At 41.0% G+C, this 121,896-nt stretch overlaps 1 protein-coding gene across 3 annotated transcripts; it reads left to right on the forward strand.

Annotated features, from left to right (window-relative positions):
* Positions 1-28,678: 28,678 nt before the first annotated feature.
* Positions 28,679-120,485, forward strand: ARHGAP8 (Rho GTPase activating protein 8). 3 transcript variants are annotated; one of them, XM_076344071.1, is made up of 13 exons: positions 28,679-28,720; positions 60,030-60,141; positions 63,941-64,078; positions 72,212-72,299; positions 75,068-75,199; positions 77,440-77,526; positions 81,306-81,404; positions 82,511-82,621; positions 95,790-95,863; positions 107,737-107,814; positions 108,473-108,601; positions 111,682-111,785; positions 118,575-120,485. In XM_076344071.1, the coding sequence occupies exons 2-13, from the start codon at positions 60,105-60,107 to the stop codon at positions 118,770-118,772; spliced, it is 1,275 nt and encodes a 424-aa protein (XP_076200186.1). In that variant the 5' UTR covers positions 28,679-28,720; positions 60,030-60,104; the 3' UTR covers positions 118,773-120,485. The 3 variants fall into 3 exon arrangements, with proteins under 3 accessions (XP_076200186.1, XP_076200196.1, XP_076200203.1); XM_076344081.1 differs by lacking the exon at positions 28,679-28,720 and adding an exon at positions 28,853-28,904; XM_076344088.1 differs by lacking the exon at positions 28,679-28,720 and adding an exon at positions 34,582-34,607.
* The last annotated feature ends 1,411 nt before the right edge of the window (positions 120,486-121,896 follow it).

A 121,896-nucleotide genomic window follows, 5' to 3' on the forward strand; every position in this document is an offset into this window, starting at 1 on the left:
CACGCTTTTCCTCTAAGTGGTGAAGGAAAAAGGTAGGTTTGGCTTTCAGCCATGAGGTGGTTGACTTCTCCATTTCACAGCATCTTTACTCGAAACACATAGTTCTGTATCTGCTAATTGTGTATGTGAGACCAGTGGCCTTTATTGTGCTTTCTATCTGGCACAGCATTTCAGCCAAGTGCTTAGTCCTCTTTCTTTCTGTGTGCCTGTGCCAGAGCTGTGCCCTCTGTGCTCCTGGATGTCGAGGCTGGCCTTTTTGTATCTTCCCATCACATCTGTGCCCTGCTTATACCCCACAGCTCAGCACAGAATATTACCTGTTTTCCTCTGGTGACACTGCTTCTCTCACAAGTATTAACTTGATTGCTTGTGTCTGAAATCTGCGATTTTAACTCCATGAACCTTTTTGACAATGAGATCACCATTAAAGAGACTGTGCTGAGCAAAACCTTAATGATGAGGAAAACCTTAACATTGAAGCCACCAACCTTGGTGGCTTTTCTGAGGGATGAGGAGGATATAAGCCTGCTTGCCCAGGATCAGTACAGCTGTGGGAGTGGGAGAAGAGGCGGCACTGAAAACATAAGAGCTTTGCTCTGCTTCAGGTGGTGCAATGGGCCAACACAGCTAAGGGACACTCATTCCCAGAGCATGCAAGAAGGGGAGTGATTATCATTGCATCTGGTTGTTTAGCTCAAGTATAGCTGGTCTTAAGGCAAAGCAGACTTCAAAACAAGTTCAGACTGAGGCGCTTAACTCACTTCTAGCAAGACGTTCATTGCTTTATCACTGTGCCCCAAGACCTTGATTGACTAAATTAAAAAAAAAACTTCACGCCAATGAAAGTCAGTGGGATACTTGTATGTACAGAGAATCCAAGAATCGTTATCTGTACAATATACTTCAGCACTGTTATTTTAAGAAATGAGGGTAGAATGTGTATTTATTTCACTGAAAACCAGATATATTGTGCAAACATGAAAGTTAAGCTTTGCAGTCATCGTTGAGTTTTAATTTAAGATGCCCTTAGGAAATGCTGAGTTCAAAAAGAATCTGTGTCTTAAAAATATATCTTCAATGTAGGTAGGAAGTAACCTACGTTGCTTTACAAGTTGCCAAATATCTGTGATTGATTGAGACTATTTGATATAACTGTTCAGTCATTTTCAGGGATGCTTTGGATGATTCAGTTAGGCTTGCAAGAAGGTTTAACAGTTTGTTGTTGATAAAAGCTCTATGCTGCTATTCTTGGCTATGATACAAAGAAAGGTCTACAATATTTGTCTGATGAATGACTGAATTTAATATATATCTTAGAGCATGAGATAATAGGTTTTGTGCTTTTATTTATATGCCATTAGTGTGGTAATATATTAAAGTGCATAGTAGCTGTTTTGTTTTGCACACCTAGCTTAAAAAGCAAAACTACAGTTAACTTGCTGATGTTGTTGGATATATTTTTATATACTATGAAGGTCAATATTGCGCTCAGCTTTTTAACTCTTTAGGCACGAGGGGAAGGAAGGTATAGGTAAAGGTAAGGGCAGGTGTAGATATCTGCTGCCATTTTATAGTATCTAGAGGTAACCTGGGACAGCATTCTTGCAGCCTGGGCACACTAATATCAGTCGTGTCCTTTGGGAGTTTCTATTATTACCAGCAAAATGATCCAGAAGTTCAAGGGCTTGTCCAAGGCTATAAAAAGCACCTATCTAAATTCATGATTGAACAGATCATTTCATAGTCCAGTGAACACACAGTCCTCCAGGTTGAGGCATGAAGCAGAGAGCTGGGAGACACAGATGAGACCCTGAGAAGTGAAAACCTGAGGACACTTGCAAGGGAATTGCAAGGAGCTCCCGTCGGTGGAGAGACCCTAATTCCTAGGAAACCAGATCCTGATCCTCTACCCTTTCAGAAGTCCTTCCTTTTTCTAGTTGTGCTGGAGGCTTACATCAAGGTAGCACAAGGCAGCTGCATCAGACAGTGCCAGAAGATGCTTCTGACAGCTCCACGTATTTGCAGTGCCTGGGGCACCTTGGCTGACAGAGCCTACATTGAGCACTGCTTGCACAGTTTCTGTTCTCAGCACCAAGCGAAATGGTCCAAACGTGAAGTGGCACATTCACTTTGCAGACAGCCTTTTCAGGCTCTTTTCTGTCCTGTACCACATGAGGACAACTAGGAAGAGCACAGGATGAAGCCTTTCACAAATGGCTTTCATCAGGCTGGAGTCACAGTGTTCAACATTGTTCTCAGTTCAGGAGGTGACCATACTTCTTCCCAATGAAGGCCTTCCTCTTCCAGGAGGACAGACTGACCTCCTGCAACCGTAAGTGAGAATGCCCCAAGATATCTCAGGGCAAGGTTTCCTCTCTCTTTGGAGGAGACAGAGGTGGCTCTGAGTCCTCCTGGAGAAGGAGCATCAGAGTTGGGGCACGGGACTCCAGGTATTTGCTTGTCTGGGAGACTGAACACAGCCCTTTTCAAAAAGGATGGAGTCCAGTCATTCTTGAGGACTCCCCAAGGAGATGCAGTGATATCACCACTTGGAAAGATGCTCAGTGAAGAGGTGAGCAAGGCCAATGCTGAGGAGTCCTGCTGGGGGTCTGGGAGAAGAAGACAGGAAGCAGGATCTTGAGCCCTGCAACAAAATGCCTCCCCAATTCTGGCTATTGGCCAAGGCCCATGGCAAGGACCACTGCTGACAGAAGAGCTTTTCAGGGGTTGCTTTTCCTTGAAAGAGCAGAAGCAGTCCAGTTCACCCCATGTCTGCCACCCAGCTGGGGCTCTTGGGTCAGTGCAGCTCAGGAGCTCTCTGCAACGTGGTCTTGGAGGTCATGCAAGGGCCTCTGCCCTTGATTCTTTGAAGGACCACTCAGTCAGGCCTAGTTCAGCTCGACCTAAATGTCCCTTGTTGATCCAAATCTCTCTTGTGTGGGTGCACCCAAGCTGCAAAAAAGGGAATCAGCCCTTGCCAGGCACGTAGTCAAATCACAGCTTCCCCTTGATCCCTGCCCACTGCTTCCTTCACAGGCCTAACCAGGTTACAGAGAAGACATTCCAACTGAGGCTCCAGATTAACTTTTGCCCAGCTACTTTCAAAGCTCCAGTGGTCATCCATCTCCTGTGCCAGGCTACCCAGAGAGCCTTGCTCAGTGTGGTCACAGACTGGATGGGCACAAAGGCAGTGCTGGCCACAGAAGGGTGGCAACAGGGACAATGTCCTGGTAGGAAGAGAGGTCTTTGCATACACCAAGCCAAAAAAGTGGCAAGGGGTTCCTGCATGGATACAGGAACAAGTCAGGACATGAGAACTGATTGATTCTCCAGCATGTCATCAGTTTGGGGCTTGTGGTTGTAAGAAAGAGCTCTTGAGCACCACTTCTTAGGCATAAATGGGAGTCTCTGGCCAATAGGTTTCTTTGGGAAACATGCCTTAGAGGTTGCTCTCAGAAGCAGGTTCTTTAGCTCTGCAACAATATGCCTACCCTCCATTATGGATAAGCCCCTGAGGAGGACCATCCCTGGGAGAAGGATTGCCAAAGAGGCTGGTGGACAGTCCATTTGGCTGGAATTTCCCACCATCTACATTTAAAAAGAAAGCGAAACAACAGTGTACTTCCTACGCTTCCAAAAGAAATGGCTTTGTTTTACTTGAACTTCAGTTTCTTTCTTCCAGAGAACCAAATCCCTGGTTTGTTTTTTGTGCCTTCAGACTGTGGTCTGGGAAATGTACCCAGTTCTTGGATAGAGGTGCTCTGAAGACAAAGTTAATAGAATAAGGCTGGCTATTATCTTGGGGATAGTTTGGTCCCTCCCCATGAAAACATCGTAACACTCACTCCACAGCCGTTTTCTCATTCTTGTATCTGTCTTGCCTCAAGCCCAGCACCGCAACCAAGTCAGGCAGGAGGAATCCACCAGGAGAGGAAGTTCACTGTACCTGCACAGTCGCACTGAGTCAGGATTTTCTGTTACTAATGAAGTCATAGAGACAGGCAGGGGGCAGCCTCCCATGTGAGCAAAAATAGTTGTATATGAGAAGGTTATAAGGTCCTTTCCAAGGTAATGGCCATTTCCTGTTGCCCAGTAACTTACACTTTTCTTGTTTTGCATGAATTTGTTCTTTACATTTTTATTGCATTTTTCCCATGTTTGCGCACACACACACACATGCACACACACTAGAAAATTTTCTGTTGGGATCCCCACCCCGTAGAGTTACCACTGTATGGCAGTTTAAGGCATTGCCATGTCCTGCTCTCCTCCTTACATCTCTGCTGCTCTCGGAACCCTCCGAGGTATCCAGCAAAGGCAATACTGCTCTCTCCTGTTCTTCTTTTTGGGGCTGTGGTCAATACTGTAAAGGAACATATGCTTTTGTTGTAGTCTGTTCAGAGCTTGTTGTTTTAAATTAAATAGGCTCAAGCAACTGAGATGTGAATATATTCCCTGCTAAAAGAGCATGGGCATGAGGAGAATGAGGTGGAAGGGGGGGGGGAACAGACAGCTGTTCTAAAAACTTCCTAAAATAATCATAGCAGGATTTATCAGACTTGCTTTATCAGTTTTCAGCCCTCTGTGGTTCAACAGTGCAGCATATCCAGCTGTGAGGTTTGTAGGGCCAGATGAAAACTGCCATAGCCACGGGACGCAAAGCGCTGAACTAACATAAACTCACTCTACTGGTCACATTTGTTTTAAAAGTAACTATAAACCAACTGGACAATAGCAAGGTGGAGCAGGGGTTGTTGGTCCTTTTACACCTAGCATAAGCTCTGCGTCGTGTGCTGGTAAACTTGATAAAAATGTGATCAATGCTTGACACAGACTGTATTTTTGTGGTTCAGTGATCTGGTTGTATGAAGGTCTGGCATTAGGTTGTGTGGAATCGTGTGGTCCCACAAAAGCCAAGGGAATTTGCAACAGGATTTTTCTAGAAAGCACTTGGAAAAATATTTCTAATTACAAGCACTTGCTGTATGCCGGACTAATTAACAGCGTGAGCAATGTGAGAATTTCTTTAACCTTGTGAACTAGAGAAAAGGGCTTGAAACAAATAAGGACAGCATGACCTTACAAGAAAAGCATAGCAGGAGCACCAAACTGCACTCCCTTTGACAGACTTTATGCAGCCAGATATCAGAAATGCAAAAAGCAACAGAATATCAAGTGGAAGTACGGCACCCCGAAAGCCTTGGAGTAGAAGCACGCTGTGAACTCAAAGCTATGCACATAAGATCAGACTTTAAGTTGAGATTTTCAAAGAGACGGAAAAAGAGCAGAGTGGCAGTATTGTTTGTTTTTTCATCTGGAGCGGAGCAAGTAACTCTCAGGTGGGATTTTTCTAAGGTTTCTAATCCGCAGGGATTTGGTCTCATCTCTGTACTTCCATTGAGCATTAATAGAGAGGAGACATGCGTGAGTATAGCCAGCAGAATGTTTTATTTTCTCTTTACACACGTGAAGATTGTTTTGAGGTAGGAACTGGTCAGTGCCTGATGGTTGAATAAGGGGGAGGAACAAGATGTGAAACTTGATTTCTCATTTCTTTTGTCTTCAGAGCCTTCTGAAATGTCGTGTGCTTTAAAGAAGGGCTTGGCTCTTGTTTTCCTCTCTAGGAATCTGACTAACCAACCATTCAGGTTCTCAGCAGTACTGGGTCAAAGGTCTTCAAACTCGTTATCTGGTTCGTAAGTCAGAGAAGGAAACACTTTTTTTTATTGTAGTCTCAGTGTGTGCCCTATCTGGCAGGGGCTGGGTAGTACCACGAAAGGCTTTGTAAAAACAAAACTGGCTGTTAATTAGGAGAAGCATGAACGTCTGTCTGCATTTTGTTCAAGGCAGGAACACCAGCTGCAGACAGATGTGGATTCTGGGAAGAGTTTCTGCAACCACGTTTCCCCAAAGTATCCTCCTCTCATCCTGCCTAGAAACACCCTCTGAGGAAAAGCTTTTTCTGGACTAGAAAGTATATATGCTTCAGTAGCATTCAGCTTACTATTTTGCAGGTGGAGTGTGTATCCCTATAAAGCTACTGCCAAAAGTGTGACCAAGGGTTCTCTGCAGAGAACCTTTGCTATTTGCCACTGCTTTTCTTTCCCCAGGTGCTGGGGGTCTGTTGGATTCAAAATAGGAAATCCTTTCATTAAAATGCACCTGTAATACTTGCTAAGTGGCACTGAGGTGTGGGGATGCGCAAAGGAATCTAGAGATGGTGAAGTAACAGCAAATCACCGAGTTCTCCACCCTCCCACCGTGACTAGCTGCAAGAAGTGATACAGAAATTAATGCTGCAGGATGCAGACATTCTCCCAGTTAAATACAAAGTTTGAAATGAAGTTTCTTTAAAGAAAAAAGTTCCCCCTCATCCCATGAATCTGAGAGCTAATGAGCAAAGATGTCAGCACCTTGCTAATTAGTAACACCAAATAAAACTGTATGGCCTGGGCATGTTCCTAGCCTAACTCAAGAAAGTCAGTGGATTAATTCTACTTTCTCTGTGTTTTGGTTTTTTTTTTTCCCTCCCCATTTTAAGTCATATTTTAAGGTGTAACAATTTTGGGAGAGAGAAAGGAAGAGATACATTTTAGTTGTGTGGTTAGTTGTATGCAAACAAACAAGAGTAAAACCATGGTGAAAGGCCACTAGCTAACACCAGTTAGTAAATGAAGATCAAGGCCATAGAGACCATGGAACTTAGGAACTATTTATTTGAGATATGAATCTAGTCTTCTGCTCATATTGGTTACACCCTACTTACACATAGCAAAGCCCCTTTAGTTTTGTTTTGTGGTTTGTTTGTTTGTTTTTTTTTAAAGCAAACCCATGGTCGGGCAGGAGCTCATACAGTATCTCAAAAGCATGGAGGTTAGATGCTTATTCTCCGCAGATGGTTTGGATGCTCTGTGGAAGAGAAGGAGCAATTCAGAGCCACAGCCTAACTTAGGTGGTGGATCCTGCATCTAATTTCTAACTGCACGGGGATCCCACAGAGCCCGCCACAATCTCGTGGGGTGCCTATTGCCCTCCTTCCCCTCGTTGCTCCACCGCAGAAAGCTTATCCTTCAAGAATGTCATTGAAAAACCTTAGACTGTTTCTGGCGACATCCCTGTCTTGTGAAAGTGCAGCTATTAACAGAGTAGGATGCTGACTGAGAGGAAGGGGAGAAGAATGACAATACCCTACAGTTGGGGCCCAAATCGTATCTTGCGTAGGCCTTTGTTGTTGAAACAAGCAACAGTGCTGATGGGGATAGACAAGGGATGAACTGACTGAACCCTATGATCACATTACCTGCGTGTTCTTCCTCGTCAGTAACAACTATGGAAAGGAAACCCAGCTTGATTCATGGATCCTAGTACTGTTTAACCTACTTCCCTGAAAGTCACAGACAGCGCTTTAAAGCTGTCTTGAATAGAAATAAAAATGTATGTCCCTTAAAGTATAAGACCCAGCCTGAGACTTTCCCAGCAGTTGCACAAGTTGGATAAGGCAACTGATTGTGCCTCAGATAGCTGAAAATGAGAATCTACTGATCCATTTGTCTAGTAGGATTGCCCTCAGGTCTACAAGCTATTTCTCACTCCTGCTGTACGCATGCTTTCTCTCACAAAGCTATCGTGCTCTGATCACTTGCTTTTTAAATGAATTGGTCAAGCTGCCTGCATTACTCTAGCTTGGCATTGATTCTGATGTCTAGAGTTAATCCACCCTTAACTGGAAACTTTGCATTAAGCCCTTCTTACATGGCATAAAAAGTGAAACTGCTAAGACAACGTGAAGGAAGCTAGGGGAGACCTGAAAACCCCAAAAGAGTAGTAGTTGTACACAGTCTCATTTTTGCTGCATATGGGAAATAAAGTAAATCAAGCAAAATAGTTTAATTGGAAAGAGAGGGGCAAATTCAGGGCCATTTTCTGACTCGCTGTCCACAAAGGCCTGATGTAGTTAGTTCCCTCTGAAGTGAATGGGGGTGTCTTCAGTAATTCAAATGCAGCTCTTCGCATCTAAAGGACAGAAGACATGAAGGCTTCAGACTGCTTTCTGTGTGCCCTCGTAGATGAATCAGCCAGTATTCCACGTTTAGTATCCCCAAGTTATAGTCATGCCAGGTTATACCAGTGCCAAAGTAGGCAGTGCTGAAAGGAAAGGGAGCTAAGCCGTGCAATGTTTTAGTTGGTCCCTTCTTCAACATGCAGCAGAATGCATTTAGCAATTTGTTTAATGCTAGTGGCTGTTGAGAAGTGGGAGAAAGGGTTCTTGCTACTGTTTTTTACCAAAGCTACCTGATTACAGACTAAATAGTCAGCATGTTTGTATACCTAGGCATGGATTCACCAGGGCAGGGGACAGCAAGAAAGAACTTCTTCCATTCGCTCTCCCCTCACGTTTTTTTCTGCTCACCCACTTGTACTATATCCTATGCTCCATGTAAAAAAGAGCAATCAGAAAGTACATGCTACCTGTATGTACTCACCTGCCCTGGTCCAGACTTCTCCTAGGCAGCAGTGTCATCTGGTAGCATGGACAAGGGAGCATTGGGTTGCTGGCAATAAGATGGAATTATGTTTTGTTTTAACTTCTCAGTCCTTGAGATCATTATGCTGGAAGTGATTCGGTAGCTTAAGAAGCTTTGGGACAACTGAGGCAAGTGTTGCCATGGTGTCAAAATGCTGCGCTCTGTTTCAAGTGGTTGATATGTAGCTGTAAATGCCACAGCCTCTTCCCAAATGCTGCTTCCACTTCGAGCCTCTTTGTAGTCACCTGTGCATGGCGTCCTTGAGCAATAGCAGGGCGTCCTTGAGAACCATGATTTCTTCTTGGTACTCCTCCATAAAGCCACACATCTCCTCCAAATCTACATGACCCGCTTTATTGCAAAAATATCTCTAAGAAATCAGCAAGTCAAAATGAGCCATAATTACTGAGAGCAGATGTTTCCTAAAAAGTCACATGAAGACCAAATCTGAAATCACCTTTGGGACAAGAGAGTTACACAGCAGCTAACCTCCAAGACCATTTGATTTTATTTCCTCCTGTTGTTCTTTCTGTCATTTCTTCCTTTTAGCCTCTTGTTCACGATCTAATTTGAAATGTTTTAGGGCAGAGTGTGCCTGTGTATGAGGGCTACTGCATGTAGCACGTTTCTGCTCAGAGCCTCTTCCATACCATTCTCTTCTCCCCTTCTCTTGCAAGGACTTTCCCTCTTCCAAGCTTTCTAATGAATTGCAATTGCCTTCACTCCCTCTTTAACTTTTTGGATTTGGTTCCCCCCCCCCCAATACTAAAATTATTAGGGTTTCATCAGAAGTCTAGGTGCTAGAAGCATCACCTGATGCTTCAGAATGGAGAGGATATGGCATTCAATAGCTACCATGTTAAGCAAAGAAGTGTTACCCATCTGAGTGTTATGCCTCATACTATACTTGGGCAAGTAATGTCAAGCATCCGTGCATACCACACTCTCTGGAGAGCTTCCCCCTTGTTCTTGGGCTTTAGCTGCACAGATGCAGCTTTGAGATGCACGCTGCCATGTGGCTCTGTGCTGACTCATTGACTTCCAGCTACAGAGCAATGCCACGGTATTTCTAACTGTTAAATGATGATACCTGGTGCCTTGTGCCCTGAGCTCACTGGTGCTTGTCTCTGGGCATTCATCTCCACAAAATAAAAAGCACTCTATAAAGATAAAATATCTGTCAAGAAGGGACAGCATTGGAGACAGACTGCAGGGAGGGAGAGATGTTATCAACGCTTGATTCCCTTTTGGATTCTCTCCTGTTATGTGCTACACAGCCCTTCCTCCTGCCCTTTAGATATTTGGCAGCCAAGTACCATGTGTTGGGATTATCCTTCTGTAAGGCCATCTCTTGTGTACAGACTTTTTTGAATTGGTAAAAATGGACACCGTAAAAATGGCTTAGTGACTTTTGACAATGACTGGGAAGGGGGAATTATTTTCTGCCAGTATTACATTATATGTCAAGTAACAACCACAAAGAACTTGCTGATAATTCATCACTTGGAGGATTTGTTTGTTTGTTTGTTTGTTTGTTTTTTCTCAGTGTGAATTCTGTCCTTTGGGAGGAAGAAGTGAACTAACATTTCTATACAGAGAAGAAGAGCAGAGTGGCAATCTCATTTCCATTGCCCCAACTGTACCAGTCTAACATGGAGCAAGAGACCTGTTTTTCCTTTGGTCTCCCTGCTGAGGTGGTTGCAGTAGCTGGTGGTTGTGGTTCTCTTGATATAGATTATAGCCTTCTAGAACTGGACTGATACCAAAACAGATTATATTAAATCTGTTTTAATTATCCAGTTGACATCGTGGTACTGATTCCTTATATAGTCCCTGAGCCAAAGCTCTCAGATGCTATAGCTGACTTGACTTTTGGAGGTGAGGAAGTGACTATTGTGTGTGGAAACAATAAATTGATTTACGAGCCAACAGAGTTTTCCTATCCAGAGCTGCTAGGCTCCTCCAGATGATCAGATGAATCATTAGTAATACAGAAAATGTAGTATTCGTAGGCTAAGGTTAGTCTTTGATAAAGCATAAGCAGAAATAGAAATGGGGTCAAACAATAATTTTCACTAGTATTGGGCTATGTTGCTCTGTTAAGAATAAAAAGTAAACTGACATGTTAAGCTGAGAGGAATTTTCACAAAAATTTCTGGCAAACTGTGGAATGAAGTCCTTGCCCTGACTCTAAATGGACAGTACATTATCTACAAGAAAAAAAGACTATTTTATGCATTTCCTTAATCATGAACCAGGACATATAATGATGGAAGTTTAAAAAAAATTTGGTTTTCATCCTGTGCTGATTCTCTTGAAACCAACAAGATTTAAATGGCCACTATGCAAAGGAAGAAAATCCCATTCTTTGATGTTTGTGCAAAGAAGCGCACAAGAAGCCCAGGCCAGGGATGAAATTTGGAAAACTCTGTCCATTAAGTAATTCCACCTAAGTAACACTAATAACACGCCAGCACTAATGTGAGCATACAAGAATCTGCTCAAAGGAGGGGGCTCCAGTGCTCCCTGCCTGCATGGACCCATTCCTGTTATTTTCTAAATGGCAGGCCTAGTTTTGATCTCTGCATTGAAGCACAGCAATGTTTTTGGGTTGTAGTTTTTTTGTAAAGAAATATTTATCTCTTCCTAATATGCTTCTTCCTCTTCAGAAAACTTCTTAAGCTGTATCTCCCTTTCATCACCAAAGCAGGAAAGATGCTTTCATCTTCCATCTCTAGTTATACTTCTCTCACTTCATCTTTAAAAAAGCAAAAAAATCCTCTTTTAGTAGCAATGCTGTTCAGAACTTTGTTGGGCAATTCTTTGCCCTTGGTAATCTCTCTGTCTCCTGGAAGGAAACGGGTAAACCCTCTAATTTGAAATGGATGTGATAAAATATGTGTGCTCAGCTTGCGGGAAGCACAAAGATAAATACATACTCTGCAATATTGGCCTACACCACCTAACAACTGCAGAATAGAGGATGTAAACCGCAAAGCAGGGAATCTCTCAAGATAGGAAAGTAGCAAAGGTTCTCTTAACAACCTTGTTAATTATTTTGTTTTACCCCCGAGAGAGAAAGAAAGAAAGAAACCAACCACACAAAACTGCTGGGGAATCTGAAAGCGCCTTCACGGCACCGAGGGCAGCCGCCCTAGTTCATATTGTAACAAAGGGGATGTTGCCGATTCCATTTTTCCATGTCGAAAGAATAATTAAAAAAATGTCAAGGCATGTGCAGATGTTCAACTTCTTTGGCCCAAATGATGTATTTCAGTAAGATCATAAATGCCCTTCTTCTGTATTTGCATTACTGTGGAGCTTCTCCTCCGAGGTACATAACACTTGGCTGGTGGTAAGTGAAGAAAGTGCACATTTCCTTAATCACTATGAAGCACTTAAGGGCACGTCAAAGATGCTACAGCACTGAAAAGAATAGCAAAAGGAATAGCCTATTGTTGTTACTCACACAGGTTTCTTTACCTTCAAGAGACACCATATTTGTGACTGTTTATCTACCTCTAAACAGCCTTTCCATAGGTTGGGCTTTTTTTTTTCTGTTTGCTGTTGTTTATCCTGTGTCCCGTACATAAGGGTTAAGCTATACAAATAACACAGACCCAGCTCTTTTCTTAGTATCTTTTAATCAAGGTCTTGTAGACCAGAAGAAAAATTTTACTGGTTCGAAGTGCACACTTTTTTCTAACACTTAAAATTCTGATTTTGGCTGTACTTTGTTATTTTACTTTATGCCAGACCAGGACAAACTGTGCAAAACTGTTGCTAACTCATATCAGCTGAACCAAAATAAACTTGGTTTCAACCAAAATAAGCACCCAGGCAGCCTTTTGCACGGGTTTGAATCTGTTTAAAATCATACATCTTGGTAGACCTCGTTTAAATGAGATATTTAAGAGTGAAAGGCCTGAGCCTAAGGTGGGCTCTGGATTTCATTGCAGTGTCGGGGCCTGACTACAGACAAGAAAGCTAAAAATGCAACAGCAAAAAATGGGAAGAAAATTAAGACAGAAGGATCCGGGTTACATATTTATAAACTAGGTAGTTATTAATAGTTTAATTTAAATGAATTATTTATCCTACTAGAGAGTGTTTTCTATTTATTCTATTGCAACTAAACGATGCTTCCTTCCCACTCCTGCAAGTTTTTTTTTTTCCTCCTCCGAAGCCACAGTGCCTGTGACCTTGCGTTCAGGAAATACCAGCTGAGCCTTTTTTAGGCTCAGTGTAAATAGCTGAATTCAGTGCTGTTAAATTTTTTCAGCTTTGTTTTACAAGATTTATAGACATCAAAACATTACGGTGTATTTAAACACTGAGATCAGTTCAATTGTCCTTATCTTTTTGTTTAATAAATACACAGTGTTAACTCTGCTTTGTCAGGTTGGGGTATGTGAATGCATGTGCGTGAGAGGAAATTCAATGAGGTGCAGTGCTGAGAGCAGCAGATTATTTTTTGCTCTTCTCAAAGCAAATAGCTGTGATTACAGTTCATACACCACCGCCCCCCCCCCCCAAAAAAAAAAAAATACAGTCTCTTAATGTGTGTCAGACTGGATTTTCAGTTTGCTGCTTTGACACCTGACATGGACAGAACTGTGTGGTATTTTTAAATTCATATGTTGGACTTGGAGCAACATTCACAGCCACAGTGATGCTCTCCGCACGCTGTTGGTTAGCAGCTCAATATAATAACTTTGCATTCACCTAGTGGATCTTGCACAATCAGAGGCAGATTGACTGAAGATAAAAATCTGTCTCAAAATGCTAAAGCAAAATTTTGTGTATTGAAATAATCTCAGACCAGACATAATTGGATAATGTCATATGAATTGACAGAAAGAATCTTCAATTAATGTACAAGTTTTCATTCTGAAATAGATAATAATGACATGAAACAAACCGCATTTTTGAGGCATTAAAAAAACTAGTAGCATTTTAGAATTCTAGACGGTGAATTTTAGATCTTGAGATGTGCAGTACAATGTTGTTATTACTTCTTTATTTTTTTATTAACACTATCTGGGTTTATGGGGAATGTAGATAGAAAATTGAGATTTGGTTGAACTCCAGGGCTTACCTGGAAGTTCAGGACTACTCAGTAAACCCTTTATTCCCATTCCTGGAAATGCATGCGTTAGCTTCCTAATTCAGTTTTGAAGATTGCTTCCTCATATATTACCTTAACAGCTGATTGACGCTTTTGTTTTTACTGGCCCTATTGTAGCGTGAGCTGCGTGTAGTCTATTGTATTTGATTACCCCAAAGGGCAAGACCTGCTTGACTTCTACTTTCATCTGGCTTTGTTTGGTATAAAGCAAAATCGAGCTCAGTCCAGCAAGATGCTGAGCCATCCCCCGCCAGTGAAGGCTATTTAATTTTGAGCAATGCTTTCTACCTTGCAGTACTGACGCCACCTGCCACGCGCTAAAATGAAACACGGTCTGGATGATACGAGGGTACTTGTTTTCAGAGGTTACTCCAACGTTAGGGTGAGACTTCAGCAGCATTACAGCAGTCCCTCTATTACTGTCTTCTGCAGCTGCTCTAAAAGAAGCGGGGTATGCATGGCATGAGGGGTGCCCCCTCTCTCCATCCGGCAATGGGGAAAGGGGGTTCCCTTGCAGCACTCGGCAGCAATTTGGACCCAACAGTCTCTCCTTCAACCATGTGGCGGTGGTGAAACACTAGAGGGAAAGAGCCAGACAGCGACAGCAGTCAACAGAAATAGGGAAAGCAGGAGCCCACAAACAACTAACAGCTTTTACGCAGTTTTCTCTCTTTTCGTGCTAGCTGGCTGTTGTTCAAACCCTATCTCCTATTCTCTTCATACTCATTTCTCCAGAGTTCCCGTTCTTTTTTGCTTTGATTTCCATATACCACTTCACCTCCAGGCTAAACCCATGAGGGGAAAAAGTAATAATCATAGAGTTGATGCTTGCCATCACCTTGTCTGTTTAACCCACGGGGTTATAAATGTCTTCTGCAGAGCACTTTGCAAGGCAAGGATCTGTCCCTGAGTGCTTGTTAGGCACTGCTATCCTAACATTCATTAAAAACTTTATGCCAGCTGTGGATGTTGTTATTAGCACTAATTGGTGTAACTTGGCTTCCTTCACTTGACATGAGGGCAATTTGACAGTCTCCAATGTTTAAAAGTCACTCTATTTGTAACAACGCTTCATGCGACATATTTGCACAACCTCTCACATCTGCCAGAGGCATTTGCAACGTCATCAAAAAGCCTCCTCTAACTTTTGATCACGGTAATGATGCAGCAGGAGTTCCAGCAAAGAAATTTGCTTGTCTTAAATAGGTTTCAGAATAATGCTGCCTTTCACGGTACTCAGTTTCCTATTTTTAAAGATTACTTTGCAAAACCAATATCCCTGGAACAGCAATATGTGAACAGAGATTAATGTTTTACATCCTGGGACAAGTTGTTTCAACTATGTCTGTGTCTTGCCAAAAAAACCCAAAGCTAAATGAAATTGATAGTATGAAAATTATAGCACTCTTCTTCTCTTGCCAGATGCTCATTTCTAGCCCTGTGTGCCCTCTCCTATAAGCTATGGAGTCCTCAGCAAATCACATTTTGTCTTGAACATGGAAAAAGAGATTCAGAGCCATGGAGTCTTGTCCTTTTAAAGCATTAATGAGAGGCCAAGTATTAACATAAATGAATGGGACAAACCCAGTATTTCACTAGAATCTATGTAACATATGAAGGATGGATGCACTTCAACTTTACATAATTACAGACCCCTTTCTGTTCATAGTTACTTAAATTACTTGAAAGATGGGTGAACTCAGTACAGGGCGTTTTGTCTAAATATAATTGATGATGAGCTACTTAAATAGGCTTTCAGTCTGTTCTTCAACTTTCAGGGCTTTTCTCAAGGTGACCGATCATGATTTACAGCAATGGATAGCCGCAATTCCTAGAAAGCCGGCAGCGCGATTGATTTTGACCTAAGCTTCCAACTGGTGAGCTACCAATTACTTCTATAAAGGTTTCAGCTGCTCTGTGTGGAAGCACGCATGGCGCTGGCTCTTTGGTAATTTGAGATGGCAAGATAGCCAATGTATTAATTCTCTTCTATTGGTAAAGCTCCTGGGCGGTAGCTGCTGTGGTGCTACTTCTAGATCTGGAGATTTTTGATCATCTTGGATTTAACGACTTCCCCAAGCGGAGGACTTAACATGCATATATTATTTAGCAGTAATACCCAACTGGCAACAGACACAATAGATACTGATTGATGGGCTTACAGAGAAGTGTACTAAGTATACACTGTGCCCAAAAATTCCCCTCTCTTTTTGGCAAAGATGGATCAAATGTGAAGTATCACAAGGAAAATATATCAAAGCACACTAGGCAAATCTTGAATGAAAATCTAATTGAAAATTCACCATACAATGCTTGATTATCTGTATAGGCTTAGAGATTTTAGTGCAAAGTGAAAGGTTTATTTGCACAAGTTTGGAGTCTTGCTTTTTATTTTGGCCTTTTTTCTTGGGTACCAAGGAATTTATCTAGCTTACAGCTTCTAAAGGCACTGTATAAGGGGTTCTAAAACTACCGTTAATCGCATAAGTAGATTTGCAAAATCCTTTCTCTTCTGTGCAAAGATCTTCATAAGACGTACGATTCAACTACCAGGAAGGCTGTCTGTTGTTATCTGCTATTACTGGAAACTCCAGCTATCTTTATTGCTAGAATCAACCTTAAAAAAAAAAACACCTGCTATCATACACTAAAATGCAGGTACACATACAGGATAAGGAATATTAGTACAACACACAGATAAGCCTTCCTTTAGGCCAAAAGGTATTTTTAAGTTACTTGATCGTAATTGTATTGGCTTGGAGATTTTTGGTAGGATGAGCTAGAAGATAGTACTTGGCCTGCACTGTTTGGAAGACCTTCTAGTAAGATAGCCTAATTCATTGCTGCCCCTGCTTTGCTGCTTGATTTTTGCGTGTTTCTTAGATTGTAAGGTCTTGTGGTTCCCTTCTGTTCTGCGTTTGTGAAGACCCTAGCACAGTGAAGCCCGAGGCTCAAGTTTCTCCAATGCATATAAAGAAATAAAAGGCTATAGCCCAGAGGTTGAGTAATACCATCTATAGAATATGTAGAATTTCCCTTGTAGTTTTGGGACTTTCTGAAGAAAGTTTCTGCATAAGTACAGAGATTTTAAAAGAATTTCTAAGCACTATACACCTTCCTTTTAATTTTTCCTGCTTTATTTCCAATGGCTTTTGGCTTTTTCATGTGCAGTGGTTGTTCATAGTAATAACCCCTAAGAGAAAAGGCAGCGTAATGCTTCTGAAAATACAACAGATGCTTGTAATATCATTGCCCTCTCTACAGGGACTTCTATAAACTGATTCCTTGCTACACTCAGCATGTTAACATCCAGGAGCAGAATATTGTTTGTGGAATTTATAATGGGACCAGGGATTCAAAAAATTGATCCACGGGGTCTTATAACTACAGGAGCTCCAAACTATATGTTATCAAGCTGCCTCGACTTTGCCAGTTTTCTTCAAACACAACTCAGTTTGCATTTACAGCCTATTCTGAATAATCTTCACCTGGTACATCCTTACAAAGAGACTGTCAAGGACAATGATTATCTGCCAAGTACTGATGTGTTTGGGAATATTCAGCACAAGTTTTGGTGTGTTATTTAAATCTTTTGTCACCCTTGAAATATGCATCGTCACTCTGGCAACCTCTGTATCCTGGAAGGTGTGCAGTGCAATGAGACATATAAACGAACAAGAGGCAGGCAGAACGGCATATGTGATGAATGAGAAAAATAAATCATTAGGAAAGCCTGGGGTAAAAACAGAAGGGACAAAAAAACCCCCTCTCTCGCATGGGGGTGAGGTGGGAAAATGGGGTTGGTTTGATTTTCTTCTGTCTTGGCAGATTTCTGGGAGCGCATGCAACGGCTTAGAGTGCAAATATGCACGAAAAATGCAAAAGTCCGTGAAAAAACATAAACTCCTTGCTTTCAACGTTCCGTTCTTTTATGGCATTATTTTGTCTTCTCTGACTCCCTGTCATTTTCCACTGATTACTCAAACCATCCTATGAATAAAGTGTAACTCCCACACTGCTCTGCCAGGCTTTGTATCTGCAATCATTTTTCTGGCCCAGAAGCCCCTTCCTCCCCATGAGCTCTTTGATTATAGAAAATTATTTTCAGGCACAGAAAACTTCAGCGGGTGCCCACAATCTCTATCGCTGTATTTCTGCCGCCTCCTCACCCCACTCGCAGACATTGATGAGCGTTAGCCGTCAGCAGGCTTATTTCCAGTACATCGGCTCTAATATCCAGCTCTGCTCTAAGCCACATCATTGTCTTTGCAAACGGGCTCTACCTGTTTGAGGAGGTGTATAACAAACATATTTCCCTCAGGAACTGAAAGGGAGGCAGCCTTGCATCCTCTCAGCTAGCATTTCCTATTTTTCCTGATCAAAAATATTATTATTTCAGTAAGCAAAGTGTGCTCATATTTTTTTCTCTTGCATTTGGGTTTTCCTTATTTTTTTTTCCACAGTGGCATCTTTAGATCATGATTAAATGGATGAAATGAAATGCTTTTAATATTAATTTTTTATTAAAAACTCTGGTATTGGAAAGTGGGATATTTCTGTAATAGTGTGCAACTTGGAATTAATGTTTTCAAGAATAATGCATAATGCTCATTTGCTTTTCAGTGAATTATGATTTTAAAATTTACATGTTATAAATTTTTACAGTCCTGTAATTTGGGGGAATTCAAATCCCAGTGCAAATCTGTGCAACTTTTTTTTTTTTTTTTAACTCACCTAGCTTAAATCTGAACTTTCTCCTTTCGGCACATGTGACTACCAATAGGGTTCTTGAATATGTGAATATGTACAGGGCCAATACATGAATCTGGTCTAAGCTTTTGTTTTACCATGTGTTTGGTTTTTTGGGTTTTAGTTTGGGTTTTTTTTTTTTTTTTGGACAGCCCTAAATACTTTTGTGGAAATTCTGCTCTTTGATGAAAATGGTAGTGCATGGGCAGAACACCCTATTCCTATTGGAATCGGCATCCATTTCTATAGGTAGTTGTCCTGCAATAAGTATATCAATACAGCTAAAGCAATACAATTTTTTAGTGTTGGTAAGATGTTACATGTCATTTTCCTGGGACGCATTTTTGCCAATTAGGCATATAAAAAGTGTCAAACACCATAAGCCTTTGAACTTAGCGGGGGCATGTACTTGCTATTGTTAATACAAAGAGCCGCAGCGGTACCACTGTCTTCTATATGCACTTGTTAACTGGCTGCTTACCTCATCCGCATGCAAAGTCCTAACTCCATTCATCACGTGTTCAGCTAAGACCAGAGTTCTTTAACCACTCTGGACACTTCAAATCAACCTGCAAATATACTGGGAGACTTCCTCCGCTGCACCTCCTCATCCTGCAAAACCACAGCATCCAGCATAGCTTTTTCTTGGTCCTTTTTTTCTTCACTGATGGATTACAGATCGCGTCCATGTTAGTCTAGCTGCTTATCAGTCACGCTCTCAAGTTCCCCGTTATCTCAGTTGCACAGTTACAAGATCATTAAGACTGCCTAGCATTGATTTTGCCAACTCACGTTATTTAGCTTTAAGTACATATATTCTATTGGCTTATGAATGCTTCTTGTCTTCTGAATCCCCTCTTTTTTTTAAATAAAAAATGAATAAGTTTTAGGGCACTGCAGGTGGGATCCAAATTTGAGAACTTGTATGACGGCATCACTGGGTTTTGTAAATACTGCATTATTTTTCATGCGTACCAGAAAACCAGAACCGCCACCCTACCCCAATTGTTCCCAAATCTAAAACCTTCTCCAAATTACATTTGCAGAAAGATGTTCCATGGCCAAAACATGTGATAGGATAAAGGCATCATACAGATTTAGCGCAAATTTATTTGGGAAGATATTGTATGCTACCCTTCAAGATTACAGAATCTGTGTTTAGGGACTGGTCTTGTGCTTAGCATGCCAAGTGTTTATGCAATTTGTCTTCCACGCTTGTGCTCTGACATGTCCTCATGGGATGCTGGAAACTTGTCCAGAGCAGAGGGGTGTTGGACAGCCTGTGAGTCTGAGCTTTGTCCTTTTGTATTATCTATGTTATCTAGACGTGCTACTTTGAGATTTAGGCAATTCACCTTTCAGAAATTTCTGACGAGTGGTTCACACTTTCTCGACAACAACCCTTTCAAACCCCTTTCTAAATGATGGTTTTGACCTCTGTAATTCCTGATAGCGCTAAAGTATTTACCTTTCTGCGCCTCAACTTGTCCCTTTTCGGGCTGAGGCTGCATAGGTAGGAAAACTAGTGCCATATGTGTAAGCACGTTCAGCAAAAAATGCTAATAACCCCACACCACTGGGTAGTGATTTGTCTTTTTGGTTTCTTTTTGGTGAGGCCCTGGGGAATTTGCATAAATCGAGAGACAGGTAGGCATAAAATGGTGACGAACGGCTCCCTTGCTTGAACGCTAAGCAGCAGCTCCAGCTTGAGCGATGAACCAAGGGTATTAAAAGGATACTTATACAACAGCGAGATATGTCTTCTCGGCGTGCTTCTTCAGCACTGACAATTATCTCTGTTAATGATGCGTTTGCAGCAGAGCTTGCTGGACTTCTTGGACCCAGCTCAGCCCAACCACGGCACCACCAGCATCAGTGGAACTCTGCCCATCTAAATGAAGCCAGAGTTTCTTTGCACCGTGATTTACAGCATGTGCTGCTTGGACGAAAGAGAATTGCAGTTGTACACTGGCTTTTAAAAAATATTTTCACTTTGAAAGAAGCCTGATTGACAAAGAATATCAGCCATTGAATTATAACACGCCAGATTTTACTAAGAACACTCTAAATATGCAAATTTATGGGAGGGGAAGCAATATTCTTACTCCTATTTAGGATGGGTTTGATAGACAGAAATAATTCTCTTGTCACTTGTTACAGAGAAGAATTATTAATTTTGCTTTGTCTGTAGAAAGGCAAAAGCCAGCAATCATGTTACAAAGTAGGTTGCATAAATTGATTGACTTTCAATGCCTCTTTCCCCATCACGTCTTAGGAAGAAGAAAAGATTTCTTAATGGTGCCAGGTTCCATTAGAAGAGTAGTGCAACATAGTTTTAATTGACGCGTAGCATGTCTTAGGAAAATAACAGGGCAAACTCCCTGACCATTCAATTACCATATAAATAAGAATGCGCATATCTCCCCTCATATCAGCATCTTGCTTTTTTTGTTGTTGACGAAAATATGTTAACGGATAAAAGCAGCTTTTCATTTGAATAATGACTTAATGCTTCTGTGAATTTCAGATGGTGGATTAAGCCCTTTCTTTAAAAGTTTGCAATTTCCCGATAGTTCACCAGCTGCCTTTGCTCAAGGAAAGAGAAAAAAAAAAAGGCAAATGGGAGACTTCAAACCTCAGCACCTGCTAGGGTGCTGCTGCGGTTTATAAACTCTGTTTAGGGAAATGAAGCGTGCAAGTCCTCTGCTGCCTTTTATTCAGAAGGCTATCATTGATGGGAGAGAGGAAGAAGCCCAGTGGTGCGTGATTTATGGTTTAGACCAGTTTTCTTTTTTGTGCCTTGCCAGGTGTAGGGGATCCTTTGCAGGTACACACTTCAGGTTTACAAGATCACCAAGGAAAGAAGCAGCGCCACCTGCTTTTGACTTGACCATAGGAGAGGCACCAGATCCGAGTCAAAATTAATTATGTGCAGGGCACTAATGTTAACTGTTCAAGGAGGTAATTATTTACGGGGAAACGGTACTAGCTGCAGTAGTTGCATGCGATGCCTCCTTCGTTCTGCACTGCAGGCCGTTCCCACTGCCAGAAGTTTCATTGTCTCTCTTCATTTTTCAGTGGTAGGAGGATGGAAAACTTGATAGTCAGTGGATCCCAAACAGCAACTACCCCATTTTCACTTACTCTTTCCCATACTTTGGACACCAGACATCAAACTTGCTTCGATCCAGCTAAAAAAAATCAGTAACGCTCCGGTCAAAATGACAGAAAAGGTGGGCAGTAGCACTTAAACCAACCATGAGACCTGTGTCCGGTAGTATGTAAGGATGTGGTTCAACAGCCAGCCTCTAGGCCCTTCTCGATTTCTGAAGGAAAGCTCCAAGTTCAAACAGGTATTGCAGTTCAAATCACTTTCCTATTTTAGGAAGAAAAATAAAGGCAATACCATGCTCCCCACACCTCATTTCTGAAGTAATTTAGACTTGAACACTGACTGCTGAATAGGAGTTTTGAGCATGCCAGGGAAGGTGAGAAAGAGGTTTGAGGCTCTGTCGTGTATCAGTGGAGCATCCCAATCTGTAGTTATATGCTGTGATATACAGAAGTACAGGGCTCTGCGAGTGGTGGTTACTAGACCAAACTCGCTGTTAAAATTGCACAGTTCTGAATCGGTTGTTAAAAAAAAAAAAAGCTTCCACTAGATGGAAGGCTCTTCTTTCTGCTTTCTCCTCATCTCTTCCCCCCACTCACTGAGTCTCAGACCTGAAAGCCACTGTGCTTTGATTGTACCCCCATGTGACTTGGAAAAGCACTTACATTGTATTGGCAATTCACTCCACAAGGGCCGTCTTCTATGTCTGATTTTCAAAAAGTGTACTTAGCACATCTGTGAAAAATCCAAACTGTTAATTATTAGCTCCAAATGAAATATATGTGCAGGCTGAAAGCAGAAAAAGCATCAGGCTTTTCACAATAGTGATTTGTTTCTCCCAAGTGAATTCATCGAAGTATCTATGTCTTTCTATCCCTTTCACTGTGGAATAAGAATGTATGTCCATTTGTCTTGCTAGAGAGGAAAATAGTCTACATTGTACTATACACTTGGAATGGTGAAGATAAAGGAATGTGTTTGTCGTGGTTTAACCTCAGTCGGCAACTGAGCACCACGCAGCCGCTCGCTCACTCCCCCCCACCCGGTGGGATGGGGGAGAGAATTGGAAGAGCACAAGTGAGAAAAACTCGTGGGTTGAGATAAACACAGTTTAATAATTGAAATAAAATGATAATAATAATAATATGATAATAATAATAATAATAATACACAAAGCAAGTGATGCACAGTACAATTGCTCACCACCCACCGACCGATGCCCAGCCAGTCCCCGAGCAGCGGCCCCCCCGGCCAACTTTCCCCAGTTCATGTACTGAGCATGACGTCACATGGTATGGAATGTCCCTTGGGCCAGTTTGGCTGTGCCCCCTCCCAGCTTCTTGTGCACCTCCAGCCTTCTCAGTCGGTAGAGCATGGGAAACTAAAAAGTCCTTGGCTACTGTGAGCATTACCTAGCAACAACTAAAACATAGGTGTGTTATCAACTTTGTTCTCATACTAAATCCAAAACACAGCACTGTACCAGCTGCTAGGAAGGAAATTAACTCTATCCCTGCCGAAACCAGGACATGTGTAAATAGATACCTTTGCTTGTATTTGCTGCCAGCAGCCTTTGTGTTTCTCTCCTAAGGTTCAATATTGCAATAGTTGTGCTATAACAAAAGGACCTGTTTCATTAGTGTAGAAGAGGGTCTCCTGGTAGTCAAGTAAGATTTAGCTTAACCATCTTCATCAAATAGAAAAAAATTAAGTAGTGTTCAAGCAAGCATGACACTGATATAGAAAAAAATCATATTAAAAAAAATGCAGTTTAAGTTCTCTTTACAAACCTTCTATATTTTTGGGCCATTAATAGTACACTTGGTTTCCTAATTTCATACATCCATTTTGAAAAGCAAAACACAATACTCCATAATAGCGTACAGAGAAGTTTCAGCATAATAGATAGAAGGCAACAGGAGCCATATGGAACATGAATAGGATTGCCTTGCTTTGTTGCCCATTATCATCTTGGTCTAGTTCCATATGGTGATTGAGCTCTGTTTACATGACTTTGATGTGTAGGCATCTATGTTATTGGAGCTGTTAACCAATTAATAAAAACCTACTGCCGTATGTGCTGATTCTACAGTTTGCTGGTTTATTTGCATTGGAAACTGATTTAGGAAGAACTCATTTCTGTTCTGATGATAATAATGTCCTTTTATACAGAGATGGCACTCACAGTCGCATTTCTAAGTTGTGCTTATCGTGAGGGAGCTCTTGATGCGAACCGATGCAAAGCTTTGGTAGAAATTCAGATCCAAGCAGTTCGTGACCTGAAACAAGCCAGTTCTTCTCAGTCCATAACTTGGGAACAAACTCTGATTAATGAACGCACGTCAGAAAGCAAAGTTTAAGTTGTCACCATATGTGTAATTCAGGTAGGTGCTAAGGATGAGGTAGAAAGAAACTCATGAACAGGTTTCTGGACAAGGGCTGATGAAAATAATGAAAAGAACTTGATTATGAGATTATTTATCAGTTGTTAAAAAATTTAGGAAGGGATTTAAATTTCACGCTTTGGTTGAAGGTCAGACCTTTTATGGATTCCATTAAAATCTTCATAAGGGACAGGTTTTGTAATGTCTTCCTTCTAGAAAGCATGCGACTTTTTTGACGCATCTGATATGCATTGAGAGGCAGGGCCTCAGTTGGGTGGACCACTGCTTGGGGCCAATGTGCTTCTTTCTGAAGTCTGTGGTTGCAGAAGGTATTTCTCAGAAAAATCCGTATCTGTAATCTTTCTCCATTGATTCTTACTTACCTCTGCCCTCCAGGAATTACCTGCCAGGCCCACTTTGCATTTTGTTTACATTATCCACTAAAGCAACAAATGTATTTGTACAGCAGTGCTTCAGTAGTACTTCTGGGTCATACCACACTACTCTTGCAGTTACTCTACGCCTCCTAACAAGCTTGTTTGAAACGAGAGTATGGGTGATTTGCCAGAGTAAATTGTTCTGCTGCTAAATTCAGTGACACTAACTCAGCAAATGAGGATTTGGCCTCTATTAGCGTTTACTTCCTTTAAAAGGGAATGACTTTGAAAAGAGCCTGTGGATTCATGGGACTGCTATTACCATAGCTCACTAATGACAATTACTGTGGAATTTCCCGTTTGAGGAAATCCAACTGTGAGTTCATAAACATGTGTGAAAGCAAACAGAGAGGAAAAACAAAATTCAAACAACTCTTCAGTCCCTTAAATCTTGCTTTTGATTCGCAGCATTCCTTCGGTGTTCGATTCTATTTTGTAGCAATGAAAGGCTTCAAGTTGCCTGAACGGGGGAAGTATTAAAGAAACAAAACCAGAAACCAAGTGATTCTTTTTTATTGATGTATATTATTTTTTACTCTAAGTGGTGTAACAGGAATTTCTTCTCACCTTTTAAATTAATGTTTTTGCTTTATTATCCATACTGTAGTACTGCACTGCCATTTTAGAAACTACACACATATTGAAAGAATACTGGAAATTTTAATAATAGTGAATTGTGTTCCTTAAGTGAAGCCATATATAAATTACAGATTTAGAGATGACAAATAGCACATATTTGGTTCTTGTTCATATGAAATGAAAGGCTAGAATATATACACATGGTAGAGTCAAATTGGGTACACTTTCCTATATGGTACTCTTATTTTGAACAAAAAAAGGTTGCATGACTAATTAAGCTTAGCCTGGTGAGATGTCACAGCCTTAATCGAAAACATAACCTTGCTGTTTCTGTTGATCTTTCCTCCAGTTTGCATAAGGTCAGCTGGCCTCAGTGTTGGGTCATGTCTTAGAGACCCACCATGCAAACCTTCTGCACCTTGAGAGAAAACAGAGGTGATATTTTACCAAGTGAAAATCTGCAGCCTGATGTTACTCTACTATTTTACCAGTAAAACTTGCTTTCTGTGACCAAAGTCTAGTCTATACTTAGCTTTAGATCCTACCTACAGAATATTGATCATCGACCAGGACAGTTAAAATAGCACAAGTGGTATGCACCTCACACAGGCGTTCTGCCAACAGGAGGTGATGAACAGCTGAGTTAGCGCTGAAGTCTTCCAGCGACGATCCTACAGTCCTTACAGTCATCACTGCTCTGATTTGAATTTTGCTGCTCAGAAGACCTCAGTGACTGGAAGCTCCCCTCTTCCAAATTTCTAGATAATCTCTTTTTATAAACTGTGCCGTAGGCTGGGGTCCGTGTAAAGCCACCTCTAAACAACCTGTTTATTTGGACGTGCAAAAGGACATAGAGGGGCTGAGATAAAATAGGGGAGAGTTTCATGCTGGGTGAAGAATATGGAAGTACGGTGGTCCAGCCAAAAATCTGGACTTGCCTTCTCCCCTCCCATTTGTGCTACTGCTCTGAGGAATTAAATGTTGCTCTCAGCAAGGACCTCACCGTGTTCTTCACCGTCTGGAGGAAAGCAGTCTGGAGTCTCGTATCAATTGGGAGCTAATTAAGAAACTGGCAAAGTCCATGGAAAGAGATCTCTCTTTTAAGACCAAACTAACGCTAGAGAAAAAGCTCTCTCTGGGTTCTGTAGGACAAACTTAACACTTCGTTTACCCATGAGCTTCACTTCTACATCTTATTTTGAAGTGGCATTTGGCTGCAATTGTAGACAAGCAAAACGATTTTATTTTACAATAGTAAGATCTATTCTAAATCCATTGACTGGACACGTTCATAAAGAGGAAAGTAGAAGTAGTGTTCTTCAACTGTTCTTTTTGGGTTGCAGCCAAAATGTTAATAAAATAAAAATACAAATGTAAAGAAATGCATTTGAAATGGAAAAGAGGTATATGCAAAGCAATGCCAGAGCATTCAGGTTGCGTACATAAAATCTCAAAGGCATGACTGTAAGTAAATCTGGGAACTAGGCAATCTGAATGCATGGTTTTGCGGAAGAAACCTGTGAGGCAGGCTTTGAAGTAAAAAAATATAACAGTCAGCTTCTTCAGCCTGATGGGTTAGTCTAAAATCAATCCCAGGCATCCTGTGCCTTAATTCAGACCTAGTGGCCGCAGCAGCCCAGGAAAGACACTGAAAAGTCTAGAGACTTTTGTGTGGGACTTGTACTTAGTGAGACAAAGGACTGATCCAAGCAACTACAGGCTCTTTTGTCTGACCTCATTAGTACACAAAGCTTTAGAACAAACGCTGAAGGAAAAACTAATTAAAGATGTGGAGGTGTATGAAAAACTAGTTAAAATGCAGCAGGACTTCACCAAAGATAGAACATACCAGACTAAGCCAGTATCTTTGTCTGATAAATCATTTTCTCAAACAATGCAAATACGGTAGATCAAATCTATCTGGACTTCAATAAAACATCTGAGAGGATGCCATGCGAGAAAATATTAATTAAGATGGAGAGATGCGAATGAATGTAAGAAATGAAAAGTAAGGACAATAGCGTGTGTTGAAAGGGAAACTCTAGATGGAAGGAGGTTACTAATGCAGTTCCATAGGGACTGATTTCAGAACTAATCTTAGTTAAAATTTTATTAGTGACCTTGGCACAAAAACCATAAGTGTGCTAATGAAATTTGCTGATGACATAAACCCAAGACCTGCTGTTACAACAGAAAAGGATTGGAATACCCTATGGAAAGAATTGGATGAGTCTACAGACAGGAGAAAGAGAAATGACATGCAATTTAATAGTAGGAACACAAAGTTGTGCACTTAGCAGAAATTCCTATTAATTTTAGTAAAGTGGGGTGAGGAGGAGGCTTCTCCAGACGGGCAGAAGAAAGAAAAGATATTGCATGAACTAATCACTCAGAAGCAGGAGTGAGTCCACAGTGAGCCAATTTCTGTTTGGAAAAGGCAGCGCGAGGGGCACACCATGCAGCCAAAGCTGTAAGGGCTGTTGTACCGGTTCAGACCCCACAGCCCCCCTTTCTGACTGTGGCCACCAGCAGAAGCCAGGGAAGGTGAGTCTGGCAGGATTTTCCCGCAGCAGTGGAAGCATCTGGCAATTTGTGACCTGGTGAGGCAGTGTCCTTGTGCCTCTAATTGTGTTTTTGTCCTTTTTTTTTTTTCCCCCCTACTATTGATTTATCTTCTTTCCCACTCTTTTGCTGGCAATGAAAACTTCCTAGCATGAGTCTGAGGGAGTATAAAGAAAATTGCAGGATCCCAGTGAAATTGTGGGACAAAAGATCAACCTGGAGTCTTTTGCCAGGATGCTGATGGTACTTTGGACCTCTCCTAACTGCATGGGGACACGGGTAAACCTAGAGGAGTTACCCGTGTCACACGCTTGTAAAAAAGGTACGTGAAAAGGATAAACATCAGTCATACAGACTGGAAAATTACACTGGGCATCGCTCCCTGGGCAGACAGAGCAATGCCACCAAACATTTGCCGCATAGAACCCACCAGCACATGTGTGCCTTACAGCAAAGGGCCACATCTGACTCCTCTGCATCACTTGAATGAATTACAAAGGGTGGGTCCCCCCCCGGAGCTCTTTGTCAATATGTTCATTGCTCCCCGCTGTAGTCAGATGGCGATGCTTGAAAACTTGGTAACTAATTTATTTTTCTCCCTAAACAATAAAGAGGCAGTAAAAAGAGATTAATTTCCACATCTTGCTTTTGCATCTGGTTTTGCTTCCCCACTGCAGTCACCCAGCAGGCCTGCGGGGTGGGCGCGGAGCCCTGAGCCCGGGCAGCGCCGCCCCAGCCCCACACCCCCCGGCCGGCTCTCTCCTCCTGCCGCAAACCACCCGCGGGAAACGAAACCGAAAGGCCGGGGCCGCGCTGCGTCTCCGACACCCGGCGGCATTTGCTCTAAGAGCTGCGCGCCCTCCCCCTGCACCTGTGTGAGAGGAGGGCGGCGGGGCGGCCGGAGCCCGCAGCGCGCCAGCCCGGGGCCGGCGACGAGAGCCCCGCTCCGTCTCCCCTGAGCAGCCCTTTCCGCCCCTCGGCCCCCCACGCCGCCTCCATTTCGGTCAGCGGCCGAAAGGACACCTTTCGGGTCCCGGGCCTGAGGCGAGGGAGGCCACAGCGCGGCCCAACAGCCGCTCCCGGGGGCCGGGGGCGCCCGCCGTGTCCCGGCCCGCGGCCTCGCCCCTCCTCCGGCCGGCCGCCCGCAGGTGAGGCCGGCCCCGGAGTGGCGCTGCCGCGGCCCGCCCGCCTCGTCTCCACCGGGAGAAGCACCTGTGGTGCCTGCGAGCCCTTGCCGCCGCCAGGTACGTGAGGCCGGCCCGGCTGCCCGCCCCGGGGCGTGGGGAGGGGCCCAAGCTCGTCTGTCTTCGGGGGCCCGCTCCGCCCCGGCTCCTTATCCTCGGGGCTCGCGGCGGTTTCCCTCGGGGCGGCAGCGGTGTCCTTCCGGTGAAGGAAGGTAAAAGCGGCTGGGGCTTCCCGGAGGGAGAGGTGGGTGAGAAACTCGCTGCCGGGAGGGGTTTCGGGGGTGGTGGGGAAGCGCGGCCCGGGCCCGGACCTTCTCGCGGGGCTCCAGGCGGGACCCCCGGAGGCTCTTCGAGAGAGCACTTTGGAGATGTGTATGGATATATATAGGTCAAACCAAGCACTCCTTATTCTTCTCGTTATAATAACCTGTTGTGCTGCCCTTGGGATGAAAGGTGTTTTATCTAAAGGCGAAGCAACCAACTGGATGGTCTGGGATTTCCCCCCCCGCCCCTCATTTTGCTCCCTCGGGTAGCGGCTGTACCAAGCTCACACCGTGGAGGGTGTCCGGGCGGGACGGGCAGGCTTTTGGTATGTCCTTTCTGCAGGACGCTTTCATTTTTACTGTTTCCCACAATAATATGATTCAAAGGTTGTAACGAGACAAGTTTATGCTGTAACCGGTATTACGTGAGGCTGTTACTTTACACCTGTGCTTACACCTCAGTCTAAGAACTGAGTCTTGTGGTTTTTTTGCACAAGGATATGACTCGACTGAATAGGATTCTGTACATTAAGAATATGTGAAATAGTTTGCTGGGTTTGATGGTGGGTAGGTGAGTTTGCGGTCTTGTGGTCATCCCCACTACTTCATGGGAGAACTTCATAGGATGAAAAGTTTCTTGTGTGAGTCCTATTGCAGAATTGGAGCTCGCATCAATATGAAACCTCACAAGAAATAGAGAAAATGGAGTAAAGATTACAGTAAACATTATGTGGCCGTCTGGATATGACACAAGTTGTGTGTGTTGAGATTCAACGCTATAAGCCATAAAATATCTCTTAAAGAATATCTCTAGCTATATATTGATATGTTGTGCTTTTAGGAATTTCTTTCCTCCTCTTTGTTACCAGTCCTTTGAAAATTAATTCCTCTTCACCCCCATTATAATAGATATATAAAATTAGTTCATTTTTCAGCACTCCTTCTGTATGTGTTGCATCATATATTTGGCACGTAGTTAGAATCTGTATCGGTGTGCATGTGCACAAGGGGCTGACTTCATGTTGTACATGAAACTTTCATTCTGACCTTTCCCGGCGTCTGAGTGATGACCTTGTTATTTTGCAGGAAGTTTTCCAGGCAGAAGGTGACAGAGGGTTTAGTTAAGGCTGATTTAACTCCTGGGAGGGGCTGTGGTAGGCTGGGAGTACAGACTGGAACCGGTTCCTCTCGTTTGCTGCTGTTAGCATTCCTGCAATTCCTTCCATCCAGCCCCCTTCGAAACCTTGGTAGAAGTCGTCCACCAAAAGGCTGAAACCCTTTAGGGCAGACAAAAGAGGCTAAGCCTCTCATCCCACACTTGCACGGCAGGTAAGCAGCTCACCTGAAATCTAAGGGAAAGGCCCATTCCCGGTTAGATGCTTTTCCCCTTCCCAGAAGGGTAATTGAGCGCACAGCCAGGAGTTTCCTGTCCTTGATGCTGTATGTTGTATTGATGACCTTGCTGGGGTTTTGGCTTTTTTTTTTTTTTCTTCTAAGACAGATGAGCTGTTGGCCTGTTACTCAGTCTCTGAGCTGAATGATCGCTGAACTTCTTTTCATCTGGTCTTTTACTTCTGCAAGTCCAACCTAGGTGGCTGGATGCAGGAGTAAAGCTCCTCATGGAGCAGTAGTCAAGGCCACTGAAGGTAGGAGCCTTGCTTCAGACACCAAAGCCTCTTCCAAGGAGGAGTGACCCCTGCTTTTGGGAGGTGTTTTGGCATCTAAGTGTGATTTTTGCCACTGACTTGTTTCAGACCTTCGGTATGCTGCCTAAAACAGTATGCCATTTTAGCCTCAAATCTAGCAGTTTGCTGAGAGGTCTCTGAATAGATCTAAGTCAGGCAGTGATGTTTCTGTAACCAAAGAAATTCTGTTTTAAAGTTGCTTTTACGCAAGTTGCTTATTCCAGTGTCTTCAGACAAAAAAAAGCAGTAATGCTAGGTGGAACTAACTTTAATAAGTGAAATGAAACTGAGTTCCCTGTGTGGTTTTCTTCATTGTTAGAGCAGGAATTCAAAAAGTAAATAAACATGGGGAGATGTAAACTGTATTTCTAAAGTTCTTCTGGATTGAATAAATGTTTAATAATAGTACTGCTGGGGAAACGTGTAAACCAGTATCTTTTGTACTCCCCTATGAACTCAAGCTTTTCTTTTAAGAATATGGATAGAGCCATGAAGTCATTGTGTGACTGAGCTGAGTGACTATTCTACATGCTTATGTGGGTGTTGGTTTTTATCGGTTTTAAATTTAACAGTTTTTTTCAGACAAATTGTTCAGAGTCAAAAGAGTCCTTGGTGTAAAGGGTTTGTGCATAGTATAGCTGTAAGTGTTTACGCTGTGCTGACTGGATTGGTTTGATTTTGAAATTCAGATACAGCAGAACAGTCATTGTTTAATAGGTATTGTGTTATTGAGACTATAATTCCCATTTTAAAAATTACAAATATTTCAATTTTTTTTAATGAGACTTAAGAGAACATTATAACTCTAGGATAAGGATTGTCACCCTGCATCCCACACCACAGTCCAAGGTGTTGCTGTGGCTAGGGATGTAGGATGCAGCTCTGAGAGGTGGAAATAAGGGAATCTAGGCAGGCTGCTGCTCAGGAATGGGTTGTGCAGCCAAGGCCACCTGGGAGTGACTCCCCACCCAGCACCAGTGTGAGTAGCTCTTGCTGCTCACCATGCCCACAGCTGGGGTTTCAGATTTCTTGCCAGCCTCCACACCATCATAACCCACTGTCAGGCAAATGATGCAGACCGACTGCGGGAATCATGTACGACCTGCTCGTGAGTTACGCGAGGCTGGAGTCACACAGGTTGACCCCCTTTGCTTTTGAAGAAAAAAGAAATGACATTTGTATCTGGCAACTTTCCTGTACATCCCTCACTTCACTGGCCCAGCTGAACTGCAGAAAAGAAGCAGCTATTTCATGTCCAGGAGTGAAGAGGTCTGGTTAGAATTTATATTGTATATTAAAAATGCACATAACTTTTCATGAAAAAACAGGCTAGGTGGACAGTATCAAAATTTTAACAACAAAATAAAATAAATACAGAAAAATAAAATTTGGAAAATATAAACTCATACTTTTTTTTTACTGATATTTTTCCCAAAAAACCCCTTTAGAATATGTGGGTAAAAGTACTGACGAAGGGAAAGTTTGAGTCAGCAATATCTAAGACTGAAAAGGAATGAAAGTGCAGAGTAATTGTAAAAGTATTGCCAAAAGACCTTTATTTTAGCAACACTGCTGGATATTACTATAATAAGGCCCAGATTCTGTTGTACGTATACACTGTTCAAGCCTGACAGCTTAAAAACTGACAATTCAGTTGGTGCCTTTTCAAGGAGACAATTATCAAAAAAGCTTTCTTTGCATCAAATGAGAGACTGGCAGTTAGTATTACCAGTATACTAAAGAGTGGCTTAGCTGAACCATCAAATTTTCCCTGACCCTAACTGAAATAAGCTGTTTTGTTACAAAATATAAGGCATTTTTAGAAGAGAACTAAATATAATCATTGACTTATAGTATCTGGTTTAAGAAACAAGAACATTTGAGGGAGGAAAAAATAAAGAAGAAATGATTATTTCTTCTCTGCTTCTACTGGAAGTCTTCCTTTGTTCATACTTACCGAATCTTTCATTCTTTATTACTGAATTCACTTTATATGTTATTGATGCAATCCATATTCTTTGAGAGTTTTTTTTCCTCCTCCTGCTCACTTTGTCTTTTGGAGGCATAATCTTTGATCTATGACAATAATTTTCACGGCATATGCAGACAGTGACTGTAGGTGGGGAATAAGTAGCATGAGCTGACAAACATGTAAGAAATAAGTCCTCTAATCATGCAAACATGGGATGCGATGGGTCAAACCATGCATTTGTAAGAAATTTTGAATCCTGTGAGTGCTGTCATTTACTACACGTGGGGCTGCAGGTGCCTCTGAGAATCAAGGACTACGTGTCCGATGCCAGGCACTCAGCACTGAATTCCAGCTGTTATTTTTTTTCTTTTCTGTAGACTGGTGACTATACTCAGTTTTCTTTTATTCTCAAGCCAATTCTTTGTGTCAGGCTATTCTCCATATTCTTAATTCTTTGAAGAGCAAAGCATATCTCTCTCAAAATGGTTTTGGGGAAACCCAAATATGTATAGGTATTCCTTTAAGCTATTTTTTCATGCTTTTAAACTATTCCAAAAGTAAGGATTATATTTCTGTTTTCACCGTTCAGGGAGCATGGCAGATGTCAGTCAAGGGGAGCAAGCTAGGATTGGCTCTCCTGAGGGAACTACTCTGTTAGTATTACTTACATGTTGTCTCTTGGCAAACTCATAGGTAGTCTTCACATCATCTAAGAGAAGAGTTTCGTTTAATGACGTACAAAGTATCTCATTGGAAATTGTTGGTAGGGGCAAAAATGGATTCCAGATCATCCATGTTAGCTCTGAGACCATGCCTTCTCCTCTTCCCTGCGTGCAAGCCTTGCCTCTATGACTACATCCACTACGTTACTTAACAAGAGGGAAAGACAATCATCTTTGCAGTAGAAACGAACAGTTCTTCTTCAGATCATGCTCTCCTGTGCAGAAGCTGAAGTAGGAACTACACAGAAAGAAAAAATACTGTTCTGAGCCTGTAATTAAAAATGTCTTTGCACACATGCACAGGGACCTAAAAATCCCATTGTTGAGGCAAACTGATCTCTGGCATTCCTGAAGGTTTGCGTGCTAGGCTTAGGAAGTGCATTGATATTCTTGCAACAAAGTCTGTGGCTTTGTATCCATAAATAAACTTTTAATTTTAAAAAACATGGTAATTCTATTGTAGGATATCATATTGACACCAGTGTGGGTCATCATCAAGGCTGAATCTCAGGATTAGCTATACGGACTTCTGCGTCTCGACGTGATGGAGTAACTGATAGCAATTGTAGGTTGCTATTTCTGAGGCCAAGCAATGTAAGAGGATGTAACAGCTGATGTGCTGATAGGAAAAAAATAATGAGACAGAACAATCTTGGGTTTCATTTCAAGCTACATTAGTGGGCACAGATTTTCTGCTTATTATCCCCAGTTGGGACTCATTCAACTTCTCTCCTATCTCATCTCTTCTCTCTTATCTTGTTCAAATCCCATTTCTTTCACTTAGCCTTCTCAGTAACCCTTCCTGAACTCCTATTTTATTAACATGCTTCTTTTCGAGGTTGGAAAATTTCAGCCCACAAAAAAAGTTGTGAAGAACTGAAAATAGGGTCTCAGACTTGGAAGTTTCAGGTGATACCAACTAGGCTATGATACCAATCCTGTCTATAATAAAGAAAATCCCCAGCAGTGTAACTTCATTGTCTTTCAGCGATGTCTGCTTTAAGGACTTTTTCTTTGATTTGTTCATTCTGAAGATATCTTTTATACTTTTTTACATTGATATATTCTGGGAATATTTCTTTTAACTGTAAATTCTTGACAAAGACTATAGGTGATAGTGTGTGCTGTGCAGTGCTTGTATTTCACTAGGTTTTTCTAACTTTGAAATTAAGCCTGCTGAAGACTTTGGGCTTCCTCTTCTGTATGGCTCCCACAACCATCAGGGAATACGCTGTCTTTGGCATGATGCTGCAGGGTCGTGGTGATACAGCTGAACATCAGAGCTTCAAGAAGAACATTCACCAGGTATTAGCTGTTCTGTGACATACAGTGATGTTCTCTGACATAGTGACATACGGTGATAGCGTAGTGCAATGAAGATAACGTACCAAGTTACAACATATACCAAGTTTCTGCAGATAGGCACTTTAAAACAAACCAAAAAAAAATTAAACTAAACCTTAAACTCTTTACAGAGTTCTCAGGCATTTGCATGCCTTCATGGTAGCCCTTGGTGGGGATTTTGCTGGCCATTGCAGGCTCACACTGATGAGTGTGGGGAACTTGGGGTAGGTGCGAAAAGGGATGCATAGGAAAAAGTTACATGGTTGTTTACAAGGAAATAGGTTCCCTTCCTCCCCCCCCCCCCCCCCCCCAAGTCTCCAGTGAAGAATCTCTGTAAATATCCACATCTTCTTAATATTATCCCGATATCATATAACCTACACTATTCCTGTTTTGTCTGATGTTGCTCTCTCAAACTGCTCTTGCTTTATGTACACACACATGCATGTCTACTAAAAATTTTCCACTGAGATGCCTACCAGCTAAAAAGCTGTAGAGCCACCTCTGTGTGAACATTAAAGAAAACCTATTCCATGTCATTTTTTAAACCACTGAATATAAGGTCTAGAAATGCATGATAATGTGCACACTGAGAAACCAGTGTATTGGATGCTACATCCTGAAATACTTCGTGGTATCTTTTATCACATAACTAAGGAGAACTAGCGAAGATTCAGAACATAAAGCTAGTGAGTCCATTTTTATTTTTAAGAAGGCATTGAATTATTAGGGAAGAATGCATAAGCTGCCATATGAGAAATTGGAAAGACTAAGGTGTTTCTGTTCACAGACTTTCCACGTCCATCTTTACTATTATCATTCAGTATTTTAATCTACCATGAGAGGCAGAAAAAAGGGCAAAAGTTATTTTGTTTGCTATATACATAATCTTTCACGTGTTTACACATATGAAATATGTAAATAAATGGAAACAATTAAAAAAGTCAAGAGTTTTATGGGCTTTTTTTCCTCTAAATCGCACTCTTCGTTCTCTTCTGGTAAATGTTACTAACGAAAGCTTGTAGTGTCATGGGAGCTTCCAGTTTTGGAAGCTGCCCCAAGCTTGAGAGGCCACTTACTTGAAGCTTGAGTTTGAGGCTGAAAGTCAGAAGTTTGGCATGTTCACTACAAAGCTGGCCTTGAAAAAAGCCTATGCACTAAGGGCTGATCTCTGTAGCTTCAGAGGAGCTACTAGCAGCTCATTTATATCTAGCTTCAGTCAGTGGTAGCACGAAAACCATTGTAGCTTTAGCTTTAAATCTCAGTTTGATATAACTGTGCTTTTTTGCATGGATATAGCGCTGATTGTCACCTATTGGATGAAATAGGAATGAAAAGGTCATTTTTCTGAAAAATATTCTATTGGTTTAGGTTTACGGGGTTTGCACCCTGTGTTTTAGAAGTTGAGAACTGGCAGCTTCAACCTACTTGTTGAATATTAGCCAAGATTGTGTTCACGGTGGGATGCTAGGGAGTCCCCTGCTGAAGCTGGGTGCTGTGGGGGTGACTTGCCACAGAAGGTGGATAATTCTTGAATTCCTCAGAATAGAGTTTTTAGTATAAACAATAATCCTATGCTTGGGAGGAAAGTACCTGACAACACAGGAGTGAGATCCTATCCCAACTCAGTCCGGGTCAGTGTGAGTTACGGTGATGATTTCCTTGGGCACAGAATCTTACTCTGTGTATGCAAGAATGCCACTAAACCTGTAGGCAAGTTTTCATGTTAAACTCAGAAGCCAGAAATACCCAGTGCCTGAAGGCTTAGTATTATCTTCCCCGCTCCAGTATGTCCGCTGGGTCTTGTTTATTTGGCAATGGTTTTTTGATCTTGCCTAATGGTAGGAAAATTCTTTTGCGACAGTAGCAGAGTAAGTTGTCGTTATGTTTGCAGCTTTGTTTGTCTCTGCATCTGGACTTATTATACATGCTGTTTTGCTTGACAGAAAGATTAAGCAGACTTGACAAACTCACAGTTGTAACCTTATCTTTGCAGTCAGAAGCCTACAAGTCAGGATAAAAGATATGTTATTAAGACTTGCAAAGGAAAATACCGCAGGAAAAATGAAAAGAAAAAAAATAAAGAAATTTTTGTGCTTGGTTCAACAGCTGTCTTTGCAAGTAGAGTTTGTAGTACTGCATATTGGTGTTATACAAATGCAAGTGATATTATAGGTCTCTCTTATGAATCTTAAGTTTTGTTCTGGGTGTGGTGGCCTCATTGATTGTTTACTGTAACCTGGTGACATCCCATGTATAAATAATGTAATGATTTGCTGCAGTTAAAATAGAAAGGATGACACTGATATGAACCTGAAAGCTAGTAATTTTTAAGTAATTAATTGTAATTAGCTTCACATACTGCATTTCTTATTTCCTCTGACAACCTGGTAACTTTTCTCTTCCCTTATTTTTTATCACTTAAAAAAAGGTTTCTCTCCCTTCTGCAAAAGACCCATGCAAAGAAACTGGTTGTTTACTGAAAAGTCTGTGAAGATATTCACGTATAGAATGGTACCAACTAGGAACCATTAAGATTACCAGCTAAAAGAAAGAAACTGTAAATTGGGGAAAAATCTTATCCTTAATTTCTTGTAGTTATCTTTGCTCTTAATTGTACGAACAGCAGGTAAAAGTTTTTGGATTGCAATGTCATTTTAAGTATTAAGATGCCTTTGAATGGTTAAAATAGCTTCTTGTTCCAGCCATATACCTAGTAGGGTCCAATTATTATAAATCGGATTATTATGAATTCACCTTTCATTTTTGTTTTTTATTTCCTCTCTCTTTCTTTCCCAGCAGAGAGGAAGTGTGAATGAATTGGGTCTAGAGCCAAATGATCCTTATCTGCCCTTGGAATAACTTACTGAGGATTTTAAAGTAAGATGGTGAGAAAAATTTACACTAATGTTTAAGAAGCCTCATGAAAGCCTACAGAAGCCTGACTAAATCTGTGAGAAAGGAAAGAGGGGAATCATTAGAAGTCATATACCAAAGACTGGATGAAAAAGCAATAGTACTTTACTCCCGAATGACACTTTTCAACAGAAGCTCATAAAGCGCTCTGCTGCAGTACCCGTTACTGACACTGAGTAGTACGCTTCTCCTTGAGAAGTCACGTTTATTTTCACCGAGTGTCTACAAGGTGGGTGTAGGATGGGGTACAAGTAAAAGGTTTTGGTTCTAGCATCTGTAGTTGGGGGGAGTGGAACCAAATTTCATTGTAATCCTGGTACTTGTGAAAGTACTTTGAAGCAAAATATATCTCAACATGAGCTAAGAGTGGCAAGCTCTGATTAGTTGAAGAGTGGCAGAACTGCTTCCTCATTAATCAAGCAGCTAACGCTTCTTTGAAGCATTGATTCATGAAAACCTTGAACACGTAATTCATTTAGCTGGACTTCCATTGAGTGTATATGTGAGCTGGTGCTTTATGGCTGTCCCGAATGCTTTCCTCAATCTGGGCCTAATAGGGCTGTATATCCATTTTACACTGAGGCATAGCAAGTGACTTACAGGTGTTTGTTCTTACTATATAAATAAAAGTGAAGAAAAGGATAAAAACCCATGTTTGGAAGGAGGCAGAATAGGCTGTCAAGTGCTTTGTTGCGTTGATGGGATTCTCAAAGTTTATGCTTGAATGTGTCACTGTTCCTGAAAACTAATCTGGTAAGCAGTGTGCAAGGTTGGTTTTTTGTTTTGTTTTGGTGGTTTGTTTTTTTTGTGGGGGTGCTGTATAATTTTAATTGACCTTCTGAGAGAATGGAAGGCTTCTTCATCCTAGCCCTGAATTCTTTCCAGGGTTTGGCATCTAAGCTGCTTCAAAAAAAAAAAAAATAATAAAGCTGGCTTAGTAATACTCGTTCTGACTGTTTCATATGGCATTTATTGATTATGGCCAACAGCTAAGACAAAGCACATATATTAATCAGTCTAAAGAAATAATGTTTTTCTTGCCAACCATGTTGGTAAAGCAAGTGTGTTATGTAGCATTTCTGGCAAGGTAAGCTGTGTGTCCACCTCCTTGGAAAGAGTATAAATGTTGTTCAAGAAAAACTAGGGATTTATTTAAAAGGTTACATTTCGAATTATGGCAGTTAGAGAAGAAGAGCCTCACCTGACAACCTTATTTACCTCTGAGCATTGCATTAATGAGTAATTTGTATGTTCTTCTCCTCTGCTGTATGGCCTTGCTGTTTTCCACAGCTGCCTTATGGTAGCCTTGTCCCCTTGCTTTTTTCTCAAACTCTGCACTCCTATGTTTATATACTGCTTATTAAATATTTATTAAACATATCAAAGGGAATATTATTGGAAGGTGCATAATATGATAAGTTGCTGGCTGCACAAGCTTCTCTTTGAGGTCACCTGAAGGGCTTGAGTGCCTGAAAACCTACCAGTTGTTTTTTAACCCTGCTGCATTCTTTGATTTAATAAAAACCATAGTGTTTCCCTCTATGCCTTGCTTAAACTCAGACCTTTGTGTCGCTTCTGTTGTAGTACTTTAGCCTGTAAGAACACTATAGGCTGTAGCAACACTAAAGACTACTATAACGTTTAAGTAATATAAAATTTCTGTACGTTTTCCATTTTTGTGATATGCTGACAGAGAAGAATAATGAATAAACAATGTGGTCTTGTTAGATGTTAGCACAGGTTTAAGTAAGTGTGTATACAACTGATGTACTTGTATCTTTAGATTTGTGTAGCGATTAGTATATGTATGTTTGAAAGTTCAAAAAGATCTGGATACCAGTGTTGTTAAGTGCCTCTGAAGAGCCTTTTAGTTGTGTTTCATGGAGGTGAACGGGCTAATATGCATCATTCCTGCAATATGTTACCAGTGTTGGATTTCTTATGTGGGAAATAGGATTTATTATTTTCCAGATGTTAGAAATTTTGATTCCTTCCTAGGATGATAATTTGTGCCTGTTTGGGGGTGCAGTTAAAGAAGGAAAGGTAATAAACCAGTTGCAATGACAGCAAGTAGTTTTACATGACAGTAGGGAATTGGCAAGATTTCTTTTGAAGTTGACTTTTGTTAAAGTATGGAAAAGGTCTGATAGCAGAATCCAGTTAATAATGGTAAGGCATCATTTCAGCCACCATGCTACTGCTACCACTTCATTTCTTTTTCTACAGTCTCTTACCTGACAACTGCTCTGTAACGTGCATGAATATAGACAAATACCTTTAGATAAGGTGATGATGTCTTCAGGGTCGAAGCCTTTATAATGGGGCAATGGTTCCACAATCATTATTACCAAATATACCTGCAAGCAGATCAGCCACCAATAAAAACTCAATCCAGATCATGCAGTGATGCACAATCCCATTTCTGCCAATTTAGTCAAAGTACATTGAGGCAGCAAAAAAGCGTAAATCCTTGTTTATGGCAGCTTCAGGAGGACAGGAGGTACTTGATGCCACATAAATCTTCCTGATAAAAAAGTTAACCTGCCAAAATTGTTTGAAAAAATTTGAATTCGTAGAGTTCGCTTATGCTGTGTCATTTCTTCCTTGCATGGGACCTCAGTTTTTCTGATCCAGTTCAGGGAACTTGAAAGTCACACTTAATATATCATTGAACCATGACACGAGATGCTTCTCATGCAGATTTTAGCTAGTCTTTTTGGAGCTAGTCTTAGGTATGCCATACCAGGTAAGAGAATTACACCTCTGAAAGACATGGGCATAGCGAACATGAAGGAAAATGGACAGGAAGCCTTTTAGCCATATTTCAAACTTTAAGTCTAACTTTAGGGTTGGGTGTTCTTTTTTCCCCAGCCTTTACAATTTAGTATGGAAAGATTTGCCTTTTCCTCTCTTTTCCTCTTCTATTTCTTTTTCTTCCTCTAGTTCCCATTACTCCATAGTCTTGGCTGAACAAATTTATTATTTTATTCTGCAGTTTTGCACATACAAGAATTCTTTGTGCTCTTCCACAAACATTACTTATCACAAAATTTTGCTCACAAAAGCCAGCAAAATAAAGCGTGTGAGAGTTGCTAGTGAGTTTTAGTTTTGTGGCAAGATAAGCAAGAAACATTTTAACATTGTCTTTACAATTCTAACATCAAGAAAACAGTTGAAGCTCTTGAAATGTAAAATTGTTTTTCAATTTTTGTTCAGTTGTAACTCCACAGCATCTATAGAAATCTAGTATGGGTTGTGATTTTTTTAAATCAAGATTCTGAGGATGGGATGTGCTGATGTGAATAGAGGGGAAATTTGAGGTGGACTGAATATGGAAGGAGGTTGTGTTCAGGGTTAGATTTGAAGTGGCTGTTGTTGCTGCTTGATTATATTGATGGTATCGAACATGTGAACTGTTTTGGCCCCTACTAAGCCCCTTGGCACAAGCAGATCAATGACTGAGTTCTCATCTGAAACACTTGCTAGACTGCTTTGGCAGCTTCCTTGATATCATGCATTGAACTCTTGTAGTAAAACACTACCAGGCTTTACAGTACTAAATTTCCTGCCTTGCACAGTACGTTATGATAAGTTACAATTGGCTGGGTGGAAAACATCTTAATACTTCTGAATTAATGAGGAAATAATTGTTTTGGGCAAACCAACAACTAACTGGGTCTTCAGTGCACTGATTAAGAAACAATCCAGTGCAAATGGAGAAGCAGTGGAACAATAGGTGCTATTATCGTCATTTTACTTGATTTTTTGAATTGAGATTTATAACTAAACATGGGCTACATGTTCACCATTTAAAGTGGCTTTTGGAACTTGCCTCCTCTGCTTTACAGTACTACTTCAGTTTGGTGCAGCTCGGATGTGGGAGGGGTGATGGTAAGCCTGGGTATCGCTACATCTGGACAAGAACTGGAAACATTGGCCTGTGTTACATAAATATAAGAAGAATATTAATTTATTTTAAAAGCCCTCATTTATTCCAGCCAGAGGAATCCCCAGTGAATAATTATGCAATTAAAAAAACCCTTTTTATCATAATACACCAACCCTTTGTCCAGTAACTTGTCAGATTAATTTAATTAAAAAACAGTCTTAAAAAATATACTTGTCTGCAATTGAAAGTGTGTAATCCCTTGAGATGGAAGTGCTAGTTAAACATGAGTTCAGCCCAACATAATTCTGCCACATTAGTGTGTATTACAATATATTAATTTAGAGAGCAAGTTCCATAGATGACTGATCATTAATGTTTATTATGATTACATTATAGTAATCTTTGTTTAGTCAATAAACATTTATGCTGAATAAAAAAAATGGTGGTGTAGTGTGTCATACTGCAGCCACTTATCCATGTTCAGATAATTTTGTCCTAACGATACAGCAAGCTTACATGGCTTTCTGTTAATTGGGTATACATAAGGCACTTTTTTTTTTCCATGTGCTTGCACTGTGCCAGATGAACGAGTGGATGTGATAAGAAAATAGCTGCACTGTTTCAGACAACAAAAGAGTATTTCCGAAACCTCTTTGCTAGTAATGGGTAGAAATAATCCCTTTACTTTAGTGCTTTCAGAACTGGGAATGGCTGATACATGCAGATATTTATATGCAGCAGGGAAACAACTTTTATTTCACTCTGATGTGCTTAATTCTTCCCATAAATAGATTTTTTTACTCCTTCCAGCAGAGAAGGTATGGCAGGGTGGGGGGAAGAGACCGTGCTTACATATTTCATGGTCAATGAAATGACAGTGCATCACTAGTGTGCTGGTTTCAGCAGGGATAAGGTTAATTTTCTTCCTAGTAGCTGGTGCAGTGCTGTGTTTTGGATTTAGGATGAGAATAATGTTGATGACACACTGATGTTTTAGTTGTTGCTAGGTAGTGCTTACACTAGTCAAGGACTTTTTAGTTTTCCACGCTCTACCGACTGAGAAGGCTGGAGGTGCACAAGAAGCTGGGAGGGGGCACAGCCAAACTGGCCCAAGGGACATTCCATACCATGTGACGTCATGCTCAGTACATAAACTGGGGAAAGCTGGCTGGGGGGGGGGCCGCTGCTCGGGGACTGGCTGGGCATCGGTCGGTGGGTGGTGAGCAATTGCATTGTGCATCACTCGCTTTGTGTATTCTATTATTATTATTATTATTATTATTACTACTACTACTACTACTATTTTATTTCAATTATTAAACTGTTCTTATCTCAACCCACGAGTTTTCTCACTTTTACTCTTCTGATTCTCTCCCCCATTCCACTGCGGGGAGAGGACAGTGACCGAGCGGCTGTGTGGTGCTCAGTTGCCGGCTGAGGTTAAACCACGACAACTGGTTTCCTGGTAGAGGAGGAAAACAAGTGATGGGCCGTCTGTAGGTTCAAAGTATAACCTGCTCTGTTTACTTACCTGCTCCAGTCCTGCGACAGAGGTGATCACAAGCATTATAGAGGCAGGCAAGCTGCAATATACTTTGAGATTGGACATAGTATGTAACTGTGGAAAAATGTTTTATTAGGTGAGTGAGGTCTGCATGGCAGCCTGCACTCCAGAGTTGGCTCTCGGAGGAAAGACAGGAGTGGACAGAGTTGGGTTTATGCATCCCACGGGGGTTGTTCATGGCCCAGGACAGCCTGTAAAGGACATCCCAAACTGCAACACAGCCCCTGCCGCAGGAAGGGAGTGCTTGTGCTGCACTAGGCAGCAACCCTGTACTTTTGTATCTCTGTCCCACTCCAGCATCTGTACTATTTTAGGTAATTATGTTCCAAATTTTCTTATATACAAACATGGGTGTATGTGTAAAAAACCTAATGAATATATTGTTCTCCTCCAAGGTTCTCTCTGAGAGGAAAAATAATTCTGTCCAACAAAACTAAACTTCTAATTTCAGGAGTGTGCTACACAGTGTTTAACATCCTCCCTGCTGAGACTTCACTTTCTTGCACAGTGTAGCAAATGTTGCTTTATCTATTTTATATACAGTGGATGTTTGCTTTAAATGAATGCAGTGCTGGTTAAAAATTACCGAATTGATGGCATCAGAAACTGAAGTCTGATTTATCATCAGAACAAGTAGCATGTATGCACCTCCTCCCTTCCTTTCAACATTAATAAATTTTTGTTCTAAACAAGGTTTGAACCAACGTGTGTTAAGAGGATGCTTCAAAATTACATTTATCATCTTTGATAAAAATGCGTACCCTTTCTGTTAAGTTACTGGTCTCTCCTATCTTTGTCGCTATACATCCATGCGGTGAACATAGAGTTTGCTTTGTATTCACATTGAATTCACGCTGGTAACTCGGTGATGAAAATTGTTTACATACCAGGTTATTGAGCCATCAAGCTTCACCAAACGCTTTATCACAGATGAAAACTGTTGCTTAGAAAATTACAGTTCTGATTGCCAGTATAATTGTAAGTACTAAGGGAATACAAATACATTTACTCATTCAGTCAGGTTTCATCATTAACAGTTTAAGCAGAAAAAGTATAGTGGGATGAATTCTTAAGCCTTAATAATTTAGGAAGTTATACCAATAAGAGAAGATCTGTCTGCAAGTTTCAGACAGAATTCTGTTCTAACAAATATCAGAGTAGCAGTAAGAAATGTAATGGACTAAAGAAACACCGTTTCTGCAGTTACGGACTTTTCATCCCCTTTGTTCCTGGAGGGTCTGCAACCTTGGAGGTTCATTTATTCATGTGCAGCCTGAGAGCTCAAAATCTGATTGTGCCCAGAATGGGAGAGAGGAGAAGAGAAGGAACTTCAGGCAGGAGAACTTGGACATCAGCAAAGCGGAGGTCTGCGTTAACCAGCAGATTTGGTGGTGGTTGCAGGTGAAAAATTATGCACAGAGGAACTAAGCCATGGTGAAGGAACTAGGGAGCAGCTGGAAAACATGAGTCATGTTGGAAAGGAAAACAAAGAGATGAACAAAGGGGAAGGACAGACAGAAAGGAAGAGAAACAAAGAACTTGGTGGATGGGAAGACAGGAACATAAAGTGAGAGGAGTTAAATCAAGGGAGGAATAAAAAGCCACTTGAATGGGCACAGAGAAGTATGACTAAAAACACAGTCATGGAGGGAACAGCAAGTAGCCGGTCACTGACTCCCCCTCCTTCTTCACACGGCCAGCAGAGAGTTGGCATTTCGCTGAACGGAAGACAGGATTACCCCATCCCATCTCTAAGTGGGAGTGTTAAAAGAGTCTAAGCACAAAAAGCCAGAGGCGAGTTGCCAGCAAAAATTGGCATCAAAACCAGAGTCCCTGGACCTAAGAGCAGTAATGCCTGGGAGTAAGGAAGTAGGGTTTGGGGTGCAGGCTCGGTAGGGAAGTCATGCACTGCGGGGATGAGGACCATAGAAGTGCCAACTACCTGTAGCACGCTGTCCACAGTAATTGCTCTGCCAAGTTGAGACACCAGCCAGGATTTCTGCGTGGTGCTAGGCTATGCTGGGTGGCGCTGCCATGTAGAGTTATTTTTTCGTGGCCCAGATTTACAATGCAGATGTGCTCAGAGTGGCCCAGATTTAAAATGCAGATGTGCTCCGAGTGGCCCAGGCATTGGAGGAGCAAAGCCACGTTTCCGTGTGGCTTCAAAACTCCAAAGAAACAAAGAAATTCAGGTGTTTGGGGGGGTTGGGTAATTAAAGAATAATGCTTTAGTATTTATCCAGGAGTAAATACTGAAAAAACTGCATGAACTTGGGCTTCTTTCTAAGTTTAGGACAATATATACCATCACCAAGTAAATGTTCTATTTTCCAAGCGCTGAATGGATGAGCCTAGTAGAAAATTGCTTTCAGAGAAATCAGTGCTGTTTGATCAGTGTGTAACTTGGTATGATAGAGCACAGAGGCTTGTGACAGGGAGACTGTCTTCCTTTCTTTCTGATTTTCAAGGTGGTGTCTCAGTCCATCGCAGGAATTAACCTTTGTGTGTGTTCCTTCTCTGATCATTATATGAAAAGAGACTCAAAATCACCCAAACTAATGTGATACAGAAAGGATAAAGTCTTTGGATTCTTTTTAAGGCCATATGCATTTAATTTTTATTTTTACTCTTCCATTTTAACATAATATTTTTCATCTTAGCCTTAAAAACAGATAAGTTCTTACCTTATTTCTGGGACAGGGAAGTGATACTACAGCACAGTATTATTTTGTATGGAGATGGGTAGTTTTAACCATTATAAATTCTTTACTGCTTTTGTTAATTCTGAAAGAAGAGGTGTCAAATTAACATGTAAGAACCCAAACCATGTTAAAATTTATGCACAAGTTTAATGCTGAATAGTTGCAGGATTATTTCTAATATTTTGCTTCAAATTGTAGCATGACATTTTTGTGTGTTGAGTGATATGGAAATCAATTTATATAGATGCAATTAAGAATAGCAATTATGCGTTTAAAGTTGATTGACGTACCCATACATAGTTGGATAACCTTTTGTAAACTTGCATTGAACTTTTCAAAAATAATAATTTTCTAATTGTAAATATTAATTTACCAACCTGTGTATCATCATCCTTCAAATTATTTTTTTGTTTGTTTGGGTTTTTTTTCAATTTGCTGAATTATTTTTTCCTTTGAAAATGAATTTTTCATGGAAAGTTTGGTTAAAAATGTTTTGACATTGTAGGGAAATGTGGCCAGTTCTAGGAATTTGTGTGTATTTATCTTTACTGCACCAAAATCAATGGAACTTATTACAGTAGTAAAATTAATTTGGGATTAGAGCCCAAATGGAAATTTAATAAAATTAAAGCTGTTTAAATTTTCCTGAATTTCAGGGTTCAGTAATGCTTCTTAGCAATATTGATGTGTGGAAGTAACACTAGAATATTTACTTTTCCAGGCTTCACAGTATTTTTGTTTTGAAAAGGGTATTTCGGTTCTGTGCAAAACTGGAGATGCAGCCGTGCAGCTTTGCTTCCTGCATGCAAAGCCTCCTTGTGCAGCTGGCATCCTTGCTGAGGGCGGGAGTCCGGACTGTAAGGTGAATCTCTACTGGCTCTCAGTGTGGAAGGAGACGTCATTGCAGCAAACAGGAGACTTCCTTTATTTTAAGAGCGGTTTCATCCATCCGCCTCTTTTTTTTTTTGCTTACATACTTCCCATTTCTCATCTGGTCAGCATGGTGGGTGCAGTTGGGTGTTTACATCGCACATCTACAGATCTCTATCACAGAGTATAGGGCTGACTTTAGGGCCCTCTATATTCCCCGAAAGATGCAAGCTGCTGTCAGATGTAACGGAGAGTGTGGCTGCAGGTTATAGGCTCCCTCTTCTTTCATCCCTTGGTGTTGGGTGACGGTACAGCAGCAAGCAGGGCTGTACCACATCTCCTACCTACCTACAGCCTCTCTCAGTGTGCAGTGGTGGCAGCGCGTTGCCCATTATCATGATGCTAGGAAGGCAAATGAGGCACCAGCTCTCACAGGAAAACTGGTAGTTTTTTGTTTATTTGTTTGTTTTTTTCCCTAGGGGAAATACTATACCAGATGCCTTCAAAAGTTTGGGGGAATCTGGGTCCTATGAGTAAACCTCTGCTACTTGTTTGGTTAGACATACAGTATAAACAGCTGCCTGACACAAAGAAAGAAGAGAAGAGAGAGAGAGTAGAGGGAGAGAGAGGAAGGAGGGTAGCTGGGAAGTGTTAGTGTGGCAGCTATAGATTTAAAAAAAAAAAAAAAAACACCAAAAAAACCCACCAAAAACCCCCAAAACCAGACCCCCTACCTGCTGCCAAGTGAAACTTAAGAGTTTCTATGGTCTGATAATTTGCAGAAACTCTAAAGAAGAATTGATTTTTCCATCCCTGGAGGTATTTAAAAGACGAGTAGATGAGGCACTTAGGGACATGGCTTAGTGGGTGGTGGTGTTGGGTCGACGGTTGGACTCAATGATCTTAGAGGTCTTTTCCAACCTCAATGATTCTATGATTCTATTTTCACCTGCGATGCAGATCTCAAATAACTCCAACGTTAACAAGTACTGGTGTTTTAAAATGAGTGAGGATGTACTCCATGCCCTCAGGTTGCCCACCCCCACAGCATTTTACACAGAAATGGGAGCAGAAGCTGGGAGAACAAGAAGAGTCGGCTGGGCGTTGGTGCTGCTGCAGCAGAGGCAGCCGGGAGTTCGGGGACAGGGAGCTTGTTGGAGGAAAAGGCTGATCTGTGAAGAAGTGGTGAGCAGTGGAGGAACACTGACATCAACTGTATTGCTTGTATTACTTGGGTGTACAACTGCTCTGCTGCTGAACCAGAGTTTCCTTTTTAAAAGCTAATCCATGCGTTGTGTGTGTGGAAGTACAGTAATCCTCTTGATTTTATTTATTCTGTCACAAAAATTGGTGTAGGTTGTGGCAGACCCTCTGAGTAGCAAGGCAGGCTTTTGACATTAGCTGAACTAGACCCAAATCAGTCCTTAAAATAAAGGAGGCCCAAAGAACCACAGCCCTGTATGCTCTCCCTGGCAGTCGGTCCTCTTAGCGTCTACTTCCTATGCATGGTCTAGCTGATTTTTCACCAATGTATTGCCAACAGAGAATGGTAGGTCAATAAAGAATATCATAGAATCATAGAATAGTTTGGGTTGGAAGGGACCTTTGAAGGTCATCTAGTCCAACCCCCCTGCCGTGGGCAGGGACATCTTCAACTAGATCAGGTTGCTCAGAGCCCCGTCCAACCTGACCTTGAATGTTTCCAGGGATGGGGCATCCACCACCTCTCTGGGCAACCTGCTCCAGTGTTTCACCATCCTCAGCGTAAAAAATTTCTTCCTTATATCTAGTCTAAATCTACCCCCCTTTAGTTTAAAGCCATTACCCCTTGTCCTGTTGCTACAGGCCCTACTAAAAAGTCTGTCACCATCTTTCTTATAAGCCCCCTTTAAGTATTGAAAGGCTGCAGTATGAAATATGAAAATAAATATCAAAATCAAGTCAAATATCTGAAACAAACCGCTAATGAAGAACATGGACTTTGGTTTTGGTAGACATTGTGTAGGAAATACACTGAGGAAAAATACTATTTAGTACAGACAAACTATGGGAAGAAAAGCAGGATGCTTTGAATACACTTTTCACGAGTACATTATGCACTCAGCTCATATGTTGCTGTGTTTATAAATTCCATAGCAAAGTTACTGCAGTATTATAAATAATAAAATAATCTGAAGCCACTTTACCTGGTTTTGTAGACGATACCCCTTAGCAAATGCTGGGTGTACGCAGAATTCTCATCCTATCAAAATGTAAATTGCAGACTGATGTTACATGGTGAGCTGTGTCACACCTTTTGAAAGTAACAAGGAATATCAGTGGAAAGCAAGAACATCAGGAAAAAAAAAAGAAGAGAAACCACACTATTTAAATTTGAAGAAGAACATATCTGACAGCTGAGTGAACAAAAAGAATAGGCATCAAAGACGTCTGCGCCTTGACAAATGTTGGGAGGAATCCCTTGCCTTTGTTTGTACTATCTGTAGATGAGAGTTCATTATCAAGCAGTTCTGCGTGCGTGACTGCCTTCATTTTCAATAAAGTAGTGCTCTTTTTGGGATGTCAGTAAGTAATAACCTTGCCTGTGGAGGGATATAGGATGTGGTATTTTGTAAAGTACTTCCAAATTTCTATTATTAATGAAAGGCTTGTAGTTTGGCTCTTTTGGGGGCTTTTTTTACTGCCTTTTTGGCGGGGTGTGGTGGGGGAAGGCACTAAATCTGACAGTTTACTAGAAACAGTGATACGTGGCATGGAACGCGATTAAGGAGATTATGTTATCACCTAGGAACAGAGAATGCTGCGGTCAACAGGAAATCAATTTCCGAGGGTGCTACAGTAAATTTGTCTTGTGACTGGAAACTTTCTAATTGCTGCCTCAAGGGAGCAGTAAGCTGAAAACCAGGCAGATGGTTTCTCCCCCATTTCCCTTCTTCTTTGAGTCTGTCTAAATTATTTCTAGCTTCCTGGTAACTTTGTGTGTTAAATGTTTGCAAATGTTTTAACACTATCATAGTTGCTCTCGCTTGTAGAGTAACTTTGGTGTTCAAAAGCCAGATGTTTTTCAGCAGGTTTTGAGAGAGATTTACTACTGCTAAGTATAGCGTTAGCAATTAGTATGAAGGAGAAATTGTATTTCATTCAATGCTATGCAGCAGAAGGATTGTATATATTTTTTTTTTCTTCAAGCTCAAGGAGATGGCTTTTTTTTCTGTTTGTCCTGGTTTCGGCAGGGATAGAGTTAATTTCTTTTCTAGTAGCTGGTACAGTGTTTTGGATTTAGGATGAGAACAAAGTTGATAACGCACCGATGTTTTAGTTGTTGCTAGGTAATGCTTACACTAGCCAAGGACTTTTCAGCTTCCCATGTTCTACCGACTGAGAAGGCTGAAGGTGCACAAGAAGCTGGGAGGGGGCACAGCCAAACTGGCCAAAGGGACATTCCATACCATGTGACGTCATGCTCAGTACATAAACTGGGGAAAGCTGGCCGGGGGGGCCGCTGCTCGGGGACTGGCTGGGCATCGGTCGGCGGGTGGTGAGCAATTGTACTGTGCATCACTTGCTTTGTGTATTATTATTATTATTATTAACATATTATTATTATTATCATTTTATTTCAATTATTAAACTGTTTTTATCTCAACCCACGAGTTTTTCTAACTTGTGCTCTTCCAATTCTCTCCCCCATCCCACCGGGTGGGGGGGAGTGAGCGAGCGGCTGCGTGGTGCTTAGTTGCCGACTGAAGTTAAACCACGACAGTCCTTTTTGGCGCCCAACGTGGGGCTCGAAGGGTTTGAGATAATAACAGGTTAACCGGAGCGTATTAAAGAACTTATATCTGTTAGTAGTTGTGGGTCACAATGTTGGTTTCTCTGTTCTCAATATTGATTTGTATAATCTGCATCGCGCTCTTTTTCCTGCTGTACATGTTAAAGATTGGTGTTGGGTTTTGCAGTTTGCTGTGGTCTGCAGTGAATAGTAATGTCTCGCTTGTGAGGTTTGTTTTTAGAACATTGACCTTGACATTAGTGTGGTATGTAAACTTCGCAATGAAGCCGTTACTGTACCACGGAGATCATTTCGTGGAGACAACTAGCAATTGCAGTAACTTTTCTGAGAGTTTTTTTACGGAGGAAATACAGAATGGCAGGGTCACTACCTTCTTCTATAATGTTTCCTCCTTCATTACAGTAATTTTTCAGTATTTTGAACATCCTTGGGCAGTTAAGATACTTCTATTAATACTTCTTGGGAATACTGTTTCGGTTTTGTCTAAAGTTGGTAAGCAATTTAAGAATATCATCCAGAGATCTGCCCCAAGGCTGAATAATTATGAGTGGCAAGGTGTGTGGGACAAGATGGGCAAGTACCTAGGCCAATGGGCACCCCCAGTGTTTTGGAACTTCACCCCTGAGCAAGTGCAGAATCCTGAAAAGTTAGTAGAATATTTGGAAAAAGTATGCTGTCACCCTGGCAACTCCAGAGAGATGCAGCTCATTGCAACGTGCTGGGGCCTGGCCCATGCCTACCGAGCCCTGTTCAACACCATTCAGTGCCCTCAAAGGGAAGGGAAGGTCTCTGGCTCTGACAGTAAAACGACACGCACTGCGGCCACTCAGACCCGGGCAACGCGCCCTGCGGCCACTCCGACCCCAGCGACAGGCCGTGCAGCCACTCAGACCCCGGTAACAGGCCCTGCGGCCACTCAAACCCGGGCAACACGCACTACGGCCACTCCAACCCCAGCGACATGCACTACGGCCACTCAGACCCCGGCGACATGCACTGCGGCCACTCAGACCCCGGCGACATGCACTGCGGCCACTCAGACCCCGGCGACATGCACTGCGGCCACTCCAATCCCGGCGACATGCACTGCAGCCACTCAGACCCCGGCGACATGCACTGCGGCCACTCAGACCCCAGCGACATGCACTGCGGCCACTCCAATCCCGGCGACATGCACTGCAGCCACTCAGACCCCGGCGACATGCACTGCGGCCACTCAGACCCTGGCGACATGCACTGCGGCCACTCCAATCCCGGCGACATGCACTGAGGCCACTCCAGTCCCGGCGACATGCACTGCGGCCACTCAGACCCTGGCGACATGCACTGCGGCCACTCCAATCCCGGCGACATGCACTGAGGCCACTCCAGTCCCGGCGACATGCACTGCGGCCACTCAGGCTCCGGTGACATGCACGTGCACTGTGGCCACTCCAACCCCGGCGACAGGCCCTGCGGCTACTCGGACTCCGGTGACATGCACTTGCACTGCGGCCACTCCAACCCCGGCGACATGCACTGCGGCCACTCCAACCCCGGCAACAGGCCCTGTGGCTGAACCAAAGAACCAGCCTGTGCCGGTATCAGTCGCCCCTGTACACAAGAAGAAATTTTGGAAGCGGAAGTCGGCTCGTTTAGTAAGGGAGGAAGAAGTTTCTTCTAAAAGGGAACTGGAGGAAGAACTGTACGAGTACCCTGGAGAAGGGCCATCACGAGAACGGGAGGAGGAGACCCGGCCGCTGATCGGGGAGGAGGAAGAGGAAGAACTCATAAACGAGGCAGTGACCACCCGATCTCTATCCCTGAGTGAGTTGCGAGATATACGAAAAGATTTCAGCCGTCGTCCAGGTGAGCATATTGTCACCTGGCTGCTCCGATGCTGGGATAATGGGGCCAGTAGCCTGGAATTAGAGGGTAGGGAAGCCAAGCAGCTGGGATCCCTTTCTAGGGAAGGGGGCATTGACAAAGCAATTGGAAAAGGGACACGTATCCTCAGCCTTTGGAGGCGACTCTTGTCAAGCGTGAAGGAAAGGTATCCCTTTAAGGAAGATGTCATATGTCGCCCAAGCAAGTGGGCCACCATGGAGAAGGGTATCCAGTTTCTGAGAGAATTAGCTGTGCTGGAGGTGATTTATGGTGACCTGAACAATAAACAACTATCCAAAGATCCAGACGAAGTCAAGTGCACACGACCCATGTGGCGGAAGTTTATAAGGAGCTCACCATCGTCATACGCCAATTCATTGGCAGTGATGACCTGGAAAGATGGAGAGGAACAAACAGTGGATGAATTGGCTAGTCAACTCCGACAATACGAGGAAAGTCTTTCTTCCTCCATCGTCTCGGCTGTGGAGAAACTGTCCGAAAAACTGTCCCGGGAGATCCAGCAACTCAGAGAGGATAGGTCCTACTCCTCACCTGTACGGACCAGTATCTCGGCTATTAGAAGTAAGCGTTCTTTTGCTCAAGAGAGAGAATATAAAGGGTACACACCACGGGGCACCCTATGGTTTTATCTGTGTGACCACGGAGAGGACATGAGGAAGTGGGATGGGAAACCTACCGCAGCCCTAGGGGCACGGGTACGCGAATTGCAAGGGAAAACAATCACAGAAAGAGGTTCTTCCAGGAAAATTGCTGCTCCAGTTTCCAGCGGGCAGTTCCCCAGAGAGAGTAGAAGGGCTGATCTTACTCTTGATCTTAATGAAGAAACTTCTGACCCGTACGTACAAGAAATGAGAAATGAATACTGTGATGAGGATTAGAGGGGCCCTGCCTCCAGCCAGGGGGAGGAAAGGGACAACCGGGTTTACTGGACTGTGTGGATTCGGTGGCCTGGCACGTCAGACCCACAGAAGTATAAGGCTCTGGTAGACACCGGTGCACAGTGTACCCTAATGCCATCAAGCTATATAGGGGCAGAACCCATCTGTATTTCTGGGGTGACGGGGGGATCCCAACAGCTAACTGTATTGGAAGCCGAAGTGAGTTTAACTGGGAACGGGTGGCAGAAGCACCCCATTGTGACTGGCCCAGATGCTCCGTGCATCCTTGGCATAGACTACCTCAGGAGAGGGTATTTCAAGGACCCAAAAGGGTACCGGTGGGCTTTTGGTATAGCTGCCTTGGAGATGGAGGAAATTAAACAGCTGTCCACCTTGCCTGGTCTTTCGGAGGACCCCTCTGTTGTGGGGTTGCTGAAGGTCGAAGACCAACAAGTGCCAATTGCTACCACCACAGTGCACCGGCGGCAATATCGCACCAACCGAGACTCCCTGATTCCCATCCATAAGCTGATTCGTCGACTGGAGAGCCAAGGAGTGATCAGCAAGACCCGCTCACCCTTTAACAGTCCCATATGGCCAGTGCGGAAGTCTAATGGAGAGTGGAGACTAACAGTAGACTATCGTGGCCTAAATGAAGTCACACCACCGCTGAGTGCTGCTGTGCCAGACATGCTAGAACTTCAATACGAACTGGAGTCAAAGGCAGCCAAGTGGTATGCCACAGTTGATATTGCTAATGCGTTTTTCTCAATCCCTTTGGCAGCAGAGTGCAGGCCACAGTTTGCTTTCACTTGGAGGGGCGTTCAGTACACCTGGAACCGACTGCCCCAGGGGTGGAAACACAGCCCTACCATTTGCCATGGACTAATCCAGACTGCACTAGAACAGGGTGGAGCTCCAGAACACCTGCAATACATTGATGATATCATTGTGTGGGGCAACACAGCAGGAGAAGTTTTTGAAAAAGGGAAGGAAATAGTCCAAATCCTGCTGAAGGCCGGTTTTGCCATAAAACAAAGTAAGGTCAAGGGACCTGCACAGGAGATCCAATTTTTAGGAATAAAATGGCAAGATGGACGTCGTCAGATCCCAATGGATGTGATCAACAAAATAACAGCCATGTCTCCACCAACTAGCAAAAAGGAAACACAAGCTTTCTTAGGCGTCGTGGGTTTTTGGAGAATGCACATTCCAAATTACAGTCTGATTGTAAACCCTCTCTATCAAGTGACCCGGAAGAAGAACGATTTCAAATGGGGCCCTGAGCAACGACAAGCTTTTGAACAAATTACAGAGGAGATAGTTCATGCAGTAGCCCTGGGGCCAGTCCGGGCAGGGCAAGAGGTAAAAAATGTGCTCTATACCGCAGCCGGGGAGAACGGCCCTACCTGGAGCCTCTGGCAGAAAGCACCAGGGGAGACTCGAGGTCGACCCCTAGGGTTTTGGAGTCGGGGATACAGAGGATCCGAGGCCCGCTATACTCCAACTGAAAAAGAGATATTAGCAGCATATGAAGGGGTTCGAGCTGCTTCAGAAGTGATCGGCACTGAAGCACAGCTCCTCCTGGCACCACGACTGCCGGTGCTAGGCTGGATGTTCAGAGGGAGGGTCCCCTGTACACATCATGCAACTGATGCTACATGGAGTAAGTGGGTCGCACTGATCACACAACGGGCTCAAATAGGAAACCCCAGTCGCCCAGGAATCCTGGAAGTGATCATGGATTGGCCAGAGGGCAAAGATTTTGGAATATTGCCAGAGGAGGAGGTAACGCGTGCTGAAGAGGCCCCAATGTATAATGAACTACCAGAAAATGAGAAGCAATATGCCCTGTTCACTGATGGGTCCTGTCGTCTTGTGGGAAAACATCGGAGGTGGAAAGCTGCTGTATGGAGTCCTATGCGACAAGTTGTAGAAACTGCTGAAGGAGAAGGTGAATCGAGCCAATTTGCAGAAGTAAAGGCCATCCAGCTGGCTTTAGACATTGCTGACCGAGAAAAGTGGCCAGTGCTCTATCTCTATACTGACTCATGGATGGTGGCAAATGCCCTGTGGGGGTGGTTGCAGCAATGGAAGCAGAGCAACTGGCAGCGCAGAGGCAAACCCATCTGGGCTGCCGCACTGTGGCAAGATATTGCTGCCCGGGTGGAGAACCTGGTTGTAAAAGTCCGTCACGTAGATGCTCACGTACCCAAGAGTCGGGCCACTGAAGAACATCAAAATAACCAGCAGGTGGATCAGGCTGCTAAGATTGAAGTGGCTCAGGTGGATCTGGACTGGCAACATAAGGGTGAATTATTTCTAGCTCGGTGGGCCCATGACACCTCAGGCCACCAAGGAAGAGATGCAACATATAGATGGGCTCGTGATCGAGGGGTGGACTTGACCATGGACACTATAGCCCAGGTTATCCATGAATGCGAAACATGCGCTGCAATCAAACAAGCCAAGCGGTTAAAGCCTTTTTGGTATGGAGGACGATGGTTGAAATATAAATATGGGGAGGCCTGGCAGATCGATTATATCACACTCCCACAAACCCGCCAAGGCAAGCGCCACGTGCTTACAATGGTGGAGGCAACCACCGGATGGCTGGAAACATATCCTGTGCCCCATGCCACCGCCCGGAACACTATCCTGGGCCTTGAAAAGCAAGTCCTATGGCGACATGGCACCCCAGAAAGAATTGAGTCAGACAATGGGACTCATTTCCGAAACAACCTCATAGACACCTGGGCCAAAGAGCACGGCATTGAGTGGGTGTATCACATCCCCTATCATGCACCAGCCTCTGGGAAAATTGAACGATACAATGGACTGTTAAAGACTACACTGAGAGCAATGGGTGGTGGGACGTTCAAACATTGGGATACGCATTTAGCAAAGGCCACCTGGTTAGTCAACATGAGGGGATCTGCCAATCGAGCAGGCCCTGCCCAGTCAGAACTTTTACGTACTGTAGATGGGAATAAAGTTCCTGTAGTGCACATAAAAAATATGCTGGGGAAGACAGTCTGGGTTATTCCTGCCTCAGGCAGAGGCAAACCCATCCGTGAGATTGCTTTTGCTCAAGGACCTGGGTGCACTTGGTGGATAATGCGGAAGGATGGGGAAGTCCGATGTGTACCTCAAGGGGATTTGATTTTGGGTGAGAATAGCCAATGATCTGAATTATGTGATGTTAAGTACTAATTATAGTTATAATAGTTATACTAATAATACACAGATATACTAATAATACTAATAATATTATATGCCATACTAATGTTATTACAATAAGAATCACCCAGACTAATGAAGAATAACTTCAGTGAAACCAAGCAAAGCACAGTGATGATGGTACCAGAACTGACTTCAACATGGAACAATCCAACACCACATACCATCTCCATTTTTCCTGCCCTGAAAGATTATTATGACAGATGGAGCCCGAAGTCATGGACTAAATGAACTCACCGAACATTTTAGAGGGATGGCCCACAGACGAAGGGAATGATATCTCTGTGTGTGTGTATATATATATATATATAAAGGGGTGGTGATTAATGAAAATGTACTGGAAAATATGAGACTTGAGCATGACGCAGATGGTATAGAATAAGGGGTGGATATTGTCCTGGTTTCGGCAGGGATAGAGTTAATTTCTTTTCTAGTAGCTGGTACAGTGTTTTGGATTTAGGATGAGAACAAAGTTGATAACGCACCGATGTTTTAGTTGTTGCTAGGTAATGCTTACACTAGCCAAGGACTTTTCAGCTTCCCATGTTCTACCGACTGAGAAGGCTGGAGGTGCACAAGAAGCTGGGAGGGGGCACAGCCAAACTGGCCAAAGGGACATTCCATACCATGTGACGTCATGCTCAGTACAGAAACTGGGGAAAGCTGGCCGGGGGGGCCGCTGCTCGGGGACTGGCTGGGCATCGGTCGGCGGGTGGTGAGCAATTGTACTGTGCATCACTTGCTTTGTGTATTATTATTATTATTATTATCATATTATTATTATTATTATCATTTTATTTCAATTATTAAACTGTTTTTATCTCAACCCACGAGTTTTTCTAACTTGTGCTCTTCCAATTCTCTCCCCCATCCCACCGGGTGGGGGGGAGTGAGCGAGCGGCTGCGTGGTGCTTAGTTGCCGACTGAAGTTAAACCACGACACTGTTCCATCAATTCATTTCTCATGTCATCTGAGAAAAGCATTGTAGTGTCAAAGATATAGCCTAGTTTTTGACTTATGATTTTATTTATGATTTACGGTTAAAATTCAATAGGATGGAAAGGCCTGGTGTAAATAGGTACTTTAGAAGAAAGGTAGTGCCCCATTTCCTTGTAAGAGCTTTGGGAAATACTTGGCTGGGATGAAGTCTGTGAAGATCAGATATATTGAACATTGGCTTTCTTTGTTCTGAAAGTTTGGCTGAACGCAGGTGGTAGTCTATGAAAACTAAGTTGAAAAACGTAACAGAAAAATAAGTCACAAAGAGCTTATTGTGGTCAACTTCCAGCTTCAGCAGAGAGCAGAAAGGCCTGCTTGAAATACTCGGTGAAGTTGGAGGCTGAGGTGTGAATACAAGCGTGAGCTGTAGGTTGAATTCTGAGCCCCTTGAAAACTTCTCAGTATTGTTACATTCCTATGAAATGCGAACATTTTGTTTAGGAAAAAAAGTTGGGAGGAAATTCTTCAGGTAAGATAGAAAAAGTCAGCTTTCCTTTTTTTGCAACTACGCTTTGCTTCAAAAACACTTTTAAATTTTGTTTATTCGAAGTAGATACTTACGTACCATTTACTCCTGACCATCACAGGTACACATGATCAGATAATATACCAAGTACTTATGAGCAAACTACATCAATTACTAAATCATCTACAATACCTGCCACAAGTTAGTTGCTAAAAACCCATGAATTATCACACTAGTTGCTAATTGTTAATTTTAGAAATGTCTAAATACCACTCAGAGTAATTATAAACAAATTAATTACTGGTTCGAATATCAATTGCTAAGTTGTTTTTTTTTTAAATCATAATTTAAAAACAACAATGGAATTGTCATTTTGAATACCATGTGGTAAAATTAACATGAACTGAAATATATCTGGCCCAGAATTGCTTTCATTTTTTTAAGGAAATTGTTGCTCAGTGAGAAATTGCATAATTTTCTTTCAAACTTAATGGGACTTTTCCCTGTGTATGTGCTTTTAAATTGAGAGTTTCCTGTAAACAGAGATAACTATTTTCAACAAGAAACAATGAAGATTATTATAAAATAATTGGTAAGTGTTTGAAAATCTTCGAAGTGGTAGAACCATGATCATGTTTTGGCTGCAGTGCAGCAAGTTATGGAAATGCATGGTTGCCTTTGGTGATAATTACTATTACATTAGTATCAGATCTGTGAAATGGTTTGAAAATTTATGGAAAGCCTTCATTAGCTATCAGAAGCTCTTTTAAATATTATGATGGTTAGCAGGTCCTTGTTTTACTGTAGCACCTGGGAGCTATAGTCATATACTAGGGTGCAAATTTGTTTTGCCTATATAAACTGGATATAGTTTTATATCAGAGGATAGACTTTGCATTAGCTGGTTAGAGCTCGGCTCTAGTTCATACATTGTAACTGTGGTCACTCTAATGACTAATCCCTTCTCAGCAAAATAGATAAACATATGATTATAATTATGCAGATGTTTACTTGCTTTGTTGATGTGCATTTTATTTCTAGAAAACTACTTCTATATCCCTTCTCCGGTTAAAAAAAAAAAAGAAAAAAAAAAAGGGTGGTATCTAGCTTTCAGACTTGTGGGTCTAGAATAAACCTACTTAACCTACTTAAGCTTTGGGACACGCAGAGTGGGCAGAAGCAAGCAGGCAGACTGGCTGGTCTTGTTTGGTTTTAGTCCAAAATAATTTCCCAGTTTCAGTGCTTTGAAGTAGCAATACAATATCTAATCTCTTGGCAGAGGAGAAGAACATGCTTGCATATGCCTTTTCTCAATAACCAAGCCATAAATGTGCCTGTTTTCTTTTTATATAACATGCTTAGATGAAACCAAACTGTTATAAAACAGGGGTTTTAAATTAAATTAAAAAGAGAGTATGAAAAGCTCAATTTCTTTCTCACCTCCATACCTGAGTCTGGGTTTTTAATTTAAGGGAAGTACTCTTACTGCTCCTTGGAGCAGCTGCTTGGGGAGGCAGATCTTCTAAATCGTATTCTTCGCTCCTGATGCTCACTTTGGGTGTGTTACTTAGTATTCTGTTTACAAAGCACTCCGCAGAGTGTTTGACAAAAAGCAGTGATTACGCACAGGAAGTGCTGTTTTTTCAGGTTTTTATATGTTAATGCTCACTTGAAATTTTCATGAAGCTCTTGCATGCGAAATGTGTGGTATAAAACATTTCCTGTAATAAAACTTAAAACTGCTACGGAATAAGTGACTTTGATGTGAGGGTATGGAGTATATATCTTCTTCGTCAGGGAAATAAAATGAAGAAAAAATTAAGAATGTGTATGTTGTTTCTGGAAGTGAATTAATCTGCAATTCTGATGTTTATAATTAAAAATGTGTAATATGTAAGTATTTTTAAAAAGAGCCGCCCCCCCAATAAAACCAGATCAGTTTGTTGAAAGTCTTGTTATTGTATGTAGCTTTTCTTTTTTGGACCACTGTTTTAAACCACTTCTATAGTACTCTATGTTGTAAGAAAATGGTGCCCAAATGCAGATGAACTGGTTCCTCAACATTAATTGGGCAGTAGGATTTGGGGGTTGGGGGTGGTGGTTGTTTTCTTTTTATATCTGTATAGTGTGTAAAATATGCCACATTGTGATGACAGCTACTTTTTTTTATTTTTGTAGGGTTGACCCAAGGACCATTTCATCCCACAAGAATCATTTAGCAAGATCTGCATAGACCTGTTCCTAAGGGGAAACATGTCTGAGGCTGACTATGAGAAGTTAGCTGAAATAGGTAAATATTTTTTATTATACTTCAAATGGCATCTTTGTAGAGTTACAGGTGATTTAGCAGAGCATCTTCAGTAAGTGAGAGGCTTCACAAACATTTTGTAATACTTCTTGGAGCAATCCAGTATGAGTTACAGCCAGTGTACTGATGTGTACCCTATTAAAGCCATTAGGGTTGAAGGTTAGTTTAATACATGCAGCTTTTATGAATTATTGGTAGATGTTCCTAGTGCAATTCTAGGCTATTGGAATATCACCATCATCACATATTGTGGCACAAATGGGAGTCATTACTCCAAACAGACAAGTATTGAATGAGCATAGAGATTGCTGTATTGCATGTTATCTGCAAAGATATTAGTCGAGCTGAGCAATATGACCATGGCATTAGGGGCCTCATCATTTTGAAAGATCAGCGTTACTTTTTTTTGCCTTGAGTTTTTGAGGGTGCCAGGCTGAACCCCAGAGCAAGAGTCTTCCAGAGCTTTTTTTTTCTTTTTTTTTTTTTCTTTCCCCGCCACCTCAGTCTCCCTTTCCCTGTCCCTCACCTTAGCTTTGATTTCTCCATGTCATGACTTTCAGCAGCAGCAGGCTGGCCTTTTTACTCCTAGGGCCTGATTCAAAATCCACCAAAAGCAATTTTCCCCTCAGCCTTGGCAAGCTCTGGATCAGGCCTCTCATGTTGTCTCCCAGCCTGGGTTGAACAGTGATAACAGCATGAGTGGTAACAGATGATCCTCTGCTATAGCTCATGGAGCAGGGGAATAAACTCCTCTATCATTTGCAGGAGAAAAAGGGAGCCGAGGTCTCCCTCAGTTTGGAACAATGAATCTTCTTTTTTTATTTGTGTTTATTACGAAACATCTCTTGTGCTCCAGTCCTCTTGTTCACATATTAAAAATCAAAAAAGAGGAAAAGTAAAAGAATATACAAAAACTTCTCTTACTAGGTTAGGGTTAACTAGCTTTTCAGTAGGTATGATACTGTTGGGACTTCTGTAGTCCCTGTGAATAAGTGCAGTACGAATGGGCGTGCATATTTACTTTGCTTCTGTAGTTCTTTGGCACATTTCAAAGCCAGATAGCTTGATATCTATACTTCGTTACAAATCCTTACCCCTGCTTTTTGGAAACCTATTTTTATGCATAGTAGAAAATAATTTTTTACAGAAGGAGTTAGCCTCTGCCTCTCTGTACCAAAGGCTGTAGTTAACGTATTGGTTGTTTCTGTTGTGTTTAACTTGAATACACATTTCACTTTTAATAAAGCCTGTTAAGTTTCAGTGGATTATGGTAAATGGTTCACAGCTCCTGCTTCACATCCCCACAGACTAGCATTTTCTATTTCTTTTTCTCTCTCTCCTTGCAACTTTTTGTTACTTTAGGTGGTTACAGTGCTCAGACATGAAAAACAAACCCCTAATAAACAAAATAGCGTTTTCCTTGTTCTGGGATTTAACATGACTTAAAAAAGGAAAAAATTGTGACATTCATATACTGCATTATGTTTGTATTATTCTTCCCAGCTCTTGGGACAAAAACATTCTTTAAAGTGAAAGAATACTTTTCCAGTTAAGGTTAGTGTAGCTTTTTATATATTATACACTTTTAAAGATGTCGTGGTTTAACCTCAGCCGGCAGCTGAGCACCACACAGCCGCTCGCTCACTCCCCCACAGTGGGATGGGGGAGAAAATGAGAAGACTAAAAGTGAGAAAACTCGTGGGTTGAGATAAGAACAGTTTAATAATTGAAATAAAATAATAATAGAATATACAAAGCAAGTGATGCACAATGCAGTTGCTCACCACCCGCCAACCGATGCCCAGCCAGTCCCTGAGCAGCGGCCCCCCCGGCCAGCTTTCCCCAGTTTATGTACTGAGCATGATGTCACATGGTATGGAATGTCCCTTTGGCCAGTTTGGCTGTGCCCCCTCCCAGCTTCTTGTGCACCTCCAGCCTTCTCAGTCGGCAGAGCATGGGAAGCTGAAAAGTCCTTGGCTAGTGTAAGCACTGCTCAGCAACAACTAAAACATCGGTGCGTTATCAACATTGTTCTCACCCTAAATCCAAAACACAGTACTATACCAGCTACTAGGAAGAAAATTAACTCTATCCCAGCCAAAATCAGGACAAAAGGGTAGAAAAATACACATTTTGGAGATAATAATAAGAATTTAAACTTTTTTGTGTGTATGAAGAGGACTCCAATGGTATATTTCTAAAGACAGATTTTTTTTTTCCTATAGGACTGCTGATTCCTTTTCTGAGGAGGCTTTAATGTGAATTCAGACATAAAGAAATGTAAAAGTAGTACATGTGTTCCTGACTCCTCTTTGTCTTTGAGAAGCCCAGCCACTAGTGGCATTTTTCATCCTTGTGAAATGCATTTTTGGTACAAATCACGTTAAAAATAAAAATGAGACAATAAAGCTTTCATGTGGCTGAAACTGTGAGTGGAAAGCATTCCGAAATATTTAGTAAGAGTTTTTCTCTAACACTTATTAGCTACTGGCACATAAATCTGGCTGAAATCAATACTTAATATATTCTCTGCCCTAGTGTGTCTTGCGTGCTGGTCAAGGCATATGAAATACGCAGATGATGAGAAGGCAAAATATTCTTGAAGTACTTTTTAAAGTGGCACTGATAGTGTTATAGATAAAACTGTTAATTCTACATTGCATGATAAAAAGAGATGGATGATGTACAGGGGGTGGTGCACCTTATCAGAACATTAATTTTTCTCTTTATGTGTGCCTCCTCTTCTCTTAAGCCACCAAGACACTTGTGTGTTAGCATGTCAATTTAATGTTATTCCTGTCAGTTTCTAGAAAACATTCATTTGAATAGTGTAGAAATATTAGTGATAGTAATTATCCCAGAATCTGTGTTCATTTGGATATGTACTTAGGATCAGCTCTTTTTGAACCTTACAACAGTTTGGAAAAAACGTGGGAAAAAAAAAACCCAAAACAAAACCAAAAAACCCTGGAACAAGATCGATTGACCTTGTGTTGCTCATTTCAGTGCAGACTAGATTTTTTTTAATTCTAGGATCTAGTCCAGAATCTACTGAAGTTGGGGGAAGGATGCCCATTGATTTTACTGGGGTTTTGAGCAGAATTTTACACCTTTGCGTGGCCTCTAGCTGAGTATATGTTGGATGGACATTTGGCTGCCTTGCCTATTGCAAGTTGTGGTGGTTTAATGACCGTTTCGGTCCCAGACAAAACCAGGACACAAGTTCAGAAGGCTTTCAAGGAAACAGTGGGTTTTGAGGGAGGCGAGATGGAGATTTGTTTGCACTTTGCTACCTTTATGCAAAGTAATGAGTCTGCTCTCAAAGAGCCTTCACATGGGGTGTTAATGTGGAGTATGCACGTGTTAGCATACTGAAACTTTGACTTCCTCATTTGGACAACCTTGAAGTAAAAGACAAGAAGCTGTAGATGGATACAAGCAGCAGATTGTGGGAGTGTAGGAAATGATGAGACAACAGCAGCAGTTGTGAATAACAAGGTCACAGCTTGCCAGCTGTCCAGTCATTGTCAAGATTTTTGTGAGCATCACGTCAGATAATAATCTTAAGGAGAATGTGAAGGTAGCTTTGAGGTATTAAAGGGTTGCTTTTCCCACGTGACAAACAGTAAAGAATAAGAAACTGATCTGAAACTGCATCAAATGGTGATAAAGGCCTATGTTTTTGTCAAACTGAGCTAAAATTCAACCCTTCAATAATGTCTCAGAGGCAAAAGTTTTTCTTTGTTCATTAGCATTTAAGCATTCTTGCTTGCTCCTTTAGAACTGCAGAAAGATGAAGCGGAAGATACACAGTCAACACAGGAAGAAACATTTATGTCTTCACCACTTGAGGATCCTGAGTTAAATATCAATCACCCTTACTACGATGTTGCGAGACATGGCATCATCCAGTTAGCAGGTATGTTTGGAAAAATGCTACGGCTTCACGCTTACTAGACCCCTTACCACATTTTTCTTACTGTACTCAAGGTGATGCACAGGAATCATGTTGATGCTTTCAGCCTTCATCCTGAAAAGCAGCTGAATAGTAATATGTGAACTCAGTGCTTTTCTACAGATGAATTATGAGCCAAATATTTGAGCTTAATCTTGCTTTAAAATATAACAATAGCAATATGTTGTAATCTAAGGCCTAACTGTGGCTGTAACAGATCTGTACTTTATTTGTGATAAGCTGTTTTGTTTTCTGAATAACGTGAAGTGTTGTGTAGCCACACATAATCATTCTTCTAGTGTGCCCTGGAAAGGGCGTGCAACTGTGAAGAGATATGGGTTACTGTATAAAAACTAATAAAAGGCAGAAAGGAAACTGTTGACATAAATGTTAACTGCATTTATCACCTGACTCTGTTGTGACATGGAGAAAAGCTATGGGTACATAGCATATTTGAATATTGGATCATTTAATGTTTACAGTTATTTATTTTTAAAACATTCTGGCAACGTATAAGACAGGCAGGCATATTTATGATATAAAAGCACCTCTTTAAAGTATGTATTGCATATTTTTTCCCTTTTGGCTTATTTTTGGCATCAATGTGCTTGTTAAAATAGTATTAACAATCACAATCCTGAACTAAAGAAATGTATACAATAAGAAACAAATAGCGGTATTTAACACTGCTCATCCTAACGAAGTCTAAGATCGTGTTATATTGTGCGCACTTTTTGTACCTCGTACTTCAGTGAGCCTAGATGATGATTTTTCAGGAAAATGATGAACTCGGGTTGCGCATATGTACCTTCCTGAATTTGAGCCATAACAGGGTGTCATCTAGGTGAATATGAACTTTAGCAAAACCAGTCCTCTACTGAGGTATGATTGACTAGGGCGGTGAAATCCGTGGTAATTTGACTTCTGACTGTAGTGGGAGGAGAAATTTACCCATAGTAACTTCTCTTCTTGAAGCTAGTTATACACAGGATAATAATTACCTTTTACCTTCTTCAAAACTAACCCCCCAACAGAAGACTCAAATCCATAAACAAGGGAGTAACAGATTCACATTCTTGCGATTCAAAAGCTACTACCTGCTAACCCACTAGGATGTTTCTCACTCAAGCACCAGTTTTGGGATGGGGGAAGTACCAAGACAGAAGAGTTGTTAATGAAACTGTTGAAGTCAAACTGACAAAGTGTGAAACAGTCATGTTAACAGACACACTGGATACACCAGGGTCACTATAACTGTCCACCTAAGAACCTCTCACATTGCTGTATTAGGCAGTGCTATATGCTAATGCTCTAAAAGAGATCTACAAGACTTTTTGTCTCCTGCTGGTATACTCAACATCAAATTGTGATGGGCCATGTATTTACTGCTTCAACTTTAATCGTGCACAAATATTTAGTAAATGTTTGTTGTTGCTCCTTGTTCTTCATTCACTCAAAGCTGCCCTGGAAGTCATAAGCGCTTGATATTTGTCTGTTTCAGCTGGTGTTAATTCTAAAGGGTACTTGTGTGTTTATTTTCCTTGGAGGAACCATCGTCTTTTTTGCAGCTATGGGCAGAGCTGCCGGGTGATGCGCTGAAACCCCTGAGTCTTTGCTTAGACTAAGCTCCTCTTCTCCATCCCTCCCTACTGGGGAAAAAGGGGACAAGTTGGCAATCTTACTGGTCAGTCAAGGAGAACTTACTACGACATTCCCTGTTGACTTAAATAAATACATAAATAAAAGTTTACTTACTACCAAGGCAAACAATCTCAGGAGGACTCTGTCATTTGACTTGGAAGAGTTAAAATGGTGGGAAAACTCAAAAAAGGGGAAAATTTTGGAATGGGAAGATAAAATATACTGGAACAGCTCCTTTTAAAAATTCATGCTTTTACTGATGGTGAAACAGAGAACATGTGATGGGGACAGAATGATAACCAGCCTGCCCCTTCCTGAGCAGTCCTGCCTGGCTTCATCTTATGCATGTGCCTTATTCCTGTGTTAGAGAATGCGAATGTGCTTCAGTATAGTGGAGTGAAAGCCACAGTGTTTTTTAAAGAGACCTACCTGTAGCTTCCATAGTTTCATCTTGGAACTTGCTCTGTATCAGTGTTTGCTTGGAATAAAGTCTAAACATTAGGTATACTCCTGGTTTAAATTTACCAGAGCAAATGGAGGAATTCACAAGATAAATCTTGGCTGAAATGTTGGATTCTCTCTGATGGTTTTGTCCTTAATACTGCAGCCTTTTGTAGGGAAAGAAGTCCCCTAACCATTATTTAAGCTCAGAAAAGAGTGACTTTAGCTGCCATTTCAGTCAGAAATATATGATGGAGTTTTGCAAGTCTGCTGGGCAATTTAAATGCGAAGCACAAGCCAGGAGCCATGCTTCAGATGCAGTCTGCACCTTCTAAAGCAGCTCTGATGGTGGGATGTAAGAGGAGAACGCAGAGGTGTGCATATGAATTCAGAACACGGGGAAGGTAAAATATGATCCAAAGACATGCTTCACCTCCACAAAACGAGACCTCCCTATCCCCAGTGTTAACTGGAGTGGAGTCAGGTTTGAATGTTTTCTGGATTTAGATTCAAGTGAGGAAAGGATGAGCTCTTCAGATCTCCTTTCCATCTTGGAAAAGGACAGTCCCTTTTGAAACAAATAATTTTTAAATTATTTTAACATAGTTTGTAACGGTTTTAATCTCTTTGAATAAGACAAAGTATAATTTCAGTGTTTGGAATGGCTGTTTTAAAGCAATTCTGAAAGCTGTTCCTTCAGTTTTAACTCTGTGATTGAGAGATGATGAGATGTATTGTTTAAAATTATTGAAGAAAAAGAAAGAATTTAGGTGAAAATATTTGCAGTAATTTATCCATCTCCTACAGTGATCTAGTTTCTAACAATTAATTTAAAAAAAAAATCTAAAATTCCTTCTTGCTTCTCAGAAATTAAAATGACTTATACCTGCTTTCCATAACAACAGCTTTGACTATATGCAAAGAAGATTTTTTTGAGTTGTATTCATACAGTGTGAAAATACAATTAAATAAGAATAGAGGAAGTTTTAAAAAGATGTAAGCTTTAATAATTGTTTATTAATTTCAGACTGATTTATTTCACAAATACCAATGTGCAGCTGGCTACTCTAAGCATATGTAAATGGAACAGTGCGGGAGTGCCGGTTCTTTGAAATTTCCCCTTCAAAATAGAAATAAAATTTGTTGCCTAAAAAGAAACTCAAGGTTATTTTTCTTTGTGGCAAAAAGGAAGGGACATATAAGCATATATGATGCATCAAGCTTCCTTATTTTCTATAGTTTGCTTTTATAATATGATTGCTGACAACTTTTTGCAGTACCTTTTTTTGAATATGTGCTTATTTATTAGGACTCTGTCTCTGATGCTTGTGTTTTCATTAACTGCTAGTGACATCCTTTTATGTGTTAGACAAAACTTTTTAATGGAATTAAAGTCCATCGTTGTTTTAAATCTATATTTCCCTTCTTAGCTTTTTATTGCTTTTTTAGTTATATTTAAAGATTTCAGGTATCCAGCCTGGGTCTTTGTATGTCCATATTTTTCTTCAAGATCCAGTTGATTTCATGCCCCTTTCTGGTTTTGAACCAGTGCATTAGAAACTGATTAGAATAGTATTATGTAGATCAGACTGTCAAAGGTAAAGTTGTAATTTAGTTTCTGTAATATGTAAGGAGAAACTGCAGTGAATTACTTAATAAGCGTAAGACACAAGTCCTAATGATTTTCAGTCCATCTCAGTGACAGCTTTGCTGCTACTTGCAATACCTTCAGGAGCAGATCTGTGGTCTGTAAATTGCAGTGCCACAGGAAAGAACTGGGTTTAAAGATATTTTTTTTTTCTCAAAAGCTTTACTTTGTTCTTTTTTTTATTTCCAAAGGCTATTCCTTAAATCAGTATCTCTGACATTATTTCATGAGTACCCTTTTGGGGAAAACAACAAATCAACTGGGGAGACCTAAGACTTGGGCACTTTTCAAGAAGGAAGCTGAAGGCTCTGGTTTGTAACCTATTTGCAGCACAAGAGCAGATTTTAATGTGGCCTTTGCACTTTACAAAGCATGTCCTAACCATTTGGGTGTTGTCGTGTTTTTCTCTCAGTTGCTATGAGAGGAGCTCCAAAATAAAGGTTGATATCAATGAAAAGTATTTCCTGCTCTAGTGAAGAGAGAACGTGCCTGAGTGATAGAAACGTGGGTTCAAATCCTTTAGGCAGGAATTGAAATTGGATTTTCCAAATTCTGCGCCAGTTTTCCTCTTGCTTCTTTCTCCAACTATTTTCTTCTCAGAATGTGAAAGGAAATAAATCCTTATTTACTGCATTCCTCACTTTGAACATCAGACTGTAAGCTATAGTGTCTTTTTTAAAGGCAAAACTGAGTCAATTATATCAAAATATGTGGACGTGCTTTCTTGTTGAATCTGAGAAAATATAACGGGTCTGCTTTAAACATCATTTAGTAGAGCGACAGGCTTGCTAAAATAAATGATGGCTCAAAGTGCCAAATTCAAATGTGAATGTGAACTCAATTTTAGGTTTGGGTATCCTGACAATATACCACAAGACATTCTACACCCAAATATACCTTATTAAAAGAAAAGCCTAGCACTATTTCCCCTTTACCAAGTAAATGTAAATTATATTCCCTTTCTGTTTGACTATTCTGCTGTTTCTTTGCTTTCCTTAAATTTTCTTTTATGCTTTCTGTGAATTATCAGAATACTTAGTTTTGCATCACTGAAAGCAGTTTTGGTTTTCAATGCCCCTTTTAAGACTAGAGCATTGTTCTAGTCCAGAGAGTCAGCCAGACAGAACTGTGCTGACATTAGAGAGACTAGCTTCAGGAATGGCTTTAACTCACCCTTATTTCAACTTGTTTTACATACTTTAAGAGGAGCACATCTGAAATGTAAATAATTAATTACATCAAAAAGCAAGCTGTCCCTTTGCTTTCAGCTGATCTGAAAAAAAATGTGCAAAGGCAAAGTATTTTTCTTAGGCAAAATTTGAAAGAAAAGTTGCTCATGGAGGAATCTTTGATGGGGAATCTTGGCTTTCAGAGGGGAATGAACAAGGTTCCTGGTGTAGGAAGTCTGAACATTCACTTTTAGTCATTCCTATTTAGAAAGACACCTGAGCATGTACTTGATTTTAATTGCAATTTTAGCACTTTCCAGAATTAGCCAGGTGCAGTACAGGTGCAATCCTCTCACAGAAAGTTGGTTTCTAAATAAACAGGTGGACATCGGTGGAATCCAGAGGAATGAACACAAAAAGGGAACTTTGTGAAATCAAAATGAATTGACTCTTGGAATTTAGAGTTGGTGTCGTTCTCTGTATTTCCTTGGTGGATCCAGTCTCTGTCCCAAAGGATAAACATTACAATGGATATTTTAATACTTCACCTTTAAGCTGTCTAATATCCATTGTAATGTATTTTCATATGATCAGCCGAGGTGATCAATGCCAGGAGAAAGAGGACTCAGATCTCTACAGCTAAAGGTATAAACTTCTCCTGCTAACGCTGAGACTTAGCTGTGTTATCTTGGCTGTGTGTTTCTTAACTGATTACAAAGTTTGCCATTATGGATGGGCAGAGACCCATAGTGGACTCGTTGTGGGTGTATTTACTGTCCATTACTCAGCCTAGGCAAAACACTGAAGTTTCATGATAGTTTTTTTGCAGCCCTCTATTTCCCTGAGTCATAGAGAGTAGGAGGAGGTTTGGAAGCACAGTCTGTCTTGCCATTTAACATAGTGTAACTGAGGTTTAGGCTCATTTTCTCTAGCTTAAATTCTATGAAAAAAACAGATACGTGAGCAAGTGTTTTTTCACTGTTGTGGCAAGTCCCCTGGATTTTGACCCTGCTTCTACTCCAATTGAAACCAATGGCAAAAGTTCTGTTAGCTTTAGGGTCTCGCTTTGCTGTAATGTGATAATGACAAGCTTCAGTGAAGTAAAATGATATTTCACTTTTCACTTATAAAATAGTAATGTTTAGTATCATCAGAACAAAAGCTCTTAAAAACTCATGCTAAAATTACAGCATTCAAAAGATCTCATTTACAAATTGGAATGAGCTGTAACATTAGAAAAAAACTTTTTATTTGCAAGAAGCAGTTAGGAAGTGCTGTGCCATCCAAATTCTTAATTAAAAAGTAGAACAATCCCCTTTCCCACTTGCCCTACCCTGTGTCTTACTGTAACATTTTTTTTCCTACTGCAAAGTTTGGTATCAAAAGTGATGTATGATTCATGTCTGTTTCAGTAAAATCCAGACAAATAAAACCCCAGCAGATACTTGTATTTTAATGTGCATAAATCTCATTCTGGACAGCGTGCTCTACACACCCCTCTTTACTCACCGAGCGCAGACGAGGAGGCTGGCGTCACTGTGCAGTGCTCCCAGGAGTGGCTCCGCAGCCAGCACAGCTGATAATCCTGAGGGCTGCCAGGGAACGCGTGCAGATAGCAAGTGCCTGATCCAAAGGCAGGAGCCTCCTACCCATGGGCGAGAGAAGTCGTATCAGACCTTTTCTGTGCATGAGGGCAGAATCTGAGCCAGTGACTTTTAAAAAGGCATAGGTAGGTGGCTAGAGGAGTGTGAGCGCCCAAGCAGTTAAGGCAGTCAGTCTTTGGGAATGCCTCCTGAATATTTGGAGCTCAAAACCAGTGCAGAAGGATAAGGGGAGGATCACATTTTCCAGGGAGGGTAGAACAGGTTATCGGCTTTCATCTGAAAGTGTTTGGTGACATTAGCCTATGAAATAGATTAATACGATACTACATTTTTGACCCGAAAGCGAAACATCAAGGAGCAAAGCTGGTATCGCACTTCTTTTTTGCTTTGTCCCATGTAGAGAATGAGGCATCTTTCAGTTCTAACTTGTTTAAGTCCAATTAGTAGGGAAATACAGGTTTTGTGGGATAAAAATATACTCTGTTCTGATTTAAAATCTGCATACTTGAAATTACAGTCTTTGTTGAATGTGCAGATAACTTTACCCTTCAAACTGCACTTTCACATGTTTGGGTGAAAATTCTATCCTCAAAGTCATGGGATTAAAACTATGTCGAATGGGGAAGCAAATGCTCTAGCAAATGTGATGGGAATTTCCCAGGGTGCTCAGTCACAGCCCTTCTGGTGGAGGGCAAGGGAAGCCTGCTTCTGTTTTGATCAGCACTTCGTGTGTGATGTTAAAATTTGATGTTGTTCAAAACGTTATTGATGCCTATGAAGAAAGAACAGTCCCTTTCCTTTCGTTAACTGTCATCACTAAGGGGAAGCTGGCACTGCTTTATTTAGTTTTTAATAGAATTGAGATTCTCGGTCACCTTTTCTGGTTTGCTGTTGTTGCCTGTGTGGCACTGTGGGAGAGGAGAGCGAGGTGCTCTGCTCTGCTGGTAATTTTGAGAAAGTTTCTCTGCCTCAGTTTTCCCGTTATTGAAATCAGGCAATTCTGTTTGTTTATGTTCTAAGTGTATCTGTAGTCTTTTATAAAGCTGGTTATTTTTTTCTGCCTTTTAATTCAAGCAGTTGAATGTGACCAACAGTGACAATTAGTGACTTATTTAGTAATTTAACTGGAAACCTTTCTTAGATTTATTTTGCTCATAAAAATGATTGTCTCTAACAAATAAAATATTCCACAATGCATTGTAACATAGTAATTTTTTCACAAACAAGTCATGATTTAGAGAACAATCTTTTATTAATGTTTTAATTTAATTTTAGTACATCATTCATATTAATGCATGTCACATTATAATGCCTTTATAAGTACTTTGAGAATATCAAATAAGACACTTAAAAATAACTTCAGGAAATAAAATTATGGTCTGTTTAAGAACAATATGCAGACATACCTGAGTACATATATTTGCTATCTGTAGGCAGCATGATTTGATAGTGTAGTCTCAGTACGTTTTGAGTAACAAAAGGAGATACAGAGGTAGCTCCAAATATCAGAAGGTACAAGCCATTCCTTCAGATCACTGAGGTCCCACTGCATGAGTAAATGAGCGTTGTCTTTACTAACTGTTTTGTTCATTAGGTGATGACAATTCTGGAAGGAAGGTGATTACCTTCAGTTGCTGCCGTATGCCCCCCTCCCATCAGCTCAATCACACCAGATTGCTGGAGTAAGTTTCTCTCAATCTCCTGCGTGGACTACTTTACATTTTATATGTGAACTTCTATTAGCTTGTTTCCAGGTGAATGAGCTTTCAGGGAGGAGAAGCAGGAAGCAGGGAGTGAAATGAAAAAAGGATGTAAAACCTACTAGTGTTAATATTGAGTGAATGAGATGTGGATGAAACTGCCAGAGTTACTTCACCTGGAATCTTGACTAGAAGAAGCAATTCACTGTGTACTGAAATTAACTTCTTGTCTTGATTTTATTAACGAATTCTGATAGCATTTAAAAAATTGAATTTATGATGAGGACCAATGAAAGAGAAATTCTAGTATTTTAGTGCTCTGTACACGTTCTCATGAATAGCAGTGTTTGCCTTAATTTGCTATACTTCATCTCCTAAATCGCTCAGCAAGAGCGTTGTTCATTTATTTACATCTTAATGGTTTTCCTCTTTTATAAAAAGATCTGCGTTACGTACAGTATATTATGCTTAACATTTTCATATGTATCTCACTTTGTAATGTTTGGGGTTTTGTGTTAAAAGAGGTTGTGAATATGTAAAATCACAACATTCTTTCTTATAAACTTGCTGCAGCAAGGTACCAGGACATGTTTCTGCCTTGTAGTTTGTCACTACAATGAGATCTGTTCTGCTGTGAGAGTCCCGTCCTTATTAAGCATTTTAAACGTATTTGGAGTTCTTGTACAGCCTCCATTGCCAAAATGTTTGAGCACCTTTCAACTGTCAGTACCCACCACCGTTGGAAAGGACCGAAGTGCTGTTATCTCAACTTTTCAGAAACAGAGAGGGATTAGAAGGCAGGTTATTTAAGAGATGTGTTTGAGACCATGTTGCTTCATTTGTATGCTCTTCACAGCTAGGGTATTTCCACAGCCTGAAGCCAAAGCTTCCTGTGTAGCATAGAGGGAGCATTAGCGCCTAGGAGGAAGAGCCTCACCAGTCAGCTCCTCACCTAGAGGAGCTACCTGCACCGATTAATAGGAAATGCCAAAGAAAGGAGTGTGACAAACCATGTTGCTACCCGATCTAAGAACCCTTCCTCAGTTCTGCGAGGAGGCGCCTTGATGAAACTAGGATTTCCAGCCCTCAGACTCTTCTGGACTCGAACACTTACATGTTTTCCTGTATCTGAGCCCACATCAAATTCACTTGGAAAGCCTGTGCTAAGAGGGAACTGAAGGCAGGTGTCTGAATGTGAAGCTAGCAATATAACTATCAAGTGACTGCTTTTGAGTAGTTAGACCCAGATGTTGAGTTTTGAGGAAAAACTGCAGAGTAGGCCCAGATTGGTAGGTGTTTTGCGATGAAATAACTTAAAGAATTGATTTGGTAAAGCTTTTGTAATGTCCCTGCAATTCTGTTACAGCCTTGGAACAGGTAATCGACTGTACAAAAATACTGGTTATTTTATGCTCACAAAACTCTCTCAATTACTTTTAGAAGTACAGGCTTTCTGCATGCAATGTGCCAAGGAATTTGCATGCTGTAAAATAAAACATGAGGCACTCTGTATGTAAGAATATCTGTTTAGATATATTTTAATTGCAAACTCTTTTTAAAAAAGTCTTGAATGACTGTTACTACTACTTCTTCCATTAAAATACCTTTAATACTTAAGTCAGGGATCAAAACAGCATTATATTAATTGCGGTGGCGGTCCTTGTCCCAGGCTATTTGCAGTCTAAGATTTACAGTGTGCTGAAGGAATAAGCAGATAAATGAGACTGTGGGTGTACAGTGTAACAGTGAAGTTACGTGCTTTTCCATGCAAAGGTGGATAGTCCAAGTGGCCTTGATACTTGCAGATAGCCACCGCCTCGTAAATGGCGCATGGAACTATCTATTTTATTGAATTAAAATCACCTTCATACAATTAAGAGCAATAGCTGGGGCTCTGTCGCAGAATAATAAGATAGCATTGAGAATGACATGAGAAAGTTGAAATCTGACACAGCAAGAGGTGAGGCCAGATTGTACTCCTCCATCATTGCTTTATTTGAATCATTGAGCTGTGTAATAGGCCATAGAGTGTTCCTCAGTTGTAGGAGAAAGGGAAGAGAAAAACATCTTAAACTATACCATAAAAGAATGAACACACAGAAGTCTGCTTATAAAACATGCAGTATTATTTCAAGATGGGATAAGTAGTATAGTTCTTTAAATTAGTTGTAAGGGAAATGATCTATGAACACAGTCCCCACAATACAAACAAGGGAAAGGCAAATATATTCAAGAAAACAGTTTACAGTAACAAGTTGTAATTGGCAGTAATTAGGGCTAATGGATTTTTCAAGAATTTAAGAAGTTTTAAATTGAGAGGAAAACCCAAGATTTATTCTTTATTATTTTGAAAAGTCAAAATGATATTGGTTGCTTGGCTAAAAGGAATGAATTTACAAAGACCCAGAAGAAAGCAAAATAGAAGTCGCTGTCAGTTAAAATGCATCTTTTTAAAAATTTCTTGGAAAACACAGTCCCATATTGTCTTCATCTTTTAGTGATTCCTGAGCACCATAGTTTTTGTAACTAAATACGTTCTTTCAAATTTCAGGCTTTGCAGTGATATGGAATTATTGGCAACACTGTCAACTAGAGCAAGAGTAACTTGTTAGATAAATACACTGAAGCAAATGTGAATTTGCAGTCACTAGTGTTCTGTGCAAAGATAGCACGTTTTCTTTCTCAGTTACTGCTTTAAAATTCTCATCCAGTAAACTGTCTTAAAACTAAAATGTTATCTTTTTCCTCAGGTACTTAAAGTATACTCTGGACCAGTATGTAGAGAATGATTATACAGTTGTCTACTTTCACTATGGCCTGAAGAGTCTGAATAAACCGTCTCTGAAATGGTTACAAACAGCCTACAAAGAATTTGACAGGAAGTATGTCTCCAAAATATTTGGTTTACTCTTTCGGTTGTGTAATGTCTGTAACCAGCTTCCATGAAGGAAGCAGATCTTTCCCAATCCGCCTGCAGCTGAGTTCATTTTGCCATTGCAAATTCCTGTAATGATATTGGTGCTGTTGGTTCTCTTGTAAGTGTCTTCTGTGCAGTACTAAGGAGTGGCCTGAGTGCTGCAGTGGTTATCCAAAGGTATAAAAAGCCTTGGGAACAAAACAAGAGCCATTGTCTTTCTGTGCACTATTTAACAGGATACCTGTGACACCTTATTAGTCATCATTCTCAATCATCTCACAGTTACGTTTGAACCAATGTATCTGTTTTTTCTGGGATTGGGTAAAGGAGAAGAAAGGTAAAGGATCTCTTATATTTTTGTCTTCGCTGTGAGATTTGGACTATGCTACTGGTTTTTACTGTGCACTGACAATTCCTGAAAATAAAGCACTGTATGGAGTTGGAAGCCTACCCTACCATACTATTTTCCTTCTAGGAGAATCCCAAGCCAAATTTACAGTTGCTGTATGGGAAGAGGCAGTATGAGGGCAATATCTTCTTCAGTTTTGTTGCCTTCTGACATGCGTATGTCCCAAGTGCACAAAGTCACTCTGATTTATGCGAGAAATCTGTTTTCTCTGTTTCCCAGCCCTGACCCAGAAAGCAGGAGAACCAGAGAGGAGCAGAGAAGCCCAGGTAGCTGGGCAAAACCAGGCAACTGTACACCCATCACTTTATTCGCAGCTGGGACTTCTTGGCATGCTGTCATTGAGAAGCTCAAAGCAATATTCACAGCCCAACATATATGTTCCACTGTACTAGCCAGAGGAAAAAAACCAGCACCTTTCAGACTTCTTCTGTGCGTGTGTTTTGGGGATCAAAGGAAAGAAAGAACAAAGGAGAGTACAAGGGACAATAGTAATTAGCTAGCATCATGAAAGCAAGTGTTCCAACAGTAGTTTCAAAAGAATAGATCTTGCTTTAAAGGTTTACAGCAGAGGCTTAGTAAAGTCTTGTGGGCATTTAATTGTAATCTAGGAAATTGTAAAGTACATAAACTTCCACAGCAGCAACAGCTTACGCCCGTTGCTTCAAGGTACAAAACAAACTTAAAATGGAAACTTCAGTAAAGCAACGCAGGTGTTTTGCTTGTTAGTTTTTATTGTTGATTTTGGGTTCCTATCCATGGTGGTGCCAATTGCACAGGGAGAGTTGTTTGCTTGTGTATGATAGTGGCTTTAGGAAAACAATGCCTTTTCATTCAAAGATGTTTGGGCCCAATTAAAACCCAAAAGGAAAAACTGTTGTGATTGCTGAGTTGGTCCCTTTTTCCCCTTTTACCATAACCTGTTACAAGAAGGTTTTTTTTTTTTAGGAGTTCACGATCATTTTTTCCATGATCATTGTTTTTCTAACAATGAATGGTGAACACTTGGGAGGGGCAGGCGCTCCCTACTGGGAAGCAAACTTGGCAAAGTAATAAGCAACAATTTATATATAAAGGCAGGATATTTCATTATGCATTTCTCAATTTCATTTTGCAATAATGTTGAATAAGAGCAGAGTCTTTTTGTGCAGCCTTTCTTCCATTTCAGTTTCAGCCTACTAGAATCTATTGTTTATGTATCATGATAAGACATGGTAGAATCAAGCAATGCTATAATGGAGAAAGGTTTTTGTTTCATACAGAGGGGATCATCCAGTATAAAACAGCGTGCAGTTGGCTTCACCTTTAGTAATTACTAGCAAAACAAGACAAAAGTAGTGGTAAAAATAAAAGATTAGGTGTAAATTTTACATCTGAAAATTTAGAAGTTTTCTCCAACATGAAACTCCTGTAAGCAGAAAATAAAGGGAGATGAAGGAAAGTAATTTTTTTTTTATATCACAGAATTTTTTAGACTCTTTGTTCTCTTCTCATTTTTTTTTCAAGTTGCCTAATTTCCCTTCTATCCCCCTGTTACTAAACCTATGAGACAGCAGACATTGGTTAGGAACATAATAGTGTTATCTTGGCCTACTATTGTATCATCAAAACTGACCATTTTTTAATTTTTTTTTTTTTCATTTTACATTCAGTTTCTTCTGAATTAGGTCTTTTTAATGTATTTGAAAAGAATGCTGTATAATGTTCCTGTAACAATACCTCCCATTCAGTTGCAGCTATTCAGTTCTAGCGTCTATGATATTCAAAAGTCTTCTAACAATTTCGTTTTCTTTTCCTAGGTATAAGAAAAACCTTAAAGCACTCTATGTTGTACATCCAACCAACTTCATAAAAATCCTGTGGAATATCTTTAAACCTCTTATAAGGTACTTGGCAGTTTATTTAACACATTTTCCCATTTAGTTTAAGGATGGTTTGTTCTCTAATACGTTGCTTTTAAAAAGGCTTGAGGTAAAATATGTCAGCACAATAGCCGCCATTCAAACTGTCTTGAACTAACGAGTAAGGTGAGCTTAAGCTTGGGTATGAATAATAGGGTAGAGTTCTTTTCTTTCTAAGAAAAGGGAGTCTCAATTCATAGTAGTTTTACTGGTATGTTAAAGTAAATATCACTTTAAAACATAGTTATTCTGTGGACCATGAATGACTCTTTTGTCCTCTTTGACAGCACTTAGCACAATAGAACTGGGTCCGTGACTGGAGTTACTAGGTGGTACGGTAAAGCAGATAATAAATGGTTAACCTTCAGTCTGATCTCAAGTGCTGAGATGAATAGGAATGATACTACTTGTGTGTTCAAAGTTAATGGATAAGCCCTGAAGTGCCCATAAGAATTTGAGATGGAAGCTATAACGGTGAAGGTGGATGTATTTTACTGGTGCATTCTTTGCCTGGTAAAAATTGATGCTATCTACAAGGAACCATCAACAATGGGCAGATATTGCTAAGTACTAGCATGGTTGGGCTTTCTTAGTTTCTGCTCCTGAACTTTTGTCACTTTCAAAGTCATTCTAATATTTTGCAGATTATGTTATAAATGTCCTCAGGGCTGAAGGACGAAAACAGCTTATCTTGAGAACCCATAATGAACCAGCTAAAAATGTCCATTACAGTAACTTGCAATTGTTTCAATTCTGACTGGTAGAAAGCTAATTAATTAGAAAGGGGAAGTTTAACTTCTAGACAGATCAGGACATGTAAGGAGCATGTGAAAACAAAAAAGTAATTACAGCTAAAAATCCTTCCAGAATATGCTGTTCTTGAAACAAGAAGACTGACTATAGATCTTTATTTTAACTGGCATAAAATAAATGCCAGAGATCCACGGCATAGACCAGTGGTGAGAAAAGTGTGACAGAAGCAGGAGGTCCAGTAGCTGATAGTACCTCAGGAATGGGGACGGATTTTTTTTTTTTTGGTTCCTGATTTACTGTAGGATAGCTATGGAGAGCTTTCTAGGAAAAAAATTAATAAAACCAGAAAAACTCTTGATGTACATTACAACACTCAGGTGAAACCAACTTCTTTCTCAGAGGCAGCTGAGAGCTCCTTGGGAATAGCTCCAGGCAAGCAGTTTTGGGACACCGGCGTTTTTCAGTCTGTGCGTTTTAATGCACTCAGCGGAGCCACAGCTGGACAAGAGCTGTGCTGTTTGACTTAGAGTAATAATTGGCTGCTAATTCTTACAAAAGAAAAGTTTACAGGTACCTGTTCCAAATACTCATTTTCCCTGGATCTTACTATGTCTGTGTAAATAAGATGAATCCTTTTTTTCTTGGAACAGTATGATACACTGGCAATTAAATCCTTGTTTACTTTGGATGTGAAAATGGGTGATCCTGATAAGCTTAAGCATTTATATCTAGCATAGAAAATTCAAACCAGGGCTTGTCATCTTACATGCATCATCATCTTGACCTTCTGAATACCCTGCTTTCATCAGGATTGGCTGTTCTTGTTTGTGCTCGACTTTTACCAATGTGTACCTGGATACTTGAGTTGAATCTAATTTAGCAACACTCTACTCTCTGTTGTTAAAATACGTGACCAACAGAAACAAAGATATTTGTACACTGGCACTGACAAAATAATGGAAAGTATGAGTAAACTCTGAAAAGGTCCAGAAGGCAGGGATGAGCTGAAGCTAGGAAAAAACCCTCTTTACTGCTTAAAATGGTTTAATTACCGATTGCTCACATGCATTTGTGGTTTGGGTTTGTCAAGTAAAGGAAAACGTAAGAATATAATTTTAAAACTGAAGTGTGAAAATGCCCATGTACAGTTTGCCTCAATTGTACTCTCATTGAATACTAAAACTTATTAACATTGTTAATTTACTAGAATAATAGAATTTAAAATTTGTTCACAGTGCCTTTTTCTCCCAGTTTAGAATAATCTTATCTTAGCGGATCATGCTTTTATTTAAGCGCCAATATTAAACCAAAGTTCTCAGAAAGAGGGGAGAAAAATCCTTTGGACTTTCTGTTTCCTAGCTTTGCTGAATTATAGCCCAGACTCATTTTTAGATAGTGTTTCCAAGAAAAATCACAGACGTAAAATAAATTTAATTATCAAGAAACATGTATTTATTTTTCGGAGGTCTGTTAGTACATTTGGTAATTGTTAGTACATGGCCTAATTACTTTTACATGAACAATGTGTTTGCTAAGAACTGGACAAATGACAGAATTATTAAAGAACAAAAGTAATAAGTATTTTAGCATACTGGTATTTGAAAGTATTTAAGAAAATGTAAATACTTGAAATTTTTCAAGCTCCAGAAGTTGATTGATCTCCTTTCCAGTCCCAAAAGAGATGAGCAAGAAGGTAATGTGTTAAGTCACATCTATTTTTTTCCAAACTGCAAAAAACCTCTAAGAGCAGCACATTTCTGTGTGTGAGCTAACAGAAGCCACCTGCCTGTTATCAAAATAATATACATTTAGGTGGTGGTGGTGATGTGGCGTTTTTAAGGAACAGCAATAATTCCTAATTGCCCACAACTTAGTTACAAATTATGTGTTCTGTAACATGTCCTGTATTACCAGAGGTGATTAGTTACAGAGAATTCTGTGCTAGCCCGTGGCTTAGGTAAGATGTTGAAATCTCAGGCTGTTTTGGATAAAAGACACACTGAAGAGCTCTGAAGTTGTACACGCACAGCCTGATATCCGTCGGTGTCTCAAAATCGCTTGCCTGTTAGCAAAATATAGCTCGTTTCAATTAAAAGCTTCTAAAATGCTGAAGTGACTTATATTTGTACCGTCTCCCACTAGAGGGAGTGTGTGTATGTGTATTTGACAATCCAGGTATAAATTCATTAATGCGAGAGAATTTTTCTACAATTTTACTGTCAAAGTAAGTTGCAGCAAAGAACACTTTTTATCATAAACACCTATTATTTTGCTTGACACTTCATTACAGGACAGATATTTTGTGTTGTGGAAAAATATGAAATTATTTCAGTCCATGTGTATAAATGTGTCACTGAACCTTGTTTGAACACCCCAGCCTGTAAGTAGTATATTCTGGCTGAAACTCAAGACCTAACTAGTGATACTTGGTGCTTCAAATTTGGAAATCTGTTTTGTGCAACTCATAGAAAAAACTTGCTATTCAGGATGTTTCCTAGAAGCTATCCAGCCCTTTTCAAATTAGATAAAGCTGATGGCCCAACACTTCAAGGGTATACACTATCCGTGCTTTGAAAATCTTGCTTACTGCTTTATCATTTGTGTCTACAGCCCCATTTTTTGTCTTTTGGCAGGGAGGAATACCTAAATAATACAAACATGTTGTTCTGTTAGCCATGTAACATTTTCTCCAAAGTTAACAGTTCTTTTTGTGAGCTTTCTAATGCTGTGTGAAAGCTGTTTTTCAGTGGCTTTTAAAGCAGTGTTTTTCATATCTATGCAAATCACAAAACATTCAGATGGAAGTCAGTTATTTTTATTCAAATCAGACTCTCAGGCATGCACTGTATATGTTTGATCATATGAAATGAAATACATCTTATGTCTCCTGCTGCTTCAATTACAGTCTAATTTTGTGTTGCATCAGCACTTACATTTTTGTAATAGAAACTAAACCCTTCATAAATGTTCCTCCCATGCTGATTTTTATACTTCTTTGTGATTTTTTTTAGCCATAAGTTTGGAAAAAAAATCACCTACTTGAACTATTTAAGTGACCTCGGAGAGCATCTCAAATATGACCAGCTAAATATCCCTCAAGAAGTCATCCGGTACGTGGCAAGTTTAAAATACGTTGTCTCGCCTTTTGTCAGGTAGAGTTGCGTCCTGTTCGCTGTATTCCAGGCAGAATCTATTCCTGTTTCTTCAATGATTAAAAGTCTAATTTACCTATTTGTGCTTGGTTGGATTTAATTCTGAAAGCTGCATTGCCATCAAAGACGTGCTGAAGTGCGTCAGGTGTTTAGAGCAGAGAACGCTATATAGTTTTCTACAGATTTGGAACATCTCCATCTCAGTTGTGGAACATTTTCGTAGTATAATTGCAACTTCTGTGTGAGTGTTAGCAAAACCAATCCATGTGTCATTACTGCTTATGAGTATCATGTAATGTTCATGGGCAAAAATGTAATCCTGACCTCTTTGCTTGCATATTGTAACAGATTAAGTGACTTCATTTTGATTGATTTTTAAACTTTATGGATATGTCTATTGTTAGCGGACCCATTACTTTTATACCGTGCGTGTATGTGTGTTAGGGAGGACTATTGGAGAGGGGGCGGGAGAGGAAAAGAAAAAGAAATACATAGGGCTGGAATTGTCAAGTGCCAGTATTAGTATCAATAATAGTCTTTTCGACACAGCGCTGTACATGGAAATGCTTTGATGTACTGATAGGAAGTGATTTTATGTCACCGCTGAATGAAAGTAACTGGAAGCTTTGATTATGACTGTTATTGATGCCTAGTGTGTTTTTACACACCTTTTTTGTAAATATGGAGTAACAGAAAATACCTTACAGCTCTAAGGTTATAAATTGGGTTGCACGGTTGCCAAAGAAAGGGGAGTTGTATTTTGAGTAACAAATACGTTTGAATTTTGCTGTTAAATTGTAGTGTGTTCCTATTTTTTGGACACATTTATTACTATACTCCACTGGCTGAAGCAAAAGAGCTCTTCTATGTCTTGCTTAAGAATTCTACCACAAATACTACTTAAAAATATCCCTAATGCTTAAATTAAATGCAAGTTCTGTAAGACCTGCAGCATATACACTATTGTCAGGAGATCAGCATCATGAGCAAAACTGGTAGCTGTTCATCTATATAGTTTGTCAGCCGTGGTGTGCAGAAAATCAATGATTTCTTGATTTTCGCAGGCATGATGAAAATCTTCGGGGGAAACAGAAGGGAAAACTGCCACTTGTGGTTAAGGTTCCTCCACCACGGCCACCTCTACCTACCCAGCAATTTGGAGTCAGCCTGCAATAGTAAGCCATGAGAGTTCTAAAATATGAGATTTCTGTACCCTGCAACCTTCTGTAATACGCAGAATCGCTGGACAGAACGTCTGCAAATGTTTTTTTCATTGTATGTTTAGTTTCTCATTCTCTTTGAAAGCCACGAAACTATGAGGCTAGACAATAGGTTTTATGAATTCAGGACGGGTCTCACACTCCCAGTGACCTGCCTGATCTGCATGTTTACAATATCTTTGTGGTAGGTAGAGCTAGCATGGCTGCACAACTTTTCTCCCACTGGACAGAAATTTGCCCATATATGACAGAGCCGTGAGCTAATCTGTTGCTGGTGGATGCTGGCAGTATGAAAATGTTTTGGAGATATGTAGATGGTGGATAGCAAAGACAAAACAAAGCTTCAGGCTCCAAAATGGCTGCATAAAGCTAAAATGGATGCTTGAGCCTTTATATATTGTTGTTTTGTTGCTCACATATTGTTCTGATCAGAGTTTTATGAAATGAATAAAATCACTCTCTTCCAGAAATGCCCTGACAGCTGTTTACGTAGATTACAGCACTGTATGTGGTATAAAAAATGATTTACTTTACGCAAGGAATGGGATGGCATTAGTACTTGCAAGATTCAATTTTGGTAAAAAACAACAAAAATCCTGTAAAACCTTCTAGCTTCCTATCCACAGTCATTTCTGTCAGAGCTGTGGAAAACTATCTTTCTATGGCATCCTTCTCAAAAACAGCTGAAGAATATTGTTCGCGTTCAGCAAAGGCAATTTAGGCTGTCTGATACATGGACATTTGTCGAATCTCCTCCCACCCCCAGTCTACTTTTTTCGTTCTAATGATTCAGCTGTAAATGAGATATAAAATATAATTTTCCCCTCGTTAAATGTTAAGCATTAGTCCTCTCTGGAAGGCCTGAAATTAGAACAATCAATATCTATTGTGTAAGAGCTACTGTGACATTAACTTTTATGATACCTCTTTAGAGTTCACCCTAACACTTGAAACATGGATAACTCACTTCCCTAGAGAATATCTTTTAGGTGGGCTCCACTGGGTCATTAAGAAGGACAATGTTTTATGCCGCCGCTGCAATAGTAAAACCAGGACTGTTTGCAGGCATCAGGGCACACTGTCACTTGCCTCCAGCCCAGCCTGGCTGCTCAAGCAGCTCTATCAAACTTCTCGCAGGCTTATGTGATCAGACAGCATGTTGTGTGCCACTCTTACCATCTGCTAGTCATATTTTATTTCTCTGACTGTGCCTGAGCAGTAAACAGTGTCTTTTGCTGGGCTGCACGTGGTGAGGGTGTGGTGGCCACCCTTCCTGGCTCTACCGCTTCCCAGCTGCGTTACCATCAGCAAACCACGTCCTTGCTGCATGCCTTAGCTTTCCTAAGTATAGAAAGGGTGGTTACTTATAAAGAACTTTTCTGTGGAAGATCTGTGGGTGGAGAAACACCGAGTGAGGCGTTACTATCATTTTTGACCCAGAGAATTCCAGCGCTGGCGATGGAGGCGCTGACAGACGGACGCCCTCCATGTGCGGGTGCAGCTCACAGCGCTCGGGTGTCCGAAATGGATGTACGTGGGGATATTTGTTTCTTCTGTTTGTCCACCCTTGTCCAGATTCCCTCTTGCAGAAGAGACGGTGGTGCATCACCATGTAAAAATCACAAATAAACAAATCCCCTATGACCTCTAAATAAGAAAAAAGGACTTAATTTAGATTGTGTTTGTGAAGAAAGGTAAAGTTAATGGAGGAGAGGGAATGATATGTGTGGAGAGCTTCTAAAATCTGAACCAAAAAAAAGTATCAACTTTCATCTTGATGAATGAATTGCTTTTGCTAATTCCCTCTCCTTTTATGATCTCTATAGACAGTAATGGCAAAATGGCAGTGACCTCCCACCTGTCTAGCAAAGAGGCAGGTTTGAAGTCTTCTCCTGGGTGAGGCTCTTCCATTTTTCTGAAGAGAGCTACAGGGAGACCCTGATTTTATTTTGTATAGGCTTATGGGAATATGTGTGCTGTGTATTTCATTACAGTTAGTAAAAATTGTACTGTCAGAGATGCTGCTGAGAGAAAGCTACTGTCGCTAAAGGACTGTTTCTCTGTGGAGTCTTTTTCTTTAAGAAAAGAAACAATAAGGCCCATAGGCCTGAGGTTTCATCAGATTCAGTACTTCTGGGATGATGATTTTTATTTAGTCAGTAAAAGGTTGGCGAATGGGATTTATTCAAAGCCCTCATAGGTGGCCTAATTTTGATAAGATGTTTGATAATGGTATCCCAATGTCTTCTGGCTGTGGAAGGTGGTAAAACCATACCCTTTTGAATGTGTCTCCCTAAAACCAGTGGGCAATGCTGTCTCTGGTAACACTTCCTCATTTAACTTTTTTCTCAGTTTATATTGGTTAATACATTTGCTTTCCAGAGCTATAATTAAAAACTAGAAGAGCAAAAAGTGACTAAGCATTGGTTCAAAATATCTCACTTTTGTCCAACAGGTGGTGGTGGGGGGAAACTGTTTCATTAGGACAGCAAAATGAAGCTGAAGGAAATTTCCATCTGGACACTGATAAATGACTGTCTGGGACTAGTGCCTCGTCTCAGAGGAATCCGTTAACTCACAAAGACATTTTTAAGCTTGTAGAGTCGGATTTTCAAAATGACATAAGGCAACTGGGCATTTAAAAATCATGGAAGGTCTGTGAGAGCTGGGAATATAATTCTTTGAAATGTAATCTATACTGAATTGGTTTTAATTTATGAGCAAGCTGAAGGGCTTATTATCAGATTAATTAAAAACTTTTCTTTTTTATGTTACCCCCATCCACTCAGGATCCAAAATCTGAATTTAAAATGGCTGCATTTGATCTCTTTAACCCTTCAGTGTCACCCTAAACTCTTTGTGGGGAGGAAAAACTAAACACACACCAAGCTGACTTCCTTTTAAGTGTCCATCCACCTGTATTTACATTTACTTGTCTAGGATTTAAGCGTATACTTTATGTTAGGCACAGATGTGAAGTGGAAAACCTTCCTCATTGTGAGCTCCTGTGAGGACTCAATAATTTGGTCTTTGCAGCTAGAACTTGAATCTAGTACCAAGTTGTCCTGAAGTTTCCACTGAAACTACGCTAATTCAGACAATAATAAATGAGCTTAGTAAAGGCAGTTAAATCATGCAAAGCTGGCTTATAGGATGTCTTTAGAATAAAGTGCGGGGGACCAAAAAAGTTTGGCTGTCTCCATATTTAATTCTTTATGCCTACATGTACAGAGCAGATTCACCCAGTTTACTGAATAACAGTCTTTCCGTAGCATTTCTGATCCCCAACCTGGATTGCCTGGTTGCCAAATTGCACCTTTAAAGGTTTGAACTCACGTTAAAAACTATGTGTTTTTCTTGAAAATATAAAATAACACAACTGAAACTAATGTTCATCTTCACGGGGATATCAGACAGAACAGTCCTCCTGAGGAGGTTTTGTCCACACTTAATTTTTCAGTTATAATTTAATGGGAATACATGCTCGGATTTGACAGGTACTTAAGAATGTTTAGCACAGAGCGGGTGGGATAGTTTGCGTGTTTAGTGTTTATTATGTCCTTCTCTAGCTTGCCTAATTCAAGCTTCTTATGTGCAGATAGAGTGAGGAGAATAACAACCCTAATGCGCTGGCTTAAAGGTTTATCAAGCCTCACGTCATGTCTCCAATAGAGGGCAATAGCAGATGTTAGCAGGGAGCAGTGTTAGAACAGAGCAAGCGTACAGTGATACTTCCTCAGGTATAATGTCCCAGCTTGTACTGACCAGAGACTGACAGAGGAGACTACTACAGTACTATGGAAATGACCTTCTGTTACTCACCAGTAGTTATCGCTTCTATAAATCCAGACATTTCAAAGAATGTTCATGTATTGTGTTGATATAGCAAGACTATTTTTCTGTTCTTTCAGCAATGCTACCTTCACATGCAAAATGTAGAGCAGCAGGAATTAGCTCTTCAGAATATATCCTCGCTAGTTTGCACTGCATGTCAGGGTGAAAAATAGGATTTTTATTCTAAAAGCCATTAGTAAGGATTTTCTGTTTAAAAAGGCAAGGAAAAATTTGCGGGACCCTCTGCTTGTGTTGATCAGATAAATACAGTTAAAATGCATGAATGAAGCTTCCTAAATTTGCGACGCTTTAAAGGAATTAATAATTGACAATATGGGCCAAGTGGCATCATTGTCCTCTGCTGTATGTTCGGCAAGCTCTTATAAACCCCTCTTGCTGCACCCGATTGCCTCGGTAATCGAGGAAGGCTACAGCTGAGCTCCAGCATAGAGTTGACCTTGACTAGCTATTGACATTGTTCTGTTTTCTCCAATTGGTTTTAAAATCTAAAATTAAATATCTTTTTTGGGAAGAGAGGAACTGTTTTGGTTTTCTATCTATTGCCATGGACGGGGAGAGGGGGCAGAGAAAATGCACAAAATTGCCACAACTGTACAGCTTTTGCTTGTTGAATTGTTATCATAAACATTTCAGGGTGCTTTCCGTTTGGTCATAGTCTTTCCACTTGTGCATGCATGACCGGGGAGGAAGAATGCATTCTAAACCAAATCGCAGCACGTCTCAGCAGGGGAAGAATGAAAAGGAGGGGAAAAGCAGAGAGAGAGAAAGATTATCAGCCAAGAATACTTAATGACACTTCAGAACAATGTGTAAAGGCCTTTCGTGATAACTGTCCACTGTCTAGAAATGACTCATTGGGTATATACTGTGTTGCAGTAACTAATCATATATCCTATAGTGAGGAGTACTCATTCTCCCTGGCTACTGTGTTTACCAGAATAGATCCCTCTTGAATCTGACATGTTGCTGCAATACGATTCAGATCTGTGAATCAGTTACAGAAAACTGTACTGTGCACTGAAATGCTTTGTTACGCTTGTCTCTTAAGCAGAAAGAGATCTCTCATTTCAAATTGCCTGTAGTAGTGCCTGATCTCCAATGTCAGTTTGCATTGTCCATCATAAAGCACAGCTGCTCATCACACCATCCTGAACAAGGCAAGAAAAATGCAGATTACTTGACAGGATCCACAAAGAGAGGATAGAGGTGTAATTTCATTGACCTCTGAGCCGGTCTGATTCACATTAGCTGAAATAATGTCCCTATTATTTTCTGCCACCTTAGGTCCAGTAAACTGAACGCTATGTCCCACATTGTGAAATGCTATGAAAATATGCATCCCAGTGTTGCAAAACCAGAACAATCCCTTGCATGTGACCTTCAGTGAATATCCTACTCTATTTTAAAATACCGTTTATCTTGAGGACTTCTTTAATTGTACTGGGAATGGAACCTTTTCTTCAAGGGAAACAGGAATCCTGTAGAAAATAGTAGAAGTGCAGAAACTGTATCTTTTTTCCTATAAAAAGAAAAATGATGTGTAGGTTTTATTATTACAAATTATAGCCCAGTTATTTGTCTCACCTCTGACAGATAAACTAGTGCTCAGCAGGAGCAAGTGCTGTAAATAATCAGTTTGCTATTTATACACTGAAATGGGAAACACATTTGTGGGTAACAATAATAATTAGAAAACATTTATAAAAAGCTGCTGGGTTGCTATGTGGTGCCTCTGGAGTCAGCAGCTGTAAGAAAGCAAAAACAATCAGTGCAACTTAAGAGAGACTGAGAATGGGTTCCACGAGCTTAAATTGTCAATAATAAAGATGTAACAGCTTCCAAGCAAATTAAAGTCTTGATGATGTTCCCATTTAAGTGAATTAGGCTTTCAACTAATTTTAATAAAAGTTGCCCTAAATGTTTAGGGTACTGATCTGAATACATGAAACAAAATTATTTGACACACAAGGAGTGTGTTATAACTCCCCTATTAGAAAGGCTAAAATAAATGTGGGGTTTTTTTTTTCCTTACCTTGATTTGCTGCAGGCTTTTCCTCGCTGGTATCCCCAACATTGACCTTGGTACTGACCTCATCTCCCCGCCCCTTTTCTTGTTTAGTCCCTTACCAGGGGATATCATTTCACTGGTGATTTCAACTGTGCGTGCTGTGCAAAGAACCCCTAGAACGAACTTCCTTGTGTGGTTTATTAGGTTTATTAGCAAGGCTAATTTATTAATGGGGCTGCACAGTCACTGCCTGTTTTGTTCTATGTTGTTGCAGCAGGGTTGTTATACAACACTGATCTGCTGCGAGAGAATATAATTCACATAGAGAAGCTGCCTTTCAGAGCAGGGTAGGGGGTTCATGTGTTCTGTGTTTGTGTGGTTCTGTTCCCTTTGTTGTGGCCAGCTTTTGCAGGGGCTGGTATGAGAGCTCGTGGTACTGAAGCAAAGTTACTTATTAGTTTTTCCTCCCCAGGGTCTAGGTGGAAGGCAGGGGGAAGGCGAGAACAACCTGGGTCTCGGAGCTGGTCTGAGAGCACTGCAGAACTCCTGCACGGTTGTAACACTAACACTGACCTTCTGCTCTAGCGTCACCAGCATGCATGAAACTGCAGATTGTTGAAGCTGGAAGGACCAATAGAGACTAGAAGTGATGGGATACATATCCTGAAGGGGGCCAAGGGGATTTTGCTGCTAGGAGAGATATTTTACAGAGGTACCTGATTGTCACTGTGGGTAAGAAGAGGATGTTGCTCTGAGGACTAGGTCATAAACTTGGTCCTGGTAGCATTTCAAGCCATGGCCTTCTCTAGTCAGTGAGGTTTTTTCAGGAAGCACTTAGGGCCTCTGGTTTAGCTCTTGTAAGATGTCTGTGATAATGGGGAAGACTGAGGTTGGACTTGGTCTTACCTTACAAGTCAGGTCATAAATCTTTCTTCTGGCCATTATCATGTTCTTATGATACTCCAGAGAATGATTACTCCAGCGAGTCCAGTACTGCTTCATATTGAAATTAATGGTGCCTTGCCAGTGTGTAAGGACAAGAAGTTGTATCATTTCATCTAAAGATCATACTTGCAAGCAGCAGCAAATTATGAGAATTACTAACATATAAAAGATCATACTTTAGGATTATCTGAATTAAACTTGTTCCTTGCTGTTAGTCTTTCTTTCTGCAAGTGCATTGCATACATTGTAGAATTTATTTGGTGAAATGTCTAATATTATCATGTTATGAACACGGTTTTGTGAAACTTGGCTATATTTTTAATCAAAATTCTTATATCTGTTTACATCAGGGAAAATTCCCCTTTCCTAAACAGTTCCTGTTAGGTGTTATACAGCAGTGTCCACAAAGTAGTATTAACCCACACATAGAGCAGTATTGAATTTTATACACTTTAGATTCTGGTATGGATACTTTGTTGAAAAAGAGCAGGAAAAATTTGTTCAATGGATTGATTTTTAGTTACGTTCACAGAAGAGCTATGGGCTTCTGTCAACCAAATTTGACAGAGGAGTGGAGCTCTCACAAATACTACAAGCTTTTAAAAATTGTTGGCTGGAAGGAGAGAAACTATAGCAGGAATTCAGTTTTCTGTTGTCTTTGGTCTGCTGATGCACCAGTTAGTGTTTAGATGGTGATTAATTATGAGCTACTCCTTATCTCATGAGTAGGCGACTCTCTTCTGAGAGGTACGGAGGCACCCATTTGCTGACCGGATGCACTCTCTAGAGAGGTGTGCTGCTTACTGGGGGCTCGCATCAGGGATGTCACCGAGAGGCTACCAAACCTCCTACAGTCCACTGACTATTATCTGCTGCTGCTGTTTCACGTGGGCACCAGTGACACAGCCAGGAGCAGTCTGAGGACTATCAAGAAGGACTACAGAGCCCTGGGAGCGGCGGTAAGGGACTTGGGAGCGCAGGTAGTTTTCTCATCAATCCTGCTGGTCAAAGGGAAGGGGTTTGAAAGGGCCAGTCAAATCTGGCGAGTCAACAAATGGTTACGGGACTGGTGCCACAGCCAGGGGTTTGGCTACTTAGACCATGGGACTCGCTTTGAGAAACCTGGTCTACTGGAGGCCGACGGGGTCCATCTGTCAGAGGAGGGGAAGAGCATCTTCAGTCATAGGCTTGCCAAGCTGGTGAAGAGGGCTTTAAACTAGAGATGCTGGGGGAGGGGAACCTCCCACTCCTACCAGTTTGATGCCAGGGCCAACAACAGATGTCCAGAGCCTGGAGAAGGAACACAGGTCAGCAGGAGAGCACCTGAAGAGCAGCACAAAGGAACTCCAGCCAGTAAGACAGCTTCATCGGGGGCCCAACTTAAATGCCTCTATGCAAACGCACGTAGCATGGGGAATAAATAAGAGGAGTTAGAGACGTGCGCACGCCTGCAGGGCTACGACCTTATTGGCATCACAGAGACGTGGTAGGATGGCTTCCTATGATTGGAGTGTTGGGATGGAGTGATACAGGCTCTTTAGGAAGGACATGCAGGGGAGACAAGGAGGGGCTGTCACCGTCTATGTCAATGACCAGCTGGAGTGCATGGAGCTCTGCCTGGGGATGGATGAGGAGCCGACTGAGAGCTTGTGAGTCAGAATTAAAGGGAAGGCAGGGACAGGTGACATTACAGTGGGGGTCTTCTAGAGGCCACCTGACCAGGAAGACCAAGTGGATGAGGCCCTCTATAGACAGATAGGAGCAGCCTCACGCTCACAAGTCCTGGTCCTCATGGGGGACTTCAACCACCCCGACATCTGTTGGAGGGACAACACGGCAGGGCATAAGCAATCCGGGAGGTTCCTGGAATGCGTCAATGATAACTTCCTTCTCCAAGTGGTAGAGGAGCCAACGAGGAGAGGTGCTACGCTGGACCTTGTTCTCACCAACAAGGAGGGGCTGGTGGGGAATGTGAAGCTCAAGGGCAGCCTGGGCTGCAGTGACCACGAAATGGTGGAGTTCAAGATCCTGAGGGCAGCAAGGAGGGCGCACAGCAAGCGCACTACCCTGGGCTTCAGGAGGGCAGACTTTGGCCTCTTCAGGGACCTGCTTGGCAGAGTACCATGGGACAAAGCCCTGGAGGGAAGAGGGGCCCAAGAAAGCTGGGTAATATTCAAGGATCACCTCCTCCAAGCTCAGGAGCGATGCATCCCAACAAAGAGGAAGTCAGGCAAAAACGCCAGGAGGCCTGTATGGATGAACAAGGAGCTCCTGGACAAACTCAAACACAAAAAGGACGCCTACAGAGGGTGGAAGCAAGGACAGGTAGCCTGGGAGGAATACAGAGAAATTGTCCGAGCAGGCAGGATCAGGTTAGGAAAGCTAAAGCCCTGATAGAATTAAGTCTGGCCAGGGACATCAAGGGCAACAAGAAAAGCTTCTATAGGTACATTGGGGATAAAAGGAAGACAAAGGAAAATGTGGGCCCTCTCCAGAAGGAAACGGGAGACCTGGTTACCCAGGACACGGAGAAGGCGGAGGTACTCAATGACTTTTTTGCCTCGGTCTTCACCGAGCCTCACCGCCCAAGCCGCAGAAGGCAAAGGCAGGGACTGGGAGAATGAAGAGCCGCCCACTGTAGGAGAAGATCAGGTTTGAGACTATCTAAGGCACCTGAAGGTGCACAAGTCCATGGGACCCAATGAGATCCATCCGCGGGTCCTGAAGGAACTGGTAGATGAAGTTGCTAAGCCACTATCCATCGTATTTGAGAAGTCGTGGCAGTCTGGTGAAGTTCCCACTGACTGGAAAAGGGGAAACATAACCCTCATTTTTAAAAAGGGAAAAAAGGAAGACCCAAGGAACTACAGGCCAGTCAGTCTCACCTCTGTGCCTGGGAAGATCATGGAACAGATCTTCCTGGAAGCTATGCTAAGGCACATGGAGGACGGGGAGGTGATTCAAGACAGCCAGCATGGCTTCACCAAGGGCAAGTCCTGCCTGACTAACCTAGTGGCCTTCTATGTTGGAGTGACTACATCAGTGGACATGGGAAGGGCTACAGATGTCACCTCTCTGGACCTCTGTAAGGCCTTTGACACAGTCCCCCACAACATCCTTCTCTCTAAACTGGAGAGGTATGGATTTGATGGCTGGACTGCCCGGTGGGTGAGTAATTGGTTAGATGGTCGCATCCAGAGGGTAGTGGTCAACAGCTCAGTGTCCAGATGGAGATTGGTGATGAGTGGCGTCCCACAGGGGTCCATATTGGGACCGGTACTGTTGAATATCTTCATCAATGACCTAGACAGTGAGATCGAGTGCACCCTCAGCAAGTTTGCAGATGACAGCAAACTGAGTGGTGCAGTTGACAGGCCTGAGGGATGGGATGCCATCCAGAGGGACCTGGACAAGCTCAAAAAGTGGGCCTGTGTGAACCTCACACAGGTTCAACAAGGCCAAGTGCAAGGTCCTGCACTGGGTCGGGGCAACCCCTGGTATTAATACAGGCTGGGGGACGAAGGGATTGAGAGCAGCCCTGCCGAGAAGGACTTGGGGGTACTGGAGGGTGAAAAGCTGGACATGAGCCAGCAATGTGCGCTCGCAGCCCAGAAGGCCAACCGTATCCTGGGCTGCATCAAAAGAAGCGTGGCCAGCAGGTCGAGGGAGGTGATTCTGCCCCTCTACTCTGCTCTGGTGAGACCCCACCTGGCGTACTGCGTCCAGCTCTGGAGCCCTCAGCATAAGAAAGACACGGACCTGTTGGAGCAGGTCCAGAGGAGGGCCACGAAAATGATCAGGGGGATGGAACACCTCTCCTGTGAAGAAAGGCTGAGAGAGTTGGGGTTGTTCAGCCTAGAGAAGAGAAGGCTTCGGGGAGACCTTATTGCAGCCTATCAGTACTTAAAGGGGGCCTATAAAAAAGATGGTGGCAAACTTCTTAGCAGGGCCTGTTGTGACAGGACAAGGGGTAATGGCTTTAAACTAAAGGGGGGTAGATTTAGACTAGATATAAGGAAGAAATTTTTTACACTGAGGGTGGTGAAACACTGGAGCAGGTTGCCCAGAGAGGTGGTGGATTCCCCATCCCTGGAAACCTTCAAGGTCAGGTTGGACGGGGCTCTGAGCAACCTGATGTAGTGGAAGGTGTGCCTGCCCACAGCAGGGGGGTTGGACTAGATGACCTTTAGAGGTCCCTTCCAACCCAAACTATTCTATGATTCCATGATTCTATGAAATACAAGGTAAAGAGGGGAGGAAATGAAAATACTATGTAAGGGAAGTGAGGTTATAGAAGACATAAGGAAATTATCTCAGATTACTGTGATGAGGAAAACAGGTAGGATATAGGATACAAATCCATAGCAGATCAACTTCATTAGTTCTGCAGCTGAAGGAACAATTTATTTCCTTTCAAACAGCAAGGTGGTCTAGGTATTTGAAAAAATAAAAGGAGCTCTGGGAGCTAGATTAAGAAGTTTGTTGCAATCATGTAACAAGTTGTATTGGTTAATATAGCGCTAGGGGAAATGACACACAAAATTTGAAAGAGGAAGAGTAGGACTGGGTGGGCAACAAAACTGTAACTGGAAGAAATGGCACTGGTGGCTCAGCATTGTGTCCCTGGAGTGATGAAAGGTCAAAATGTTTGATGGCTGAATGACCGAGTAGCATGAAGTGTATTCCCCTGTCAGTTTGAGTAAGAGAGGCAAAACCACAGAGTGATTCAGTACCTAAGTCAGGATCCTGCTCCAAGTCTTCCCATTGGAGGAACACCCTCACCGCCCCCATATGTGAAGCTGGAGGTGACTAACATCCTTAAGCTTGGAGGTCCAAAATTAACCAGTCTACATATCCTCTTCTAACTCCCTTCATAGGCATAGGGAAAACAAGTGTGAGGAGGAGGGGAGGATTTGACAATTTCCCTACCCCTCCATGATTTTAAAGTAGTTTTTATGTGTAGTTTAAACACAAAATATAATACTGGATTGCTCATTCCATGCAACAATGTTACAGAAGTTGTATCAAATGCACTCTAGTTATTATCAGTTGTTTTATATTAATAAAGTAATCAGCAAGCCTAGAGAGAAAGAGAAGAAATCACAGTACTTGGAAAAGAAAAAGATTCTAAGAATCATTCTCCTTTGCAGGTGCAACCTCAGCTAGCAGCACTAGGTTAAGGCTATGTTACATGTTGTATAAGCATCTTGCATTTTCTGTGGATGAGCTGCAGCATTTGCAGCCTCTCATGATACAGTAACAGATCTCTGTGCTGTTTTGTGCTGGTGCTTTAGAGTTTGTCAGTAAAGCTGGTCACCTTTTAAATATCAAATATGAAATTGTACACATAAATATATATTAAGTCTACTTTAAAAGCTGAGATTGGTCCTTTATTTTGTTGTCGATTACTGTAAAAATGTAGCAGAATACTCAGCAGATACTGACCGTCTCTTTTGTTATACTTTTTAAACTGCCAAAGACTTTTTTTTTATTAAATAAGGAAGATAATTGCAGAATTTTCTTCACTGTCTAGATCAAGAAAATGCTATGTTCAATTTTTTGCCTCAACTGTTCACTCATGAAAGAAAGAAATCTCATTTCATGGGAATCATTCAAGGCATTAATAATCTCGCTGCATCACTTTGCTTCAAAATAAATAGTACAATATCCTTTTAATTATACATACACTGTGGCTTAAAAAGAGACAAATGACAAAGAAAAATCTGCACGATAAAAGGCTCCTAAACTTGCAGCATCCCTTGATCAAGACTTATTGTGAAGCATTCGCTGCAAACTCCTTCCTCGCCTGCCTCTAAGCTGCCTTGAAACCCTGTTCCACCAACGGCGTCCAGCGAAATCCAATCAGAGCCACCACCACTGCCATCACTGCGTCGCGGTTAAATGCAGCCCTGCTGGGGCATGCCAAGCGACGGCAACAAAACTAGAGCAAAAACAATCTCGGGTAGGGGCAAAGTTAGCCTGCAACATCATTCTGCTGCTCTGTCCTTGACTCCCCTTCAGTACAGGAAATAGCACTTATTTATTACTCGGCGCTGTTGCAGTTATACAGCTTTTCTAGCAAGAACTGTTTAGGAACGGCTCTTTGAATAGCAGTCCGAGTCACTTGTTTCAATGGCTCGTTCAGCACCTGTTAGAGTTGTGGAGGACTCTTGTGTTTGGTGCAGGAATTTGTGGAATTTAACATATGCTCTCAGATATCTCTCAGTTTTTTGCTGAGACTGTTCTATCTTGGTTTTGACTCTTTGTCTATAAATGCCATTTAAAGGCTGTTACTTTTTTTTTCCCCCCTAACAGTATCAAGGACAAAAATAAAGGCGAACTAATCCCCCCAGTAATGAAGGAAACTGTATCCTACCTAAAAAGAAAAGGTGAGTTTTATGTCAAAAGAGGATGTGTCTTTCCGAACAAGGGCAATAGTATGAAACTATATAATGCTCAGCGCCTGATTCAGCAAAGTTTACAGCTACACAGGATATGTTTATATCCTGAAAGCTTGAGTGGCAATTGGGCACTGCCTTGAGAGCTTTGATGGATAGGGAATACTTATTATCAGAATTATTGTCTCACTATGAAAAAAACCCAAAACCTTTTTGCCCTTAGGATTAATTAGGGAATAGCAAAATAGAAGATGTCTTGAAATACACATCATCAACCCATATCATATTGTTGGTTTTAAGTAGAACTCCCAGTAAAAATCAATGAGAAGTTCTGTTTTTATAGAACCAGTGGCCATAAAAACTCATTGAAAAAATGTGTTTTGCAGGAGTAAGCCTGAAGTTCTCCCTTCACAAAATATTTTTACTGGCATTTACAGACCCTTTGACTGCAGTTCATATCTATAGTTACATTATATAGAGGTGCAGATTACGAGGACCCACATTTAAAATGGGAGGTCCAAATCTGAGTTCCCTGTATCGCCTTCATGTACAAGGCAAAGAGAGGGTAGACTTTGAACCACTGGCTATACCGCTGAGCTCCCCCAGTGCATACCTGACCAACGTAAAGGACCAAATATCAGGTGCTATCTGTAGGGTAAGTGCACTGTACTCCCTACACAGGGACCAAGGCGCACACAGGGAGAAAGTGAGAGATAAGGCTGCAGTCTTGAAATTCCTTTTCCCAGTGTAAGGTGATTTTATGTTTTGATCCCTGATTTTTAAGGCAATCACAGCAACATTTCCATATACCTTTGTGCTCCAAGGCCTCGGAGTTTCACAAATGTTTGCTAAATCTTGCAGTACTAAATCTATAGCCTAGGTATATTTATCTCACAGGTGCCAGAACAGAAACAGAGCATTGCACAGTGGTAGAACTGGGAATGATTCCTAACATACCTGAAAGAAGGGTGTGAATTTTTAATAGGTGCGTCAAGTGAAGAAAATCACAATGCGTTTGGTTCAGTTATTTTAAAAAAAAAAAAAAAATCCTAAAAAACCCCCCCGAACAAAACATCATGGCATTTAGTATGCCATTAAGTTTGGTTAATGTTTGAACAAATTTTGAGGATCAGCATGATTTTTCTTAAGACAAAAACCAGACTCAGATCTCTATATTGCTGTTAAATGAGTTTTATCTGAGATTTTCCTCATTTAAAGAGCTATTTGTATTGATAGCACACAAATAATATAAAATAAAAATTTTGAGTAAATTATATTCTCCTGTAGACAGGCTCACCCAAAACCTATATCCCACAATATTCCCAATTCTTAATTTGCATCCTTGAGCTGTCATTCTGAACAAGGTAAATTTTGCTTTCAGTATTCAAATGGTATGCCTCATTGATCTCTGTTCATTTTAACTGTTGCTGCTAGGGTTTGGTCCAAGTTTGAGTTTATTTGAACCCTAAGTGAGAAATTTCAAACTTTTTAAAAACCTGTACTGAATAGGTTTCACGTTTGTGAAGACAAAGCTGGGGGGGCAAGAAAATCATTGCTTCTCAGCCTTATTGCTGATTCTCAAGAGAAATCCTGGCTTCATTTAAATCAGTGCAAGATCACACTGATTTAAATGAGGACAGACTAGACACTTAGTGTCTTGCCCTCGTTGCTAGGCTATGCTCCTTCGTATTTTAGCTTACCGCACGGTAAAAAAGAACACTAAATAACTGCCTGTTTTATTTTTGTTTGGGTTTCATACCTTGAGTGAAGCTGATTAATGATATGCATAGGACAATGAGAGAGATATCCAACTGCAGTGGGTACCTGCTTACAGTTTGCAAGCAGTGGAGCACAGCATCTATAGGGATGCTTGCGTACAGAACAGCTAGCTCCTCACCTCTTGAAATTGCTGATTTATCTTCAAAATGCCTGCAGCAGCCAAGGCCAAGTACTGGAGCGGGGCCAGTTCTGCTATTAAAGGTATCTACTGATCTGCAGTAGATGAAGTGTTCCTATTAGACTTTATTTAAGGCCTCTTGGTCCAAATTCAGGATTTCCACTCAAGTCCATAAAGCTGTTTGGATGTGCTGTTTCCAGACTGGTGCTAATGATGAAAACTTTGCAGGTGTAGCTTGTATCAAATATTATGGTTGGATTCAGGGAATGTAAATAGTTCACTACTAAGAATGTTGAAGGCAAGTGACTGGCAGCTTGAGACAATCCCTGTAATTATAACTGTAAGTGGATAATTAGAGCTTGTGTAGTGTATCAGTGCATGCCCCATCTGCAGATGAAAGCCAGACTTTTTCGTGTTTTAAATTGTTATGAAACAATCATCCTTACCTATATTTAGCTTATCTTAATTGGCAAATACCTCTTCCTCACTAATCGCAGGAGTCAAGAGAGCTAAAATGGCGATGAATGTGCACTAATATCATTACTTCTTACAGCTGTTACTATTTAGAAATTGAGTGAAAATGTAGTCACTAAAATGTTAATTGATTTAAACTTTTGGCTATGCTTGGGAGGAGGGCTTTGCATATCTGGCAGTTCCTTCGACCTATTTAAAGATTTTAAAGAAATAGGAGGTTTATGGCCATCATTATATTGTGCTGGTGACCAGTAACTAGTACTTCTTGCACTGATCTGACACAAAACCTCCTCCATGTCTTGCTTTTGTTCTTTCTGGGTGTTTTGTCTCATCACTATTGAACCAGTCCCATACTCTTCCCTCTTGCCAATTGCTGAGTCTAGCTCAGATACCCACAGTTTTTTCTGAAGCAGCGCCAGCTGCTCAGTGCAGGGAAAAGAAGCAAGTTTTAGCTCTCATGGTTGTGATAAAAGAAAGGGTTGGCTCAACCTAGCCATTGCAGAATTTCTCCTAGATGAAATGTTTGTTATTCTGAAAGCAGTAATCATCCTTGGGTTTTCTCCAAACTTTTTTTGGAGGAAAAAAAAAAAACCTTTTTTTTTGACTAAAAACTCATCTGTTCAGTGCAGTATCAGCACAGTTTGTAAAGCACAGTCTCTGAGGAAATGTGATGATACTTCTGAACAAAGCCCTTGTCCTGCTTTATGCATCTCTGCAAGTCAGTGGCATGGTAATGCTGGCCACTGCTGCGTAGTCCAGCCATGTACATGCTAGCCGGACTATCTCATTTTTTCCCCAGCTCTCTGTCCTTCTGTGCCCCCAGAAAGGAAGGGCATGGGCTCTGTCAATGTTGATATTTTCCAGTGAAGCCCAGGTCTGCTCAGAGCTGTCACATTCCCGATCATAAGGAGATCTCCACAAACCAGATTTCTAAGGAGAGATGGCTTGTCAGGTAGAGTGTTTTCTGACATTCTCAGCTAGCTGATGCTTGAAAGCCAAGTACCTGCCATGCCAAGGCTGTTAAGCAGTAGGTGATAGACATGCATTTTTTTGCACTTGATTATAAGTGTGCAGGTATCTGTTGTACCTGCTGTCTGCTATGATTTTAACTCTTTCTCTAAATCTGGAATATCTCAATTCTGCCATCAGCTTCAGCAAGTGTCGGTACCCGTGCTGACAGCCCCAGGAGGCTGACTGGCAGCATTCTTTGCACTCCAGACGTGGCCGTGAGCACAGTGAGAGCTTCAGTTCATCTTCCGGAAGTGACAAAAATTCGCTGTCATTATCCTGTTCCATTTGATTTTGGCATAGTTTCCAGCCTCGCAGAATTAGCAGGGAGTGGGTTTTGTTTTTCACCCTAGGTGCAGTATTTCCACTCTTTCTTCCCATTGCTACATTTTCACATCTACGTACCTGAAATCAGTTTCTGAAACTCTGACTTAGATCACAAAAGCTTCTGCAAAATCATGCTTTATCAACAGGGTTAAGATTTCTTGAAACATCAGAGACCCTCTGACATCTGTTACATCCATTCTGTACTGCTCAGGCTCTTATTTCTTGAACAGATGTGATGCAGGATCTGTGGTGGTATTCAAACGAGGCACCAGCCTGCAATAGTATGCTACCAGGCTAAGGAAACTTTCAGTCTCTAAAGTTCACCCAGCCTTTTTCATCTTAATGACTCCAATCCCTTTGACAGATTGCTTCATGTCACATTTTTCCTCCTTAATGTTTAAATTTTCTGCCTCAGACAACACTGTTGGCAGAAGTGTTCTTCCCAGTGTGGAGGCATCCTCATCTGTACAAATGAGCCAAAACTCCCCTTCTTGTACCGAGTTATTGAGTGGGCTCTGACAGCAGCGAGCATGTCCTCACCCTCAACAGCCAAATTAGCGTTATGACAGTGAGTGTGGGTCTCTTCCTCATATATTTATCCGACTGCTTATTTAGGTAGATGTTCCTGAGCAAGATGACTCTCACTGGATCCAGTTAGTAAGTCACCCGGTACCTTACAGAGACTAAAGAATCTACTGTAAGCAGAGATCCCTCTACATCTGTTTGTATTATATAAATGAGATCTATTATGGCTGATGCCTCAGATACTATTACAATAAAGACAATACACTAAGTTTCTTAATTTCTATAAAAATTTTCATGTTATTTTTTCAACAAAGGAAAAGAGAGTAGCCATTTCACCACTTTCGTTCTAGCTCCACTTTAGAGTGAAAAATGTTTTTAAAGTTTTTAATACTGAATTTTAAAAATGCTTAATTTCAGTTCCTGCTAACCCTCACAGGGAGAATTGGTTTCCTAAAATGAGTTCTGACTATCTGAGAAAATCATCAGCTCTTTAAGACTAAGCCTCAGAGTTCATCTTCTGGACCAAACCAGAGAAGTGCTCTTAATTTCAGAAGTAAGGTGTCGGTATCATCCTGAACCCAACTGATGATTTAGTCAGGCCAGAGAGGAAGGATAGGTTTAACACAGCACATTTGTGACTAGATCTTCGTAGTAACCAGCAGACCAGAGGACATCTTTTGCTATGCTCAGCCTCAAAACCACAACCTGTTCATCTGTCTATAAATGCAAGGCTTGACTTGCACTTGCACTAAATGATTTTTTTTTTTTTTTTTTGTGTACTACCTTATCTCTACCATGCTGTGAGAAATTACCTTGCTTAATTAAATATTCACTCTCTTGTCAGAACAATTCGTAAGTGTTTCTAACCTGGTGTCATTCCTTTGGCGGTAATGATCTTGATGCTTTGCTCGCAGTCCCTTTTTTCCAAAAAGCCCAGCTTATGCCACAGGGTAGTAATTTTCTTTCTCTGGTTAATATGGCCCCACGTGTCCTCAGCAACCTATTTTGTGTTGAAGGGAGACCGTAAATGGGTGCTGTCCCTTCTAACCGACCATTTTGGTAACCAGGGATATAAGCTGTGCCACGCTATGGAGGATGCATCTTTGTGTGTATGGCTTCCGTAATGCTCAGGGACGGGGTTGTGCAGGTGGCTGAAGCTGCTGGTGCTGCCCACACCGACCCGGCAGGGCAGGGAGGGGCCCGCTCGCTTCAGAGCTCCCCAGCCTCCGAGGCAGTTTTATCCGTCGTAGGCTTTAGGATTCAGAAATGCACTTCTGCTTTTAAACTCTAATAAGATGTCACAGCAGAAGTTCCCTTTCATGTCTTTTACTTACATGTCTTTTTTTTTTCTAGAAAAGCAGGTTACAGACTGGATATAACATATCATGATAAATTAAAAGCTAGGTGGTGTGTGGCTGATGGTTTTGGTGTTTATTTAGGTCAGTATTAGTACAATTCACCATGCTCTCTTAGCTTTTAAGCTCTGACCCGCAGCTTGACTGTACGAAGTGATGCACATGAAAAATAAAACTGCATGGCAAAATCCATATTTTGTTTGCAACCCACCCAACATCTGGAGGTCAGGCGACAGCTTTTAAGGGAATTTTTATTTGATTCATTATGGTGGGTGTAAACTGCTCTGTTCAGACCTGCATGAAGATGTCAAATAGGTTACAAAGGGCAGGAATGTTGCTCAAGCCCATCTCAAATATTAATACGCTGACATTTGTATTGGTCTTACGCAAAATAGCAATTTGAAATATATAGGTAGGATTATTATTGTTAATGTATTTTATGTTTTAGAGAGTATCCCCAAAGGTATAAACGACATGGTCCGTGTTTTAAACAATTTAAAACCAAAGCTAACCTGCTGGGATTTTTACTAAAATTTTTACTAAAATTTCCAAAATTTGATAACATTGGCATTCTATAGAATGGCTGTATAAGGAAACAGCTACAAAAAAATTGCATAGAGACCATGTGAGATCAGCAGCAGCTCAGAAGTGATGGAACAATAAACTCACGGTGAAGGAATCACACTACAGAATTATAAAGCAGAAAAGATAACTGTCCCCTATAGGAAAATTATCTTGCAGTAGCCCCCGTTGCCGAGTCTTTCTCTCTTACCATTATCTCTTTTGTTGACTGGAAGTGCTTTGCAGCACAAAGGTTTTTTTTGATGTTGCCTCATGGTACCACAGGAGAGTCCTGGGTGATGACTAAGACTTCTAAATGAAATGGTAATAACCATGCTATAGAAGTTTAATAAAGTAATAAATGTCCTATGGTATGATTATAGTGACAACTAAAGCTGTCCTTTATCTGTTCAATAGCAGAAGCATTGGTAAACAGTGATTAATCTTTCCTCCTCATCCCCTCCATGAAGCATAACAAATCTTGCTGATGGAGAAAGTTTTAGTTCCATTTTTTTAATGTGAATGAATACATCCTGGTGGTGATAGTCAGAATGGGTAGAGATGGATGGTTATGCATTCTGAATATGTTTGGAATGCTGCAGCTTAGGGAGTTTGCCTCCTGGCCTCCACTTCTTGTGATCAATCAAATATCTTTTAAAAATGCAACACTGGGAAAGCTTGACATTGGCCATATAAACATTTCTGAGTTCTTGGCTCTTTTGTTTTCATGTGAATGTTTTTACCTAGGATTCACGGAGATGAGATAAATCCCAAGACCGGTTCGTGTGCCATCAAATAAAAATGAACCTGGTAGTAAGCACAGTTTGTGTTTTTGGTGCTCAGGCATTGTAAATAAATTATGTTCGGAGGTGCCAAGTGTAAACTGAGTATATTCATTCATAAATCCAAAGGCTAGAGACTATGCCGTTCAAAACTGCAAGGACACAAACACACTGGGTTCTGTGGAGGATGCACAATTCTACATCCTTGCTGCTGCTGCTCAGCTTTTCAGTAGGGCTGGACCTGTCCCTTCTCTTCCCCTCTGCCCTTGATCTGCTGTGCACCTTCTTGCAGTGCAAATCATCTTTACAAACTGCAGACATCACGCTCGCTTGTTCTGTATTCATTGCACAGAGTACAAGGGAAAGGAAGGCTGTGCAATCTCCTCCTCAAACTTGTACTGTATTCTAGCTTTAAAAAAAAAAACCTCGAATTTGTCTTAAGCATAAAAATTCACAATTGCCACCACTTTGGGCATTTAAGATGTTACATTGAAGAGAGACGATTAAAATATGCTATAAACTCATCAGTCCTTGTATTAGAAATAAATTAGTTCTAATTTTTAAAAAGGAATCTTACTAGAATTAGGTAATCTGCAAGAAGATGTCTAAATCAGTTGTATTAATGAGAATGAAAACCGCTTCCAAATCAGGATGGACACTTCCTGAGACTTGGCAGGATGCCAGTCAAAAGAAACATTTCCAAACTCAATTTGGGACAGAAGGAATTCAGATGCTCACTCTTGTCTGCTTTCAGAAGAGAAATAGCAAAATTAAGGATGATTGAAAGAAAAAGAATGCAATTTTCTCATCTCTCTTTCTTTGACAAGTTTGCAGCAATGTGACAGCATGTGTTGCTTTAATTTATCTTTATCAGTTTTGATTTTCTGTGTCTTTCCTGTGGGATAACTGATCGGGGGGTAGAAGGGGGTTAAGTATTTTTAGCAACAGTTTATTAATTTGGAGTGTGACACAGTTGTGTCATTGCACTGTGAAATTTTGTCTACTGTGGTAAAAGCCATCTTATTTCAATGTGGAATGAAGTGCCTGCCTGTTTTCATTTATGATTACTGACATTTAAATAATTATTCAGTTAAGTTCTCAATCGCAGAATCACTTTTCATTGAATACAGATGGCTCCTTCACTAGTCACATACTATGTTTTTCTGTATAGCACTTAATATTTAAAATAAAATTTTGATCTTTTTGGTCTGGAGAGTTTAGTGCAGGGTAGCAAAAGTCCACTGATCTCTATATCTATCTATCTATCTATCTATCTAATTATCTATAATTTTTTGGTGAGGGGCAGGAAGCAGTTTGTACTGAGTTATCTCAACAGGGGCTGTGCAACATTGATAAAATATGTGAGTGACATGCAGCTGCATGTTTATCAGAACTGGAAAGCCTAGGCTAGCTGCTCATGTCAGTCAACCCCTAGCAGTGTTCTGGCAAGTGCTGCTGCCCCAGGGTTGGTATTCTCCATGGACTGTGTTACCCATGCTATTAATGGCAAAATAGTTCAACTTGTAGACAAAAAAAAATAAATTTCTCTTTGAAGAGACAGCTGACATGAGTCATGCTGTAAATGGGATTTGATTGAAAAACGCTACTAACAAAAATTAAATAGGCTACTTCAAAATTATTTTTTTTTTAAGGGGCAAAAATGAATGCTTTGAGCTGCAATGACCAGGATTGTCTTCAGCCGATTTTGTTTCCTTATCCCGTAACTCTGGTGGCTCTGGCATGTATTTTGTCTGCAAAAAGAAGACAAAGCGATCAATTTTATTTTAGTGCAGGCACCTTATGTTAGCTTAATTATGGTAGTTCCAAGAACTGGGATTTTTTTTCCCCCTAGTGTCTGAAAAGGAAGAGGCAGGTTTGGAGAAAGTATTTCCTGACGGTGTATAAGGCTGTGTATTGATCCATCACAGTGGAATAACCAACGAGAGGCTTCAGGTCCCTTTCCTCCTTCCCATCCCTTATTATGAGACCCCAGTTGGGGGCATATGCTAATGCTGTTCAGGTTATGTGACATGGGAAACACTATCATTCAACTCACGTTTTCAGGTAGCTTTCCCTTGCCCTGCCTAAACACAGAAAGCACTGAGAGCAACTAACAGACTTACAGACTTCTAAAAAAAGTATCTTCCTCAGTTCGTATGCATCACAGAAGTCAGAAAAAAATATTGTAAAAGGGCTGTCTCTGTACTCAGGCTCATCATTTTCCCCCTTCAATAGCATAATTGCTGTTGACTCATATTTCTGTTTACCAGTAGGCTGAAGTTATGACCCATGCTTTATTTAAAAATTGCTATAATATATTATTTCCTGGTCTGAGCATCTTTTACGCAAAAAAAACGTGGCTCTTTTGCTGTTGCAGTTCTTTTACTTTAGCAGGAGAATATAGCTTTTTTCGTTTTCCTGACAGTTGCACTAACCTACATTTAATTAGTGTCATGTCATTTGGATAGGTTGCCCACAAATGTAAGAAGGATTGGAGATGCCTGCTTTGGTAGTTGGCTTGTTGCCACCTGTGATCAAACAAATCGCTGTATATTGATTCAGTTTCAGCTGACCTGGAAAATGAATTCTGGAAGGAGCACAGATATCGCCCATATTCCAGATTTCTGCAGATGGGGATAAAAGTTGCTTTTTCCCCCTCAGACCTCCAAAAAACATATCCAGCAAGAGCTTAGCGTTATGTGCCGTTACAGTAACATTGATGGGATGCAGGGCCAGACAAGTACAGCTGCTGTCTACGCTACAGATTAATGTCTTTAATTAGACTCTTGAAAGCTTAGCCAATAAAGGCATAAACATGTTAAAAATTGATATTTATTACATTGTAGTTTATACAGTCAGATTCACATCAGATTAAAGCATTAACTATTAAACCAATTCCTGCAAACCGAATTGCAAGCATTTATGATGTCCGTTTTCTGAAAGACTTGTTTCTACAGAAAACCTCTAGTCCACTGACAGCATAATATTCTACAAATTCTCAGGAAATTATTGTATTTCTTGTTTGCTGAGGGCCATGCCTTGATGAGCTAGCTGTTCACAGCTGCCACTTCCAAAACCATGTCTTTAGGCAGGTTGTGCTATAAATCTAATGGAGCAGTTTTACTACAGTGATGCCATTTGCAGTAACTTTATTCAACTGAAACATGACCTGATCGGGAATAAAGCAAGCAGTCAAATAGATCATAATTATTGTCCATTTGGTTCCTTTAGTAACCACACACGTCCTTCTTAGATATTGTAGTTTGAGATGTCATACTCTTTCCAGAACTGAGTGCATGGGCTAAAGTTTTAATATTCACCCTGGAATTTAACAGGCAAGGGCATAAATGCTTAGAAAGTAACTAGGAGCTGTGTTCAGCTAAACTCCAGCTAAGCCTCTAAATCTAGTCAGTGGAGCACTTTCAAGTAGGGCTTGGAGTTCTTTGCAAAAGTCTCTGAAACATGTCTATAAAAATTTACTTCAATAGTACGTTATCAATTCTTGTAGTATACTGATCTAAATTCATATGAACAATACTAAATGCTATTCTGTAAGGAATGGCTTCATTAAGAAATTTTGTATTAACTTACTAATTTTTCATGTATAAAATACGCATGCAACCTGGGTGAATTTACAAGAACGACTGAGTATCTTTCATTAATGTATGACTCAAAATTTTTCTAGAACACCATAAAGATTCTTGATCATGCAAATAGGTGCATGTGTACTTTAGTTGAAACACAAAAACATTGATTTCAGTCTGGCTACTTACCTGCTGAAAGATAAGCATGAAAAAATAAAAAAGTCAATCTGATCTTCCACACTCACATAAAGAAACGTACAGCAGTCCCTCCAAGTCAGTGGGTGGTCTGCCACCCTTCTCAAAACGTCAGTGATTTTATGTTTTGTCAGACCAGCATAGGCTAATATTTTAGATTACTCTGCTTCCAGTAAGACTCTCCAATTCAGCTGTGAGCCAAATTGTATTACCTGGTGGGTGGAAGGAACAGCACAAACTGGAGAGAAGGAAAGAGAGAGGGAAACGAGGATTTTGCTAAACTCAAAAGCAAGAAGTACCACAAGCCTCAAGAAAAGTAACACTTCTTGTCTCCATCCTGCTTTGCATAATAATTCAGATAAATAACTTACCTTGAAAGCTGTGGTCCATATTAGATCCTTGATTGGATGCATTTTGTTGACATTTTTCCTCTGTAGCTGAAGTCAGATTTCAGTTAGTCCACAACATAAAAGCCAATTAGATAGATACCCTTCAGGAGATTTATGATAAATATTTCAGAAAGTGCCTCAAGACTAGAATCAGGTATTTCAAAATACCATGGGAAGGCAGAGTGTTAAGTCCCACTGACTTCCAGAGAGAGGTGGAAGGAGCAATGGTCTGCCCAAAACTACTTTTAAGCTGGGGAGGCCAGTACCCCTCCAATGGTAAGAAATAGGCTTCTCCGTCCAAAGATCCCATGAAACATTCCCCAGCCTAAAGGTAGCCTAAAGCTACCCTGTTTAGCTTGCTAAAGGTTTAAGGCAAGGAGAATAGTAGATTTACAGGTGTGGTTTGGGGCTCAGTTTGCAGATATGCTCAGTGAGAGTGGGTAAATGGTAAATCTAAATCTCCTCCTTCTATGTCATTAGGTGCAATTGAAAGCTACTTTTAAAGAAAAATTGTAGCTGGCAAGACACTCTAAAACACTTAAGGAAAGGTGGTAGTATTTCTATGAGACACATTAAAGAAAGTGCTGTAGGCAATGCTGAAACATGATTTGATCCTACATACTATTCTCAAGGACTTCATTTCCAAAATGCGAGTGTATCAAGTGGCTTTGTTCCCAAACCTTCTCCCTCTGTTCTGTTTTCAACTGAACCTGTAGGGAAAACAAGAGTGACAGCTTTTACAGATGATACCTGCATTGTTTTTTCAGGACTACAAGTAGAGGGCCTCTTCAGAAGGTCAGCCAGCATCCAGACTATCAAAGATGTTCAGAAACTCTACAATCAGGGTAAGCTGTCATCATACAGTTGCCAGTAATAGTGTGAGGGCTTTGTTGATCTTGGTTTTGTTGGTGAAGCAGAAATGCTAGCTTTCTTATAATTAGTTCATCATAAAACCATTTGTAACATAAAATAATAAGAGCACTAGTACAGAAACCTGAAAGATAGCAATAGGCAGTTACTTAACGCTTACTGAATAGCAAGTTGTCAGTTGATGTCAGACCAGAGCTTACAAAATCTGTAGCAGCTAATGAATGATAAGGTCTGAGTCAAAAATGGTCTATATTTTCATAAACATTTGTATTGCCTCTACGCGCTTTACTGTAGTTACGAAGTACAATGTCTCTGTGTCGTTTTGCTTCTGGTGTTTTTCCATGGTTATGGCAAAGAAATACAATTTTACCTAATAATTTGTGAAATGTAGTGAAGTAATTTTGAAAGTCACTGACTTACCCGTGAAGTCATTTTATGAAATGCCTTTATGGGGAGAATCTCTTATAGCAAGATTAATAAAACTCTATGAAAAATACAAAAATAAAATGCCAGGAGTTACCAGCAGCCAAGAGGTAAGAGAAAGCCAAGAGGTTTTCTGTTCAAAATGTAGTAGTTTAAAGAAAAAGTAAAACATATGATTGAACACATTTTTTCTTCTTTTTCTCCTTTTAGGCAAATCTGTGAATTTCGATGATTATCATGATATTCATATTCCTGCTGTTATCCTAAAGACTTTCCTTAGGGAACTCCCTCAGCCATTACTAACGTTTGAGTGTTATGATCATATCATCGGAATCACCAGTGAGTATAAATAAGTTTTAGAAAAATTTATACAGCAAGTTGAACTGGACCTGGCTAATTCATAATCACTGCTGTTTGCTAGCCATGACGCAGTTGTGGGTATATAATATTATTAGTGCTTCACTGCAGCCACAGATGGTCAACCTCATAATCTGTACCAGAGCAAAGGGGTCAGGGTTACCAAGACCCTCTCTGCTTTTTACAAGGTTTACTGGTTTATCTATATATCATACTGTATTATTAAGAATTGGATTGGACTTCTCACTGTCAGGGCTCCATTTTTACGTCATGGCACAGCACTGTCAGTCTCAGTGATACAAGTTATGTCAAAGCAGCTTTAGTTTTAGCAGCAGGATAGGCAGAATTGTGGAAACAAAATTTAGTTGGTCATTTGTATGCTTCTTTCCTTTTTTTTCCTTTTTTCTGTGGGGAGGGGATTGTCTTTATTGCAACTGTTCCCATGGGATAACATATTGGGGAAGAAAGGATCTAAAGCCATGAGAAGAGAAGGCATTGATTATCTAAAGATCTGGTACCACGTGAAACTATGAATTATAAAACTTTAATTATGTGGCCTTTGTCAGGGACTAGGAGTTTATAATGCTGGCAAGGCAACCCCCTAATACATGGGGCTTGAATATCTGAGACCCCAGAATATCTGGGAGTTAGTACGTAGTACTTGTAGAGACTGGTATTTTGCCATCCAGGCTATAGGCAATCTAGCAGGGAACCCATAGGGCTTCCAGTCACAAGCCACAAGCACGCATTTTTCCAAAACCTGCTTTTTGAGGAAATTATATCTAAATGGAGTACAGCTTCCAGCAGAGTCTGTTAGCGTACCTCTGGTAACCATGGGCTGATGCTGTTGCAAAGTGTAGGTTATCATCACTATAATGACTGTTGCTGTTGGGGTAGGGCACTAAAATAATTCAGACTGGGCATAAATCTCAATTGCTACATGTTTGTAAAGTGTAGAAGTACAGCAAGTTTACTCTACCTAGTTGTACTGTATTCTAGGTAAAATTCTTATACTGTGCCCATCACTAGCATCTGCACATACTGTTTCATATCATTAGCTTTATTCACATATTTCCATTAAAAAACTTAATCAGGTCATGTTCAGAATCCTCTGAAGTTCTGTACTGTTTTGCTATTTGCAAGTCTGTAGATCACCACCTTCCAAATCAAGGATTTGTCTGTTCACACAATAAATACCTCAGGGCATTGAGAAAAACAGGTCTATTCACAGGAAGGTGGTAGAAATGGAGGAACTAAGGATAGTCACTCAGAACTGGAAAGAATAGGGGAAATTTGGAAAAGGGATGTATAAATGCTGATTTTTACTGAATTAATCTTGTGCTGACTTTCTGGACATGATACTACTTTGTGATAGAGCGAAGTGAAAAATGAGAACAAGTCTGAAAAGAATCTGAAAGCAATGCATTGTCCTTGGAACAGTGGGAGGTTTTGCTTGGTAAAGTGCCTGTGAAACGTTCGTTCCATGTTATTTTTGTTTACTGGCGTTTTAAATGTTGACAGGATATGTTGAAAAGTGGAGTTTAAGAGAATTTGTCCTTGGGCTTTCTTGTTATGCAGTGTGATGTCCACTGTCTTTTCTTGATGCTGTGGTGATATCCTGATTTTAACAGATCTTAAGCTTGAGAGCCAAGCTGGACTGCAGCAAAGGCATATTCTCTGTGAATACAGTGCAGAAGGGAGCTTTGAAGAGGTGTGATCACAGACAGCTGTCTTGGGATGATTTGAAAATTCTCATTCTGTCTTCCGGAAGACACCAGAGCAGTGTGTGATGTATCTTTTACATCTCTTAACCTGCAAACCCAGAAATACAGTATCTCTGCTTTACAGTACTTTGAAATGATAGTGAAACTTTTCTCTTTAGTGTCTCATCTGAAACACTTTTTTAAGGAATTATTGATGGGAGCTGCGAAATAAATTAGCCGAGAGACTGACTAAAAAAATTAATAAGACCTTGAAGCTTGTAATTGTCAAAGAACTTCTTCTTTGGTCATGAGAACTGCTAACAAGTTCCTTTACCCAGTGTTGCTACACTTCCTGCATTATTTACTCTGCAGAAGGCTGACAAAAATATTCTTGGGATTCAGATTATTGTGTCTTACAGCAACTGGTAGCTTTGCAGTAGGCAAAATGTCAATACAGCTCACCACAGTATAGCTTCATGTGTTTAATCCAGAGCTTAAGGGAACGTTTAACATGCTGAAATTTTGTGCATGCACACGTACTTATGCGCACCTCTAGCTGTGTTAGGGAGAGGGAGAGAGAAATGCATCAAATGCAGAAAAAACATCATCACAAATGAGTTGGTTAGGTCAGGCATGATTGTAATCATCAGATCTTTCCCCAAATTGGTGTTAAACTTCCAGTACTAAAATAATGACAATATTCCAGAAGAAAAAAAAAAAAGTCACTTGGAACAGCATTTGTAATATTATCCAGTGTCAGTGTAATCTCACCCAGACTGTCTAGATGATGCAAGGAGTTTGGGGTCCAGTTCTGGTTTTGCCCATCTGTAGAAATGAGTTAATAAACCTGCTTAGGTTCATCTGCAGAAAATTCTTACCCGCCCAAGTGGTCATCTCATAAATTTTTGCTGCGACAGAATAGTTTCTTGCAGAATCACAAAAGTGTTTTTAAAGTTAGTAGAGTGCCAAAAGAGCATTTTGGGCAGGACTACGTGTCAGCAAGCATAAAATCGGAGCATTAAAAAGTAGATGTCTGGATTCAGTGTGTGGAGAGATAATGGGATTCAAATCAAGACCTTTGAAAGTCCTCTCTAGCAAAGACGTTATTTTGGCTATTTCACTGCATCGGGAAAATACTCTGGAAGTTAGTCTTAGCCAGATACATGATAATACAGAATAATGATAGGGTCATTCAAAGGGATAACCCTAACTGTTACTGTGGTCGTGGACATTAGTAGAGCTGAATTTTGTGGTCAGTTTTACAGGTGGATATCTAAAGTAATTCCAGCAGACATAAGTAAGGTAATTTCTTGGTAATATTTTGATGTTTTGGAGTTAAGACTGACTTTGTCATTGCAGGTGTGGAGAGCAGTTTACGAGTCACCAGGTGTAAGCAAATCATTCAAGGACTTCCTGAACACAATTACGTTGTTCTGAAATATCTGATATGCTTTCTCCATATGGTGAGTATAGGCAAAATTTCCAAAGTGGTGCCAGTCTTTTCTTTCTAAATCTGTTCTTGTTAATTCAACATTGAAAATCTCCACAAAAAATTAAACTGAAGAATTTAAAAAGTATGGTGAGGTGGTGGTGCAGTACTTGCCAATGGAGTGAACTCAGGATGCAGAACCCTCCAGTTCTAATAAAAGTCAGTGCTAAACAATGGTCTGGCCATCCCTTCACCATGAAATTCTTTAGATGTAATGAAAACTACTGTGTAAATTTAAATGGAACTGTGCCTCTACTGGAATATTTAAAAGTCCTGTCCCCCTGACTCCACATTCACAAATATATGTTTTTATTGATTTAGTTTTTGGGTTTTTTTCCTATTTTGGAGTGAAAAAAAGCGTGAAAATAGTGGTTGTGTAATTTTTGGTGCTGGAGAAAAAACAGGTGAAATCACATTTTTTCTCCAAAGTATAAATCTTGAGCAACTAAAACACCAAATAAATTAGTGTCATTTTAGAAAATGGTAGAAATATTAATGAGCTTTAGAACAACAATCAGCAAAATATTTTATATTAAATCTTACAAATAACACTCTCCTGTTCAAAGTAGCCTTTCATCCTGTAATTTACTACAGTGTTAATGAAAGACTTCGACCATGCCATTTTGCAAGGATTTTTGGTATGCTTCAGGATAAATGAAATCATGTGTCTTTTGTCCCACTTTCTGATTTGATGATTTTTTTTTTAACGCATTTTTGGAAACCCCACAAGTGTGAGGGTTTGGGGAACATCCATTATAAATGGTTCTACAGTTAGCCTAGTGACATCCTTTGGTTGCCAGTTTATGTGCAGGAAAAGACAGTAATAGGAGTGTAAATTTCCCTTCCTTCTGCCGTATCCAATGCATTGCCTTTTCCAGATTGCATTTTTCAAACCCAGGTGCCTAAAATTGAGGATCGTGGTGTAGTTGACACCTAATTAAAGTGATCTAGCCTTCAGAAGTCCTAAGAGCCCACCAAAGCAATCACGTATGTGGGATGATGCTGATTTTCACCAGTGGAGGAATTAGCCCTCAGTAACTGTTCTTGGGCTACAATCATGTTTGCCGTATTCTAGCCAGTAACATATTTCAGAAACAAGTGCATTTAATCCCTTTTTCTATCAAAACACTACAGAAAAGCAAGATTAAAGGAAACATGTTGATATGACCCTCACTCAGACAGCACTTGCAGGGTTCCTGTAATACCCACACGTTCGTTTACTGTTGCTTAGCTGAGCTCTAATGCTGTTAAGGAAATCCTCATGTCATTTGCTATTATTTTAGCAACTGATATCTCTCCTCAGTGTTATGAATCGTGTAAGTGACTTTGTTCCAGTAATAGATGCACCATCTCAACGTACTTCTTAAGAGCTGAGCACTCGAGGTGTTAGTGAGGTGTGCAAAAGTACTACATAGTGTTTTCTGTAATTGGGCAACAGAACATAGCATTATTTTTGAGTATGCCTTGGTATGTAAAGCACAGCTTCAAGTTGATACCAGTGCTCAGATCTGCAGTTTTTGCTGATCCATGGCTTTTCATCCTTAATGTCTCAGGGAATATTTGCATTTGGAAAGGTCAAGGGAACGTGAAACAATCTAGGAGCTAGAGATTTCTATTCATTGCGGATCAGCGTGCTGCAATTCAAAAACAAGCTACTACAATTCAAACTTTAACAGAGCACTTTACCAATAATCCTAGTTTTTACCTGCAAGCATCAACCTTCTTACATATAAGAGGCAATTTAATTCTTCCATGAGCTCAGCCTTGAGTAGTGCAAGAGGTACTTGTGGTAATTTCATGAAGTGGGATGAATTGTAATCACTAGATACAGGTTTTGAACACTCCAGGTTTGATACAGGCTTGTGGAAGAAATAAAAAAATCCCTATTTTCTCTGCAGTCTCAACCCCCTTACTTAATGAAACAGCTCCTTCTAGTCCAAGGGTGCAAGACAGTGCAACTCCTACAGAAGTAAAAGACTTGAATTTCAAAAATAGGTCCAAATTCTTTAACCTTAGATTAGTAGTGATTTTGCCAGTAATGAGCCCAGCATGCTGTGAAAGGTATAAGCTATCCATCTCCACTTTGCAGTGCATCTGGCCTCTAGAAAGGGATTTGCAGGGTCGCCTTGGAGTTGCAGTGGACTGAGGTCCCTAGGCAGGATTGGGCAAACAGGAGCAAGAGGGAAAACAGAGACCGGTTTTCACAAGTCAGTCCCTGAATTATGGCTGTAAAAAAAGTCCGTACTTGCTCAGCTGAGCTCACAAGAGATGAGTGTGCAAAAACAAGTGTTTGTGTTCCACAAGCCCTGTGTTGCACATGCAGTGAAGTGGATTTATGAATGCACATGCAAACTTAAAGGGCTCAAAGTCTTCTTGCAAATTACTTGGCAAAGCACACTGAGGGATACAGTAACCCAGTTCTGAAGCCACAAACCATTTAGTAGAAAACTACAATTGTAGTTTTCCATGACAGTCCAAGGCTAAACAATCAGGAAAGTTTGTAGAGGCAATAATATAATCTAGATTGTGTTTTTTATAACCATGTCTTTGGTTTTGGTACCAGCTGATACAGCCCCCTCTCTAGGCTTACACACTTTCCTTCTGCTGCTTATTTCTGTCCCTGCAGTCATGCCTGATGCAGGGGAAGGGTGGCTGACTCGGCTGAAAGAACCATTGCAAAAACCTGCCAAATTCAAAACGTGGACCACCTTGGACCAACTAGAAAAAATGGACAAGGTTGTGGGGCCCATGAGCTATGCTTCAGATCTGTAACTGAAGCAGCAAAGTTAAAGCCACGTACAAGCTGGAAAAAAAATGCTCTGAGTTAATGTTTTGTCTCAATCGTTTGTCCAATTGAAAAGTGTAATTAGCACCAGCAAAGCTTTAGGGGTGGCTGGAGATGATAGGGCACATTGGGAAGGATTAGATGACTAAGCCTCATGGAGCAGATACAAGCAGTTGGCATGTCTGTAAGGTAGCTGAGAGTGGGGGATAGAAACGTATTTCCAGTCAGTTTGTGGGGGCGTTTTAATATCTAGTAATTTTCCTCTGAAAATGTTTTGTGCAGCTCCTTTCAGCATTGCAACTGAGAAACCAAAGAGTGGTGATGTCCTTATATTTTTAAAACGTGATGGTAATTGGCTGTTTCTACCCTCTGTATTTCACTGTTTAAGTTCATTAGGTAGTGTAGTGGCTGTCTGGGTTCACTCCTCCAGAATCCATGAAGGTGCTGGGATACAAGTATGTGGAATCCAAAAATCGTCCAAATTTTGCTGGGGGGGAGCTGGGATATTCTGGGATAGCGAAGATTTATATTTTGCATTTGTTGATGCGGCACTAAATCTTCAGTGTTTCTTCCCAATGATGAGTTTTGCAGTGTACAAGTTTTATCTTTCTAGAGGACTTTCTTTCAATATAGGCTGTCATTACTTGGTGATTTTTCTATACAAGTTACAGTGAAAGGGGGAAAAAACCCAACAAACTGGAGCTGTGTAGTTCTTCGTTGTAATATTTGTCTGTGATGTTCAGATGATTCCTTCAAAGATACGATGTAGGTCCTTGGAGAATTGTCTTTTATTAGCTTGTCAAATTGACAGAGCAAGTGTATTTTCACTTGAAACAGAGATGACGGTTACTAACTTTGTGAGGGAATCAAAGAAGGAGTCAGGGGGGTTAGTTCAAACGCTAAAGATGTCATTTGTATTTCTTAGATAGAACGTAGCTTTGGGGTGCAGTTATTTAGAGGGGTAGCCCATCAAGAGGTTGGCTGACTGCATGCTGCCTTTACATGGTCTAGTGTTGGAAGAAAACATCCGCTGCTCATGGTAGTGTTGTAGATGAAGTGGGTGTGTTCATGTCGTTCAAGAAAGAAATCTGGCATTGGAGTAGTGAGGGGGTTGGGATAGTGTGAAGCCTGATACCCTCAGGGAGGGATAAAGCCATTAGCACTGGTGTGACAAGGCTTCCTTGTTTACAGCTCTTGATGAGCTGGCAAAGATTCTTGTGGAGAGAGTTGGATTCAGTTGCACACTTCTTGGATCTGCTGAGGTGATTGCTGTGTATTTTGGAGTGAAGCAATGTGCCATGTCTCCCTTGGATTCCTAAGTGTCAGCCTGATTGATGACTCACAGATATAATCACTGGTTCATTTTATCTTAAGGATTTTCTCTCTCAGGGGAGAGGCTGTGTCATGGGTATTTTTGTTGATCATTTCAACATTGACTGTCTCCTTGAAATGTTCAGAGTGGTGGTGGGTGGGAAGAGATGGTTTCGTCTTGGAGTTAGAAACATTCTTTGAAATAGTTGGCCTAAAGAGAAAAAATAGATCTAGCTTTACCAGGAAGTCGCAGGGGTGTTGCTTTGGGCTGAAACATTGGCCTTCGAAGGCAGTGGCTAGGTTAAGCTGGGTGTGTTTCAACTAGCGCTTGAAGACAGCACCTGTACACAGCTTGTGGGATGGAGTGTGTCAGGGAGCACTCCCAAAAACCGGGGGAAGACAACTGCAACAGGTTTGACTCCTTCCACCCTTCACTGTCCTCCAGTACTATACCACATGAAGCATGCTTCTGTGCCAGCACAGGGTACCTGCCCTGTATACACTTAAGGTACCTGCCTTAGGATATACAGTACATATCTTCGGTTTTGTGCTATAGAAAACACAGTGTGATGGGCTGTAGCTCTCATGTTATTTTAGAGACTTTCAACTGAAAGAAACACCAAAAAATAATTTGTCCTCCATCCCCAGGGGTTTCACAGGACAACATTACACAGTGTGGATGCAGCCAGTATGAGCCACTTGACCCAAGAGCCAGAATGCAGTCCCTAACCTTGTTATATTTAGCAGTATCCAAATGCCAACTTCATTGTCCAGCTACCTTCAGGGTAATACCTAGGTCTGTGTCTCCTTGTTAACAGGGCACTCCTGTTAACGTTGTCCTAATTGTTTTCCTTTGCCAGTTATTTTGGCAGTAGTTTAGCTTTTGCTACATTGCTGTATTATAATGAACTATTGTTTGAGCTGATCTCATCTGAATCAGATTAAATGAACAAGATGGGCTTGTTGGTTTTTCTGTAGAGTTAAATAGTGCATTGAGAGCAGTATGTGAAGGTCAGCAGGCTATACGTGGTTCACACTCTAGAGAGAATGATGTGGGTTTTGCATAAGGTCATGAAGCAGGCATTGCCGTTTAATCTGATGACTTTTTATTCTCAAGCTGTGAAGTCAATCCTTTGAAAAGGTGGTTATGGCACCAGTATCTCCTTATTAATACCTCCTTCCTTTATCCAGCCCTGCTTCGTGACCTTAAAAACAATTGAAGCCTTTAATATTTGTAGCAGAAGTAGCATCACAGTAGCTTTGATGTCCCAGGAGGGTGAGGCAAAGATTGGAGGGAAAAATAGTACCTATTACTGGAAAAATTAATATGGTTAGGAAGAAAATGTTACGCTTTTGGGCACATAAGTGCTTCTTCATGTCCCCCAAGGAAAATACTTCCATCCTGCACACGCGTCTAAAGGGTCTATCCCCTCATGGCTGGGCAAATAGGCTCCTTGCTAGGTAGAACACCAAGGACGGTGGGACTGTGCTGTAGTAGACAGAGGGGAATGAAACCTGTGTTACCGGGCAGAGGGCAACTGGAGTTTATGCATATGCTAAGAAGCGTTCACATGATCATAATGTTTCTTAGATTTTCCTCTAGTGCCCTCAGGCTTTGCATGGTACTAGAGAGCTGCCTTTTCATGAGGCTTTATGGTAAGGCAGAAATGGAGAGAGACTGAGAAGTAGAAGCAATAATAGAACTGTTTTCCTATCCCCTTGAAGTTGTAGCAGGAAGAATACATGGGAGATTTTGCCCAATAATTCCTTGTTCTGCTCTGAGATGACAGCTTCAGAGTAACCTGTACATCGCAGTTTGTGACTGCATGGTCTTCTGATGACAGATTACTGAGCAACAACTGCAACCATCAGCCTGAGAAGAACTGCCTGAATTGTCTAGGTCAGGAGGAATCAAGAGCACCTTCAGCTTGCTGGCTCTTTACAATAACAGAGAACTTGTCAGATAGGGCACCCAGACCGTATTGGGCTGTAGATACCAGCCATGCAATGCAGGAGAGCAAAACACACACCAATTCCCTGCCAAGCTCACACAGAGAACAAAAATATTCCTGCTACCCAGTTCTGGGCTCACATTCACAGATAGAAGTAGGACACATCATCCAGGTGCAGAACAGATTTCAGTGCTGTGTATTTTACCTACAGCCATTTTCACCTCCATTGCTTCAGAGGAGTTGGGTGGATGTAGAGGTACTTGGAAGTGAAGTCACGCATCAGTGGGAGGAAAAAAAAAGTCCTTCTAAACCCTTGCAAACAACTTGAGAAGTCCTTGAGGTTTATTCTATAGAGGACTTAGTACCGAAGCAGATGGGATAGCTGTTTGTTTATGCTGTCCTTCCTTGCCCCCCAGCACAGATAACAATAGGTTCCATATAGGATTGAAAACAATTAATTTTCCTAGCATAAGGAAACAATTCAGCCTTTTTGCTTGACTTACTGACATCTTATCTTGTACTTGAGGGACACAGACTCCAGTGGCCCCATAGCTCTAGGCTGCAATCAGCCCTGAGGCTGTTAAGAAGCCACTGATGTACCTGTGGCCAGGGTCTACTTCCATCATTGCTTCATCCTCAATACAGGATGGTGCCTTGTCTCTCGCTCTCTGGGGCACATGTCAGCATACACCTATTCATGTTTATGTTTTTCCAGGTTTCACAGGAGAGCATATGTAACAGAATGACAGCATCCAGCCTGGCCTGTGTCTTTGGCTTGAATTTGATCTGGCCGTCGAAAGGAACAGTGTCCCTGAGTGCTCTGGTACCTCTGAATCTCTTCACTGAACTACTGATAGATTTCTACACGAACATATTCAACTCCCGAACAGTGCCTGGTGAGATCTTACCTTAATGCTCTCAGAAAGGAAAGTGGAGTATGGCTGCCTGAGGAAAAGGTCTCCATGCCTCAACTGGTGGGAGCTTTATATTCAGGGCTCTCTCCTGCGAAGAAAACTTTCAATACAGAGTAAAGTTTCTATAGCTTTCCGAATACCAAAGATGTTGGGAGAAGCACACTGCTCCATATATTCTCATCACGTGTGGGAGAATATGTACGTGAACATTCAAAGACCAATAGGTCAAAGTGAATCCCCTTATTAAACTTGAGTAGCTGACAAAACCTGATACGTTAAAAAAAATCATGACACTATGTGCCAGTCTGTCACTTCTTTGGGGATGGAGACCTTACTATGTGGCATTATTTTCTGGGGCCATGCAGAGCTAAGTTCTGGACCACTCCTGAATGTACAGGTTTCTTCTTTTTTTATTTTTTTTATTTGAATACAAGTTTGTTAGAAATTTTCCTATTAAGTTAATAAAAGATGGAATCAATTTTTAAGATACTAAAATTTCTAAACTATTTTTCCATATATTTAGGTGTCTTGTTTTACACACAAAGGTGCGGGCAGTTGTGGCACATCAGGTTTGCAATTACCATGGAGAATAAAGTGTTTCCTGGGTAATTTGAGTTGTGCAGACAGCTAACTAATTATGCTTGCAAATATCTAATATATGCAGTTAATCACTGTAGCCGCACATGCAAAGTGTGTGCAAGGTTTTTTTCTTTTTGTAAGTTCAAATGAGGAGCAAAAATCTTACTTTTTTTTCTCTAATACTTGGAATTTTCATCAGTGGAGTTATATCAGTGAGTGCATAATACAGAATATAGACTAACTTTGAGAAGAGTACCCCTGATGTTTGGGTTGCATGCTTTTGCAGTTTGAGTTGATAGAAATTTGCTCTTCAAATCTGTTTCTCTAGAAAGGAGTAAGAGCAACAATTTGGATAATATACCTAGTATCATTTTTATTTGTTGAAAGTCTATTATTAGTCCCAATGTGAATAATTAGCCAACATAAAGGGAGAGTTTTCGGTGTTTTCTTTCTAACTATGCCATTAATATCGCTTGTATTTGATGAACTCTAACACACTGCTATTTCATTGTTTTAACACTGATTGGTAGTGGGGTGGTGTAACAAAGTTATCGTTATAGTTGCCTGCAAAGCAAAAGAAAATTAACCAGTGGTAAAGAAAGGGTAAGCAGTATTTTCCCTAATGCTCTGGTCTTCCTGCTTCTGTACAAAGCTTACAAAACAGAGGGACTATTTAGACTCCAATAAAAGGAATAGTCTCAGGAGTATAATTTTAGGCATCCCCTCCTCTGCAAACACAGAGCCACTTTTTGTCCTGTAGGTTCTAGCAGGTTGAAGGTTTGTACTTCTGGCCTTCCTCTTAGCAGTTACGAATTGCCTACCTGTGTGAAGGGTGCAACAAAATCTTACTGCAGTGGGTGAAGAGGATTCATTCTTGTCAGCAATTTTGGGAAATAACCAAGTATTCAGAAATGCTGGATATGCCAGGCCTTCATTTGCCCAGTAGGTGTCATCTATAGCATTAGACAATGATTAAAATTTGAAAAATACAGAGGCTTTAGAACAAGATGTGTTAGGACCAACTTCTCACTTCACAGTCGTGTGTTTTCCCCAGTTCCTCAGGTGTCTTAAAGACAACTTTTTGGCTTCTGAATTTCTGTAAGTAATAACCACACATGACTCCTATTTAAGTATAAAATCTTGCATAATACAAAAAGAATAATTAACAAGATTCATGATTGTTGCATTTCAGCAAAATGAGATTGCCAAGGATAAAACTGTCGTAGTTTTGTATTGCCACTCAACAGTTTTACATCTGACAGCGTCATAGCCTGTTGTATTATGAAAAACAAACAGAATTACACTCAGCACTGCTCAGCAACTTGGCAGCATGGTTCTGTGCATCAGCACCCTGTTCTTACAGGGGAGGAATTCGGCCTCTTAATTAAATTAACAAAATTTAAATTAATTAACAAAATCAGAGTATTTTGCCACTCTCTGACCTTGGTCAAAATATATATGCCTTAGTTTTGGTATCTGTAAAAAGAGGGAGCACCTGGCATTAGAAAAGTGCTTTGGGATTAAATGCTGATAAGTCCTATAAAATGGTTGTTTTCCATTTCCCCGTGTTCTATTCCAAAAATCCGACAACATCAAATGGCATTTAGTCTTCAGGCTATACTGCATAATGGGAATGCGAGTCCTGAATAGTTTTAGCACAGTAACGTACCAGAGCCCTGTGGGGGTGAAATCCTGAGTTCACGGAAGTCAGCTTTGCTCAAAAAGTCCCCAGAGCCTGGGGACGGGGGCTCCCTCATAGATTTAGTTCTCCAACTCATCCTAGGCTGGGAGAGAGCGGGAATTTGGCAGCAGCAGTCGTGCTGGTGAAGCGAGCCCTCAGGGCACAGCTGCCTCTGACCCCTTTACTTTTACAAGTAAAAAGTACAAGCAACGAGCATCCCTTCAGCTAATTTGCCTGCCTGTAGACACACAAGATGATGGTTAAAACCAGACTCACTCTTTCGGTATTGGTCACATGCCAAACTGCAGGTCTTCCTTTTAGTGCTTTGTAAACTACCATTTTCCAGCAATGTATAGCTCCTCTCATTTAGTGAATGAAGAACAAAATGGCGTTTTCCCATCTCAAGGTGCCTTCTTCCTTTAAAGAACAGATAACATCTGTTATCCACCAGTGGGGGTAATTTGATGCTGCTTAAGAAAAGCAGAGGCTCTGGTTCTGATTGCCATTAGCACTGGTGGGGGCAGAGAGAGGCAGGGGGACGGGGGGCTCCCGCTCCCCTTTACCTTCCTGCCCCCCCCCCAGCAGGCAGCCTGAGACAGAAGTAAGGAAGGTACTCACCTCCACCCTAGCCTTTCCCTGCAAGCCTGCTCGTCATGGGGAAGGGACTTTCGCAAATCAAAGGCACCTGGGTAGCAAAACCCTCCTAGCGATGAGACCCCAGCTCTGTCCCCCCTACCCCAAAGGAACTGACGAAATCCTCCATCTGCGGCAGAAGCCCCCGATCTCCGTCCTGAGTGCCAGACTTAACTATGACTTTAAATCAGCTCTCATGAATTATTCAGAAGGGTTTGGAGTGAAATTCA

This window comes from Aptenodytes patagonicus, chromosome 1, assembly GCF_965638725.1.
Source record: "Aptenodytes patagonicus chromosome 1, bAptPat1.pri.cur, whole genome shotgun sequence".
Taxonomy (NCBI): domain Eukaryota; kingdom Metazoa; phylum Chordata; class Aves; order Sphenisciformes; family Spheniscidae; genus Aptenodytes; species Aptenodytes patagonicus.

What these genes read in the sequence shown, in the direction of transcription:
- ARHGAP8 (XM_076344071.1), top strand. Translation starts at nt 60,105, where the DNA reads ATGTCTGAGGCTGACTATGAGAAGTTAGCTGAAATAG. An exon ending in AATCACACCAGATTGCTGGA is followed by an intron (nt 72,300 to 75,067) that starts GTAAGTTTCTCT and finishes CTTTTTCCTCAG; the next exon opens with GTACTTAAAGTATACTCTGG. An exon ending in ATCCTACCTAAAAAGAAAAG is followed by an intron (nt 95,864 to 107,736) that starts GTGAGTTTTATG and finishes TTGTTTTTTCAG; the next exon opens with GACTACAAGTAGAGGGCCTC.